At 33.6% G+C, this 121,896-nt stretch overlaps 5 protein-coding genes across 7 annotated transcripts; 3 read left to right on the plus strand and 2 right to left on the minus strand.

Moving 5' to 3' along the window:
• Positions 1-28,252: 28,252 nt before the first annotated feature.
• Positions 28,253-29,807, plus strand: LOC125056874 (alpha-(1,3)-fucosyltransferase C-like). Its single transcript, XM_047660189.1, has 2 exons — positions 28,253-28,821; positions 29,464-29,807. Exons 1-2 carry the CDS (start codon positions 28,253-28,255, stop codon positions 29,780-29,782), a joined length of 888 nt encoding a protein of 295 aa, XP_047516145.1. The 3' UTR covers positions 29,783-29,807.
• A 6,734-nt stretch (positions 29,808-36,541) lies between these two features.
• LOC125056875 (alpha-(1,3)-fucosyltransferase C-like) lies at positions 36,542-38,078 on the minus strand (the record flags this gene model as incomplete). The annotated part of the gene is made up of 2 exons (XM_047660190.1): positions 36,542-36,830; positions 37,384-38,078. Coding segments are annotated over 2 exons (984 nt in total), but the record flags the coding sequence as incomplete, so codon positions are not given.
• A 21,860-nt stretch (positions 38,079-59,938) lies between these two features.
• On the minus strand, positions 59,939-120,308 carry LOC125056585 (carbonic anhydrase-related protein 10). 3 transcript variants are annotated; one of them, XM_047659760.1, is made up of 12 exons: positions 120,178-120,308; positions 79,473-79,560; positions 79,004-79,051; positions 75,916-76,052; positions 71,451-71,642; positions 69,185-69,280; positions 68,632-68,698; positions 67,527-67,681; positions 66,744-66,881; positions 63,926-63,971; positions 63,413-63,498; positions 59,939-61,278 (listed from the first exon to the last, which is right to left on the minus strand). In XM_047659760.1, the coding sequence occupies exons 2-11, from the start codon at positions 79,519-79,521 to the stop codon at positions 63,413-63,415; spliced, it is 1,014 nt and encodes a 337-aa protein (XP_047515716.1). In that variant the 5' UTR covers positions 79,522-79,560; positions 120,178-120,308; the 3' UTR covers positions 59,939-61,278. The 3 variants fall into 3 exon arrangements, with proteins under 3 accessions (XP_047515716.1, XP_047515715.1, XP_047515717.1); XM_047659759.1 differs by lacking the exon at positions 120,178-120,308 and adding an exon at positions 87,385-87,486; XM_047659761.1 differs by lacking the exons at positions 63,413-63,498; positions 120,178-120,308 and adding an exon at positions 87,385-87,448.
• Positions 97,307-103,401, plus strand: LOC125056586. The gene is made up of 6 exons (XM_047659762.1): positions 97,307-97,642; positions 98,112-98,177; positions 99,428-99,638; positions 101,145-101,284; positions 102,600-102,728; positions 103,228-103,401. The coding sequence occupies exons 1-6, from the start codon at positions 97,561-97,563 to the stop codon at positions 103,368-103,370; spliced, it is 771 nt and encodes a 256-aa protein (XP_047515718.1). The 5' UTR covers positions 97,307-97,560; the 3' UTR covers positions 103,371-103,401.
• Positions 108,077-119,530, plus strand: LOC125056876. Its single transcript, XM_047660193.1, has 10 exons — positions 108,077-108,085; positions 108,955-108,964; positions 109,063-109,171; positions 110,221-110,360; positions 110,663-110,788; positions 114,438-114,536; positions 115,245-115,470; positions 116,048-116,187; positions 118,766-118,894; positions 119,388-119,530. The coding sequence occupies exons 1-10, from the start codon at positions 108,077-108,079 to the stop codon at positions 119,528-119,530; spliced, it is 1,131 nt and encodes a 376-aa protein (XP_047516149.1).
• Positions 120,309-121,896: the final 1,588 nt, after the last annotated feature.

Consider the following 121,896-nt stretch of genomic DNA (forward strand, 5'->3'; position numbering starts at 1 on the left):
GTTTATTAAAAACTTAAATATAAAGAAAGGGAAATTAATAATGAACTAGATTATAACTTAAATAATTATGTATTTTGAGAAAAAAAATACACTACAATACTAATTATATATTATACGGAAGCTGTAATTAAGAGATATTTGCGATAATTTAGAGATACATTGAATCTCTAATAGAAGTTTAGATCGGTAAAATGTGAACCGTGCTTACATATTTCTTTGTATTGAGGGTTCCACCATTTTCTAAGATTTGTCACTACCTTGGTTTCCTCTGTGTGTAAACGTTTACAAAGTTCACAAATATCTGCTATGGGTGGCTGTTCTTTGTACACGTAGTAATTGTGCCATCTGAAAAATATATAAAGACGAATAACACTTAGTATTGTCTTAATAGAGGACACCGTGAGCCATGTTTGCCAAAACCCTTCATCTTTTAGTCGATACCAACTCCGGGAAAATAAATACAGATAATACAACTTTTTCTACAGCTGTGATATTTTTTGACATTCAACGCCTTTTGTCTTTAGTCACCGTGACCACGCACGTTGTAAAGCACGCGAAACGTCGGCTAAATTTAAAATAATTGTAAATTTATAATAAAACATAACTTCAAATCCGTTAAAAAAGTGTTTTTCTACGCATAACACTTCTAAATCTGTATCTGTTTCCCTTCACCGTACGACTAAGTATTCAGGGCATAGCAAGAAACATTCATCAATGCACGACCGGGATTCGAACTGTTATACCCTTAGTATGTAAACTAACCTTTGCCTATCTAGTACGCAAGGAATTTAAGGAAGATTCCCGGTCCTTAACAAAGTTATACTTGTCTTCTTAATATATAATTATATATTTTTTTAAAGAGTATTTTAAGTTCCTGTTTAATAGAACGTATTGGTATTTTTACAGACCAAGCGGGAATAGGTATTTGGGGGAGAGTGCAAGCAAAACGAAAAAAAATATGGCGCGTTGCGTTTGTTTGTGCGTTGCCTTTAGTCCAATACCCATTGACACGAATGATTACTTCCTCTTGTCCAATCAAATGCTCTCTTTTTGTATTTCACTCTCCATGTATCAGTGAGAGACAAATTTTACGCTCTCCGGAAATATTTCAATTGTTGCTTATCAAAAATTTACCTGAAATATTCCTCATATACATTTCTGTCCTTTATAGCCGCTGCAATGAGGGCTGCAACTTCATCAGAATTCAATTTACCCGCATCAATGTACGATGCCGGGGGAAGAAACCTGAAAATGCAGTATATTTTATATAAATTCATCCACGTAACTATAATAAAAATTTAAATAAGGTTTTTGCGATTGTCATGTGCATATATGATAACTTAACCATGAATTTATGTAAAGAAAAATTAATAGCAAAATATGTTCCTAAGCTTTTTTATTCGTTCCTTGAAGTATGAGGAAAAAAATTCCGGAGAGATAAATTTGAAAATGATTGAAAATTTAGTTTTAATTACTATAGGGTTTTATACTGGAAAAGCGAATAGTGAATTGTGTAGCATAGCAAATATTAGTATGTAGAAAAAGCGAATTGAAGTTCGCGGGGCAGGTAGTTAAATAACGAAATCATATTTATGTCTATAAATAAATATTTAAATATGATTTCGTGTGACAGAAACGTTGATGATTAAACCCTCTGATTTATAATTATCATTAAATTAAATTCAGTCTACTTTGTGTTATGATAGCTATAGATATATTCTACTAAAAAGAGTAAACAAAATGATTGCAAGTAGTTTATAATATTAAAGCTTGTAAATATTTAAAAATTAATTGCTTACTATATAATCAAAAATATACATTTTAATTGCTATAAAATAAAAATAAAATACATAAAATGAAGATTAGAAATAAATACTAAACGCGATATCTGTGAGAAATTTAATTATGCGCAGTGCAACGTACAAAGGCAAAACACAGGCAGACACAAACCAATATCTGTTCTTACATACTTGACTTGAATCTTACCCTGATTTCCATTATAGGTCTGTTGTACTTGCTTAGTGGATTTAATCAAGCGATTGACATTTCTCAAGAAAAATAAATTTGAATTAAAAACCTTAAAAAACTATGGAGGATTAAAACAAAAGCGCAACAAAGAATTGTTGTTTTTCTTCGTGTTTGATATAATTTCTGGTAAGAACATAAACAGTACCTTCCATAATCAGCTCCCCCATATACGATTGGCACTGCATAATGCTGCGTAGGGTATAAAATTTTCTCCGTCACATAATCCTCCGCCATTGAATTTTCAAACGCCAAATAAAAGTAATAACTCTTCTGCAATAAATCCAGGCAGTCTTCAAGTCTATTTTTGGGGCATGTCTTGTTTCCACACCAACCGTATATATCGACTTTTAATCTAAATTTATTTAGTGATTTCGCTAAATTATCCGCTACGATACGACGTTTTTTTGATTGGCAGTTCGATACAAACCACGCGACTGCTTTCTTCTTTAACCGCAACTTTTTCTTCACATAATTAGGTGTAGGGTTCATAGGCAAAATCCATGATACATTTACTTTTGGCCCAACTACGTTGTCCTCTTTATCTAGTATTGTAAAGTATGACCATCGTATATCGGAGTTTAATTTGTATGTCCAAGTTAAATTGTAATAACCATCGAACTCACTGCTGCAAATTGGATAATATCCTGACGATTCTGATGCTGTAAATATATACTTTTGATGAGCAGCTCTCACGGGCGGATGCCTGTCCCAATTATTCTCAACGTCAAATAATATTGCATCATAATACCTCAGATCACCAAGCAGACTTTTATCGTTCGACACAAAACAGTTTTTATACGTACAATTGTTGTCCATAAAGGCTTGTTGGCCGGTCTTGAATAGCTTGGAGTAACGGGAGTTATAGTGTGAAAATGCTTCTGTCCACTTCAAGATGTATTTGAAATCGGTATATAGGCGATCTGGTTTCGTAAAGTTTGTCTGAATATATGAACCTGTATTTTTCTTAATATCCCTTTCCAGTTTACGTAAAGTACCGGGTGTACGGATTATATATCGTATTTCTATTTTTATTTCTTTACTATACAAAGATTTAATAAAGTAGAAAATTAAAGCACTGTATGCACTGATTATGATTGCTGTCAGTATCCTCGACATATTGACAATGTATGGAATTTTTAAAACAGTTATTGTGATAGGCAATTGTTTGTTTTGGGTTTGGTGGCTATACAACGTTTAATGAATTATTCTGACATGAAAAATATCAAGTCGACGAATGTATCTAAAGGTGCATGTTGCACTCCGCTATATTCCAAAAATTGTTACGCCATGGCTGTAAGAATATTTAATCACCTTACTAGAAATTATAGATCGCTGCCATGTAATGTTTTCAAGGGGAAGGTGATTAGGTTTTTAAAGTCAAGGTGCTTTTATAGCGTGACCGAATATTTAGAACATAAGTTTATCAATTACTCATAAATGACTTGACTTCTTATTATGACATTTGCATGCCTATTTATATATGGCTGATTGGGCGGACTTTTCTTGTTGTATGATTTTTTTATTTTGTACCACTATCTTGGTAAATAAAGGATTTATTTATTTATATTATTAAGTATAGAAACGGTAATTTCAGTTAATTTATTTACTAAATACAAGAGCCAAAAAGTTCTATTTAACATTCATTGTTCAACGATTACAAGATGACACGTATATTAATTTTTCTCATGCAAATGAAATTCGCTCGGAAAACAAGGCATTATACTAAATAGAAAATTAAATATGAAAATCTGCTTTGTGCGGACGCTTTGCTGCGTTATGTGCGCCTCTCACGGGCAACGATATGCAAATGATGAAAAATAGACGAGTGCTGCCCTCTCGTGTTCAGACAGAGCTTATTTTAGTTTTTAAATTGTTTTACGGACACGGCTTTTGAAAGTATTAATCTCATACGAAATGAGTTTGTATTAAAATTTTGAAATGCTGATGTTTCAGCTCGAAAAAATATTCGTACGTTTAACTAGCAATCTTCTTTAATTTTTATTTAATTCGATGATCGGCTTCTCCAAATATTTTTTTTAAGTTTCATTTTTGATTTGTCTAATATTAAAAATAAATGTACATATTTTTATACAATTAAACATAATATTTGTTGTCTTTTATATCCATGACATAAACTGATTTTCTTAAATATCCAAGTTCAATACCTTTTACATAGTCCGATGTTTAATATATCTGGTCGTGAAATTATAAAACAGCTACACTGTTTTTAAAGAGCATATTTTGTTGCCCACTATCTTCCAATATAATATTATTTCATATCTATATAATTATCCCGTTAATAAGAACTAATCTTCTCTATGTGTCTAATTTAGTAAAAACGGCGAAATTCACTGATTTAGTTAAAATCGTAGAGTTTTGAATAACTTTTGTATTTTTTTTACGTGAAGTTGATCAACAATTTTAATAAAATAAATGTAAGTAATAATCGCGAAACTCGAGCAGGATGCCCTAGTCTCATCTCTAAGCTCGTAGGTTTGATCCCCAGCTGTGCACCAATGGACTTTCTTTTGAGCGTAGTAAAGATTCTCTGGAACGGTGAAGGAAAAGATTGTGCCTTTGACCCAAAACGTCTACGGCGTGTGTCAGGCACAAGAGGCTGATCGCCTACTTGCTAATTGACAAATTATCATGAAACAGATACAGAAGTCTCAGGCCCAGACCTAAAACAGTTGTAGCCACTATTTAATAGCCGCGTAAACGAATGAAAATTAGTTTTTATTAAAAATTCATTAATAAATATATAGTTACACCACTACACGCAATACTCGTCGAGCGAGTTTGCTTATCTTGCCGAAGCGCACAAATTATTTAAAGAAGTCTATTAACTATGAGGGTGTGCAATTATTTAATCAATTACTCTCTAAAATTCGTAATATTAGCGTGTTTAATCAATTCAAAAGGGCATTAAAGATACATATTAGAATTAGCCTAGTAGACTAAAATTGGGATAGCTGATGGCGACGCGTATCTAATTCTTATATTAATAATAAGTTTGGCATATAAATAAAAATACAATTTTTGTAATTAGAAATAAAGTTCTTTAAACCTAAAACATTAGTTACGATACAATTTTGTCTATAACATTTTGAATAACATCGAACAGAAATTCACGGGTGTTAACTTTTTCTCTCTGAACTGCTGAATATTAGCAAAAAGTCATTAAAAGTAAGGGCGCTGTTCATCACGGGAGAACCTCAAAGTATTAAAGTAGGACCTAAGTTATAAAAGTTCATTCATTTAACGCTTGCACGCGTTCGGGGTGCGGACTGAATTACAAATCCTCGCGTATTAGAATACAGGTGCGATACTCTGTGGTAACTTTATGAATACCTTAACAATACCCAACAGGAATGGAACGAGACATTTTTATGTGAAAAACTAAAGAAGTGCTCTATGGGCGTATGGAACTAAACCACCAACAAGCGTTAACCAGAAAACGTGTAGTAAACTGCAAATTGTATGGAGCTGTTGTAATTGTAATATTTATGGAAATTTACGTAATAATGTAATAAAATAAAAACTTAATTGTCTGACGTAGTCTGTATAGTGTATATGTACTTATATTCGTGTAAATTAATACCGATGAAGTGACGTGACGTGACGTGATTGATAAATTCTTTTTTTTATAGAACAGGGGCAAACGGGCAGGAAGCTCACCTGATGTTAAGTGACAAGAATTGATACGCTCTTTTCTTGAAGGACCCTAAGTCGAATTGGTTCGGAAGTACTTCAGTTAGCAGCTGGTTCCTCATAGCGGTGGTGCGCGGCAAATGCCTTAAAAAACGCTCAGTTGTGGAACGACTGACGTCGAGGTGTGAAATTTCATGTTCTGCCTCGTCGTTCGAAGATGAAACTAAGCTGCACGTATTAAGCCGAACAACAATTTTTTTTTAAATACTTAGACACGTTTCCGCAGCAAAAATCAGGAGGTGATATTGGAGGTGTTCCAATGAAGGTCCCCCGAGACTCCTACATAATTAGTATCATCAAAAAAGTGCGGTGACATTTAAAACCCAACCCGAACAACTGCTCTCAACACTCTTCATGGTATCTTTAAAACTGATGTACACGAAGAGAAGAAGTGGTCAGCAATAAAGACCAGAAGATTTTTTAAATGCGAAAACCTAATAACGAGTGTTACATCCTCTTGCCAAAATCATAGCTTGGATCCTACTGAGCAAACTTTCCACGATGTTTTAATAAAGTTTTGAGGAATACGTTCCCTTCTGTTATAGCACTTTTTAGCTCCCTGATGTTTTGTGGAGAAGGTTGCACTGATCTTACTCGTCTCTTTAGAACATTCTAGACAAGCTCAATTAGATTGAGATCAGGTCTTCCAGCTGGCCAATCTAAACGACTGATCTCAACTTCTTGCAACACGCCAGAATGTGCGAGCATTGTGGTATATACAAATGGAATCCATCAGCATAAGCCAGTCGGCTGGCAAGGTCATCATCAATATTTTGGGATGCGCATGGTATATTCATCGACTATCTTAAAATGGGAAAAACCATCAGCATAGAGTATTACATAGCGTTATTGGAGCGTTTGAAAGAAAGTGCTGATTCATCAAGAAACCGTGTCAAGAAACCGTTCATCTTAAGGCCCTATCCCAGCACGAATTGCTGTGTCTCGGGGTGGACTGCGGTGCGCAGTGGAGAGCTGGAGCTCTGAAGCGCGCCGGCCCGTAGTTATTACTAATTAGTTATGTAAAACATTACATTAATATAATTTTATCAATTTTTTTCTGAAGCCAAGTAGGCTTGCGATAAAATATATCGTGTAACTGTTAAAATCATGTTCCATATACGTTTTTTGATATGTTTGGATTGGCTATGTTTGGATTTTTTTTCTATCAAGCCAAGTTATTTAAATCGTGCAACGATATTTCAAAATAGATACATAAACAACTCAACTCCACCATATATTTCTTCCATTAGCCCTAATTCAAGAAACGATGACGAAAAATGGAAATAAAGAATGTACTTTTTTTTGAGTTTGGCGACCAGATCTGTTCTTAAGCATGAAATTTATAATATCTACAAAACCTTAATGTTATATAACACTTACGGTCTTTTTAAAGTATATAACAATTAAAAATCCGAGTCTCAGCGCTTTATCCTATTAGTGATAATGAAATCCAACAATTTGTCGGTTTTAATTTCATTTCCATGTTACCCTCGAGTTTTCGACATTTAAATTCAACCCATTGTTTCTATTATACAAGTTTTATTTTAATTTGGCCTATATTTTTACATTGATTTATGAAAACGCTTGGAAACATGCTAGGCTAGGATTAAGAATGTTTCGTTTCATTTTTAAACCGAAAATTATATTTCATTTTATTAGCGTACGCCTTGTTACGATTAAAAAAAACACACTTGGTTTTAATGTATCTTTATAAATTTACAATGGTACTCAATTGCTCAAGCTTTAACATGTTAACTATTAAGGTTAGTTTGAGTTTTATGGTAATTAAAACAATTATTAAATAAAGACAGATTACTAACTTAAATACCGCGATTTATGTTATAGTACGGAATTATTTGTTTCTGGCAACTTTATGTTTTTTTTTCCTTTGTAGTCTCTTCTAAGTGTCAATCTTCACTTAATCTAGTTATTGACTAGTCTGCGAGTTCTAGAGATCATGGTAAAGGTCAACTTTATTAAAATACATGTTATTTTGGTTGTGGTTTGTTAATAAATAAGACTGGAAAATCTCTTGGGAATTTCCGTCCATAAACAAACACAAGTAAAAAAACACACAAACAGTAGATTTTTAAATTATTTGAAACTTGGAACGTCTTTGCAAAGCTATGCAGAATAAAAATGAAGAACATTCATTATAAAGAGACTCCTTGGAGATTCTGAATAAAAATTATCACCTCCCGTCTCTAGTCAGCGGGTTTAACTTCATTTTAATAAAAATGAACGCCACTGAAAAACTCCAACTTGCCAATGTCTCTGGCTTGATTTTCACGGGAATTTCAAAGGAAATTCTATATAATTAGCTGAATGAATGTATTTATTTTTTTTATTTAGTATTCAGGAATCTTTTATTAATCAGTCTTTGATTGACATTCAGCAAATTTAATTATTTTTTTTCTCTCTCTCTCTAAATGCAATACATAACTCTATTACAAAAATGTTTGTCAAAAATGTTTAATTTAATATTATGCGACCACAAACTAATCAAATAACATAAGCACAAGACAACATACCCTGTACAACTGTATGTTAAAAACATAAAACTCTCGAATCCACAAAAAAATTCATGAAAATCGGTCCAGGCGATTTGGAGTTTTCATTACAAACACAGAATATTTATTGAGTGTGCTAAAAATGTGGTGTGAACGGAAAGTGGATGTATAAGTATGCCGGTTATAAAAAGCCTTAAAACTTTCATTATTATGTCCTAAACGGTCTAAATATGATATAAGTACTCGCAAACTATAACTTCCGTATGTTAAAATCGTTTTTGACATACAAGAGTAAATCATAGCGATTAGTTTCGAGTCTATTAACGTCTACGAAATTCCCTTTCGAACCCGGCGGCTTCATTGAGTTTTTTGCTGAAACAGAAAATTCAGGACTTTATTGGATTGCTGTTTTTTAACATTGAGATGAGTTTAGTTAATTTTTTTGCAGTTTTTGCGAAGCCTTCAATCTTTTCATGGAAAGTGACAACTATTTTGGGGGTAGGTTGTTTAATGCTAATCTTTACTGTAGCGACATCTACATTCTACGTATTGCGCTATATATGAGGAAACCGGCTTCGCTTAGGTTGAAAACCGTCGACGGTGTGTCAGGCACAGGAGGCTGATCACCTATTAGATTAACAAATGATCATGAAACTGATACAGAAGTCTGAGGCCCAGACCTCAAAAGGTAAAAGGTCACTGATTGACAGATTTAATTTAAATAGTGAACAGGACAATAAAAATGTTTAGGTTTGAACAGTTCTTCCTCCACATTAGGAATATTATTAAGAGGAAAGATTTGTATTTTTCTATGTAGGGAAAAAAACTCGTAAATGACTGGCCCGGTTTAAAAAATTATTTCATCGTCATGTAACCGTTTAGTAAGTTTACAACATTCAATATATTACACAACATAGAATTAAATCTTGTTTCTAAGTATATTGTTGAACTTAGTGAATCAAGTATAGAATATAATATTTTGTATTATTTTATATACCTTTTATAGCTAGCTGCCGTGCTGAAAAGGTGGGAGCTTGTAGTGTATTGTTTATCAGAATGCCAAATCATAAAATGACTGCTTCCCGACTGATTTGAGAGCGACCGCCGATGCGAAAACCGCTGTGTGAGTTCCAAAAGTGAGTTACAGAATCGCAGGGCTGTTCCTAGCTGTTACCCAAGTTTTTTCTTTTACATCTTTGTCGTTTAAAGTGTTTATCATATACGTGCCATGCCTAAATATTAAATAACACATTGCAAAACTTCATAAATTCTGTAATTAAAACGAAATACACTAGGTATAATTAACAGTTTTAATTATAGTAATGGAAGACTAGAAAGGGACGCTGCAATAACTTTGATAAAAATATTTTCACAGCGCATCTTTGTACCGTAGACAAACTTCCTCTTATTTCATTAGCTAGAAATACTATTTTTCTGAAAGCTCTCCTTTCTCGAAATTGTTAGCTTTTTAGAATATCTTAACGCTATAATATATTCTAATTAGTTTTGAATCATGGCTGTGTACGGGATTTATGAGCGCATTGAATGCTTAAACGCTAAATGGAAGTCTTTAAGACTTTAAAGTTGATAGCGTGTGTCAGGCACAGAAGGATGTTCACCGATAAAAAATAAACAAAGAAAACAGATACTTGAGGCCAAGACTAAGGGAAAAATTTACAGTAGAGCGCGTCTTATCGCTAAATAGTATTGGTTGTGATACGGATATTATACTTGCTACTACGTCTCGTGCATATCATTCTCTCCGTTCTTAATCTCCCACACAAAAACTATGTAATAAATAATACTATGTAAATATCCGTTGAGTGATGAGCGTCCGGTCCGTTCGTCTACTTACTAATTTATAAATCAGTCTTATTACACCGTCAACACACACACTGTTAACATACACACATAAACTCAAGTAATCATCTGTTCCTTTTTATCACAACGAAAACACAATTTGCCATAAAAAGACGGAAGAGTATCAAAAGAGACAGACTTATTAATATTTTATAAAAAAGGGAGTACCATTTTAAACAACAAATATTCTTAGACAATTTACATATAAATCTGTTTCGAACCGTTGGCTCCTGCCCAAAAAATTAATTGTGCCATAGTGGGTGCAAGTGTTCAATAGTAGTTGGTGTAATTAGTGCAATCAGGCCGAATCACGTTTTCGCTCGAGGACCCTGCTGTTGAGTACCCTTGGCAGAGACTGTAATGGCCTTTATAATCTACGAAATTATTTCATTTACATGCAATCTTGGGAGTAACAAGAAACATACTGGCGCCTAAATTTAGCTGAAATTTGAAAATGGAACGGGCGTTTTTATTGTTATTTTAATTATGTTGTCACATTTGTAGCTCATAGTAATGATTTTCTATTTTCTAGTTTTGGCACTGTCACATGATTTTAGAGAAATGTTGTTTTAGGAAGAAATACTATGACTTCAGTGGATTTATTGACCAACTGGGCTGGTAGCCATATAAAAAAACAGCCTTGCGATTCTGTAACTCACTTTTCGAACTCACACAGCGGTTTTCACAGCGGCGGTCGGGCTCAAATCAGTCTTAAAGCAGTCATTGAGCACGACCGCCACTACGAAAACCGCTGTGCAAGTTCGAAAAGTGAGTTACAGAATAGCAAGGCTGGGCTGGTAGCCAAAAAACAGCCAACAGTTCTAAAAGTGGACGAGATATTTATGAAAACTTTTATGAATATTGATACACTTTCTACTTTGAATGGGGGTGGATAAAATCTCGCCACAGGTAGTTAAAATTTAAGAGAAATCTTTTGAACTGTACAATTTTCTAACTTAGTCGATAAAAATAGCACCTTTACAACGAAATCTGTATTATTTTTGTATTCTCTCTTGCAAAAGATATAATTAAAAAGAAAACAAAAATTTCATATAAATTTATTTACAACTTAAAATAACCCAAAGACCCATTATATGCATTTAAAATGTATATGACAACACTCGCCTGAATGTGTCAAAAATGTTCTTAAAAGTACGTACTCTTGCGGCAGGAAACAAAACATCTAAAACTCCTCTGTGATGATTTCTCATAGGTATAACTTTAACCTGGTTATCTTCTGTAGTAGAAGAACCTTTTTCCGACTCCTCTGCCTTCTTTGATGAAAGTCCTTTCTGTGTTATGGGTGATATTTCCAGTAATTTTGGGTGAAATTCGATGAACTGTGTCGGAATGGAGTTTAGATCGTCTATGGTTTCGTCGTTGTCGTTTAGCATGTGATTGCTGTAAATGTCATTGAAATTGACAGTTGACGGATTCTGTGAGTAATGCCCTGTGTATGCCGTAAAATCCTCAGAGGATTGCGCTGTTATCAATACCTGAAATATTAGAAAATTTTTGAAATGTTTTATTTTTTTCTGCAACTTTAATCTTAATTAATTTTAATCTACACTAAATATCGAAGCGAACTAACTTACATAGTAATAATAATAACATGAATTAAAAATTATAAATTTAACATTAAATCTTTATAAAGTTTGGTCCTTGTGGCAGTGTTTCTTTAATGCTGGCATTCCTCGCAGTGTTGCGATACTTATTCGTGAAGCGAGGAAAGCACCAGCTCTGGGGTCACCGGTACTATCTACCAGGCGCCAACTTAAATCTTTAATTAAAGCCTATGAACCTCACGGCCCAAGAGTCTCTACTCCAAAGGGAACATAATCGAAGTTGGAGAAGATTTTTATATTTGAGCCGTTTATTACAAAGGTAGATTTTCTACTTCATATAAGGTATAGACAGAAACAGAAGGTTGTTAACCAATAATTAATCAATACCCACAATTTTTAGTTTGAAAGTTTAGTATCAGTAATTTTGTATTGATTAGTATTTTCTTTAAATAATCCTGTCCTAACGGGTGACCCTAAAGCAACAAGAATGTTTAAACAATAAAAAAAATACACAAGAAATAAAAAAAACAAATATAAATAATTAATTAGAAGACACAAGATAAGAATAACATACTGTTTGACTTTATGTTAATTAATAATTTTTTTTATAAAGAATAATGTAAAATCTATAATTGCAATATTTGTAAATATGTGTGCACTATGTATCTATATTACTGCATTATTTTTTTTATAATCCCATGCGCCTATTTTGTTTTAGTATAGTAGTCGTTTTTGTCCTAGGTACGGGGTCAACTAATTACTATAGGCACTAACAATTAGTAGAACCTTTGTCGGAATCTTTTGTTGAATCAACGGACTATAAAAAGAGGTCCTTTAACCTATGTAATTCGTTGAGTTATGTCTAATACGTAATCATATGAGCCCTTTTCAGAAGGTTAGTCCTGGCTGTGGGCACATGAAGTAACGGCGGACGATGTCGCCTTCTGCCGTACCCATCAGGCACATTGAAGTACTGTCCTTTGGTACAGTTTTAGTAAGTACAACGCAAGCGCGAATTCTAAGCCCGTTATAGCCCACAGAACCAAGAGGTCGAATACATGAGTGGCTAAAAAACACTTCGTACAACCTATGATTTGTTTTTACCCTAGATAAATAGTATTAGTAGTTGGGTATTTATTAGTTTAAGAATATTGATTAAACTTACGAAAACCGTAGTCACCAAATATATTGAAATCCACATTTTGACTTCCTCTCACACTGAAGGGTATCGACAGTCTGATGCATGGCCTGTCGATTGTCGCGTGTGAACTATCCTTTGTTTTAGATATGTTTACTAATCACTAAAATAAGAATAGAATCAACATAGTATTGTTATAATTGTCTTACTGAATACAATGATTTCTCAATAGCTTTGTCTCGTTTTTCTCTCGTACGTTGGTCATAGTGTACTGGAGTTCAAATGAAATACATTGTACATAAATAATAATTCTTTATTGGTTTCATTTCTCTGTTTCATTGCCATATACATAGATTTTTGGTAAGACACTATTTCTTTCAGTGTTGTCCTGCTCCTGGGTAATAATTATAATATGCAGATTTAAATGGCATCCCTAACTTACTAATGCTGAGAAGGGCTGGCCTAGTGGCATCAGCGTGCGACTCTCATCCCTGAGGTCGTAGGTTCCCCGGCTGTACACCAATGGATTTTCTTTCTATGCACGCATTTAACATTCCCTCGAACGGTGAAGGAATACATCGTTAGGAAACCGGCTTGCCTTAGTCCCAAAAAGTCGACAAAAGGCTGATCATCTACTTGCCTATTAGATTATCATATGATAATGAAACAGGTACAGAAATCTGAGGCCTGGACCTAAAAAGGTTGTAGCGCTCTTGATTTTATTTATTAACTTACTACCGCTACAGTAATGTTTAAATGGTTTAATTAAAAATTAAAAAAAAGAAAAAGATAAATTATTTTCTTTCATTAAAAACTGAAGTGTTCATGTTCAGGCTGGTGAACCAATCAGAAGACTTGCTTTGCCCTACCAGGGGGACATATGGCATAACTTCTGACTTCCACATCATCAGACATTTTTATACTATTACACACCGTTTTCGCCTTGTTCAGTAATACTGAATTGGAGAGATTTCCGCAGACGCAGAAATCTTTTTGCGCCACGCCTCAGGGACTTATACCGTACAAAGTGCTTGTTGTCAGGGGAATTGAATCTCTATTTACTTGAGATGGTAAATATATCTATTTTCTCTGCATATAAGACGTCGATAGTAATATTAAACTCAAACTCAAAATATCTTCATTCATATAGGTAAACAAGTACACTTATGAACGTCAAAAAATAAGTTAAATTAGTGGTAAATTTACATTTACTACCAGTTCCCAAGTCAAGGGCGTAGAGCGGGCAAGAAGAACTGGCAAGAAACTTTCCACCACTCTTTTTAATCGTTAAGTTTTGAGTCATACAAATTGTTTGAATTGGAGCAAATCAATCCCAAGGATTAGGATCATTTAAGTATTCGTCAAATTTATAAAAAGCTTTATTGATTAATTTACGTTTAACGAGGGCTTTGAATTTATTTAGTGATAATTCTCTAATTTTGCTTGGGAGTTTGTTGTAAAAACGAATACAATTTCCATATAAGGAGTGGTTTATCTTCTGGAGCCTGGTTTGTCGTACACTCAAATTATTTCTATTTCACGTATTATACTGGTGAAAGTCTCCATTTGTTTTAAAATCGTTTATATTTTTTTGCTTCAAGAATATATTGACCAGATAGTGTCATAGTATTCAATTCCTTATTCCGTACCGACACAGCAACGCAGCAACGTTACAGAGATGTTTCTATATTTCTGAGTTCCAGGTCTAGTGTAAGGAAGTTTGAAGTCAAAGTCTGCTACTTAAAAATAATAAATTACCTAGACGCGCTGATGGAACTTCATCTGCCTATGTTTAGGTTATAATTATGTTCACAAAGTTCTTGTGCTTTGATTAAACTACGCAATATCCTGTTATATACAGGGTGGTCCAACTAGTGACGTCAATATTTTTTTTAGATTCCTCACACTGGGGGTATATTAAAATACCCCATATTATGTTCCGCGATTGTTTGTAGTTTTCGAGTTATATTTTTTTGTGTGTTTTTTAATGTTTTCTGCCAGTGAGGTTTCAAAAATTCATATCTTTTTTTGTTGTAGGTATTTTGCAGTTTCTTTTTCTGTGAAATGATTGTCTTAAATGTTGTTCAAATAATGTTACATGTTCCTTGACGAATAAAAATGTTATATAAATCTTTATTTAAAGCTCTTCATTCAATGTTCTGTAATTGAAATATAGATTTATCCACAGAACGGTCAATTATTTCAATGATTGATTAGTTGGCTAGTTGGCTAATCTTTTTAGCTTTTGTTTGGATACATTTTGTAACCAATTCAAAAGACCACAAAATTGTATATTTTTGAAGTTATACGGTTATACGTTATACTTCTTTAGGCGCGTTATGAAAAATTGATGAGAGTGAAATTTTACGATGCGCGCGCACCGTGACACAAAATTAACAGAATGAAGTTGCCCACGGAAGATGCTACGGCATTGGACATAATTTAAAAACAATATTCGAATAATAATAAAATTTATGTTACACTTTATGTAAGAGAATAATAATAAATATTTATTTATTTAATTTTTCAAATGTAAACTGAACTTTATTGACTATAATGACTCCTTGCATGCAATCAAAAACTATTTTTAATAATGCCAAAGAAGTATAACTTCTTACGCGCGTACATAAGTACACGCACCCTTTTTTATCTTTATTTCCGTCTCCTCCGCCTCACAAACTCAAACTATATGCAATATTTTCTGAATACGAATTCCCAGCTACCTACATGACATTTATAGATGTATTATGATGATGGATGCACACAATTGTTTGGTGTGAATGGATCAATAGGCGATAAACAATCAGAGGTCTGAGCTATTCTCCACTGCACTAATCTATTGTTTCTATCAACACCTTTGTTCAGTCCTATTCCAGGACGTTTAAGGAACATATGTGGAATACGACGAACGAATAAATCATTGAATATAAATATGTATTAATATAACAAGAAAAACTTTTCATAATTCTCAAAAAATTTAATATAATCATTCTTTACGTTGACTTATTTATATATTAAAACCTCGTTACATTACAAATCAAAACAAGAAACATAAATTAATAGGGTGGCTATCGCTAACAAGCGATGTGTTCTGGGCAACCCCAGTAACTAAAATAAAAATACTAAGGGTAAAGTGAGAAGAAGAAGTGCATAACAAAATGACCAAATAAAAACCAAGAAACAGAGAAAATTTACACACTGAATCTAAATTACAATTACCAAACTGAATCTAAAATAAACTAATAGCTAATCTTACGGTTCATGAATCACAATTCAAGTTTATGAATAAAAATTAACGCATATCTTTACGTAACGAAAAGGACAACTAAACTATAGTAATGATAACCTAAAAATAAATATATGAAGATAAATACTAACAAGGTTTTTATACTGTATACCCACATCCTTAGGTGTGTTTGTCGTGATTTAGGTTTTATCGAAAACGACAAATCATTTAACACACCCTTTAAACCATTGGTGGTGTTGAATACACCAAGATCACAATAGTTGTCACTCAGATGAATGCCTTCTGTTCCTCTGGGAATATTGCGTTATCAATCATAGACTCTGATGCAGTGCTTCAATGTCTAGAATTCTATAATTCTATAGTTAAATTGTTGATAAACACATCTCTTTTATAGCTTACGGAAACGGATGGCAGATATTAACGTCGTTACTTCCGTTGGAACCGAATTCTCTTATATACAAAGAAAGCGTTGATCATGAAGCTACGGCTAGACTACCAGCCCGTCTATGGTTTTATTCCCTTATATGTTATTTACAGTAGAGATATGATTGATATTTTATAAAATTACAGCCCATAAATGATAATAAAGTTTATTTGCCTCTTCACAATTTTGCACGTTACAGGTTTGCGCTGTATTGACCGTCTCTGTGAGAGGCTGGTACCTATAATAGGACTATAGAAGTTCTGTTTTAACAGGTCACCAGCCTTCCATGGTGGTTATAAAATATAGAAAGCGATGACTACATACTAAAGTTACAAACAAAATAAAATTTAATATAAAGTCTACCTCATATGGCTATCGATAAAAATGTTCTGTTCCATAAAGGCTTTTTAGAAATTTAGAAACAGCTGTTTAATAATTAATTAATAATTAAGTATAGCAAAAACATTATAATAACGATGTGGTTATCGGCTTGGGAAGGTTTTAAGTTTCAAATATTGACTCCGATTGACACACTATACATAATTGTTTAGTACTTCTCTGTATACATTACCCCATCTGCCCTGCGATTCTGTAACTCACACAGCGGTTCCACAACACAAACCGCTGTGTGAGTTCGAAAAGTGAGTTACAGAATCGGAGGGCTGTTTTGTAATGACAGTTATGTCAGCTTTGGAATTTTATTAAGTCCATGCTTTTAATTATAGAGTAACTACGAAATGTGTCACAAACAAATTTTCACCCTTTCAACTTTACCAATGTTTAAATCATATTAATTAGTGTGCAAGTAATTAACGCTTTCTCGGATTCGTTAAAAACTAAAGTCGCCTCGCCGCGATGCCAGACTTGAGATGGTATTATGCAAGAGATATGAAACTATATGACTATTACGATTAAAATACATTGTCAATATTTAAAGAAACTAGGTAGTATTTTTGTACACAGTGAACCTATTTTAAAACTTATCTATATGATAGTCATTAGTGTAGTTATGGTTATATTGAAGGTATGTCTTTATTGGTAACTCTCATGGTGACCGTAGGTTTAAACCCCGGCTGTGCACCAATGGACTTTCTATATGCGCATATAACAATCGCTAGAAAACATTAGAGGAAACCGACATCCCTTAGACCCAAAAAGACTAGGTATCTGCTTATCAAGCCTATTAGAAAAAAAAACAAATGATCACTCAACATATACACAAATTTGAGGCCAAACCTTAAAAGGTAGCGCCACTGGTTTTTTTTCGTAGTAAAAACCCAGCAACATGTATGTAATATATTTACCTATACGTATATAATCAATATATAAAAGGATAATTTGACGACATCTGTCAAATGGTGTATGTCGTAATACTTCTAATATGAATGACATATATTTATAGATATGAGATGCTGATTGGGTGTAGAATTTGGTGAATTCAGGCATTTTAAAGTATAAAAAATAGTTTTTTTTACTATATATTACAAAGCAAATACCTCCGCAACGTCTGTCTGATTGGGGATTATATGAGATTAGGAATATATTTTGTCAAAATTTTATAAATTTAACTAAATTACTATAATTCTTTAAAGTGCTCTAAAAAACCGGTACATGTTTGAAGCTGGGATTACCTAGTATTTTAATATTAAAAATGTATAGTCACACTACATTTTTTTAAGGTCCTTAGAGGTAGGAAATGCGGAAATGTTCGAGAGACTGGGGCTGCGAGTGCCAAATAATCACACTCGGCGTGGTAAGAGGTCGCAATTGCTTGCAGTGCCGGGAGTTCGTAGAAATTTACTTAAGCACCATTTACACGCGTCTTGCGCACCATGAATGCTATTGCAAATAGTGGTATTTTTTGTTGCCACGCTGGCTGAATTCACAAGGATTGCATTATTTATAATTTGTTTTAAAAAGTTTTTAATGTATTTTTGTTTTGTTTAGATGTCATATAATGTTTTTAGTTTACATAGTAGTAATAAAAGTAATTAAAAATTAGTAAAAATAAGATTAGAACAAATTAAAAGTTTGGTCCCTATGGCAGTGTACCTTTAACGCTGGCAGCATTTCCTAGCTGTATTGCGATACTTATTCGTAAGGAGGGAGGAAATCACCAGCTCTGAGGTCACCGATACAATTTACCATGCGCCAACTTAAATCTTTAATCGCGGCCCAATAGACACTATTGGGAATTGGACTCCAAAGGGAATTATTATAGTTTAATTTTTGTATTAATAAGTTTTCCATTGTATTAAGTTACTATAAGAATAGAAAATAAGGAAATAAATACTATCAACTTCGAATGATTCTGTATTGCATAAGACCATCTGAAGGAATGTGGCACCATCTTGCGCTAATTGGTCGGAGACTCCGCGTGGAGATGCGCAGACGATTTATAGCATTCTTACCTACTTACGCTTTTGCATTATATCATTAAGTAGCTCTTATATTCATTACCTGCCTAATTATTTCTACGTGCATCCTCTTATAACTGTGAAACAAAAACTTGAATCCATTAGCAAGCCTAGGTGAAAATATTACGATTAACTAAAATTAATTTAGATTAGATAATACAATCAGTTATGAGGTTAAAAACATTTATATAACACGATGACAAATTGCGGAAGCGAAAGGCATAATCAGCCTTATTATAAAACTTAATAGTATGCCGAATTCGTTACCATGGTAACCATATGTTTACATAAAAAAACGTACCCAAGGTCCACGTTTTAAGATACGTATTGATCGTTGTTATGAGCATAGTTGGCAGAGAGTTTATTGCCAGTTCTTCTCTTCCGTTCTACGCGCTTGATTGAACTGGCAGTAAATGTAAAATTAGAAGCATTTCATTCAAAAAAATTTTTTTTTTTATAATTTGCATGTAGTAATTTTTTTAATTTTTTTCAATCAATATTTTTAATCAGGGTAGTATTATATATGTATCACTATATATATAAGCATCTCGGTGAAGGTCATTGTATATCGGGATCTTATACTATAAACTCTAGATGCCGAAAGCGATATTCTTTAAGTTTCAAATAAATTTGACACAACGAATCTAGTAAATTAAAGTACTTTTACGACAAAAATGAGGGTTAGTTAATAAAATATTGTCATTAATTATTTCACTGTAGTACTTACTATCATTATTATGTTTCATGTGCCTGGTAATTCTCGTATGCATATCTCCACCTCCGGGGAACACATTACCGGTCTCCGAGTCTTCGCTTGGGGATAAGTTATTTTTGATTAGCTCATATCGGATTATCCTGAGGTTCTTAAATTGTTTTAAAGCGCAGCTTCAAGTATATAACTTATTTCTTATTCGAGAAAGGGAATCGTCTTTTCAAAGGTTGTGTGGGGTAAAATACTTATTTATTACCCTAATAAAACATGTATTAATTTTTAAGTATATAATAAAAATCTCTATATTAGAGATGGAGAAGGTTTTTGAGAATTATATTAATCAACGTTCGCTTCTTGATGTAAACAAACTTAAGTAAAATTGTATTTTTTTGTTAATTATAATTACATGTTTACTAATAATAGATTAATACTATAATAAAACAAATATTTGATTATATATATATATTTAACAAGATATAAACGCCAATTATTTTTATTTAATTTTTTAAAGGAATTCCTTTATAGTGTGGAAAAGTATTCCTAAGTTTTGACAAACAATATAAACAACTTAACTATTCATATTATTATGACCTTGTGATAATTAATGACATTTGCATGCCTACAACGTGTAAAAAAAATCCACGCATCTCGAACAAATCTACAATTTACATTAGAACGAACTATAATAATAACGTGATTAAAAAACTAGTTAAAAGTAATATCCACAAGATTGTACCGATCTTGGCTCATGTTCAAGCCGAGCTGAGCAAGGCAGAAAATTAGACTTTTAAACTCGCGAACAACTTCGATTTTATCGCATTTCTTCCCAGTTTCAAATACCTCAAGACTCAGGTGGATTACATGTTTATTACTTACCGTTTAATACGACTTTATACTTGCTTTATTACTTAGATTTTACGTTCTAGTATTTTATATATTACACACAGGCTTAACATTTGTTTTTTTTTTAATAAAAAAAATAATCAGTGTGGTACAGCCTTTTTAGGTCTCAGTGTGGCCATTTCAGGCCAATCTAATGGGCAAAGCGATCAGGCCTGTGACCAATAAGTCCGTCGACTTTTTGGGTTTAAGACATACAGGTTTCCTCACGATATTTTCTTTCACCGTTGGAGTGAATGTTAGATGGGTACATAGACGGAATGACTATTGATGCAAATCCGGGGTCGAACCTACGCCCTCAGGGATGGGAAGTCGCACGCTGAAGCCACTAGGCCAACACATATAAGCAGCGAACATCTTGTTCATCAAACTACATAGCAATTAAACCTGATGGAGAAGACTGATTGAGAACTGTAAGTAAAAGTTAATTTTGACGTTAGTAATTGTTAGAAGTAACAGACTATAATAAATTATTTTATAAGGAACATTACACACATGAACAGACTATAGAGGTTTGCCAAGTACGAGTTGGTATGTCTATGACCCAAGTAATTCATACTACAATGGGATAAGTTTTCGACGACTGCAGAATTAGAGAAGGGACAGGATCGACTTAGAAAAATATGATTAAAACATGGCGAATTATTGAAAATTGTATTTAATTAACTATTAAACGATTCGATCATTTAATATTTTATGAGATTTAAACGAATTTCGAAAACAGCATTAAAATAAATACGATTTACGATTACAGGTATTTTCAAAAATTAATAGACCAATAAATATTGCGTGTTTTCAACGATATCGGGGATTGGCAATTTATTATACGCGGGAAAAATAAAACGAAACTGGACAGATCAACCAATTGTCATTTATTTATAACTTCCGGTTTCGAACCATAGTCTTTCAGTCTATAACGTTGTTCATTTTCCATATTCAAAAATTAAATTGTATCGTTTGACAATATGGTTTGGCGGCCATACAAGTTGGTTGTGTCTATGATTTCACAGATTATATTTTGATAGGTTTGATAGTTAATTGTAACATTATTTATTAATATTTTATTATTTAGTTGTTGGTGCTCTCGTCTTTATCTCCGTAGCATAGTAAACGTATCTTGGATTTATAGCATGAAAGCTTTGGGCCCTTGTAGTAATAGTTGCTATTATTAAAAGAACGGTAAATTATCTTTACACAAATACAAATACGTAGATAAAAATCTTTGCATTGTCTTTTCTGTTTCACTTTTTAATATATTTTAAAACCAAAGTTTTACATGTCCCACAAGCATATAAAATATAAATTTAATTTCTCTTATCGTCTCACAGCATTCGACAGTGTTGCTAGCGTTGGATTTCGATTTTCGATATAAAAGTCGGATTATTTTCAATTATTACGTTTTACGACCGGTTGGCGACGCGTATTAAATAGCTTTACGTGAAAATAGAAAATTCATTTAAAAAAAGACATAATTTGCAGTTTTGTTCCTTTTGAATAAAATTTACTAACCTATAGAGTATAGAGAGGTGACCCCTCGGGGTGACTTAGGTAAATTTTATTTAAATTGTCTTACATTATACTAGCAGATATCCCGGCTTCACACAGGTTGAAATTTATATCTTAAGAAATTAGTAATTACTCAGAGTTTTTGGAGTTTTTTTCTTTTCATACATACAAAAAAAACCCGCTTATGTAGTGTGCTTAGTAGTGAAGCGCCTCCTAGACATCGTCGGCCTCGATCACACGTTTAAATTTCGAATTCTTTCCATAAGAGCAAACAACACCAGCTTATACGTTGACAACATCTTCAAGAAACCGTCATAGACAAAAATCTAAAGAAATGCAATCTGTGGCTAAGACGCATAGGTTATAATTATTATATGATCTGTGGAGATATGTTCTATAGTATATGGACACGCATAACTATTAGTAGTGACATTATGTAGTTCATTAGTCAAATGAGATAATTACGAGAATTCCACCTGCGGTCTCGGCCATGTCTGAGGGATTTGCGGAGACGTTCATACATTAATTAACATTTATTTAGCTAACTGCTAACCGCGACTTTGCACGCTTTAGTAAATACGCATTATTGTTAAGTACGTTTTGAAATGTTCATTCTATATTTTTATTGTTACATTGGTATTTTAGACCAATTCTTTAAAAAAAGAGCATACTTTAAAGGCCAGCAACACACACTAAAATGGGTGTTCATGGGCTGCCATGACTTGAGGATGATGACGTTTCCCATAGTTAATAATATTAGTAGTTGATTTGTTCTTCTTCATAATATAATTCCGCTTCACAAGACTTCTTTCTCGAACTAGCGAACTGTGGAATCGACTCCCAGTTTGGTTCTTCTTTACGTTAAAGAGACCTGGAACCGTGTCAATAGTCAATTCATTTATTCCAATTAGACCACCTAAAATAGCACTTTTGAACGTTAAATAAAATAATGATTCTAGTTGCCCCTTCCAAAAGGTAGTTTTGTGTGGAGAAGAATGGGCAAGAAACTCTACACTTACTCTTAAAAATAGGTTTTGCAATGTGTTTTTTACATTAGTTAAATAATTATATGTAAAGACAATGAACTACTATACTCAAACTCTAAATATCTTTATTCAAGTGGGTAACCAAGTACACTTTTGAATTGTCAAGTTAAATTAATTGTAAATTTACATTTACTACCAGTTCGCAAGTCAAGGGCGTAGGTAAGAAGAACTGGCAAGAAACATTCCGCCACTCTTCTTAATCGCCAAGTATTGTATACTAAAATAGGCACAAAGAATTACTTTACAAATTAAGCAATGCAATAGGTCAATTATTGTATTGTTAGTATACATGTTCCTCACATTCTGCGTCTGCCCCATGCCCCAAGAAACTTTCCGCCCCTCTTTTTAATCGCCAAGTATTGTACACTAAAATAGGCACAAAGAATTACTTTACAAATTAAGCAATGCAATAGGTCATTTATATTGTTTGTTCATCACATTCTGTGTCTGCCCCATTTCCCAGTTGCCTTAAGCCATAAGAATGATGACGTAAACATTCAGATCATAGCTGATTGATCGCTAAGACAAAATCTTCACTAAATCAATATGACGAATATTTGGCGCGACCGAATCCCTGGAATTCGCATCAGACATGCCAAATATTTAAGGCACTGACATTGCTAAGCAGATACCACGGTTGTCATTGGTATTCAATGTTTAGTGAAGGAATTGATTTAATATCTTAAAGCAGTGGCTTAACAAAACCCTGAGAGCGCGCTTTCGAATCGCGCTTTTGCACTATGTATTTGTTTTTGGAGTTTATTGGAGTTTACTCCTTAAGAAACGATTTGAGTTATAAGGCCCGGTACGGAAATTTTATGAGGAGTAAAATCAAGTGTAACACGAAAAGTTGAGGCGTTATGTGTAACACGAAAAGTTGAGGCGTTATGTAGAAAGAGACAAACATATAGAGTTTACTTCTTAAGAAACGATTTGAGTTATAAGGCCCGGTACGGAAATTTTATGAGGAGTAAAATCAAGTGTAACACGAAAAGTTGAGGCGTTATGTAGAAAGAGACAAACATATATATCTGTAGGATTGAACGTGTAAAAGAATGAGATGGAATACATTACACAGACTTTTCTATTTTGAATTCACGTTTTGACAGCCACGTTACAACATTGTCAGTGTTTCTTACCACCTTTAGTATGAAAATATGGTCGACAGCCACAGAACATTATCGCCATTTTATCGTTCGTAAGGAGTAAACTCCAATCGTGCGTCGTAGCTCACACACACACACTTTTTTTGTTTCTACGTTGAAGTTAAAAGGTACGTAGGTAAAAAATGTTACGATGTTTTTTCCATATGGGAATAACGGTTACCATGGCAACAAATATGGCTAAACTCAGAGTTAAGTTTTGGATTTTTATATGACCGATAAAATGTACTTAACTTGTTATGTTCGTCGTAATTTATTTATTTAATTCAAAATTTCAGTGTTTCAATATTTGTATTGAAAAAATGTGATTTGGGTACATCTTCAAAAGACGATACATTAATATATGCCGTCAACACGTAGTTGTCACGTAAAGGGGTATATTTTTATGGCGAATGCTACACGCTCGATATTTATCGTGATATTTGGATCGTGATCCAAAATTACGATGTGTAGTACATGCGTATCACGATCCGTGATACGGATCGCTGGATTTCTAGAAATCTAAAAATCCACGATCCGTATCAATTATCGTCGATAAATATCGAGCGTCTAGTCTCTGCTCGATATTTATCGCGTCAGTATTTATTCTGCCAGCGATGGAAGAGGACGCGCATATATGGAGGCGGAATAATATAGAGAATTCATACTTGTATTAGAAACATTACCTATAAGTATAGGCTGATTTACACGTATTAAGTTGCCAAGTCTTAACTAAATTTCAAGTGACTTAATTTTAAGTAACCGTTTACACGTAAAAATACTAAATAATTAGTTAAACTCATTTATTCGCTCAAGATGGACGACCACAGAACAAAATATTATAGGATTTTCTCTTCCTGATTGGGGATTTACTGTATTGTATGCTCCAATACATGATTGTGAAGGTTCTGGGGACTCAACGTAATACGTATTTGAAGAAGGCGAAGGAGTAAAACGGCTACTATTATTCATTGGGGAAGGGGTTCTACTACTGTTCATTAATTGTTGTATACGCATATCGGACAAATAGTTTTGGATATGTTTTTGAGCTTCCAGCGCCGAAAGCAAAAGCATAGCTTTGCAATGACTCCGCCAGCTTATGCTTTTCACTTAAATTTAACTAAATTTTGCCTGTCCAAACGTGTCAAGTGATTAGCCACGCCCACCAACTTAACCGAAAAATAGACAAAATTCTATTCTACCTTGTTTAGTTGCAACTAAATTTTAACTTGCAACTTCTTACTAAATTCACTGTTTACACGGGTTAAGTTACTTAAAATTAAGTTAATATTTAGTAAATTTTTAGTCAACTTAATACGTGTAAATCGGCCATATGGGACACCTCAAATGCAAACTAGGCAAACTACAGAAAATAATTTAAAAAATAACAGATTTGAAACGATCTGGTGCTGCAGCGGAAAATGTTTACAATTCAAAGTCTTGGATATTGATGTATATCAGCATATACTGATAATAATAATAATAATACTGGCAACGCAAGCTTTCTTAATATTGTTACTCATATTGTAACACGAAATGTACGAGTGTACTCAATGAAATTTACCGTCGTACTGACGCGATTCGTATCGAGTGTGTAGTATACTAAAAAAATACAAGATAAATATCACGATAAATATCACGATAAATATCGAGCGTGTAGCATTCGCCTATGGAATACATAATTTTGTTTGACTTCATACGCGACGCTCATATTTGCCGAAGTCTTCACGTCCTACATGCAAAGAATGATATTAGTGTCCATAGTTCTGCGGAAATTTTGGTCGATTTGTGCGACAGCTTTTAATCGCGACCAAACAATCTTAGACTAGTGACAAGTGACCTTTGTACCTAGCAGTGTGCATTTTTCATTTTCCGTACTACTGGTGTCTTTTTAGTATTGGGTCAAAAATCTTACTTCTGAACTTTGATATTTTATTTAATTATTATAGTTGGCGTTCTAAGTGGCTAATTCTTTTGATATGAAGCTATCAAGTAGTTGAAACTACTTTAGTTTAAAATTATTAGCGAGTATACTGTCACAGGAACCATTTGTTGTATTCTTTATTAGTATTTATCAAGGTACCTCGATATTTAATTGCACAATTTTGATAGCTTCTATACAAAAAACTCAGCCTATAGTTATACCAATTCCTTTCTCGTAAATTGATAAATTAAGCCTCATATATTCCTTGAAACAATATTATTAACAAAAGATAATTTAAAGAACTTTATTTCTCATTACAAAAAATGTATTTTTATTTACATGAGAAACTTATAATATACGAACGAGATACGTGTCGCCATCAGCAAAAGATACAGACTACTTTTATACGAAACACTAGCCGTTTCGCGCCCGCTTTGCTGGACGAATTAAAATAAATTTTATGTTTCATTATTTTATTTTTTTTCATATTTTTATTATTCCTCTTTTTAACTTCCCGCTAAGAAAATTGAAATATTTCGAAAATCGAGTTTTTAACAGATGTTGACGTTTAGAGGTTCTAGGAAGCCTCCCCGAATGTTTCCGCGGTGAAGTCCGTATGGATAAATTTTCATAAAAGTAAAACAGCAATAAAAAAGGCGTGATTGAGCCTCAAACGAAGACCATTTTCATTATATATATATAGATAAAATCTTCATCTCTTATTTTTCGAAGACATCTTTATTTAAGGTTCCAATAAAAATATATTTTCAAGTGACATTAGATGAATAAACCGAGGAACAATGGAAACAAGTGCTCTCGTAACGAAACAGGGTCTTAGCAAATAGAGGGGGTCGAATGATAGAAAATTTCTCTCAAGAGCTTTTCGACTGCGAACTGGCAACCTCCTTTGAGAGTCGAACGTCCACGACTAAAACTTTGTGGTCGGACTTATGATTTAATAGCTCTGTAGTTACTAGTTTTGGTTTAATATACTCTATTCAATATTATACGCGTATGAAGACTTTAATAACGTAAATAATAAAACCCATTTTTTCTATACTATTTAAAATACAATGTATATATTAGATTTGTTATTAGTTTATTACATACTTAGTCTAGTTGATCTTTATAATTTTGGAGTCTTGTAGTACGGACCCCCTATGGGTAAAGGCCTCTTCATTTGGATCAATGTTTTGCTTCTCTCATCCATTTCTCCCCAGACATTTTTAGTATGTCATCGCCCACATTTGCCTTACTGAAGCAATATAGCTTACCCATTTCAATACCAGTTGTACATAACATGAAAGATACTAAATTAATAACATACTATAATAATAACTTAGAAAATGTGATCTTTATAGGCCTGATTCCGTCTACTTGTTTACTCTGGGATAAAAAGAGTTATCACTATTTAGAAAGTGCTATTAGATTTTTGTTTCTAAGTATAAAGTTAATATTGTAATGTAAGTTCACGTTATCGTGGACAGAAATGTGTCATAAGTTATGTTTCACCGTCACATGAACTTTTGATTTAAGTTTTAGTAATTCAATAAAATAAAATTACTTTGAATGTATAAAGTAAGTTGAAAGTATAATATGTTAAAAGTCACATTATATATAATGTACGTATATTAAACGTAAACAAGAACGTTGACAACATAACACGTTGTTTGTTTATTGAAAGATGAAGAATTTACTATTTACAAACACAAGGTAATGTTGAAGAACTATTAAAGTTGTACGACATTGTCTTTTCATCTTTTCTATCGCCATGTTTCTTAGGACAGAGTTTTTCGCAAAATTATTCTTTTTACTCAGCTTTATTGGATTATTGTTGTACGCGATTCTAGGTTTTTACACATTCCAATTGAGAAACTCGAATCTCGACCATGTAATCAGCACCCAAGATAATTTTTTACAAGAACCGGTCCGGAAAACAGAAGATTTGCTATACATCCTGATCTGGACGAATAAATGGCATCCCACTGTTGATTTGGAAGAAGGTCAGGATATATTTATAAACAATAAATGTCCATACACAAATTGCTTCATCACAGCCAATAAGCATTACCAGAACGAGAATATAGAAAAGTTTGACGCAATCGTGTTTAATGCTAGTACTATGCAAAATTGGAGAGGTCGAAATACACCAAAGGAACGATCGCCTAGACAAAAGTACGTATTCCATAGTATGGAGTCATCTTACACATATCCAATTTGCTCCATTCATATGGATAACTTCTTTAATCTGACGTGGACTTACAAATTGGATTCTGATATACCACATCCCCAATTCCAAGTGACGGACTCAAAGGGAAATGTTGTAGCTCCAAAAAGAAATGTAAAATGGGATACAACGAAATACAATGTAACTAATTACGAAAAGCATTTAACACGTAAACGAAAAGCCATGGTCTGGATAGTAGATAAATGTAAGACATTAAACAACAGACTTGAATATGCTATAAAATTGCAAAGTATATTCCGATATCATTTTCTTGATTTTGACATATTCGGCTGTGGGATGTTTGAATGTCCTGAAAATATTTGCTATCGACTTATTAAACAAGATTATTACTTTTATTTTGTACCCGAGGATAGTGAAGGCACAGATTATGTTACTAAAGATGTTATTAAGGCATATGAAAACTACGCAGTTCCGATTGTCTTAGGAAATGCAGATTATAAAAGGTAAGCTAATAGATTACTACTGCTCTAAAATTATCGTGATTCATGTGTCCTATTTTTTAAATGTTCTGTATTTTTGAACTTCTTGCGCTTACTTTATCTAATTTAATTTTTTTGTCGCAGTGGTTGTCTTGAAGACATCGCTCGAAAGCGATAAGGCCGCCAGTTGCCCTCCTTTTTTGTTAATTTATGTCAATTCTATTACATTTCTGTACATGCAACGTTTATAAATAAAAATAAATAAATCAATCAATCCTAATTAATCACTTTCTGAAATTAGCTTGATATCATTTACCGAAAAAATCGGTGTCCGTTTCATTTTCTAATAGATAAGTCTGTGCCTGATACACGCTTTCAACTAAGGTATTTTGTCTAAGGCAAGTCGGTTTTCTCACGATCTTTACCTTTACAGTACGAGCTAGAGTTAAATGCGCTCATAGACAGAAAGTCCATTGGTGCACAGCCAGGGACCAAACTTACGATCTCGGGATGAGCCGCATGTTGAAGCCACTAGGGCAACACTACTTAATTATATACTATTATAGAAAAACAAAACTGAATCAAAGATTCAGTATCTAGCATACTTGTCTCCAGTTCATTGAAACTTTTATTGTTTCTATGGCTAACACCAAATTCTTTTTGCAGATTTCTTCCCGAAGGTTCATATATAAATATTAAGACCACATCAAATGAAGCATTAGTAGAAACGGTGAAGTATCTCATGAACAATCCATCAATATATCAAGGTTTCCATAGTTGGCGACAAACGTATGTAATAAGAGAAGTTACATTGGAGAAGGGGCTATGTGACCTGTGTGTTAAACTGAATGAGTGGACAGGGATAAGTGTTAAGAGGACATTCAGGAATTGGTGGTACACGGAATCCTTGAGGGATAGGTGCATTCCAGGCGGAGCCGAGACTTTTGCTGAAGTTTTCTCTTATGTTAATGAGAGTAGACATTAAATCTGTTAGATTCCAGCGGTTTAGAGTAGAGACTTAACGCTATTACTGGCTTTTCTTTTTTTGTTTAAGTGGCGTTTGTGTTTTGCTTATAAGCTAATAAAAATTATGTTACACAGAAGGACATAGACAAGGAATTTTGTTTCTTGCACCTTTGTAGCTTGTTACATTGTTACAATACAAGTTTTTTAATTGGTATAAATTAAGTGATGATATTATTTTAACAAATATTTGACGTTCAATATAACCTGGACTCTCAGTTCAACGCTATTACGGTTTGACAGCCGTGAAAAACGTAGGACTGTCACATGAGAGTCATACGCGTGAGTCTCAACTCTAAATCTCAGCCTAAAACTCAATGTAAGAGAAATAGACTGAACCAGGCTTTTCTGGAAAATTTATAGTTAAATGATAATTGGTTTGTTTTACTTGTTTTGTTTTCATAAGATTTAACACAGGCTACTATATCTCAAGCCTTAATCTTACCCTCAGAGTCTTAAATCTCTAATAGTAGACTAATACACATTAAACATTAAAAGACGCAAATACAATGACCGTGTACTTGAATGATTTAAGGACTACACTATTAACGTATTATAAAACAAAACAAATTGTTGCTAAATTAATATAATTTCCAAAATGTAGCGTCTTAAACGAATGTATATTAAAAAGCAAAATCAATTTTTAGAAGCTAAAGGGCAAATTATTGATGAAGCTGACATTTAATTTTATAAAGAGCGACCTTTAGTTTAAAGGTTAATTTAAATGTTAGATTAAAAAATACTTTAAGCCTTGAGAGGTTATAAGTAACAACTTTTTCCTAGTTCCTTCAAGAAAAGAGCGTACCAAGTGTGCAACGCACTTGCGAGCCTTCTGGCAATGTGTGTCCATGGGCGGCGGTATAACTTAACATCAGGTTAACCTCCTGCCTCCTGCCCGTTGCCGTTGCTAATGCAAGGGAAACAAGCATTAAAATAAAACCTTTTGAGCCCAGAAATCCACAAGAGTTTATATTAAAGAAGTTTTATTCATATAAACAAAACATTTATTGCCTTTATAAGAACAATTCCCATTTATAATAAGCGTAATTGTACCATTTCGGGCCCGTGGCAAATTCTTTTTGATGGGGCCCTATACGTAAAAATCGTCACGTTGTACTCAGTTTAATTTTAATAGACTTCGACATTTTCAGTGTACCCACGTTGTATATGTCCCACTAATAGCCATAGGCCTCTTCTCCTCTCTTAGGCAAGAGGGAATGGTCTGTAATCCCCACGCTAGCTCAATGCATATTAGAGACTTCACATTCATCCATAGAACATAATATCTCTTGGGTCGGGGGCCCGTGGCATTTTGCCAGCCCTGCCACTGTTTTATTACGCCACTGGTAATAGATTCGCATAAGAGCAGTGTTAGCCTAGTCTAATAGATTTTACGGGTTTTTAAGAAGGCTTTCTTCGAAGATGAGATTATCCATTAATCTGAAGCATAAAGAAGATCTAATGAATATTCAAGGAGGCATAATCGTGCCACTGTGCTTCTAATTTAAATTTCGAATATAAGCATTTCTTAAATCTAGTGTCAGGAAAAACCGTGTCAGTAGAATTCATAGGAATTAATTCTTACATCGAAATCTAGGTAATTAATTATATAAATATGTTAAAAATTATTTAAAAACTGAATGTTGCCATAAATAAGACTTACGAATGATGATAATATATATTATAATTAATTTTAAAGAACTAATTCTGTAAGTTATTTAGTTTTAAATACAAATGCGGCTATGAAATAAATTTATTTTTAGTTCCGCGGACTTGTGTAAAACAAAGTATTTTTGTAATATGAATACACTATTTACATCTAATATAGTTTTTTTAAAGTATGGAACATGGATATCAGATATAAAAATCAGCCCCACGACTTGTTTTTTTATGTAAACGGGCATACGGGCAAACGGGCAGGAGGCTCATCTGATGTTAAGTGATACTTGATGTACACTCACATAGCTAGAAGGCTCACAAGTGCGTTGCCGGCCTTTGTTTAACTGAAATCGATGTTTTTAGCAGTAATTTTTATTCATCGCAGTAAAAACAAATTAATTTAGAATGCAAAGTACGTAGAAGTAATATCTAGTAATTACACGCGTTTTAATTCGATATTTATAATATGCAAAATCTAGTTGACGGCAAACTCGATCGTCTATTAGCATACTGAAGGGGAGGTGATGAGGGTCAGGAACAAAGCTTGATGAATATGCGAGCAGGCGCACTCGACGGTATGCTAACCAGATCACCACTTGACTTGCAGACTTGGGGACGAAATTATTCTTCGATAATACAATTATAAAATATAAATAGCCCACCGCTTGGTACGGTTATGCCTACAATGCAACTTCACTAAAAATATCATTAAATACAATTGACACAAGCTCTGGACAAATTTTATATCATCACTGTATTGGTTAACCGGATGGAAATCCGTGCAGTATCTCGAGACCAGCCTTGCGATTCTGTAACTCACTTTTCTGTGACTGCTTTACGACTGATTTGAGCGCGACCGCCGCTGCGAAAACCGCTGTGAGAGTTCGAAAAGTGAGTTACGGAATCGCAAGGCAGGCTTGACAGGCAGGCATACCAAGAGCCATTTAAGGTTGTAGCGCCACTGGATTATAATAATCACTAGCCATTTAGCCGATTCTTGGGTCTGAAAAAGCAGGTTTCTTCTTTTCGTTCTTCGTATAAGCCTGCAAACCTTGCTTTATATGAAGTCGTGCGTTTGCAATAAGAGACTAAGAGCGGAAACTGAGTCCACCACACGCAATAGCAAGAGTTAATTGCGCGTGAGCTTTAAAGACAACTATATGGAAAGGACCAAAGGAGAAGAGGACAATCTAGAAAAAGGTGGATAGAAGATATAAGAGATAGAAGCGTTAGCAGGAAGCGAATGGAGAAAGAAAGCCATAGATAGATACGATAATTGAAGGAAGTTAGATATCGTGTAATAAATCTAAACAATAAATTGAACATTTCTAAAGGTTGGAAATAAAATATTTACTATCATTAATTGCGCACTAAATAGAGAGACTGGTGAATAGCCGACATTTGAACAGTAAAAAAAATTTTTTTGTTAAAAAAAACTTTTGTTTCTGTTTGAAAACTTTTTGAAAACGCCCCTATATAGAGTTCATCACCACTAAACCAGTGGATGATCGATGTACACAACACAAAAGGTTTATTCACAAAATGAAAATGCCAATGTGTACATATATTTATTCGCCATTTGTTTATATACTGAGTAAAATTAATAGGTCGGAATTTTATTTCAACGACAATACTGTGGGGCTTACAGACCGGTATTGTAAACTACAATCAAACTCTGCAGGCCACAATTGGATTGTGAGATTCCACCAATATATGGTAGTCGATAGGTGTTAACGAACCGCTGCACACCTGCGAGTTTCATTGTTCTAGCACCACTACCGTTGGAACTCGATTCGATATTGCGTCGGAAACTTTGCAAAAATATTTTTAAAAACCATTACGAGACTGGATTTTATTAGATAGTAGTTTGAAGACAGTTTGAGCAGTGTTTGCCTAGTGGCTTCAGCGTCATTTCTCAGAGGTCGTAGTTTCGGTTCCCGGTTGTGCACCAATGGACTAATATTCATTTAACATTCGCTCGAACGGTGAAGGACAACATCGTGAGGAAAGCAACATGTCTTAGACCCAAAAAGTCGACGGCGTGTGTCAGGCACTGGAAGCTGATCACCTACTTGCCTATTAGATTTAAAAATGATCATGAAACAGATTCAGAAATCAGAGGCCCAGACCTAAAGAGATTTTAGCGCCACTGATTTTAAAGTTTGGAGACATAATTAAAGGTTATATAATATTTTATTATAGACCCCTCTTTTAAAAATAAAAAATAATTTAATATTTCTGTAATATGATTACACTATTTACATCAAATTTTTATGTAATAGGAGGCAAACGGGCAGGAGGCTCAACTGATGTTAAGTGCCCCAAGCCCATGGTGACTCGCAATGCCAAGGGGCTCGCGAGTTGTCGGCCTTTTAGGAAATGGTACGCTCTTTTCTTGAAGGACCCTAAGTCGAATTGGTTCAGAAATACTTCAGTGGGCAGCTGGTTCCATAATTTGATGCTCTAACCGACAACTATAACCTAAAGAAAACTTAACATAAACAAATGTATAATATTTGTTCAATAACCACCGATTCAATCCACTTATATTATTCAAAGTGTAGTAAATTTATTTTGTAATAAATTTTAACTGGAACGTTCTAAATAGTGTTTGTTTTAGACGTCTTAAAATGTAAGTGTATAGAGTACATATGTAGAGAAAAGTGAAAATTTATTTGCTTAGTAGACTAATATACTATACTATATAAAGGCTTCGAGGGCGGTTAAGCAATAGTAGTGGTATTAATATAACTGCGCCTACGAACGCGCACCTGAGCACTGCACACAACTTCACATGCAGTCATTACATGTTATAGCTACGAATTATTGTGTATTAACATAGTTTTAATTAAACGTGAGATATTACATGTATTAAACGCATTACACTATGGAGAGTGTTCTGATCAGTATTTGAGGTGATCCCTTCTGCCTCGTTTCATCACTTAAAATAAAAATAAAATATACACGGTTTTTTATGGAACATAAGATACAGATATCACTTATTCCACGTCATTAAATTTGAATTTGTAGGCATCCCTACTCATCAGCAAAGAAGACGGGTGTAGGCCGAGAGAAAAGGCCGGCGTAAAAAATTCTCGGTACTCTTTAATAGCAAATCATCAAACAACACTTATTTTGAAACAAATATCGCAAATTAATTAGAAGTAGCCTGTCTAGCACTAGTCCCAGGCCTTTTTATCAACTAGATAATCGTTAACTATATAGTAAGCCTTTTTACACAGCTTTTCTTTAATACATTTCTTAAATTTATTAAAAGGCTGAGATAAAAGAGCCTTTGGGATTTTATTAAAGAAAAGTATCCCTTTTCCCAAAAAATAAATTCCATCCATCGATATATAGGATTATCTTACAAAAACTTGAAAATTTCTAAAGGCCATTTTAAAAATCAAATGGTCTATATTACTATCATTTCATTGTTTTATATTTTGGCATACTTGTAAAAAAATCATCGTTATATCGCCCCCGTACTTTTATATTTGGTGTCCCTTCATTACAATACAAGAAAAGCTTTTTCTTCAAACTGAATTCATGCAAATGGAAATTAGAAACCAAAATAAAAAACCTGATTCACCATCCATTGTTTTGCGTGTTGACAGGTGTAAATAATTGATTACGCCCTCACGGCCAATCGCGCCGCCCGCCCTTGGGGTGCACAAATAATTTAATGGATGAGATTTTCACTAATTATAGAAACTTTCAGGTATTTTGTAGTTACATTATGTATGCAGGTTAAAAGTTGCTCCTCACATATACATTGCAGTTTTTTTTTCTGTTCAATGTTACTTATAATATGGATTAATATAAGCGGCGATAAAATGGTCAACACCTGGACAGGCGTGCCTTCTTTTAGGCCGCATCTCACAACGTTTTATTTTTTCTTCACAATCCTACCTGATGTGAACGTACGTCTGAATACAGAACTATTAAAAAAAGTTATACCTCTTTCCTAACACGGAGGAGACTTTATTATAGACTATATCTCGTATGAACCTTGATTTGCTGGGATTATAGTTATGATAAAAAAAAATTTTGAGTCAACAAAACACGAATACGTTGGGTTCCATTCTCGGCGAGATAATAATTGTTTTGAGTAGACACGGATTGATTACCAACTTAAAAAGATCAATAAATATTATTTTATATACATCTCATTTTTGTTTTAAAAGTCTATGTATCTAAAGAAAGCATGAGCTGCATTACAAATTGATACATAGAAATTGTGCCCATAATTTGAGTCATCATAATATTACCTGAGAATAAAAATTCTGTATATCTTTTGTATTCCAAAGGAGAAAATTTCTTTTGATGCTCCCAAAATGAAATTGATTATCTATCAACGCATTGTAGGAAAACAGTATTCAATAATAAATCTGAGCCAAGTTGTCAATCACAGATGGCTTAGACGAATGATTCGGGCCCTTTAATGCGGAATATGAAATAACTTTTTGATAATACGCAGTTTAAGTCGATTCTTTATGCAAACTGACTTATAAAAAGGAGTTCTACACAAAGAATTATTTATGTGGTTTGTTCCTACAATTTAGTTTTATTACTAACTATTATTAGTAAAACTATAGGCTCCCTTCATATTTTTGAGTTAGGATATTTAAATAAAATTCTGTAGGAACTGAACATTTTTAATAGCACCTGGAAGCTATATATAGCTATATAGATATTTTGAGGAAATATTATGTTGAGGGCTACGCAGTTGCATTTAATCCTTCTATAAATAAGCTAAAGCGTTTGGATACCGGCAAATGCCGGCAATTTATTAGGTAATTTTTTATCTTCACGTGCAGTCAGAAAAGCATTACCACTAAGGCCTAAATCGACATGAGTAGGCTGATAAAAAATTATACATATAATAAATTATCAAGGAAATACAAACATGCTTTGACAGCGGCGTGAGTGGAGTTAATAGGCATCGCCCCAAGTGCTATATTTCTTCAAGGCTTTCGTTGCGGTGAGTAAGAGATTGGTCATGTTACAAAAAGATACAAATAGAAGAAGCGAAAAAACATTCAAATAAAAAATGTGTATTTTAAAATCCTTTATTAATAAACTGAGCACTTTGACAATGTTCCTTATAATCTGGGTCCCACCAATTTCTAAACTTTGAATAGTGCTTATTTAAAGAGATATTATTTACATTTAATTTCGTACATAAATCACACATGTGAGACCTAGGTCTTGCCATGTAGTAGTAATGATTTTTCCAATCAAAGAAATATTCGTATGTAGTGGGGTTCTTTATGAGGTAATCGATAATGGCACCCAATTTTTTTATATCAAAGGATTGGGCATTGATATAAGAGCCTGGTGGTAAAAATCTGCAAAAATATAATTGGAGATTAAAATTTATGGTTAAAGTTCTGCCTTGCGATTCTGTAACTCACTTTTCAAACTCGAGCATGTAGTTTATTGTTTATAAGAATGCCAAATCGTAAAATGACTTCTTCACGACTGATTTGAGCGCGACCGTCGCTGCGAAAACCGCTGTGCGAGTTTGAAAAGTGAGTTACAGAATCGCAAGGCTGTAACCCAGATATTAATATGTCAAAAATGCCTCTCATGGCTAAAATTGCGATGTGATAAGACGTTTTCAATGGCTTCCCTTTTAATTACTAGATGTAGAAACAATTATGTTTGAAGCCTATTATTTTTTATAGATATTTCTATTTGTTTAGTCATAATATTAATAATAATTTGTCAAAATCAGAAGATGTAAATAAAACCAAATTAACTTTAACTTCCTGATGTAGTTCAAAAAGATTTGGTATATTTTAAATAAGCTACAACAAAGCAATCACTATGTAATAAACCATATAAATAACTCTTTGTCAAATGTATCTTTTACAAATACTATTTTTGATGGTAATTTACCTGTTATAATGCGATCCTCCTATGACGATAGGTATAGAGATGTGCGTCATTGCTCTAACCATTCTTTCTGTTATGTAATCCTCAGCGAATGATTCTTCTAGAACCATTTGAAAGAAATAATGTTGTTCGATAATATCATAACAATTCTTTGTACTTCTTTTAGGACACTTTTTATCACCACATGGTCCGTATATATCTAACGTATAATTGTACCCTTTGAGTTCGTTTTTAAATTCATTAATAAATTCTTCGTGTTTAACTTTTAGTTTACATGCAGTGACGATCCAAGCTACTGCTTTGGTCTTCTTCCGCATTCTACTTTTATATTTATCGGTATGATCCATTTGTCTTGTCCAGTTTATAAACAACTTCGGTCCAACTATTTCATTATTGATGTCGTAGATGTTAAAAAAAGGATGGGATATCTCGGAATTTAGTTTGTAAGTCCATGTCCAATTGAAAAAGTTATCGAAAATCGGATTGCATACAGGATGCATGTCTGATGGTTCAAGGGAATTAAAAACGTAGATTTGATTTGGTGAACGCGTTATCTTTATATTTTTCCCCCTTAATTTCATTATGTCTTTCACTTTGAAAACCACTGCATCGAAATTCCTGTGATCCTCTTTCAAAAGATTCTTATCGTAAGAAATATAGCAATTTATATGTGGACACTTTTGTTTTATAAATATTTTTTGGCCTATTATTTTCTTGTTATTTTTAAAACTTGGATTAGGGATTGGACTCCAAATAAGGATATATTTTAAGTCCGTGTGGTACCTCAAGGAGTTTTGTAACAGTTGGAGGTAATTACCATTAACCAAATAGTTTGTTAGCGAACATATTAAAACGGCACTTAGAAAACCTCCCGAATACATGAAGAGTCTTTTTACTGTTTTTCGGCACGGGCTTATGAATATCATTTCTCTAAGACACTCATAACACGTGTAAATTATACGAGAATATGCACTGAAATGCATATTGATTGTTTGATTTAGACGTTTTGAATTCTTTGTACAAAAAATTGTTGATTTGTTTACGTTTTTCGTTTACTGTTTGTTTGCCGCTCGGTGCAAATTTTATTTGAGGACAAGCTCGTTAGATTCTTTTTCTTGTTGGTCGACTTTATTATATTGAATTTGTATGTAGCTTGTTCAAAATTATTTTTATCAAGAGCTGAAGATGTACATTGACTTAATACTTGCTTTGTATAGTTGAATGAATATTTTAGTCTTAGAGATTAATAATTTTAAAATTGAGTAGTGCTGGGACTCGGTTTACGAGTGCAATGTTCTACCCTGAGTTGTGGAGTTTCTACTCAATTTGCGTAATTATAAGAAGTAATCGACATATCTTAGACATAAAATTAGACACAAGGTACTTAAGAAAAGCACTTTAAAATATTAGACATAAACAAAGAAATAGATGAAATCTAATTATTAATATTTAATTTATATAACAATATACTTAAATTCACTTAACCAAACTCGTTACTGTAGACAGCTCAGTATGTAATTTATGTGTTTCATTTCGTAATAAAGTACGCGTTTAACCAAGTGTTGAATGAAAAACTCGTTTTCGTGTCCCAAAACGTAATTTATTGAATGATAGCTTTTGCACGCGGTTTTAAGATAAAAAACCAATGTGTCGTGTTTTGAAACCTTTCATTGATTGCATAATTAATAATATAGTTTGATATACCTACATCTTTAAATATTGTTTGGATTATACATAGCCGTTTCCCGCCCGCTTCGCTGGGCGAATTAAAATAGGAAATAAATAAAATTTTATGTTTCATTATTATTTTTTTTCATATTTTTATTATTCTTCTTTTAAACTTCCCACTAGAAAATTGAAAATTTTCGAAAATCGAGTTTTTAACAGATGTTGACGTTTTGAAGTTCTAGGAATCCTCCCCGAATGTTTCCGCGGTGAAGTCCGTATGTATAAATTTTCATAAAAGTAAAACAGCAATAAAAAATGAAGGAACGTTGGAATTTATTTGGAAATAAATAGCCATAAACCATCTAGGAAAAAATTCGCATCGAATGTCAGTAGTTTCATTTCGATACGATCAGTGGTTTAGGCGTGAAGGAGCCACAAACGAAGACCATTTTTCTTATATATATATAGACTAGCCGTTTCGCGCCCGCTTTGCTGGACGAATTAAAATAAATTTTATGTTTCTTTATTTTTTTTTTCATATTTTTATTATTCTTCTTTTTAACTTCCCGCTAAGAAAATTGAAATATTTCGAAAATCGAGTTTTTAACAGATGTTGACGTTTTGCGGTTCTAGGAAGCCTCTTTTGTTTTTATTAGCGGGAAAAATTTTCATAAAAGTAAAACAGAAATAAAAAAATGAAGGAACGTTGAAATTTAAAAAATAAATAGCCATAAACCATCAAGGAAAAATTTCGCATCGAATGGCAGTAGTTTCTGTTTCATACGATCAGTGGTTTAGGCGTGAAGGAGCCTCAAACGAAGACCATTTTTATTTTATATATATAGACTAGCCGTTTCGCGCCCGCTTTGCTGGACGAATTAAAATAAATTTTATGTTTTATTATTTTATTTTTTTTCATATTTTTATTATTCTTCTTTTTAACTTCCCGCTAAGAAAATTGAAATATTTCGAAAATCGAGTTTTTAACAGATGTTGACGTTTAGAGGTTCTAGGAAGCCTCCCCGAATGTTTCCGCGGTGAAGTCCGTATGGATAAATTTTCATAAAAGTAAAACAGCAATAAAAAAATGAAGGAACGTTGGAATTTAATAAATAAATAGCCATAAACCATCTAGGAAAAATTTCACATCGAATGGTGGTAGTTTCATGTCGATACGATCAGTGAGTGGTTTAGGCGTGATTGAGCCTCAAACGAAGACCATTTTCATTATATATATATAGAGATAGATTTATTATATGTCTTTTAGTGTTTGAGGTACACCAAATGAAAACCATAACAGAATTCACTATCTTTATTGTCCTCTGACTTACATGGCGGTTATAGGGCGACTGATTGATCCACGTGCAAGTGGAATTACGAAATAATGATGCGTAGACAATATTACAAATACCATTGCGAAATTTCTATAAAGACAATAATTAGTAATTACACCACTACATACACCCCCTTCTTAAAAAAAAAAAAAATGAGTAGATACATATAAACACAAAAAAAAAATTGACTACTGACACTTTTAAATAAAACTATGACAAAGTGTAAATGTTATAACTATATACGTAGTATAAATGAATTCTATATTTTTCTTTTTAATCTAAATACAATTGGTTTTGCAATTAGCTGAACAATCGCTGAAATTGCAATTCCCTACTTACTAAGTATGTTGCTTACAAATCAAAACATAAACCTAACGGGTTGCTTAATACTTCTACCACTACGCGTAGTTTTTAAAGGTTCATTAACCTGCTTATGCTGATCTAAGTTTCCGCTAACCTGATTGCTATTAAACTCATCTAGTATATACGCTGGCTTTACACGGTCTATTGAAACATAAGAAATTTTATCATTTATCGCAATCTTAAAATTCTTTTTATTTCTTTCCAATACTTTGTACGGTCCGCAATAAGGTGGTACTAAAGGTTTCCGTACTGCGTCTATTCTCAAGAAAACATGTGAACAGGAACTTAAATCAGCATGTACAAACATATTTTTACTATTACAATCTCTAGTTTTAGGTTTAATACTATTTAAAATATCTCTCAATCTAATTATGTACGCTTGCGGATTCTCTATTTTGCTAATAGTATCGCTACAAAATTCACCAGGTAAACGTAAACAATGACCTAGAGTGAATTCCGCTGCGCTTATGTAACCGCTGTCCGCCTGACACGCTGCTCGCAGTCCTAGCATCACCGTAGGTAACTCTGCGAACCAAGCTGCGTTATTATTTAACCTCGCCATCAATGCCGCTTTTAAAGACCTATGCCATCTTTCTATTTTACCATTTGCCTGCGGATGATAAGGACTAGTGCGTGTTTTATGAATGCCTAATATTTTCATTAAATCTACGAATAAATCGCTCTCAAACTGCCGGCCTTGGTCTGACATCAGGAAAATTGGACAACCGTACCTACAGATCCAGTTATCATAAACTGCTTTTGCAACAGTCTCAGCCGTCATATCTGTAACTGGACAAATCTCAGGCCATCGTGTACGCCGATCTATCATCGTCACGCAATACCTATAGCCCTGTTCCGTCACGGGTAGTGGTCCTATTAAATCGATATGCAAATGTGCAAAACGGTCGCCTTCCTCGAAAGTACCTAACTTAGACACCGTGTGTCGCACTATTTTACTTTTTTGACATTGAATACATGTCTTTGCCCAAATCCCTATATCCTTGTTCATATTTGGCCAAAATGCTTTTTTACATATAAGAGTTCGCGATCCCTTTATCCCTGGATGCGCTAACCCATGGAAATAATCAAATATAGACTTTCTAAACTCTTTCGGAATGTATGGCCTAATACTTTTAGTAGACGTTTCGCAATAAATCAAATCATCGGAATTATTTAAGTTCATTTGTTTCAATTGTATGCTACTAGCGGTACTTTTACTCAATAAATTTGCTAACTCAGTGTCATCGGCCTGCGCATGGGCGATGTCTAGGTATTGTATCGGATTCGGACATGTTATCTCTTCTATCCTCGACAATGCGTCCGCAACTGCGTTCTCACTACCTATTACGTGTTGAATGTTATTTGTAAATTCGCTAATAAATAACAGCTGTCGCGCCCTTCTAGGTAATTCTTTATTTGATCCTAACTTACTAAATGCGAATGTTAACGGTTTATGATCCGTATACACCGTAAAATTCCTACCTTCTATTAAGTCTCTAAAATAAACGATGCCTGAATAAATCGCCAAAAGTTCCTTGTCATATGTGCAGTACTTCTTTTGGGATTCCGTAAGCCGTTTTGAAAAGTATCCTAGGGGTCTCCAAGTATTGTTTTCCTTTTGTTGTAACACCGAGCCGATACTGAAATCGGATGCGTCGGTCATTAAAGCTAATTCTGCGTTTGCAATCGGATGCGATAAAGTAGCGGCGTTTTTTAAATTCTCCTTACACAAATCAAATGCCCTACTAGCCTCGTCTGTCCACTGTATCTTACGCTTATCGTTCTTTTTTGCTCCGTGTAAATACCTATCTAACGTTCCCTGTACTTTCGCGGCGTTTGGTATGTGATTTCTATAGAAGTTTATCATGCCGAGAAACCTGCGAAGGTCAACAATAGTTTCTGGCTTCGGGTACATTTCGATAGCCTGAACTTTGTCGTGTAACGGACTAATACCTTTTTCTGAGACCTCGTATCCTAAAAAATCTATTTTTGCTTGACCGAAAACACATTTTCCTAAGTTAATTGACATACTATATTTACTGAAACGCTCGAACAATAGTCGCAAATGCTTTTGGTGTATTAGCTCGTTATCTGATCCAATGATGACGTCATCAAGGTACCCGAATACATATGATTCTCCGGTTATATTCTTATCATCTAAACTATTCAAATGTTCTATGCCTGCTAATATCGTACTATTTATAAACCTTTGGAATGTTTGGGCCGCGTTACGCAGTCCAAACGTCATCCTTGGGAACTCAAAAAGTCCGAATGGGGTAATAATCGCGGTCTTTTCAATATCTTCCGGCCTAATTTTTATAACATGATACGCTCGACAAATATCAATTTTTGAAAAAACTTTTTTGTTATGTAAACCATAGGTAAAGTCCTGAACTCTGGGAATCGGGTAACGGTCCGGTTTTGTAATTGCATTAAGCATTCTATAGTCCCCGCAAGGTCGAATGTCACCGTTCTTTTTAGGCACTACATGTAGTGGGCTGGCCCACGGACTACTCGACGGTCTGCATATCCCTAACTCCTGCATCAGCTGGAATTCTTTTTTAACTAAATCATACCTGTGAGGTGGCAGCTTCCTTGCACGCGTATACACTGGCGGACCTGTTGTCTCAATATGATGATAGACAGAATGCTCTGGCACTTCCTTAAAAGTAGGTGGGCGCGTGATTTCCTTGAATTGCTCAAGTAATTCCGCGTACGGCTGGCTACTACTAATAGACTTCACCGCTCCTATCGAGTTTACACTCTTTGTTCCACAAACGTACAAATTAGTAACTAGGTCCACTAATCTATTATTATATAAATCAACTGATAATCTAAAATTTCTTAAAAAATCTGCCCCAATTATTGGTTGCTTAACATCGCACACTATGAACGGCCATTTTAAATCTCTCCTAAGACCAAAAGTTATTGTTAAATAACATATGCCGTATGTTTTTATCTCGCTGTCATTAGCCGCGTATAATTTAAAATCGCAATGAATTAGTGTGCGTTGTTTAACACACCATTTCGGGATTACAGAAATATTAGCTCCTGTGTCTATCAGGAAAGTAAACTTAGATAAACTATCCCTAACTAACAAACGGTGATTACTAGATACCTGTCCCTCAGTACATCCGTCCACCGCCTGCGGATATACTGGTTCTAGTTTCCCGCGCCGCTGTCTGTCTTTACGCCAGGCACAAGGTTCCTCGCACCTCCTCGCGTTCTTCCTCCACCGGAAATGAAACCTGCAGAGCCACTCTGGATCCCCTGGAGTCCTTCTTTTGTGCGACGCGAACCTGCTCCTGTAGCTTTGGTGGCCGCGACTCCTGGGACGTCCTTGATCTTGTTCCTCGCTGCGGAGTGCCGCAACTTCCAGCATGAGCTTGTTTATTTGCTGCATGAGCCCCGTAATTGTGTCTGCTACAGCAGGCATCTGTGGTGCTGCTGATGATGCTCCGGCCATGTCTGCGATTTCGCCGTTGTTGTGCGCTTTCTTCGTATACTTGCACCACAAATTTTTACATTTTTTTGTGAGTCGCCCCGCCCTATTTAGATTTTCCTTTTTGTTCCCATTGAATCACGTCAGGCCGCCCGCGAATCACGTCGGGGTCACCAGTTTAGTGTTTGAGGTACACCAAATGAAAACCATAACAGAATTCACTATCTTTATTGTCCTCTGACTTACATGGCGGTTATAGGGCGACTGATTGATCAACGTGCAAGTGGAATTACGAAATAATGATGCGTAGACAATATTACAAATACCATTGCGAAATTTCTATAAAGACAATAATTAGTAATTACACCACTACAGTCTTTTTAATACAAATTAATAGTGAAACGTTTAAGGAGAATGTATTTAAAATAAACAATAAAAATAAATAAACCTAAGTGGAAACGGGCGGACCAGGAGGAACAGACAAGGGACTGGTGCCCAAGGTACAATAAACACAAAAAGAGGAAGCCTCTAGATTAAGACTAGATTAGAGAAACGGCAGGTGGTACATGGAAGAGAGTGGCACAGTGCAGGCAGGAATGGCGGGATTTGGATATGCCAAAAAAAAATCAGTGGCGCTACAACCTCTTCAGGTCTAGATTCAGAATCTCAGATTTCTGAATCTGTTTTTCGATAATTTTTCAATCTAATAGATAAATAGGTGAGTGTCTCCAGTGTTTAAGATATATCGGTTTCCTCTCGATATTTTCCTTCACCGTTCGAGCGAATGTTAAATGCGCACATAGAAACAAAGTCCATTGGTGCACAGCCGTACGACCTCAGGGATGAGTGTCGCACGCTAAAGCCACTAGGCCAACACTGCTCTGCCAAAAAAGCGACACAAATATAAAAAAAAAATAGATAATAGAAATTTGAATGTGTTAAAGTATCTGAAATAAAAGGCTTTTAACTATTGCACTTTTTAAACGCAAAAATGTGTCTATGACGTTAGACGGTATAGACAGTCGAACTAATTAATAACTTATTAAAGGTAAAATTTAAAGCATGCTTAACTTAAGTAGACCATAATAGACAGAGGTTTATATTTGAATTAAATGCAGACTGTGCTTGCTTATTTTCCGTTGTTACTCAAATTGTCGACACTTGAGTACAGATTAGCTTCGTTACCCCGCGGCGGAGTCTACCTGTGCTAGTGATGTTCTATTAATATCGATATCTTTAAATTAAGAGCAATTATTTTAAACTGTCAACGGATGCAATTTAAGTTTAAGTTTAATTTTGCCGGTAACGCACATGCGAGCCTTCTGGCTTCGAGAGTGTCCATGGGCGGCGGTATCACCTAACATCAGATGAGGCACCTTGCTCCTTAAATCTATATATAAATATATTGATAATTAGAATTCATTATGTAGAATAATATAAATTATTTACGGAGGAAAGAAGGTGCTGCTCTTCGTCCGATTCAAAGAGGATCTTCTACTAGTTTAACGACTGGCCGGTGCGAAGATCTCGGTGGCTAAGGTCAAGAAGTATCTTTAGCGGTTGGAATAACTTTATTAGTGCGTTTCAGGGTACGAAATCTACGCATTGATTGTAGCAACAAAAAACAACAAAAAATCCTGATTTCATTTGTTTTCCTTTATAACAGTTTAATGCGTGAGATAATTCAAACTTTGTAAAGCTATATCGAACTTATACCAAATTCAAACGTTTGGACTCGATAGTCATATAGTGGTGTACACATGACAATGTATGAAAATAATTGATGAACTGCAAAGATAAAAACGTTTTTAATTGTGAAGCTGTAATGGTAGCTTATTTCGTTTAAATAAATAATACTTCCCAACACTAAATTCCGCGTGGTCGCGCTCGGAAGCTCGCGGAATAATGATTTCTTTGAATCCTGTTTGAAGTGCTCGCCATTACCGACTTGGATACGTTTGTTCTGTATATAATAGCGTATCCCGATGCGATTTCTAATTGTTTTCTTTATTCGGGTGTTTGTCTTTAATGACAGGGTTTTTTTTTTAAGGGAAATTTGCTACGGCAATAAGGTTGTTCATATTGCCAAGTGCATTAGTGAGTTAGTTGATTGGTAGATGGGCAACGTTTATGCAAATCGAACTGCGTGTAGCATTCGTCAAGGTATCTTGTCAAGGTTTACATCATTTTTAAGAAATGATCAAGGATATGGTATTACAATATCCACAGAAAGTAAGGTAAAGGTGTATTTTATTAACAGATTTATGAGGAGTTTATTGGGAGTTTAAGAAATTATCAAAAATATAGCAGTACCGCAATTTATTTATTTTGATTTGCACGTTGTTTACAAGGTAAAAAACAAAAAATATAAAAATAATAACTAAAACTAAACAAAAAAGGTTTATGTTGAGAGCATGATGAACAAAGTTACGGTAAGTTGGTAAAAGTTGTTTAGTTTTTATCTATAATGTAAAATATATCAAATAAATACCCACATAGAAAGGAATCAAGGTGAAGAAAAACAAAGTAATTAATTAACAATAGTTTCTGTACCAGAACTGTGTTAGCTATGGGGACTAAGTGCGACTCCTAACTCCTATGTTTTCGAATCCCAGCTGAGAATGCACTTTTGTAAGCGATTAACACTTGCTTGTACGCGTGAAAATGCTGTGGTGGAAAACATCAAGCCTTAAAACCTGATCTGAAGAAGACCAGATCATAACCAACAATTTTAGTGCTATTGTTATTTTGTAAGCGTGGACAGCAGCGTTTCAGCATTAGGTACACAAAAATAATCAATGATACGGTCAAAGAAATGATCCCATTGGATAAGAACTTCATACTCGTACTATATTTATATTATTTAAAGACAATGTTGTGTCATATAAAATTGTACCTAACAATAACACTAATTAAAGATAAAAATGTGCCAAATGTATGAAGGTACAGTTCGTACAGAGATTACCCCAGCGGGGTACCTCACGTTTCCGCTATGGAGAATCCCCTTCTGGATTCGAACAGTCAGCATTCAGTGGTAGATACACAGGCTGCCCTTCAATTTCTGTGCTGCGCTAAAAATCTTGTAAGCTAAAAGTCTGGTATTGTGAGTGTCCATGGGCGGCGGTTTCGCTTAACATCAGGTGAGCCTCCTGCCCGTATGCCTCTTGATCTATAATAAAATCTAAATAAAGGAGAACACTTTCGTGTACAAATAAACGCTGATGAATTTCCAACACCCAGAAACAATTGAACCGTGAAACGAATGAAAAGGCAGCAATCCTTTGAGTTTTATCTCGCGTCTAAATCAACTGAAACACAAAGGTGTAGACGGACTCAATCAATTCGGAACTGTATAAAGAAGAAAAAGTATCGTGAAAACTGGGCTGTCACAGTTTCAATTCCATTTGGGAGAGAGTAACCGCACCGGAGTTATATGGCTGTGTACGTTCATAGGCGGAGAGATTTTTAATTAATATATTATAATGTATTTCATATAAATAAACTAGCTGCCCCTGCGAATTTCGTTTCTCCTTAATGTAATTTTACTTAGCCTACTTTTTTAGTACATATGATGATGAGGATGAGAACTTTTTAGGATTTTTTGTGAACTTTTCTCTATATAAACCTCAGACTTCAAGTCATAAGATTTTGATTAACAAATAAAAAATAGGGGTTCATCGTAGAGGGGTGTAAAGTGAAAGGTTGTATATATGTTTGGTTTTTGTAACAAAAAAAAACATTGTTTTATAATAAAAAATTTTAAAAAAAATCCGATTCTCTGACTTACTGAATATGCATAAAATATTTCATAAGAATCGCTTGAGCCGGTTCAGAGGAGTATGGGAATGAACATTGTAACACGAGAATTTTTATATATAAGATAAATAAATCAGTGGCGCTACAACCTTTTTTAAGGCCTCAGATGTGTGTATCTGTTCATTATCATTTGTCAATCTAATAGGCAAGTAGGTATCTCGTTTCACCTCGACGTTCGTCGCTCCACATCTAAGTGATTTTATAAGGCAATTTTTGCCGCGAACCACCACTATGTGGAACCAGCTGCCCAGCTGGTCGTTTAAGAAAAGAGCGTACCAATTCTTGAAATGCCGGCAACGCACTTGCGACCCCTCTGGCATTGAGTGTGCTCATGGACGACGTTATCACTTAAAATCAGGTGATCCTGTTTTTTGCCCAACAGTTATATTTATGTTATCCAACTCCATACTTCAAGTCAAATGTGAGCTTATGTCCCGCCCTTCAGATGATTGACCACCTCGCGACGGTCTCGTAATAGACGCCCTAGCGCTGGCCGAGCTACGCTTGCCAATTCTCCGGTCCTTCTAACTAGATGTTTATTGTAAATTTTATCCCACAGCTCATCCTTCATAGTTTTACATTTACATTACATCCTCATACTTCATTTTAGTTTGTTTTATTAATATATTTTTTTCATTACTTTAGATGAGGGTTCTATAATTTTTTTATATAACATTTGGTTATGTACTCATCATATTTCTTTTTTAGTTTTTCCCTTACTAGGGTTGCCTGGAAGAGATCGCTTGTTAGCGATAAGGCCGCCCGTTGCATCCCTTATAATTATTATGTATTGTGTTATTTGTGTTTTATTTTACTGAAACGAAGTGTGAATAAATAACTAAAAATAATTAAAATACCGCCCGAAACTGTCAAGGCCCTTCCAACAGCGACATTTGGCGAGAACAATTTTTGTATAGCTTACTCGCAATACATGAATAGTATTGTAGTGTATTGACTAAATAAAGTGTTGCTTGGTTGTCTCATGCGCCTACGTCACTTGTCAAGACTGTCAGTCGTAATCCGACACCCGAACGGAGCGGTTGTGTGTAGGACGTTTGTACAAGTGTTGTGGTGTTGGTGAGCCGTAAAACACTCCAAGAAGCAGGACATTACATGTGGCGACGAGGAAAAAAGTGAGTACACATAAGTAAAAAAAAAAAAGAAGGGAAAGATACGGTGCACTAAACAAGTGACGTCATTCCCAGAGTACTTTGCCTATAATTTACTATGACCCGGTTGTTTTAATCATTAGCTATTGATAGCAGAAACAGTTGCATCTTGACTTCTGAACGAATGTAGATAATTTTATTGTTGACGGGAAATATGAACAGCACTTAGGTACTTATTGTTTTCATATTTCATAAATGTTTTGCTTGTATTACAATATTTAATATTGTCGTACCTACATTTAAACAGTAAGCAACAAACCTCTGCAATTACTGAGCTAAGGATATAAACAAATAATTACCTATAGGTTCAGCTAAGCTAAACTACGGGTACCTACATTGAATGTAGGTACGATTGTTTTGTAGCACCTATCTACATAGTGATAGAAATATATTGTACTAGTAGACCGGCCAAGCGTTGCTGTGGCTAAGGTTTTAGTTATATTACAAAGTAGAAAACTATTCAAGGGAAACGGTAGGAGAACACCAGTCATGGGGACCACCATGCTTTATAGTGGTTATGCCATTAAATTGTAGAAACGTTGAAAGAATTATATGAAACGTTGGTACTTTTAACACAGCTCCATCTGTTAGAATGGTGACAATTAAATAAGAAACAAATATTTTGCAATAAAATTATATTGCGGGTATAAATTGAGATGTATCCTATCTTTTAAATTAGATCAAACTGCACACGGTGTGCAAATTTGATTGATATCGGTTCGGTAGTTTAGGAGTCCATAGCGGACAAACAATGAGACCAGTAATTTATATATACTAAGATTATGCTTGTGTATAGTGGTTTCTATATGCCTACAAAAAAATAATAATAATAATAAAAATAATAGCAAGGTTTATTTACAACCGTTGACCGTTAAATCGGTAGGTACCTGTCTACCTAACTAACGCAGATTTAACAAAGACCCTAAATTGGATCTGGTTCACTAAATTAATTAAAACTATGTGGTTGTGATTAATACTGTAAAACAAAAGGGAGTATCTACTCAAAGCAGTTGGAACCCAACTGATCATTAAATTGATGGCAGTAAATAAAAATAAAAGCAGACTAAAAGTCTGATCATTAAATTGATACCTGTAAATCAAAATAAAAGCAGACTAAAAGTCTGATCATTAAATTGATGCCTGTAAATAAAAATAAAAGCAGACTAAAAGTCTGATCATTAAATTGATACCTGTAAATCAAAATAAAAGCAGACTAAAAGTCTGATCATTAAAGTGATATCTGTAAATAAAAATAAAAGCAGACTAAAAGTCTGATCATTAAATTGATACCTGTAAATAAAAATAAAAGCAGACTAAAAGTCTGATCATTAAATTGATACCTGTAAATAAAAAAAAAACGCAGACTAAAAGTCTGATCATTAAATTGATGCCAGTAAATAAAAATAAAAGCAGACTAAAAGTCTGATCATTAAATTGATGCCAGTAAATAAAAATAAAAGCAGACTAAAAGTCTGATCATTAAATTGATGCCAGTAAATAGAAATAAAAGCAGACTAAAAGTCTGATCATTAAATTGATACCAGTAAATAAAAATAAAAGCAGATTAAAAGTCTGATCATTAAATTGATACCAGTAAATAAAAATAAAAGCAGATTAAAAGTCTGATCATTAAATTGATACCAGTAAATAAAAATAAAAGCAGATTAAAAGTCTGATCATTAAATTGATACCAGTAAATAAAAACAAAAGCAGATTAAAGGTCTGATCATTAAATTGATACCAGTAAATAAAAACAAAAGCAGATTAAAAGTCTTATCATTAAATTGATACCAGTAAATAAAAACAAAAGCAGATTAAAAGTCTGATCATTAAATTGTTATCAGTAAATAAAAATAAAAGCAGATTAAAATTCTGATCATTAAATTGATACCAATAAATAAAATAAAAGCTTTACAATAAAATTATTATTGTACGTTAGTGGATACTAACTTAGCAGATTAAAAATCTGATAATTCAATTTATACGTTTGTTGGTATGAACAGCTTAAGTAGATTTATGCGGATAAAAATATAATCCAATTATTAAATTCATACAAGATCATCTAAGATAAAATCTACAAACTTAGCAGATTCAAAATCTGATAATTAAATTTATACGTTTGTTGGTATGGACGGCTTAAGTAGCTTTATGCGGATAAAAATATAATCCGATCATTAAATTGATACGAGATGGAAGCGTCGGAGATCAAATCTAACTGCAGATACATAGATATCTGAATCATTAAATTGATAATTCCTGGTCGCCCCAAAGATGTCACTGCTTTCACTGCAGCTCGACTGTAAACCTACCTCAATGGGTGCACGATGGGAGCGATGGAAACGAGCACTATTCATTTACCTCGAAGCGTCTAACATTGACGAAGACCTAAAGAAAAGGGCCTCTCTTCTACATTTCGGCGGGCTAGACTTACAGGAAGTGTTTTACAACATTCCTGGAGCTGATGTCGAACCAACTGAAGGCAAAGACGTGTTTGAAGTAGCAATATCTAAACTTGATGCCTACTTTGCACCAAAACAGAACAAAGTATACGAGAGACATATATTCAGGCTCCTTAAACAAGAACCTGACGAAAAAATTGAAATTTGTGGTGAGACTGGGAAAACAAGCTGATAAATGTTAGTTTGCCGACAGAGATGAAAACATTATCGACCAAATAACGAAAAAATGTTTTCTACCCGAACTGAGAAAAACGATATTACAGATTGGGGATGAAATTACATTAGAGCAAGTAATCACCGAAGCAAATACTCTTGAAGTTGTTAATAAACAATTAGACTAGTTTAAAAACCCACTGAAATCAAATGAGAATCAAGAAGTAAACAGAACGGATAGTAAATTTAAAAGGAACTTAGATAAATTAAAGAATTTTGTACATGGATTCATGATATGCTGGAAATGATGCAAAATGCCCAGCAAGGAATAAAAAAATGCCTAAAGCGTAGTCTTATGGAGCATTTCAGACAATACTGTCGAACGAAACAGACGTTGAAGCGGAAAGTGGAAATATTATAATAATATAGACATGAACAAAAGAAAGGTCGTTTCGACAGGAAGAAGAACTTAAACATAGGGATAGTAGTCGATAGTGGGTTCTTCTAAATGGGTATCCCCTGTAGTGCCGGTGCTGAAAGGAAATGGAGCCATTGTACAAGAAAATTACCCATTGCCGACGATGGACAAGTTGCTACCTAAAATGAAAAATGCTAAAGTATTTACAAAATTGGATATTAAAGATGCATTTCACCAACTTGAAATAGATCCTGCTTCAAGAAACAACCACCTTTATAACCAGTAAAGGCTTATTCAGATACAAGAGACTCATGTTTGGCATATCATGTAACCGAAAACTGGGGACCAGAACAAAAGGGGTATTTTAAGTCGTTGAAGGAAATCATGACAAATATTCCTAGCTTAGGGTATTATAATGTTAGCGATCGTACGATTGTCATAGCAGATGCTAGTCCTGTGGATTTAGGTGGAGTTTTAGTTCAAACTCATTCCAAAGGTGAGCCCAGGATTATTGCATATGGCCACAAAACTCTGACTGACTGTGAACTCCGCTATTGCCAGACAGAAAAAGAAGCGTCAATTCTCGTGTGGGCGGTGGAACATTTCCACATATTCCTTTATTGTAAAAGATTTGAACTTATAAGAGATCACAAGCCGTTGGATGTAATATTTGGTCCTAAATCTAAACCATGTGCAGGGATAGAGAGATGGGTTATGCGCTTACAATCGTACGACTATAAAATAGTTTACCAACCAGGGAAAACCAATATCGCCGACTCATTGTCGAGATAACAAATAAGCAAAAATGCGGAGAAATCCCAGATAAAATTGGAAGACAATCACATTTGTCATATTGTAGAGTTTGCCCGACCTCGTGCTATTTATATTAAAGAAATAATAGATAGCACAATGGACGATAGGGAAATACTAAACGTGCAAGAGGGTTTATATCGGAACATATGGAACCACGACGTGAAGTTGTATAAAATCGTACAAAATAAACTTTGTTTTCATGAGGGTATATTATTGAGAGGAATGAGAATTGTGGTTCCCTCAGCACTCCATAAAATAGTTTTGGATGCGGCTCACGAGGGACATCCCGGTATCGTGTCAATGAAGGCGAGACTTCGTACGAAAGTCTGGTGGCCTAGATGCGACAGAGGCTGATAAAATTGTTAAAGCCTGTAAAGGATGTACTCTTGTATCTGCACCATGTCCACCAAACCCTATAAAACGGCGTGAGTTTCCAGAAGTGCTTTGGATTGATATCGCAATTCATTACAAGTGGTGACCACATATTATAAAGAAGTGAAGATTTGTCACAAAATTACCTCTACTGAAATTGTAGCCAAACTTAAAGGAATATTCAGTCGATTAGGAAATCAATAACTGCAGATAATAGAAGACAGTTACTCAGCGAAGAGTCTAAATCATTTCTAACAGAAATAAACATTATTATTTTCAATACAGTACCATATTGGCTGCGACAAAGCCGAGAGGTCGAAAGACAAAACTGAAAGTCATACTTAAACGTCTTAAAATAAGTATAGCTGAAAATAAAGACTGGAAGGAAAGTTTACTGGAATATTTAACCATGTACAACACATTCTGTTACTGGAAGAACCTCATCAGAACTTTTCTTCAAAAGGAAGTTTAGAGATAAATTATTACCTATGGTAAACGATACAATAGAGAAGACAGCACAAGACACTGAGGTTAAGGATAGGAAAAAAAAAAGAAAACAAATGGGAAAAGAAATCGGATACGATAAACGGAAGGCTGGATAGTGTGATTTAATAGCAGGAGACATAGTGTATATATAAATATGAATAAAGGAAATAAATAAATCCAGAAACACACACGGTGGAAATCACGAAAGGAGGAGATATCACGATAAGAAACGATTAAACCGTTCAAACTCGAAGAACGGACGTTGTACATTTGAAAAGAGTTCAAGGGGAATGGAATGTCTGAAAAGAAATTAAGTTAACGACGAGGAAATCAATGTCGGAACTTAACCCTAGTGTAGCTGCATAAAACTTTAATTTCATTAATTATGTTTGATTCATGTAAAATCCATCACATTACATCCAAGTTATATTAATGAGTAATCAGAGAGATATAATCAATAAAAACAAATAAAACAAAAAAGGGATGTAGTGTATTGACTAAATAAAGTGTTGCTTGGTTGTCTCATGCGCCTACGTCACTTGTCAGTCGTAATCCGACACCCGAACGGAGCGGTTGTGTGTAGGACGTTTGTACAAGTGTTGTGGTGTTGGTGAGCCGTAAAACACTCCAAGAAGCAGGACATTACAAGTATCCTATCGTTTCTTGTACTTTAAATAATTAAATTTGTTCAAGAAGTGTGAACGCTAGTGTAATGCGTACCTAATGTACGCAATGATACAGTTGTGTACTGTATCATTACGTACATTAGGTACACCAACGTTCTCGGAATCATGCAATTAATCGCTTTCACAGCTACTGTAAACCGACCCGATACCCGCAAGTGTAAATCACAGTAAACATTGGGACCCGCGGCGTCGGGAGCTTAGTCGTTTAGTGTGATTTAACACCTAATTAGTGGTCAGATAGGTGTGCGCCCTTATATGTGCAGATGCAAATTGTGTGGTTTAAATTCTCTTAACTCGTGTAATAAATCCTTAATTCGTTGAAATGGAAGTATATAATATTATTATGTATTCACTACTTGGAGTAAAACGTTAATTACCTATGGAGCGTCGATTTTTGAATGGGTTTGTGACGTACGCAATATATTAATTATCTTACTTCTGTGCTTCTGGAAGGAGCTAGGATGTCTCAGTTATCCAGGACTTTAGGCACAATCGACCTAATTAGAGTCTAAGTGCGGTAACTGAGGTGCTTTGTCTTTGGTACGATTTCTTGTAGTGCGATGTCGCAAGTGCAATAAGGAGTTTGAAACGAGAATAATAAAAACGAGTCATATTCAAAAGTTTTTATAGTCTGCTTTTCTTATCGAATATCTTGAAATTAAATGATTCGGAACAAAAAGAGAATTTGTAACAATATTGTCCAAAATATTATAATATATTCAATCATAAAATTACCCCCGCTCTCATCACAAACACAGTTATCATGTAGAAACATACAGACGATGGCAATGTCCATTGCAATGCAGTCTTCCCGCTATTACCGCCAGCATGTTGTTAGGGTTTCCCCTTGGGGCACGCATCTTATCAGAGATACAGTTCGCTAATCCATCGTGGCCTCAAGACAGTCCACGCCTGCACGACCAAACATTATAGATGCAATAGCAAGGGAGCCATCAACATCATTTTTTGTATAGCACAAACAAAGCCGCAACGTCTTGCTCACTGTTCGTGAAGCCAAAATTTCGCTATCACCAGTGCCGCTACAACCCTTGGTGATGACCAACAACAACAATATTTTTTTGAATAACGCTGATGAATGACGCTAATGACGCTGTCTATTTGGGTGTAAAGACTTACATCACCGTACAAGAGAGATGTTTTTAAGCTGCACAGTTTTTTAGCGGCATAAATAAATAGAGTGATTCATGTGGAAGGTTATTACTTAAGGTTCAATACAGGGAAGTTGGGACAGGTCGCCTGTCGATAAATTTAAGTTATAGGCAAACATTTTATAATTCTCAGAAATACAGAAAAGTAAATACATCGAATATCAGACTTGATAATTTCATTGAATCTTGGCGTCGCGCCCAAGTGCTTTCTATTGAGCGTACAGTCGGCAAAAATATTGCTTTAAATTTGTATTTGTTTATTTCCTTATTTTCTATTCTTACAGTAACTTAATAATAATGTAATAGCTATGTCCTACCTTTAAGGACCTTAAAAATACTTATTTATTACATACTACTACTTATTACTACTTATTACATACTACTACTTCAGGGCTTTTTGGGCTGCAGCCCTTTGCCAAGTGGATACGTTGAGCCCCAAGGCCCCACTGAAAACAATAGGCGATAATTTTGAATTAAAAAAGTCTGTTTTTTTTAAATCTAATAAAGGTTGGTATTCCAGAGATCAATCAACCCATATGCGATGCGCGTCTATCCAAAGGTACGGAATTCCCTGGGAATCATTATCGCAATAGCCCAGAGCCCCTCAAATTCACGATCCGCCCATGCTCCTTACCTCTAGCTTGTTGTTTCTTACCAATTGTATTAATACCAATACAAGTATAGCGTTATTGAGATATTGAGCAAGGAGACTTTTACTAGGTTTCTTATTAAATTTTAATTATAATGAAAAAATATCCGATTTTTAAAATTGAACACTCAATGCTCTGGGAATCGAGTATTATGTTTCATATAATCCATATAAAACAAGTGTTACTGTTCTTAATAGTTAATAAATGATACTTACTGTGATAATTTTATCAAACTTTACAGACTTACATGATATAGTCATAAGATTTGTTATTAACATTTATTTCAGTCTAATTTAAGGACTTGAAGACAAAAATACAAGTCACGAGTTAAGTTCGGTGGCGGTTGCTGTATGGATGTGTTCAAATACATGTTAAATGAAACACTTTGTTTAAAACATGAGCTTATAACTAAGATAACATTAGGGGTAGTTCGGTTGCGACGCTGGATTAACAAAAAACTAACTTGACCTATTGAAGAGTTCGTACAGCTAAGTGACTAAATATGTTATTGGACATTATCGGAAATGAGAATGTTAAATTACAAATTATGAGTGTGGTAAAAACTAAAGGACTCATATTGGCTTCAAGTATGCGATATTGTGTACATTTTGTTTACGCTTGTAAGGATTAAGTAAAATATAAGTAACATAGCTCATGACATTTATTAATTACAATAATATTCGAAATCTTTGCTACGTTTATCGATAGGCTTTTATAAAAAACGTAAATTAAACTCAATGTAATGTTCATATTCTCAGTTCTTTCTACGTCTGACCTATAGTTGGTGGACTCAGTTGCTCACTAGGTCCATTGTGCGTCTAACGTAATAAATTTTGAAAACATCAAAATTATTTCTGCTGACGCTACGCCGTTAGTATATAACTGAGTTACCTTTATTGATAACGTAATGCAGCGCACACCACTTAACGCTCAAACTTGTTACAATCTATTTATATTGTTCAAACTTTGCGTTAAAGCTTTGTGACATAATATATAATGTTTGGTTTGTCCATTGTCCACGTCCGACAACCGGAAATAGTGCTTTTATCTAAATTGTTTTACAAAATATTTTTTATAATAGGAATGAATTGTTTGTATTAAGGCTTAAACAGTGAAATATACTTTTTATATTTAAGTTTAGTTAGTATAATTCTAAATAAAAACCTCAAGACATAGCTATTTCTTTTTTATTATTCAATACTAAAGTTGCCTGGAAGAAACGATTAGATTCTTTTAGTACTAAACATACGTATATAAAAATATATGAAAAGAAAAGTTGTTTACTTGTAGTCGGAATTTAAAACATCATTCTCCCCAAAACAAATCCTGCCATAATGCCTTATTTATTAAAGTTTTTTGTAAGGTCACAAAATGTAAATAAATAGAAGGACAAATAATGTGAATGACAATAACTTTAAACAACAATGGTTGGTAGCTTCTAAAAAAATTATTATTCTACCATTTTTCTTGAATATGAAGATTTGAAAAGTCATACAGATTGACCCGCCGCCTGAAGTATTTCCGAACCAATTTGACATAGGGTCCTTCAAAGAAAACAGCGTACCAACTCTTAAAAGGCAGGCAACGCACTTGCAAGCCTTCTGGGAATATGTGTCCCCAATCACTTAAGTCTCCTGCCCGTTGGCCTTTGTTATATAAAAATAAAACCATAAATTAATTTTTCATTGTTCTCGCATTAACAATAATGTTAATGCAAGTACTACATATTTGTTACTAGTTATAAAACTAGTCAACATTTTATCTCCATTTCACTATAAAGATATAAGAATTGTTTGTAATAAAATACAAACAGGCAATACTATTCGTCCATACTATTTTATAAATAACATTCCATGAAAAATAAGCACATATTATCTAAATTTTCATACAAATCTTCAGCATTATTCAATTTTATTTACGTCTTTTGTCTTCATACTTGAATAGCAGCCTTCCAAGCCTTTTTAAACTGTCCACGACGTTTTGAGAGCGGATGTTTGCGTCTGCATGTGACTTAGTATGTTTTTAAACATGTTCTAGAATGTTTAGCCGATAAGCTTTTCAAAGGATACTTTAAGTTTCTAGATACAAAGTGGTCGGATTATGCAAGACTCCGTCGGTTGGTTTTGCGAAGCATTTTTAGTTAAATATTTTTTGGTCGTAGCGTAATTTTTTTAAACTTGTTCGAAGAATAGTCAATTTCCAATTAGTAAGATTAACAAAATCTTCGTTAAAAATTATGTAATTATTAATATTATTTTATTTTGTGTTTATTCCCCTTAATAGCTTGCTTCTGTTCTAATGTAGTTGATGTGTATGTGTGTTATATTTGTGATGCCATATTTTCTTGTATTTTTTTAGGCATACACATTGTTTTAGAACGTATAAATCTAGCGCTGTCTATAAGTAGGTAGTAGCACTTACAAAAGTTATGATTTTATAGCCGGAAATCGAACCCATTACCTTCATTTTTGTCATATTTAAATATTTATTTATTATTTATTTATTTATTAACACTTCGTTGCATATACATTAATATAGTACAATAATAATAAATATGTACTAAGACAGTCAAAATTGATCGATAAGCAATCGTGTGAAAATGCGTGACATAAAAAAAAGCCTTTAGTTTTAAGAAAATTTGACTTAAATAGAAAAAATGAACCATTTACACGCTACGCATTCATTAGAACCATCCCAGTTCTCAGATAAATATGACAGTAATAAATCTAGTGTATCGTGGTGCAGAGGCAACTTCCGGTGCAAGGAGTCCGGACAACATGGCCGGGCGTATCCGCTTCCGGGAGACTTGTACTGGCTACTTTGTTGTTCCATCGGACTTGTTAGAAAATGTTTGTTAGAGTAATAATGGGATTATCTAGTTCAATCATAGTTGAATAAACATGTTTGATTAGAAAGACACCTTTTATTGATTTATAAAATATGTTATTTTATTTTGCTACTTCATTTAGCATAGTAAATTTCGTCCTTATGTTTATAATATATAGTTAGAGGAGAGAAAATAAAAAATAGATTGCAAGCCTATTCCTGTATCTTATTGTGATGTAAAAAAATTTGATGAGACTAAAACGTATTCAATGAAGACAACATTTTTTAATATTTTGGAAATAAATATATCCTGTGTTATTCATGAATAATTAAGGATTCTAATGGCGAAATTTTAGAGTAGTTTTAGTATATTTTGAGGTCGGTGTAGTGTTGTGAATTGTGTTTTGTTTTGAATTTTTGAGAATTCTATAGACTTTTTTTTTTGTTTAAGCATTGTATAGACTTTTCTGATAGAGTATATTATCTCGTACTCGTCTTCGATTGAAGAAAATAGATGGAAGCAATGATTCATATGAGTTTTAATTTTGATAGGCCTGAGTCATTTAGTTTTTTTTATTAAACATACAAGAATATTTCTTTGATGATTCTATCTTGCAATACTGTCACGAAGACATTAAGCATGGTGAATGGTGATAATAATCTTTTTGACAGTTAACTGTGACCACAGATAAGGGCATAGACATTAGACAAGTATAAGACAAAAATAAAACACATTTGTCGTAAATATTTTATTTTACACGGAAACAGCATCTATGACCTACTATTTCTAGAATGTGAATATTATTCTTATTTAAGCAAGACTATAAGATGAACTGTACATAATTATACGCTTGGAACTATTTTTACATCGAATTTTATTTATTAAAGGTTATAATTTATTACTAATCATAAGCTTCTTTGTGTACATATATTTTACATTTCTCATAAAATAGGGAAAACCTTAATAGTCCAAGCAGAGATCGCCAAATAAATTGCTTAAATGTATTAAAATACAATAAGTTTTAGATATTAGATCATTTTTGGTCCAGAGAAATTTTGCTCAAGTTTTAGCCAGTTTAATATAAAAGACGGATACACAGTTTGACCCTTTATTAAATTTGAAAATTGATCATTACAATATCTTTTACATAGTACGAGTATGTACAACATATTATGTGGTTGGCAAGTTCAGACCATTCAGAAGTTAGGAAGTTATTTTATCATATGAAGCATTGCTAAACAGCTCAATATTACTAAATATTAAAATTGACAGATAACAGACTTCTAATTTCCAAAAGGTATTAAGTACCTACATGCTATCTGGTAGCATTGCGGTCTCTATGGACTATTAAATATAACGACAACAAAATTGGCCACGGTTTTAAGAATTTTTAAAGCTTTAATTGTATGTAATATGGACGAATTATGACGTCATTTCCATAATTATTTACATCAATATACATTAGACCTAATAGACATTCATAGAAACTAAATCAGTGCACTTCGATTAAAGCATTATTAATTATTAACGTGCTTGTTGCTATTTCCATATTTCAACGGTTACCATGGCAACAGTAATTCTCTTTCGCCAGGGTCTACCGTAAATTTAACAAAACACTATCGTTAAATATGGCTCAAAACTTTGTATGAAGAATATATACAGTGAGTAATGCGCCAAACGAAGATATCTCCCGGTGACCACAACTGAAAATCACTGAAAACTGCGGTACGTTATAAAAGTGTGTTCTTCCATGCATTTGACGCAGATACACAAATACTTTCTACTCAAAACTCACGATAGACCTATATACATAAAGTTCATTGTAATAAGACTGATTTAATTTATATGAATTAAATAATTTGTGCTTAATAATTTATAATTTTATAATTCGCTACGTATGGTTTGAATAATACAAGGTAGGTTAAATGCAAAATTAAAATAATTTATTGTTTGAGTCACTATGGTTGATTTTACATTTAATAATTATGTTAACATTCTAATTAATCATTGACAGCATTGCTAAATCTTCTGTGCTGCGGTATCGCATGCTGTGCTCGCGAGGCCATTGAGTAGCTGTAACATAATTTATATTAAAATTCAATACAATTCAAGGGGTGAGATTCAGAAACAAGACTGCGCGAACTATGACTCCCTTATGTCATACCTATTCATTTTGGACTTGCGTGAAACGAACAAAAATCATTTATTCATGTAGGCAACACAATGTACATGTTATGAACGTCAAAAAAAAAGAAATATACATTAAATGCTTCTAATTTTACATTTACTGCCAGTTCTCAAATCAAGGGCGTAGAACGGAAGAGAAAAACTGGCAATAAACTCTCCGCCACTCTTTTTAATCGCCAAGTTTTTGTTCCACATGACATCTTAAGTAATAAATAATAATAAAATAAAATAAACACAATAATTTGTGAGTCACAATACTGACTGTGATGAATTCAGAAAGAATATCACCCATGATTCAGAGTTGAGACAGCGCTAAGTATGACTCCGTGACGTCGTGCTTAGTCTCGACTCTTAAACGTCAATCCAATACATAATTGATAATTTCTTGTTTAAAGCGTTGATCTCCCATGTTCTTACCGTATCAGCAAGCTGCACAGCCGGGATTTGAAAACACGACCTCTGGGTTGTGTTTTAGAGTTTAAGTTCAACATTATAGCGCTACTGCTCAGTAGTACGCATTTTATTGACAAATATACAAAAAAGTAAAATCTTCATACGTAATGTTTTATAAGCACACAAAATATGTGTTAGTAAAATTGAAAGTTTATATTCGCGGGTATTACACACGAATGCCAAGAAAACTCTAGTAGTTTTTAAGCGTCAGTTTAACTTATATACGTACATATGCAACTAAAAATACTTTCTAAAAAACTATTGAAACGGCTGTTTATCGTTATTTTAAGGAAGCAGCCTCCCACATGCCATAGAGTGGCACAATGCTGACAGAAATGGCGGAAATGGAAGAAGGGTTTAGTCAAAAAAGGGTATACATATAATATAATGATGAATGTATTTTCGTGTACCGATGTGAAATAAAAGTCTATTAAGTCTGTAGTTAAAAAATGAAATAAATCAGTGGCACTACAACCTTATTTAGGTAACCTGGGTCTCTGATATCTGTGTCTCTTTTATGAAAATCTAATAGGCAAGTAGGTGATCTGCCTCCTGTGCTACAAGCCATCGACTTTTTGAGTCTTAGGTAAGACGGTTTCCTCACGATGTTTTCCTTCACCGTTCGAGCGAATGTTAAATGCGCTCATAGAAAGAAAGTCCATTGGTGCTCATCCGGGGATTGAACGGTCTCAGGGATGAGAGTCGCACGCTGAAACCACTAAGCCAACACTGCTCAAAAAGTCTGTAACTATCATATTATCATATGAGAATAAATAGAAATAGTTAATAGTCTATTTTACTTCCTGACAAGAATTTTATGATAGTTTCATCAATGATTCGTTAAGGTCAGCTCTTGATAGCATTATATTTTAATACAATTTGTATAGTTTACACGAATACTATTCGAACGGTGCGAAGGTTAAGTTCCAAATACGCCTACAATACTCAAGTTTTTCTCTAAACCTATAGTTAGTATTACGTTGTGAACCGCTACCCCGGTAAAATGCCATGGTAAGGTGAAATGCACCCGAAAACTGCAATAGGTTGATAGAGTTTTTTTTTTGATTGGACAATTCACACCAATTGACCTAGTCCCATGCTAAGCTGGTGAAGCTTGCGTTATGGGTACTAGGCAACGGATATACATACATATTATAGATAGATAGACATATAAATACATATTTAAACACCCAAGACCTAAGCACAACACCAAACGCTCATCACATCGATGTTTGTCTCAGCCGGGGATCGAACCCGGGACCCATGGATTCGCATTCAGGGGTACTAACCACTAGACCAATGAGCAGTTGGTGGTCCCTGAGTAACAAAAAGTATGCATGCCGGTATTCACATAAAAAAAGGATTGTTCGTGCTAGGTATATAATAAAATATATAATACATTCTGAAATTAAAAGCTAACTTGTACATGAAGAAAAGTAATTACATCACACAAAGTACACACAAGCAATACACCTGTAATTAAAACTCTAAAGACTCAAAACAATGCAAAACAGTCCGGTAAAATTAAAATTTGTCACAAAAGCAGGAAACAACGAAATACAAATACCTATTTTTTGTGACATGTTTTCTTTGAAAACATCTTTCTTTTGCATGCAACACTCTTTTTCGTTCGTGCCTTGCGGGAATAACGTGCTGTAATTCAGACATTGAAAGGTACTTATATATGAATCTGTATTATCTAGAGTCTATGCTGTAGTCAATCGTCGAAGCTTTGTTTATATTTAAAATAACTAGGCAAAGTGCTTTGACTTTAGTAAGCTTTTTTGTACAGTATTTAGGTCGGCTTGGTAACAATTTAACCTAGGTATAGACAATTTATAATATTGGTTTTGAATTCACGATTTAAACTATATTGTTAAATTATTTTTTGTTTCAATGTCAGACAACATTTGCCTTGCATATAATTTATCGATAACTAAAAATTTTGGCTCATTTGTATAAGCCAGTTATTTCACAAAACTGCTATCGACTTTTGACTACAACAAAATGCAATGTGCAAGATAATCATGCTAAAGTCAATTCAAGATGCATAAAGTATGGAAACGTGCTTCTTTGTTACCTGTATAATGCATATTGCGGTACATATCCGGACAGTTACTAGATGCCTGAAACAAAAGCATTTAAAAATATAAACGTTGCCTTAATTCCATGACAACCATAAACCGAGCCCTTACTCTGGTACATCCGATACCTACAGTGATGCCGATCCCAATAATGAGCTTTTGTACCGCGAGAACCCAAGGCCACATCAGAGCTAGCTACAGGTTGATATAACCGCATCGAACTTACATACAAAAACTTTGGGATCGACATCGCTGTTACTACTGAAAGTATTAGAGTGTACAAAAGTATTTCCATAAATGCCTTAAAACTATGTTGAGTTGTTGTTTTTTTCTGGCCACATCACGAATAGATCAACTTTACAATCGTGCCCCGACATAATCGCAAAGCCGATGCGAAATATTTCCTTAGAGCAGTGTTTCCCAACGTGGGGCCCACGCCCCATAGGGGCAATTTGATTATTAATGGGGGCTATTTCAAAAATTATTTGGAATTTCAATTTCAGCTTTTGATTTTGTTTTAATTTACTTAGTGTGTTTCGTTAAAAATTTCCCAGTTATTTCTGCCTAAAGCCTATCATTTAAGTTTTTTAAGTGAACAATTAAATTTTTTAATATTAAAACATATGTATATTACACAAGGGAGCAACGCTATTTTAAAGAGGCTACGGTGGTACACGGCACACAAAATGTTGGGAAACACGTCCTTAGAGAAGTAATGAAGAAATGAAAAAAACTTTTATCAAAAACATCTTGTACTGTAATATCACAATAAGAGCAATCTAATTTTGTTTGTGCATTTCAAGAGGAGTTCACAAATAATCCGCATGTCTCGCCGTAGACCGCAGGGCACTAAGTTAATTAATTAAGGTTTGAGCTTTCTCTGTAATTATATTTCACGCTTTGACTGCGACATGCCGTTCGCCGGGTTCAACTGATTTATTGGATTCTTGATTCTGTCTTCGATGATATTTATTTTAATTATTTTATATAAGAAGTTGACAAGGAGATACGGAGTTGAAAATGAAGATAATAGGGATGAGAGTCGCACGCTGAAACCACTGCCCTGCGATTCTGTAACTCACTTCACGAACTCACACAGCGGTTTTCGCATCGGCGGTCTCTCTCAAATCAGTCGTGAAGCAGTCATTTTATGATTTGGCATTCTGATAAACAATAAAGTACAAGCTCCCACCTTTTCAGAATGCCAAATCATAAAATGACTGCTTCACGACTGATTTGAGAGCGACCGCCGATGCGAAAACCGCTGTGTGAGTTCGTGAAGTGAGTTACAGAATCGCAGGGCAGCTCAAGACTATAACAAGCTTTTATAAAAATTAGATCAATATGTTAAAATCATATTTTGTACTCCACATTTTTAATACTCTCTCTTTGAGAATTGCTGTATCAACAATGGAGTATCGTTTTGTTGAGTTATGGCTCTTAATAAAGAGAAATAAATATAAACTCAAGCAATTTGCAGCAGGTGATAAAGATAAAGTTTTGGGTATTATCAATCATAAATTACTGTATTATAAGAAATAAAAGGTATACGTATCTTCATTTGGAAGGGCATATAGGTTATATATATATTTTTGTAAATCATTACGTTGTAACAGATAAGTCGATAAAACGAGTGCTAAAGTTTATCCACAAAGATATTTGTTTTTATTCATGTACAGGCAGTCCTCGACTTACGGGGAACAATGTTTTGACACTATTCCTCAAGCATACGTCATTTGTTTCGATTTCCGGCATAGGAGAATTCACTTGTCTTGTGCAAATTTGGAGAATGCCATAAAAAATTTTTTAAGAAAATGATCCTAATTTTGAGAGAAGCTTCAACGTTAATAACAAAATTTGTGCAACCTATCAGTGTTACCAAGATCTGTATGTAGAAAGAAGCGAAGCAATCTAGAATTGATAGTTTCTTTAAGTCAAAAGTTTAAATTTATTATTTCTCATTACATATTAAAGTTTTATAATTATGATTAAAATTAATAACACACAAATACCAAAAATAATTAGCAATTTCATAAGTGCATATATAATTATTTTAAGAACTTACTTTTGTTAATAAAGTATATATGTCCTTTGTTATAAATGCAGTTTTTTTTTAATTTCGAGTCCGTGTGGAACCTAACCCTTCAGTTTTACATAAACATACGAAAAAATATGTCTAGACTTACGTTTTTGGTTTACGTCGCGTATTTCGAGAACCTAACATGCCGTAAGTACGAGGTCTGCCTGTATTTCAGTTTAAGTAACAGTTAGTTTCATCAAAGTCCTTGCTTTTCTTTTTTAGTTTTTGAGCACACACACATTAAAATAAATTTTACTTTAATATATCTAATATATAAAATTCTCGTGTCACAGTTTTCGTTGCCATACTCCTCCGAAACGGCTTGACCGATTTTGATGAAATTTTTTGTGCTTATCCGGTATCTATGAGAATCAGCCAATATCTATTTTTCGTCCCCCTAAATGTTAGGGGTAGTCCACCCCTAAATTTTATTTTTTTATTTTTAGATATTTTTTTCTGTTTTTATTTTTTTAATGATACAGCATTAAAAAATACACTAACTTTCACCCCTCTACGATCAACCCCTACTTTTTATTATAGTAGATAGTTATTTTTATTTAACCTAAAAAAAAATCCCTAGAAATAATATACATGGCAAAACAACGTTTGCCGGGTCAGCTAGTTAAGTATAAAATAATGACAGGCATTTAAAGCCATTTTTTTCTAATTTCTCCTTCAACGCGAGGAAAATACTTGCGCGCTTAAGATTCCTAACTTATGTAAGGGATACATACCGGCAGTCCCTGTTTGTTGAAGTTAATATTAGTTCTGACAGTACGATGGTGTAATGGCTGAACTGGGCGAGCATTGTTGCCGAGCGGCGCTTTGGGTGTCAGCTGCGATCCTTGCATCAGACGGCGGATTGCGTACATCTATAAGAAATAACATACAACATAGTTCTACTTAATATATTTTGGAGATAAAAATTAAAACATCATCAGTGTAGGTTATCGGCACTTCAATTCAAATTTTTCTTTGCAAACCTTTGAAAAATCTTTTGCAAAACCTTGAATATTCGCCCGAATTATATACGTATGATTGCTACACACGTTTAACAAAATTTAATTTTTTATTTAAACTATGTACTATACTGGTTAGCGAAAGTTCCCGAGATCAATTTCTATTTACGAAACAATTATTTTTAAAGCTAGACACAGATATATAGGATACAATAATTGTCGACCCTATGCACTATTTGGAAGGGTTTAAAAAAAATCAGTGGCGGTACAATCTCTTTAGGTCTTGGCCTGAGATTTCTGAATCTGTGTCATGATCATTTTTAAATCAAGTAGGCAAGTAGGGGATCAGCCTCCAGTGCCTGACACATGCCGTCGACTTTTTGGGTCTTAGACATATCGGTTTCCTCACGATGTTTTCCTTCACCATTCGAGCAAATGTTAAACGGGGATTAAACCTACGACCTCAGGTATGAGAGTCGCACGCTGAAGCCACTAGGCCAACACTGCTCTCTTTGGAAGAGAGCTTTGGAAGGGTTTGGAAGTTCAAATATTACTCACCTCCTGTTTAGATATATAAATAGGTTTATTAAATATAATCCACACAGCCGTTTCCCAGCATCCGGGGTGAGTGGTTGACCCCTCATATGTGAGGTACTGCTGAGTGTTGGGCAATAGAGTGCTAAGTGGCAGGTTTCTGATTGGGTATGAACTACCTGTGAATTATATACAATGTATTTTTATACGGGAACTTATTACTTATAATTAACTTATCATATACTCGTATATAGGTCAATTATTTTGATAAACATTAATACGGTGTAAATTGCAATAGTGAAATTAAATATATAAAAAAAATTGGATAAATTATTAATTCCAACTTTTATTTTGTTCCCTTTGGATTAGAAACTGTTGGGCCGTGGGGTTCAACTGCACAAGCGTTAATTAAGATTTAAGTTGACGCCTGGTAGATAGTACAGAGCTCAGAGGGGCTCAGAGCAGGTGCTTTCCTCGCTCAACGACTAAGTATCGAAATACAGCGAAAATACAGGAAATACAGAAATTATAATAGGAGACAGTTATGTCAATGTAGAGATAATTCTGTCAGCGTTAAAGGTACACTGCCATAGGGACCAAACACACAACACAAATTTAAATTTTATTTTTATTATTACTGTGTATATTTATTAATTTAATTTAATTTAATTATATGTATATTTGATAGTTATAAAAACCTATTACACGTATATGTTTAGGTTAGTTTTATGAAATATGAAATAATTCAATTAATGTATGCAATTTACGATGTTAACAGAAAATACGGATTTTATTATAAGATCTTCCCCCGCGAACTTCGTTTCTCCTTAATGTGATTTTACTTAGCCTACCTTTTTAGTACATACCAACATTTTGCTATGCTACCCCAGAGACTGTTCGGTTTTCCGGAATGAAAACTTTGTAGGTTTTTCTGTGATTTTTTCCTATATAAACATCTCAGAGTTCATGTCACCCTTAACATTTACAGGGATGAAACTGTAACTGTCGTCCGATTCGCAGACCTAAATTCGCCAAGAAGGTAGGCTAAGTAAAAAAATCATATTAAGGCACATCGAACGGGGCAGCTTGTGTATACATTTTATTATCAAAATATAATAATTTGCCTTACCTCTGAACATTACTTTATTGAAGGCGCTTGTTATTATTCTTAGTTCCTTGTTAGTCGGTTCTCCAATCTATAAATCATCAATATAAATAAACGACAAGAGTACGAAAATCCTTATCTATAATACATCCTTTTAGGTCTAGGACTCAGATTTTTGTATCTGTTCCGTGATCATTACTATATATAATAGGCAAGTAGCTTATAAGCCTTATGTGCCTAAAAACCGTCGACTTTTTGGGTATAAGGCATGCCGGTTTCCTTACGATGTTTTGCTTCACCGTACAAACGAATGTTAAATGAGCGGAATGTCGATTGGTGCACAGCCGGGTATGGAACCTACGACCCCAGGAATGAGAGTTGCACGTTGAAACCAACACTGCTCTTGTTTTGTACATAATATAGTAAATTACTATACTACTATACGTACTAGTACTAGTACTAAAAATTAGCTCTTAGATTTCTTTTTAATCTGCTATACGTGACTTGCGTGCTAATGTATCCCACGGGAATATACTTTATGGCATATAAATATGTGTGTTTTTTATAATTAGTTTACCTGAACCATTAGAGAAATTCCAACGACTCCTTGTGATTTATGTTGTGCTTCGGACATGTTATGGTATAGTTCCTTGTTGAAACCATACAGTTGAATCTGTAAATGAAACTGAGTGAGCTAAGCGATATACACGTTTAAAAATTATCATACTTTTTAAATGGAAATGGGCGTGGCAAATGGCAAGAGAAACAGAAAAGTGGAAAAAAGGATTAACTTGGGCACCAGGTACAATAAACGCAAAAGAGAAAGAGTTTAGAAGGTGGAGAGACCAGATTAAGGATCAGCACAGTGCAGACAGAAATCAGGGGCTTAAGAGGAGGTCTTTGCCAAAAAAGGGCATATACTCGTAGTTTCCCTAAAAATAATGAGATGACAGAAATATAATGTGTTTAAGTGTAAAAGTATGTGAAATAAAAGGCTATTATTATTATTATATGGAAAAGTATATAAATATTTTAAAATATGTTTGAGGTTATTTACCAACGACTAGGTATTTTTGTCTAAATTTCATTATTCGCCATCGTAATCAAATAGTACAGACAAATAAGGATATCTTTGACACACAGAGAGCTTCCGATTAGACTTTAAAAAGTGTACTAAAACAAGCCACAAACAAAAGAGTTACAAAAAATTCGCAGTTCATTAAGAAGACTATTGTCTTGCAGACATTGTGTAAAATTATCTAAGCGATTGTTGTTCGGAAGTTTGTCCTTCGAGAGTAATAACAGCTGATAATATTTCAGGTGTTAATTTGTGACCGGGCAGATATAACTTTGTTCATCTCGAACTTAAATTATGCATTTTTGTTTATCTCATACCCCTCTTTTAACTCTTTATTTACATTAATTTTTTTCCTACAGTAAAGCTCACAAAAATTGTGCGACTTTACATGAAATACAATCTAGCATATACAATAATTATGGCTAAGTAATAATATATTGACTTAATTTTCTACAATACTAATAATGTTCATTAACAGTCTTAGTGTTCTATAATTTTGACACTATGTTCGTGTGTCCGAATACGATTTACATTAATAAATAATTTTTTATTAATTGTTTGTTTTGATTAATGTTGGCAGAAAAAGCCGAATTTGTAAGGCTATTCGAAAAATTCATAGCATAACTGTTAGATTGTATATTTCCTGCAACTTCGACTTGGTTTTCTTTGGAGTAGAGAAATAGACTCTTGGGCCGTGGGGTTCAAGTGCACAGGCGTCAAAAAAGATTTGCTGGTGCTTTTCTCTCTCAACGAATTAGTATCGCAATACAGCGAGGAAATGCTGCCGGCGTACACAGTAACCGAACTGTATTAAATTGTAATTTTCTTTTTATTAATTTTGTATTTTTATCATTACAATTTAGGTTAAGGATATTGTAAATAAAATATTTTGTTTAGTTTAGGTATTAATAAACATTTACTTTTATTAAAAGCTATGTGTTTTCTTTAAAAAAAATAAGATTTTCACACATGTTATGGAATTTTATACAGCACGTTAACATTAAATATTAGAAATCAAATGCTTGGTCATTTGAGACTAAAGTATTGAAAGTATTATATTGTCTTTGCTTTACGCGAGTACGTTAGAAAATAATTTAGTTAACGGTTATAAACGAAGGTTTACATTATGTACATAAATAAACTAGCGGACCCGACAGACGTTGTCCTGTCTTAACTATGAATATTGATTTCAAATTGGTATAATTAATTAAAAAATATTTCAGGAACAAAGTGTTTATTATTCTAATGCTTTATGTTATACAACATTCTTTGTTTGTTTTTCTGGCTCGCATATTATGATATTATCAATATAATAACTCCGATCGAAGCATTTATTTTAAACGATATTCATTTTTCTTACATCCTCTTTGACGATATTTGCAGCACGCATTCTGTCAATGTTATGTCAAACGCCATAAGGTTACGTCAAAAACTTCGAATTGTATGGTGGTTAAGTATTCTTAAATTTTCTAATTTTCCGCGCAATTTTTTTCTTTTTTCTTTTATAAGAACCTTCTCCTGACAATTACAAACACAACAAAAAAAATATCAGACAAATCGGTCAAGCCGTTTTCATATTATGTCGTGACAACGGAAAACGGGTTTCATTTTTATATATATAGATTACAGACTCAATACATCTAATCATCAGGTCTGAAATACGTTGAAAACATTTATCGTAATACTTCTAAATCTCGCATTTCGTATGAGTGTAATAATTTCTGTTGTTTGAATCACATACAACATAAATTACGTAAGTACCAACCTCTCCCGGAAATGTATGATGGTCTATCTGATGTTCGGACCCTCTATTGTCTTCCAAGCCATAGTGGAAGTAGATCTCCTCAAACTGGTATCGATATGACAGCGGACCTCCACTGATGTTCACTTGGTGTTTTGAGTCCTTCTCTACGCGAAATACCAGAGATTGTCCCGTGTTTTGAAGCACGCCGCTGACCTGTGAATAATTATTTTTTTAAATGTATACCAAATGTCTATTGATTCTTAGAAAGGCACCACTGACTTAACATGGATCACTCTTCCAAACTGGGTAGCGATTCCAATTCTTTATAATGTCAATTAAATATAGAAAATTAAATAATAGCACAATTAACCTACAGTAGGGATGCTCGATGATCATTTTTCGTTGTCTCGCTCGCTCTTACTACTCTTTATCAACAAAGAAATAGATTAAAACGTTCTTCATTATCAAAATTACTATTCATTCAGACAGTTGGTAAAAAGTATCGGAATATGTAATAATTTATTCTGCTTTTAATCAATTTCGAACCATTTCACTGCATTTTATTTATTCGTCAATAATTAATGCAAAAATCGATGTTTCGTTTTCGATAAATACCGGACATCGATGTTGGGCTTTCGATTATGACATTGAATTCAATATCGATGTTTTTCTAATATCGATCATCCCTAATCTACAGCTTAATGGTTAACGCATTAACGCAGCGAGTTAAAGTCATAATAGTTACTTTTAATACTATTGTTATTTAAGAATTCAGTATATAAATAGCTACGTGACAAATGCAAGTCATACTTATCGCCAAGAATCGACCCAAAATTCACCATTAAAATCAGAAATTACATCAGGACATTATAAAAAATTCATAACATCAAAATATCGATGGTAGAAAAGTGTTATACTACACTGAACATACAAGTCTACATCTTTTTTATAAGAACTGTCAGCTGTTTATAATCGAATAGTATTCCCGATATCAAATGTAGTTAGTCTTCGGTAGTTTCGGATGAAACGGTATATAGACCGAGATGATCTAAATTTGTTTTTAGGCAACACAATAATTGATATGGGTCAGAAATCAGTTAGTTTCATGGTTGTGGGACATTAAAAAGATTGGGAAATTGTGTTACATTTATTTCTAAAGTTTCAACTTTGAAATAGCTAGTTTTATGTACGTTTTTCTTGTAAAATTTGTGTAAAGTAATGAATCAGGAAACTAACTAGTAGTTTGGTTTCAATCAATCAATTGGTCACACCTTGATTAGAGCGGTTTGACTTAAGATGAGTTATTACATGCTGACACGCGAAGGCATTGTTTTGACTGGAATGAATTATTCCTTGAAAGATAACGCTTTTACAGAAATCTTTTTAAGTTTGCATTTATACTTTAGACAACTTTTTAAGATTTAATTTATTTCCCACACACAAAAATACAGTGTTCAGAATTATCTTAACCTAGATATTTATAATAATAATAATTAAAAATAAATAAATCAAAAGGAAAACAACAAACATATTGGTATTCAATTTTGTTTCACAAATAATATGAGATCATAATCTTAATTTGTATGAAACAAATTCACTCTGTAAAGCTTCAGTAACGGAAAAAAATCTAGTATTGCTACTAAATAATCACGTCTAAAATTCATAAAATCAACGTTGTTGGACAGAATTGATTGATAACATACATACATAATTGTTTTAAACAAAATACCATGCCTTTATGTGTTATAAATTAAAACCGTATTATATAAGGCAGAATAAAATATATATAAGAGACATTGTTGGAATAAGATATATGTATGACACGATAATTTAGGCTTCCAAGCACATAAAATGCTAAAATTGGAAGGTGTATAATACATGTTTAATAATTTCTCGAAAATTAAGGGTCATAAAGATGCAACTTTTATTGAATTAGATATGTTCCAACTTAGGGAACAATCCATGTTTTACTAACATCGATATCGGTGAGATATTATACGTATGATATAGTAAATACAGAAAAAACTTACAGATGCACTTGTACAAGCTCTAAGGCTAAAATGGAAATGGGCAGGTCATATTGCTAGAGCGCGGGATAAAAGATGGAAATAACGAAATGGACTGGACCTACTGGAAAGAGATGTATAGGATGACATTATAGAACTGGCGGGGGCAACTGGATGAATGTTGCTCAAGACAAGGAAAATTGGAAAAATATGGAGAAGGCTTTTACCCTTAAAGGGGCCATACAAAAACTAGACCATTAAAAAAAAATCTAACTTAAATTTTTTAAAACTTATAATAACACAACTAATACTAATATTAAGGAATGTAAACGAACCAATTGTTGTGTGGATTAATAAAGCTTTAATAATAATAATAGTAAATAATGACTATTGTTAATAATTTTGAATGATTTTTAACACTAGCTAATACGTTTTAGGAAAACATTATAACGAAATCCAGCATACCAAAGCCCCGAAAAGTCAGCAGCGTGTCGCGTCGGCCACAGGAAGGAAAATTAAAAAATTTGCGACTGGTAATCAAACCATTTTTCAGCAGATATGTATCTATAAAATGGGTGATCTAACCGCTACAACTATGGCTCAGATTTCCTAAATGGTTACAATGTTTTAATAAATTGTTCTATTTATACTGACAAAGTTACAGCATGCAAATAGTATGAATAAAATGCTTAAGTCATGTTGGTAATTCATATGCACTGAATGTAATTCAATGCTAATGCATGCGAAAGCGATATGCTATCAAGCACGCTATCACGATTCATGACGCGTTTTTGTTATAGTTAAAACTGTAGTTAGATTTTTACTTTGATTTCAGATACCTGAAACATTATGTATTCAAACTAAATATACCATCAGAAAAAAAACCCGATTCTTTAGGTGTGAAAATAGGGAACACCTTAGTGCCTTTAGACCTCATCTCTCATCCAAGAGGGAAGGGAACTGAACTTGAACTACGTCTGCATGAATGGGCATTTCATCATCATCGCATTTAACACATGGTCATACGGAGAGAGAAAAATTGTGAGACCGGCTTGCCTTGGACACAAAAACGTTGACGGCGAGTGTCGGGCACGGAATCACCTTGTTGCCTATTAGAATAAACAAATGATCACGAAATAGCTACAGAAATCTTAGGTTCAGACCTAAAATATTCTAGCGCTCCTGTATTTTTACATTTAGAAGGCTTTTACAATATTTGAAGTTATTAAATTTTAAAATACTTTCTTGTAATAAAATAAATAAATCAGTGGCGCTACAACCTCTTTAGGTCTTGGCCTCAGATTTCTGAATCTGTTTCATGATCATTTTAAATTTAATAGACAAGTAGGCGATCAGCCTCCAGTGCCTGACACACGCCGTCGACTTTTTGGGTCTAAGACATGTAAGTTTCCTCACGATGTTTTCCTTCACCGTTCGAGCGAATGTTAAATGCGCACATAGAAAGAAAGTCCATTGATGCACAGCCGGGGATCGAACCTACGACCTCAGGTATGAGAGTCGCACGCTGAAGCCACTAGGCCAACACTGCTCTAATATTAATTACTTTCTTGTAATACCCAATTAATTTTTAAATATCTGTTTTATATGTGTCGCAAAGGGGTCCAATAATCCTGAGGGTCGCCCATAAAAACTTAGACTCAAAAGTATACCATGTTTTTGTTAGGAACCAATTTATAAACGGCATCATAACTACAATAAACAGGCACTACATGCCAAGATAAATATAACATATTAAGGTAAAAACACCACTATTAAAGCCACCTTATGCCATTGTTGCATAAACATTACCGCTTGCGCTTACTTATCTAGGGAAATATATTGTGCACTTCTTATGTAAGAAGCAATGTACTACGTGCTTAAATTCTCTGTTGACTTAACTGTTGAGCGGATTACTGGCCATTCCTATGTTAATCCAAACATTATGCGATTATCAAGTTGTGGCTTAACTAAATTCTCACTAAATTAAATGCGTGAATTTTCTATTGTTATCGTCTCCGTGTAAACGTAATTTACTCTTACGATTAGTAAACGCAATATGAAGTCGGCTGTTATTTCAAAAATCCTTGTTGTGTGTCAGGCTTATCTATAAAAATCTAATGCAGCATCGGTACACTAACGTTTAATAGAACACTGATTTTGATATTTAGTATGCAATTTTGACATAGTTAATTCGCAATGCAAATGTCCCAATCTTAAGATTGCGCTACAAAGAATCTGACAGTTAAAGCTTATAGTGAGTGTGCTTTGAAAAAACTAGAAAAGCATACCCGTTTTTAACTTAACTGCATAAGTATACGGTACGTTAGTCCAGTCGTAGGATGTTTAGTAAGAAAAGTTTTTTTTTAGTTTCAGTAGTTTAGTAGTTAAAGGCAGGATATACAATTAATTAAACATAAATAATGGAAAAAATAAAGCAATACACATATGTAGACAATGAAAAAACACTTAAGAATTCGTACCTTGTGTTTGTCAAACTGCACATCTCGGAGCCATGGATCAAACAACAACTTGTCTGGTTCTATATTGATTGGGCTCTGTCGTCTTCCCTTGTTGCACATACTCCATTGGGGATTGATTAGACCCCAGAAACCAGGACCTATAAATAATATCAGTTGTATAATTGTACAGATATTTTAAAATTATGCTTTGAATAAAGCTTTGTTATTCGATTTCTTAGTTCTTTAAATCGTACCAGTCGCTTAATCTTTTAAGAAAGCAAAGAGCAATGACTCACTGTGGTAGCTATCTACTAGCAGTTAACTTTAATTCAACGACTCTGAGTACGACTGATAGGCCGTAGATAACAAATCACATCAGCGACGTTGTACCAGATGCCAAATGACGGTTCGGTGGCTGCTGATACACAATTTCTTTTATTTTATTTTTGGTCTCAATCATCACGCATGTCAAGGAGGATAATTATATACTTATGAAAAAATGTTATAGAAAGGATATACGTGTTTAAAAATGACATGAGGACCCTGAGAAGGCTCAGCGCTTACCTAATCCATCCAAGTACGCAATCGAGTTATAGGGATAAGGGAACAATAACAGGAACAACGGGAAAGGTTTGACTGATTCACATACTTTTCCTTTTACTACAAACACAAACAGTATACCTATACTGTAATATTAAAGGCGTAATTAATAGTTAAATCAAATATGGAACAATACAACGTCTAATCAATAATAAAAAAACAAAATAGAATTTGTAATCAAGCATGGCGATCGGCTGTGTCAAATTATGCATTACCTACCCTCAACAAAAGTAATACAAAATATATATTTTACGTATGCTATGCCTTAGGGCTTAGACAAAGAGTTTTTTTTTGGTTATTTGCGCGTATCTTACTCTACGGATTTTAATGGGTTCTGACAATATTTGGAAACCGCTGACGTGTAAAGTTAGCAAAAAAATTGCGCATTATTGACTAAAAAAGAAATTCATAATTTTGTGTGGTAAAATATTAGGTTGTAACCTCTTAATTAAGTACTTACTCTTAATCTTTATAATTGTTTAATGTTATTTGTTATCATGAAATAAAATTAATATTATTAAATTCTTTAATAATGCATAGCTCCGGCGTCGTCTGTTTCCAGGGTTGATTTTTTTATTATCTTGGTTGTTGGTTTCATTATTGAGGCCGGCCTTTTTAGAATTGGTACGCTGTGATCTTGATGGACTCTAAGTCAAATTGGTTCAGAAATAGTTCAGTGGTCAGCTGATTTCGTTGTTTGTTACGTTCAGTTGTGGATGACGAGGTGATACGGATGGTATTTCGTATTCTGCCTTGACGTCCTATGATGAAACTCAGCTGCAGTTATTAATCCGAACAATTTTCCATAGTATCTATCAATAGTAGTACCATTATCAGTACTAAATATTTTGAGTATCGAACATATTGTACTTAAAAGATAACATTTACTAAGAACTAAATTCCGACTTTAGAATTAAATAACTATAGTTTCATGTTAATCGTTGTTCAAATCTGACTATGGTATCACTGAATTAACTTCGTCCCATCAGTGCATTCGCCCGTGTAACATTAGGGTGTACCCGGGAATCGGAAGTCATTATCCGAAACGGTCATTACGCTTGGATTTGTTGCCATTTTTCATTATGGACCTAAGAATGTTCTACTGATGTTATATCGCGACAAGTTCTTTTAGTTGAAAGGTAAGTATCTTTCAACTAAAAGAGTTTTTTTTTATTGGTTTAGTGGCTTCAGCGAGTGACTGACTCTGACATCGTAAGATAAAACCCTGGCTGTGTATCATTCATCATCATTACCACTCGCTCGTACGGTGATGGAAACAGGAGTGTCTGTAGGTAAAATTAAAAATTAAAAGGCCGGCAACGCACTCGCGAGCCCTCTGGCATTGTGAGTGTCCATGGGCGGCGGTATCACTTAACATCAGGCCTCCTGCCTGTTCTATAAAAAAATGCTAAAATACATAGGTATGTATTTGTAACTGAAAGCTTGTAGGTTATTTTTTTAGGTCTTAAATTAGAAAACTTAAAGCATTCCCGTAATCATGCCTCATAGAAGAAGCAGTCAATTTCAGAAGTAAATTACATAATTAATAAGTCAAGCTTCCCTTAATAGACTTCGCGTTGACTAGTCTTATAAACACGTCACAACAAGGTGATAAAAACTGTAAAAGTTTTTACCAAATTGAATCATAATTATACACAGGATTATATTTAAATCCTCAGCATAAATCCTAACCCACAAAGAACCTTCAGTATTATTCAAAACACTATCAAAATAACCTAAGTGTGGATCGTTTAATAATTCAAACAATTCCATCGAATAGAGGGCGTAACTGTCATTAAGATTTTATCATTCAACATTAGTTTTATCACAGTATTATAATGTGATACTGTCCCACTTTCAGACTAAATGTAATTATCAAAATATAACTTTGTCTATGAATAATTTAAGTGTTTTAGATAGTCAAGTTTTTGGAGTAAAACCAGAAATATTTACTTCCAAAAACGAATTAAATAATATGATTAAACTCGCATTTTTATTAACTAAAATTTCTAAAATTTCTTGTATAATAGTTTTGTATACTAATGTTAAGTGAGTGTTTCTATCATTCGTACTCCTGATAGATGTTATATCATAATGTTTTATTCCTTCTTAATATGGGCCAAAGTAACTCCTTACTACATATATTATTGTGTATTAAATCGTTGGCGATTAAAAATAGTAGCTCAGGTCGCAACAGCAATCAGCATGTTATACTTCTTAATAGAAACAATTTTATCGTGAGTATAAAATGGCGCCTTTCCTCTTTTGTTTAAAAGAGTAACAACAGGACGAGACCAGATAAATATTATAATGTTTCTGTTGGCCTAGTGGCTTCATCCTTGCCATTAGAAATAATCATGGAAAAGATACAGATTTCTGGCCAGGCCTAAAAGGTTGTAGCGCCATTGGTATTTAGTTTCGATATTTCTTAAAACAAATTTTACAGACCTACCGAGATGCGTATGCTTATTACACAGAAATAATAATATTACAATAAATTATATATTACCTGATATGCCATCATAGGTCCACCATTCTTCCCAGCTACCTGATATATCTGAAAATAAATGAGTTAATGATCTTAGAATGTTTTTTTTTATGTTTGATTGCATGGTTTAGTGTCCATTCTTTGGCTAACAATATTTCTCGATCGTACCATTATATCATATTAAAATTTAATGACCTAAAGAAAGGTTGATTAAAACCATCAAGGCTTATGGTGTTTCGCGAATGCCTCTTCTTGAGACCCTTAAAGGCACACGCACTCACAACCTCAATTTCTTAAAACAATTTCTTGTTGTATATATTAGTCGTAAAAAAAGTATTATATAACTTGTAAAAAGCTATTGTCACGATAATAATAATCTGGGTATATTATTTATTACACATAAAATTTCGTTAAATTTCAATTTATTGAACGAAGAACATAAATAAGTAAGGTTAGCGATATATATTGAGGCTAATAATAGTGGACCTACCTTTGACATTGATGAAAATAATGGTAAGGATGAGCAACCATTGGCTCATGTTGTCGCTGAAGGTCACGCTTCAAACCGCATTGGTGACCTGAAAAAAAAATGGGGCTTGGTTAGTTAAAACAGGCTGCAATCGTAGAATTACGATTATAATAATAATAATAATATAATAATAATTTATTTATTTCAAGAATATGGTACATAATGTGTAAGGTGGTACAATCGTAAGTTCGAATATTCTACCACAATGGCGCGCAAATTTGTCTTTAAAGGTATTTAGATTTGTGACTTGTGATTTTCCGTAGAAAAGAGTTTCTATGGTTGCTTCTGATAAAGCAACATTCTTGCCTACGTAGAGAAGAGCACCAGTCACTTACTCAATCCAAATCCAAATTTCACTACTAGACATTTATTTTTGAATCCATTGTTTTGTTAACCTACATAGTTATAATAATAATAAAATATTGACAAATGGCGCCGGTACTATCGACCGGGTGCCAACTTAAATATTTAATTAGCGCCTGTGCACTTGAACCCCATGGCCCAAATTATAGTTGAAGGAAAGAAGAAGAATAAGTTTTTTAAGAATATTGTAAATACCATAGAATGTTTGTGTAGCTTTAAATATACTTTCCTATTGTTTTGTCAATATTTCTCTAAACCATGGAATATAGCGTTCTCTTGTCTCGGAGGCTAAGACTCACTTTGAGTAATGCCAGCGGAGTGACTGCCTTAACCATATTTGGGTCATAGAGGTGATTACTACGACTATATATTTAATATCGATTTGATATATTAGTCCCAGATAACCAAAACATCAATACAATGCACCTACAATCTACAAACACTATGATGATGTCACACTCTGAATCGCGCTAACAAAGTTATTTCGACAGCTAAAGACATACAATGACTGACTGACCAATCCGGTCCCATTGGAGTCAGTCATTGGTTACTTAGTCAGTTGGACAACATTGACAAATTGATAAATGAATGTCTAGTAGTGAAATTTGGATTCGTATTGAGTGGGTGGCTGGTGCTCTTCGCTACCACAGGAACTCTTTTCTACGCAAATTCACGAAGCAAGTCCATTTGCATGTCTTCCCTTTGGAAAGAGTATTACTGTTAAACAATTTAAATGATAGGTTTTTTTATACTTTTTTTAATTGCTGGTTAAGAATTTCTCAAAGCTCTGCATATTTCACATAAATACAATAACTTTAAACATACGTAATGAAAAATATTATCTTAGTTTTAAATTGAAATGGTTTAAATTAGTAAAGTTGCAAGGCTTTCAAGGAAGATAAATATTAGCAGGCTGGTAATTGTGGACAGACACGCGATCCTTGTTTATGTTACTAGGTATCTATTAACTGTTACATACTGTTGTTTACAAGTGCTGATTAAAAGTTATTTAGATACGGTTAAGGTCGAACTATAACACTGTTTGTAAGACAAAGTCCTCTGACACGGTTCGTGGATAAAATTAAAACTGCACGGATTTTAATAGCTTGGCAGTTTAGGTATATTTTTTATGTAACAGGAGCCTAATCTGATTTTAAGTGAAACATTACATTCCTTGAGCAATGTTGGCCTAGTGGCTTCAGCGTGCGACTCTAATCCCTGAGGTCGTAGGTTCGATCCCCGGCTGTGCACCAATGAACTTTCTTTCTATGTGCGCATTTAACATTTGCTCGAACGGTGAACGAAAACATCGTAATGCGACATGTCTTAGATATAAAAAGTCGACGGCGTGTGTCAGGCACTGGAGGCTGATCATCTACTTGCCTATTAGATTTAAAAATGATCGTGAAACACATTCAGAAATCTGAGGCCCAGACCTAAAGAGGTTGTAGCGCCACTGATTTTTTTTACATTGCCAATAGGCTCGCAAGTGCTGATCGGCCTTTTAAGAATCGGTACGCTCTTTTCATGAAGGACTGTAAGTCAAATTGGTTTGGAAATACTTCAGGATTTATTTATAATATCAAGGATTTGTGTAAATTGATTGAAAATAACAATAATTGTTGGAAATGTTGGGATATTTCAAGCCGCCGCGCAGTCTATTGTGTATAAAGATATTTTTAGTATTTTGTTACTTATTAATAGGCGAAACCATGTCGTTTTTGCCTTTTTAAGGTGTGAAATTTGTTTTTTTTTTAATTTCTAGCTTAAGAAGTTATTATTTTACTATTTTAATAAATACATTTCATTCACTAATTATTTATAACGGGAATATGCTATTGTGAATTACATCCGATTTCTCACTTTATATAATCTACGATAAATTAAAGCAAAATAATTATAAAAATGATCAAAACATTCAAACTTTTGCAAATAAACTCTTCTTTAATTTAACAGTAATTTGAATTATTTAGCAAAGTTTAGTAAACAAATACATGAGTACCTACTTCCCTAAAACTTATCAAAGGGGAAATCCGATTAACAAAACCGAGATTTATCTCGAGTACAAGAAACAGTAATTAGGGATCATTACAGTTATCTCGAGACGATTGCGTACGGTTTATGGGAAATCTCCTATCAGGGTTACTTTTTAGTATCAAAGACAATTGAATTACCAAGAGAATATATTTATTTATAGTCGCACCGACAAGGCATGAAAAAAAAGAACAAAATATGCAATCATAATGCTTATAGTATATTATGCAATTTGTTAGTTTACATAGATAAATATTACAAAGAATTAAAAAACATACATAATTAAAAGAACAGGGGCAGGAGGGTCATCTGTTAAATGATACCGCCGCGGATGGACACTCTCAATGCCAAAGGAGTCATGAATGTGTTGCCAGCCTTTTAAAAATTGGTACGCTCTTTTCTTCAAGGACCCTCAGTCATATTGGCTTGGAAATACCCTTAAGCATTTGGTTCCGCTGTGCACCAAAAATGCCTTAAAAAACGCTTAGTTGTGGAACGACGGACGTTTTATTGTATGAAAATGCTAAATGGTACCTATTTAAGTTAAACTTTTATTGTTATTTATTAAAATCGCAAGATTTCTTAACCAACTTCGTAGTTAATCGGTGGGCATGTTGTTGTTGTTGGCATTATCTTTTAAGAAAATATTATATAAAAAATTGTTGCGTGAAATTAGCTTATAAGTTAATCGAACTAAATTAATAAATGGAGAGAGTTTTCGATGAAATTCAGAAATTTAGTATGGTATCCCTAAAAGTTTGATAAATTTTGTGGATTAAACTTAATTTTATTTTATTATTTTTTAGATTGATAATAACTGTATTTCTATGAAATTAAATACTATACGTATTTAGTATTTTACTATTGATACTTAAAATAACAAGCATTGCATGAAAAACTAAAACTATATTTATTATAAAACACAACTTTATTCGGAATAATGAAATCCTGCGTAAGAAATGAAATATTATATCAATTAAAACAAAGTTTAGGCTACCTTATTAATAAAATATAGTTTAGGCTAAAAATATATAATATAAATAAAAATGAGTAATTGCATGAAGTGTCAAGACAATAAATCATACTAATCTAAGAAATTCAATGACATTCTGTGTTGCCATCCGAAAGTTTTTAAATAATTCAATTATCTTCTTTCATTAGCCAGACTCTATGTTTGTTCACGAAAATAAAGTCAGGACCAGAAGCTACCTATTTCGACATAGATATATTTTATTTACGTTTCATACTTTGCGAAACTCATACAGCAAAAGGCAGTTTATCAATAATTTTGGCTCCCCTAACTAAGTGCCGGCAGACTGGCGGGCGCCATAACGGAAGTGTCTTTTGGGCGGGCATCTGTTTATTTTCTCAACTATAACGGTTGCGGTCGTATAGGGGAGTTGACTTTGCATCAAGTCGAAATTGCCCAAAGGAAATCAAAGATGTACATACAAAGGTTTATTTCAGTTTATTTACTTATAAGACATATTATATGATACAATTTAATTTATCTCTCATCATCAGATGGGAACAATGAATGAAAACAGCTATTTCACTTAGATTGTAATTAATTTGTAAAGCAGGTGGCTAAAATATATTAGTAAGGTTATATGTCAGGATATTTGCCTAAAAATTACCTATGTTAACTATACATTTTTGTATGGATTCATTAATAAATAAATCAGTGGCGCTACAACCCCTTTAGGTCTGGGCCTCAGATTTCTGAATCTGTTTCATGACCAATTCCTATATTAATATTTACACTTAAGTTACCGTTGACTTTAATTTAACAGTAGTAGTTATTTTTAAAATACATAAATGTTTTTCTTTTGGTTGAGCTGGAGTTATTAAACTCAAGTTTAATTTTTGAAGAATTAAGTCGCAAAATAAATAATTTAACCTAAAAGTAAGTACTAACATTGATATTGACTGTTTAGTAACGTTTATATGGATTTCTCTATAACCCAAGTCGACGTTATTATAAAATGGACATAAAAATCGGGGCGTAACAGCAGACAGATCGTCTAGTCAAACTGGCGTCGTTCCCCTTCGAATGTCGTATTCCTCCAAAGTTACTTTGTTCTCAAGACATTGCCAAGAGTATTATGTATTATCGGAGTTATATTTTACGACTGACTGAATTTGTAAAATGCGGTGACCGTGTAGTGCGGGATGTATTTAAAACACCCCATATTTATCTGTGTTAATATTAAACACAATATAAAAAATATTCACACATTATATACGTGAATCTTTGCTTTAATATATCTTGCCTATAAGAAGAAACATCATCAAACAACACCTCATTACTACAAATTATAAATGTATTAAAATTAATAAATTAGAAAGCACAAAAGACCAGTAGGTTATCCTATTATTAAATGTCTTTTTGAGTGAATTTCGGGTCTTAAATGCAGTATAATATTTTAAAAAGGTTAGAGAGATATTTTAATTGCGCCATACTACAATGTTGTTAATTCAAATAGGTACATTTGAAATTTTTCCAAGCAATCCAATACATTTGTTGGTTCTACGTGGGTTCATTGAGGGATGGTTTGGTATCGGATTCCCTATACGAAACACAAATAAAATTGTCTGGCTTTCTGTCACACCGTATCGTGTCGTGTATTCGTAATGAGTTATTGTTATCCAGTTCATTATCAAAATGTAGAAGAAGAAAAAATATATAATAATGATTAAAAACTCATAAATAGATATTGAAACAAATTTAAAAGAAAGGTCCCTATGTACCTTTAATGCTGGCAGCATAAATCAAATTTTTAATTATTATTAATAGTAGGTTAAGAATATTGTATATATTCGTGTGTTGCAGATAAGAAAGATATCATACAAACGTCTTATTTTGTGAGATATGCAATGCGCAAGAGCTTATATTGATAGTTAAATGATGTATTACACATTACTGGCTTTCACAAAGGGTTAACGGTTACTTAACCCATTTAAATACTGTCCTGTCCCGGGCTTCGCATTGCTTGACAATTCTTTTAATACTTTGGAAATAAATGTAGCCATGGATAATGTAACATTTTTGTGAACAAATTCATTCGGTACCAACCTTTCCTCATTATTATGTCAGTTATAAATAAGTTCATCAAGGTCTGCCTAAAGTTAGTGGTTGATAATTAATATTAATTAAGCATAAAACTTCGGAGCAGGTTTTCACCATTCTTTAGCTGAATACACCTCGATATCTGGTGTTCCACAACTGAGCACTTCCTATAGTACTTTGTGCTGCGTAGCACTATGTAAAACAGCTGCTCAGCAAGGTATATCCGAATCAATACGACTTAGGGTCCCTCAAGAAAACAGCGTACCAACTCGTAACAAGCCGGCAACGCACTTGTGATCCTTTTGGCAGTATGAGTGATTATGGGCGACCATTTAACTTTTGCATTAGGTGAGCTTTCAGCCCTTTTGTCTTCTGTCTGTTTATCAAATAAATTATAAATGTAATATACTTCTTAATCACACCACAAACTCCGTGATTATTCAACAAGTCGATTGATTACGCGACGGTGTAACAGGCAGCCTATTGCAGTAACAAGTAGCGAGTTAATTTAGTTGAGTGGATTTTCCCGTGCATTGTCATCGCTTGTTTATCGCTCGCCCGGTCCCAAAGACCGCCTTAATGGTATTAAACTCCACATTATTACTCTTGTGTTCGATTTATATTTGATATTGAAATATAAATTAATACATTTTGGTATATACTTTATAAGTAAAGGAAATATTAGGCTCTAAATTATTTTTAAAATGCAAACAGCGCCAGTACAAGTTGTACTTTGAGTACCGACAACCTCCCAAATACTTCATCGTGTTACCAACACCATGAGAGTTATACACTTCTAGAAGTAGATTTTACTAAGGACGCAAATATCCTGTCATAGCTACAATTTCATTTCTTTTTGAATTAACTTCTTATTCTGGAAACCTCTTCTGTGGATTTCACATGCGAAGTCACTTCATGCAACAATTGGTTGATTACGCTTCAGGCAGCGCATACTGTGTTTTAGAAGCGCTTGAAGTGCTTGAAAAGATAAATACGTTCGCGTGATTTACACTTAGAAGTGTCAATCTTGAAGAGAAGAAATAAGAAGCGTGTGAGGTAACGTCACAGGACGAAAGCAACATGTTAATGTGGCTTTAATATTTCAAAGCTAAGCTACTTTACGAAGCTGTGTGATATTCGGGAAACACTTAGATATGTCAAAAACTTATTTTATTTGTCATAGTTCGTGCTATGTCAATCTGAATCTTCCGCTGAGTGATCAAATCGATGACGATGTCGAACCGAAATTAATTCGAGTTTAAATACAGAAACATACATGTTAGGCATTTATTATAGATGCATATAATTATTATTATTTTTCTTCGTTTATTATGTAGTAACGGATAAGTTGGCTATAAACATATATATATATATAGTAGGATAGATATATAAGATTTAAAGAAAAAACTTTTTAACCGGATTAAAGTTATGTATTATTATAAATTTACAATTATATAACATAATTTTAAATTTATCCGATGTTTCGCGTGCTTTACAGCGTTCATGGTCACGGTGTCCTCTATTTTCTCAACTTTTGCCAAAACCCTCCATCTTTTAGTCGATACCAACTCCGGGGAAATTAATACAGATAATGCAACTTTCTCTACGGCTGTGATACTTTTTGACATCCAACACCTTTTGTCTTCAGTCACCGTGACCACGCACGCTGTAAAGCACGCCGAACGTCGGAAAATTAAAATTATGTTAAATAATTGTAAATTTATAATAATACATAACTTTAATCCGGTTAAAAAGTTTTTTCTATAAATGTGTAAAGGTTATGTCAATAAAAGACAATACTATGTATAAGGTTTTATAAATAACAATTTTATATACACAGTTTCATAAGTACTAATTGTCTTAGATAACCTTTTGAAATCTTGACAAATCTATTATAGCTATTAGGTTTTGCCTCTGCTTTTAAAAAGCCATGTGAGCCTTATGAGATGAAGTTGTGAAAATATATTAAATTTATCGTTTCCTAGTACATTTTTTATGCGCATTAACGCTCCGGTTAACGATGTGTCATCCGGTGAACACCGCAGTTTAATTTCCTACATTGCGGCTCGCTGCCTGATTTATAAAACACTTTAACTTAATGTACCATAATGATAATTAAATTTTTTTTGTAACTTTTGAATTTATTTTATAAAATGCTAAGTTGGTAATATATTGGTATATTGTATTTAACTAAAATTAATTATGATATATTATATTTAACTATTAACTCTTAGTGGTTAACGCACCCAAGTTAACCTCCGAACGATTTCCAGGGAAATACAGACACATGTAAACCAAGCAACAACAAGGTTTAAACAAGAAATGTGTTTTTTGTAAAAAAATTAAGAGTCCAAAAGTATTAAAATACAAAATTTGAATAATATAAATCAGTTTTAAATAACTTACTTGATTTTATATTGTTTATAAAATATACTATTCTTTGCAGCGGTAATGTGTTGACTAACTATGTTATCTCGACGAATATGACCTCTAGTTCATACAGATAGAACATGGCCCATATTAATTTTGCATATAATACAAAAGTACTATATGTAGGTGATCAAATCATGATTATTTTATTTATTTAAACTTTTGAACAAGAATGATTAATTTAAATTTAATGTTTATTTATTCATTTAGAGCATAGATGATGTTTGCGCTAAATCGGTGTCAGTCAAAAATGGCTGACAATTGTTGATTGTGACTTTGACACACGAACCGGAAATGGTGTGGTGGTGTTCCGGCGCGTGGGCGGTTACATAAGACCGCAATTTCTATTTACCACTAATAAAGGATCCAGTTTTTGGAGTAGAACACACCACCGTTGATGGTGAGAACTAGTCTTAGTCCGATCGATTCTTGGATTCATTTAGAAGGAAGCATTCTGGACATAGCTTCCGGATACCCAGGCCCACACAGATGCCAAACAATAATTATAATATATAGACTATCTTACATACAGACACACCAACTTATCTGTGAAATGGAGAAAATGGGAACTACGGCCGCCATGTTGAATTTCGGCAGCTACAGGTTAGTGTTGTCTACTCTCTTTTTGTAAATTACCCGATATTTTTTTCATTGATTACTTTTTAACGTAATTGTAACTTAAAAAATATAAAGCTGAGTGATTACTATCTATTTATCTATACTATCTATATAGATACTACCTATAGTTCTCGTCACGTAAAAATAACGCTGGAATAATCTGAGGGCTCTCCCGCATAGGTACGTTTGGCTTAGCGTAAATTCTCTCCACTCCACTTTTTTTTAATATAACGTCCTAGAGTGGGAAAAGGGCAAGAAGAAGAAGTTTATTTGCAAGTTATTAAATTTCATTTGCCTACTTTGCTAAACATTTAGTTTGTAAGTGGGGTACCTACATTATATCAATTGAAAGCCAGAGAAAAAGCTAATGTATGTATCTACCTACATTAATTTTTGAAGACTATTTAGTACTTATATTACCATTTTATTATTATAAAACAATGTTATGTATTGCTTAAAATAATAAAATTATGTTTATATGTTTACCTAGTTTCTTATCTGACATACCCAATCATGGGTAACTTTTATTAATTTGCAACACTAAGGCGACGGTGGCGCTACCACTCAGTTCACAGATAAGTTGGTGGGACTATAACATTAACTACTAACTTTTATTACTACTTCAAAAATGAAACTACTTTCTTTCTTTCTTTACATTCGTCTCTCACTCTTCCCAACCCTAATGTGTCAGGTACATCTAATAATATTTCTATACTAATATATATGAATAGTTTTAAAATTATATCAAAAATACAACGGGGCTATATAGATGCACGCTCAGAGGTGCTAGTAATGTTAGCGGGAACGGCATATCATCTAATATTAATAAATGACCCGAGTCGGTGTTACGACTAGATTGTATCCTTGTTTATTTAATAAATTGCTTTCACTTGCATCACTGTTTTGGCTTCTTTGTTTTGCTATAGAGTTTTCTTGCTTAGGAATATAAGTTTCTAAGGAAAAAGAGTAACATAATAAAACTTTTAATAGTTCAGTAGTATAAACTGAAGTTCTTGTTAGTTATTGTTTTTTTGTCATATTAATGTTAGCTATATGTGCCGTATATTCTTTCAAGAGTATATATCGTAGACATTTCTAAGTAAATGTTTCCACAGTTAAAATCAAAGGCTAAAGCGATGCTCGTTTTTGTCTTTCGGTTTAGTACAATAAATATCCGTTTCTTAGATGCTCATAATCTTAATATATATAAATTACGTGTCACGTTGTTTGTCCGCTATAGACTCCTAAACTACCGAACCGATCAAATTTGCTACGCTCTTGAAACATAAAGTAGGATGAGATTAGATGCCACTACTGAAGATTAAGTGGGAAACTTTGTGAACTGTTTTTACTTAGGGATTGACTAGAGACAAAAATATTTTGTTATTATTCGCTTTCACTTAGCGGTTTGTTCAAAAAAGAAGAAACGACCAGGTGAGATTCATGACGAAAAATATTATTTAAAGACTTCTTATAGAATAAAATATATTGTTAAAAAAATAAAAAATATTTTTTTGGGGTGGACTTATCTCTTAGGGGTTTGTAAGATAGGTAGTAGCTGTAGTAGATTATCAGACTTACTGAATATGCATAAAAATTTCATTAGAATCGGTCGAGCCGTTTCAGAGGAGTATGGGAACGAATATTGTGACACGAGAATTTTATATATTAGATGATATTACACCTTTGCCACTCCAAATGAAGGATTTTTTTCAATTTTCAATGGATAACTCTTTTGGATAGTATTCCTGAACAGCTACGCTATGATTTTTATAATGGTTTCATTACTTAGACATGACAAGTAACAAGACTTATGAAAAGCTTGAAAAAAGCGTAATGTAATTGTTATTTGCTTTTGTAGGTTCTTACAAAGATATTCCTTCAATAAGCTAAATAGTGTTTCGTCACGTTGAGTTGTACAGAATGACACGATAATGATAAGGATAAAATATTTATTTATTTTATAGGAAAAAAGCCTATTCGTACATATTAAGTTTTAACAAAAATACATTGTACACTACCCATACATAGTAATTGTAAATATATATAATGTGTCTCTATTTTCTTATGCATACCCGAAGTCCAATTCAATTTTATATTTGTCGAACCAATTACCAAAGCATCTATTAATGATTCTATCTATTACTTCATTTTTTAATAACATAAGCTTGAAAAACTGAAATATCTTAAACAAAATTAATAGCTAAACAGTGACGCAGCACTACTTTGTTTTGAGTCAATGTGGGGTAATTAGCAAAGTAATTAATTCCGATTAACTGGCCCAGAATGGACTTAATGATATGGGATGACTCGTGTGAATCATTATGATAAGCCATCACAGAAAGGTTCATAGATAAAATTAAACTAGCGGATTATCTGAAAGTCAAAAAGTCAAATATCATTTATTCATAATGGCAACACAATGTACACTTAAAAACGTCTAAAAAAAAATTAAATTAAATGCTTCTAATTTTACAATTACTGGCAGTTCTCAAATCAAGGGCGTAGAACGGGAGATAAGAACTAGCAATAAACTCTCCGCCACTCATTTTAATCGCCAAGTTTTTTGTTTTACCCAATATTGGTAAGGAGCTGCAACCATTACACCATGTTCCACGTGTCATCTTAAGTAATAAAATAAATTAAAAACAAAGATTTGTCCTCTATCAGCAGGAGGCATGGTGAAATAGGAGCACGAACCCCTAATTTTATAACACAACATTCTAGTTTCAATATGAATATAGGTAAACTATATAAAAACTAAAATTGCCAGATATAATAAAAAACTTGCCTTAAAACCTCTGGTTTTGGACCTCACTTGATAACTGTTTTATTGAAATTCAATTAGAAATGTCTAATAGACATCAAGAAGGAACCATATGAAATCGAAATTCATCGCAAAAATATATGTAAAGTAAAAAGCAGATCCCACTTATTTTAACGGCGCAACACAAAGTGCCGCAAACAAAAAGTTAAAGTGAAAATTCATAAAAAATACATTTGTTTATATTGTGTTCAATAAAGAAGCCGCAACAGGATGGCGTTAGAAAGAAAATTTAATCCGAAAGCTATAACTTTTGTAAAAAGTACTCTTTACAAAGAGGCTCTACCGTGACTACGTCAAAAAGTTACCCCTATTGAAGCCGTGAGACCAGTTAACGAAAGATGGATGCGCAATACTAAAATACTTTTACTTTTAAGATTTTTAGGCGGAACTGAGAATTTTAAACATAAGACTAGGTAACATTCTTAGCAATCTTGAAGTCTACCAGAAAGCTAAGAATCATTTCTTATTCCTACAGCTTACATAAATTATATATTACAAAAAATAATTTTACTAAAGATATAGCGAAAGATGGAATACACTATAAATATAATAAAGGTTCAAACAATTACGTGAGGAAAATAGCAATTAAAAACATTAAATATAAATAACTAAGCAATACCCACTTCTGCTGTGTGGTGTGATGGTAGGAAAGTGAGGGTATGTACGTGAGGATGTGTATGTGAACTGCGCGAATGATGCAATCATTTATTCATATATAGACCAGTGCCGATAATTTTTGAAACCAAATAAAATTACAGTAGGATGAAACCCATTAGAAAAGGAGGGGAATATGATCAAAATGAAAGGAAAAATAAATTACGGTCGATCTGAGGTCGGGAAGGGGTAGGGGGGGAGTTTTAAGGGTAAAAAACGGTTTATCTCGATTTCCGGCAAAACTAAAAGTCCTATCGAAGAAAGTTAAATGGCAAAGTTTGAGGTAATAAAAAGATCTAGAACTTTTGTATTCACACATTTTTCAAATAACCTCAAAATTTATGTGAAAAATTCAAAAAACCAAGTTTTTGGTTTTTTATTTTTATCTTTAACAAAAATATTTTTTTTTTAACGAAATTTGGTGAAAACTTACATTTCTATGTCCCAAATACACTGTAATTTATTTGATTAAAAATATTTATTTGTTCACCTTATTTTGAATTAATATCGAAAAAACATCCTAATTTTCAATCGAAAATTCTGACGTCAAAATTTCAGCTTTTTTAAAAAAGTTGGTGTGCTTTCAATTCGTTGAAATCTCTACTTTCCTATGGTAAAAAAATATATATATATTGCCATAGTAAATCTTCTCAGAAAACGCAAAAAATCGTAAGCAGTAACGCCCAGACCTGTCATCCCCTTCCTTACTTCTCTATGAAATACGAAAATTTTAGCCCATCTAAAGGTTAAATTTTTTTTTTAGGTCACTCAGGTATATATAAGTTATCTTAAAATAGTAATAAATAGGCATCTGATTATAATTTAAAGAAGATTCATAGAGAAAAAGGGAAGGGGATGACGGGTCTGGGCGTTACTGCATACGATTTTTTGCGTTTTATGAGAAGATTTACTATGGTAATATATATATTTTTTTTTACCATAGGAAAGTAGAGATTTCAGCGAACTGAAAGCACACCAACTTTTTAAAAAAAGCTGAAATTTTGACGTCAGAATTTTCGATTGAAAATTAGGATGTTTTTTCGTTATTAATTAAAAATAAGGTGAACAAATAAATATTTTTAATCAAATAAATTACAGTGTATTTGGGAGATAGAAAGGTAAGTTTTCACCAAATTTTGTTAAAAAAAAAATATTTTTGTTAAAGATAAAAATAAAAAACCAAAAACTTGGTTTTTTGAATTTTTCACATAAATTTTGAGGTTATGTGAAAAATGTGTGAATACAAAAGTTTTAGATCTTTTTATTACCTCCAACTTTGCCATTTAACTTTCTTCGATAGGACTTTTAGTTTTGCCGGAAATCGAGATAAACCGTTTTTTACCCTTAAAACTCCCCCCCTACCCCTTCCCGACCTGAGATCGACCGTAATTTATTTTTCCTTTCATTTTGATCATATTCCCCTCCTTTTCTAATGGGTTTCATCCTACTGTGATTTTTTCACTTTTTATTTATTTTAAAGGCTATCTGCACTGGTCTAATAGGTAACGCAGCGTACATGTGTTATGAACGTCAAAAAAGAAATAGGTATATATTAAATGATTATACTTTTACTTTACTGCCAGTTCTCAAATCAAGGGCGTAGAACGGAAGAGAAGAACTTGCAATAAACTCTAGTAGTTATATCGTATAACTTCTACCAAAGCTCTTTAGTATTAAAAAATAAAATTATATTTATGTAGTTAGTTAAATATACTTTAATTACCTACTTAATACTAAGTTTTACAATTAATACTTTATATATTGTTTAGTAAAGTATAATGTATACGTATATATGAACCACAAAATAGTATCTCCAGCCACAACACGAGGATGTCAGTAGTGTGGGGAACCGTCTGTGTGATTAGTTACCAAATAATTGTATCATTTTTAAATAAATACAATAATAGTATAAACACTTTAATTATTTCTTTTGTGTAGGCTATACAGTTGTACTACAACTACGTCTTAAGTAATTAATAATAATTTATGTTATTATTTTATGTCATGTGGAACATGGTTTAATGGTTGCAGCTCCTTACAAACGTAGTGTAAAAAAAAAAAAGAGTGGCGGAGAGTTTATTGCCAGTTCTTCTCTTCCATTCTACGCCCTTGATTTTAGAAATGGCACTATATGTAAAATTAGAAGCATTAATATATATTTCTTTACTGACAAGTCATAAGTGTACAATGTTTTACCCATATGATTAAATGATTTTTGAATTTTGAATTTTTTTGAATTACGTTAATCTGTGTCGGGGCACAGATAGTATCAAAGTCGCACTACAACCATTTATTATTTATAACTGCGTACTTTTTGAATAAATAAATACCACCTCCATCGGCATACATCAAGGTACTAGATGGTTTATAAGTTTTTTCGTGAAATTGAGTGTGGCGCCCCGCAGTTTAATATAACGACGCATCCGCTCATTCGAACAACGCTCAACTTTCACACTTCACTTTTGAATATTTCAAACATTACTTTTTATTTCTGAACCTAATGGGAATTTTAAAAAAGTAATATAATTTTAGATTTATCGGATATTTAACTTACAACATTTTTATACTAGTGTCATTGTGGCTCATATATAAACCCTGTATAGTTTTGGGAAAAAACTATACAGGGTTATAAAAGGGGTATTAAAGGTTGATTTTGAAAAGATATCTAATGCATCACGCAATCCTTTCTAAGTATTATATTTTTAGCGAATCCGACAGACGTTGTCCTGTACACACGTCTTACATTAAAAAAAAAACTAATAATTTAAATCATTCTCGACCCCACTTGAAAACAGAAAAAATTTGATCAAATTCTGTCCAGCCGTTTAGTAGTTTAATTACAAACACATGCACAGAAGATTTATATATACCAGCTCTTTATTTGCTGTATAGATAAATAACCTAGTAGCCTAGTATATACCGTATGAAGCGCCATCTACCGGGCCGATTTATGAATCTAAACCATCCAGCGTGCCACCTGATACACAGACCCGACACACCTGACACATACAAATAAATTCCTTCAAATCGTTCCAGCCGTTTAAGAGGAGTTCAGTGACATACACACGTACAGAAGAATTGTATACTTATGTCAAGATTAACTGGCGCATTGGCATTTTTGAAAAATATCATAAATTTTATTTATCATGTTCTTCACAATTTTGCATGTTTTCAAGTTTACATAATACAGGTATTGGCCCATCTTTGTAAGAGGCTGGTGCCAATAATAGAACAATAGAAGTTCGGTGGTATCAGGTAACCAGCCTTTCGTCGCGCACAGAAGATATACAAAAGATGTCTTAATACTATGACTAAACTAAAGTAACAAACAAATACTATGGCATGACTAGTTATGGGTATGTTAATCTGTGTTAGTGTGTGAGTGTGTAAGGGTGAGTGAATGTATTTAATTTAAAGTTTACCATAAGAGGTATGGATAACAAAAATTCAACTCCTTTCTTGAAGGACCATAAGTCGAAAATTTAATTATTTATTTTTATCACATGTTAAATACTTCCTTCATATATTCACATATATTTTTTATTAGTGAGAGTGCATCACATATAAAATAAGATGTTAAGATAACGATGTCAGAAGTGTTAATTTTATCAATGAAATGAAGATTTAAATATATTTTAAATGAGAAAAAACAAAGCGATAAACATTTAAAAGTTATAATTCTAATCCCATAATAATTAAGGTATCATTGAAAGTCGTCTAATCAAAATGCGGAACAGCGGGAAAATTATGAAATTAACACCGACAAAGTTTATTTTGCAGGTGACTTAAAATATGCTAATTTAAAACAGAGTTGGAAAACTCAAGTTTGTGACCTTATGAAAAAGGGGTTCGCCAACTTTTCACGAGTTTTCTTCTAGAGAATTTTATACTTATTTAAGTGAAATATCTAATCTATATATATAAAAAGAAAATGGTGTTCGTTTGAGGCTCTTTCACGCTTAAACCACTGATCGTATCGACATGAAACTACCACCATTCGATGCGAAATTTTTCCTAGATGGTTTATGGTTATTTATTTTTTTAATTCCAACGTTCCTTCATTTTTTTATTTCTGTTTTACTTTTATGAAAATTTTTCCCGCTAATAAAAACAAAAGAGGCTTCCTAGAACCGCAAAACGTCAACATCTGTTTAAAACTCGATTTTCGAAATATTTCAATTTTCTTAGCGGGAAGTTAAAAAGAAGAATAATAAAAATATGAAAAAAAATAAAATAATGAAACATAAAATTCATTTTAATTCGTCCAGCAAAGCGGGCGCGAAACGGCTAGTAATAGACCACAAGCCCATGAACAAAAAATACCTGTGAAATGACCCAACCTGAATTACAAGGATATAAGGTACAACGGTAATACAGTAGAACCTCGATAACGTAAACCTCGGTAACATAAAAACCTCTGTTACTTCAAAAAATACTATGTTCCCTTCCCATCAGAGCCTAAAACCTCTATAACTTAAAATACGCAACCTCTATAACGTAAATAAATAATCTCTGTATAGGCCCTCAGTAACTAAAAGAAATGTTTCCACAACCTCTATAACATAAAATTGTTTGTGAATGAGTCATTTTATAAGAGCGTCAAAACAAATGGTTTCGGTATTTATTGCTTGCACGTGTTTACTAATGTATTGTTAACGTAAACAATACATTACCTATTGATTGCTTTATCTAAATTCTTCAAAGCTTTGCGGCGGTTAGCTTTGTGACAACGACTTACTTGCATCATAAGTTAATGTGTTAATGTATTCTCCTCTCTATTTGTCATTGAAAATCAAATCGATTTAGAAACAGTGAATTTTTTAAAACAAAAGAAAATCACAGATTTTTTTAAGTAGACTAAACCTTTAGTTGTTGTTTTATTTTTATGTAATGTAAGTAATGTGAATAAATATGATTACATATTTAATTTTCCATCCTTCTGATGCATTCAAGTAAAAATGGGAGGAAGGGTACATAGAAACATGTACATACCTCTATATTAACCTTTACCTGACATAGAACCTTGATAACTTAAAACCTCTATAACATAAAATATTTTGTGTTTCCCTTGGACTTTATCTTATCGAGGTTCTACTGTATTTAGTAACATTATGTAAAAAAACAAGTTGCCGTACATTATTCTCTGATCTTACAGCAGTAAGAACTTGGTAAATCCTGAAATTTCGATAAATATTTAATTACACAAATATTAACTATAATATTTGGACGGCATAATTATAAAACATTATTGTCCGTGTTAAATAATATTTTGAACATGTTGCCGTACATTTTACAATGACCTTAGGGTATATGGGTGTAGTGGTAGGGTTCCGACCCTTGGCTTTCGACCGCTCCGCTGGATATATGTACGGCGTTTACGGGTAAAGTATCTGTATATGTGTCCAAAAGGAATCACACAAATGCCGTACAGTAATAAATGACCTATATTGCTTCTGCAACTGTCGTCGAATTAAAAATTTGCACCGACTTCTGGCACCATCACTTTTGTACGGCACTAGGTTTTTCGACATTTATTTTTAATCATCTATACACTTATAACATAGCCGTACATTAATAATTAGTCGAAATTCCCCCATTGTACCTGAGAAAGTCCATTCACTCACGTCCTCACATGTACCGCTCAGAAATGACGGCATAGTGCTCAGAGCTATTTTCAGATATAGTAACAGCCTTCTAAGCGTAATTCACGTTGGGTCATTTCACAGGTATTTTTTGTTCATGGGCTTGTGGTCTATAATATATATAATAATATTAACATTCGAATGTGAAGAGAAATAACCTAACCTAAAAATATGATATTACATATATTTATAATTAAAAAAACAATTAAATATCTGTAAACATTTAAGACTGTATATACCCTTGAAATTTAAACAATAAGATGTTTTCTATATTATTAATTAATTAGGCATTATTAGCAAAAAATCTGTTGAAAAATTGATAATTGAAATAATTGGTAAATTGTTTTAATTACAATCACGCAAATAGATAAATAAAGTTAACGTAAAATATACTATTATTAATTATCTGCAATGCGCTGGAAAATGAAGTCGCTCGTGTTCTGTTTTTTGTTTGTTTGTGCCAAATCGCAGGATACACAAAATGATTTGAGAAGTAAGAAATTTTGCTTATTTGATGTAACAAAAATCTTAACAGTTAATATAATATTATGTCAATATATTAATGAATCGCTTCGATGTGATTTCGATTGAATTTTTATAACATATAAATTAGAAAAAAATTACATAAAATTTACAAATTAATAAACAAAATAAGTACACTGTTACAACATAGTGGGTACCCCTTGTACCGCGGTGAGTTTATAGTAGCGAATATATATGTATATGTAATGAATATTATTTTATATTATTTTTATTAAAAAATATTATTTTTGATTTAATGCAAATGTGAAAATTCAATGTATTGTTGACATAATAATCCAGTAATTAATATCTCTACGTTTGACGTTATAAAAAAACATGAGATGATACATAATATTACACAGTACAAAATATATTCTATTCTAGTACTACGTACTTTTTATGTTTTTGTATAATGATATAAAATAATCGTATTGTTTTAGATTTACCAGTAATAGGAGACGCTGGGGAGGTTCTTGACAACTTGATCAACCAAATCGATAATGGAGGTAATTATTATTCTAGACTTAGAATACAAGCTTTAAAGAGGCAGAATACCGTTTTTTGTTTCCTCGTAAATTATAAATCACTATGTAGTGCGTAAATATATTCATTATTTAAACCATGCATGTGTAGTTATTTATTTATTTATATGCCTACAGCTGACATAATATATTATATACAATCAATAATTATACTAAAGATATATTCAAAGATTAAATACATAATATGTATGAAAAGGTTCAAATATTTACGAAAGGAAAAAATCAATAAAAATTATTTAACTCGTAATACCTAATACGGCTGTGCTGTGTGATGGTGAGACAGTGAGGGTATGTACGTGAGGGTGTGTATGTGGGGTGTGCTCATGATGCAGGTGATGAGGTGTCGCTATGACATTCTTAATCATAGTGACACCTCATCACCAAGGGATGGGAGGCATAAAGGTTGCAGTTCCTTACAAATGTGTTCACTTCGGAATCACTTTCTCATCTTAATAAACAATAGCTTATATTGTTAAGGGACTATACCTTTATTTCGGTAAAATATTTTATATTATATAATCATACTGAATATATTTCACTTTCTCATTGTAATATTTTTATTAGTGCTGACTGGAAGAAACCACTTGTAATAAATTTTACGTTAGGTTCCAGATAAGTTAGTTACGTATAACGATACTAATAAGAAGACCGAAGTAAACATATCTTTTATTCATTAAAACTTGGTTAAGAATGTGTACCATAAACTTGATAGTCTTTTGTTTGTGGTATATATAGATTCTCACAATCGTTACCTAAAGTTCTTTGGTAGTAATATCATCATAACTGGATAAATAGTAAATCTAAGTATGAAAGCCATTTCTTATAAGTTATATGTTTAATTTTTAAGAAAGGTTTACTCCAATTTTACCAATATTGGACATTTATTATTTGTTGGCCTAGTGGCTTGAGTGTGCGACTCTCATCCCTGAGGCCGTAGGTTCGATCCTCGGCTGTGCACAAATGGACTTTCTTTCTATGTGCGCATTTAACATGTGCTCGAACGGTGATGGAAAACATCGTGAGGAAACCGACATGTCTTAGACCCAAAAAGTCGACGGCGTGTGCACTGAAGGCCTATTCACCTACTTACTATTAGATTTAAAAATGATCATAAAACAGATTCATAAATCAGAAGCCAAGACCTAAAGAGGTTGTAGCGCCACTGATTTACCATGAATTTTAATATTAAATATCTAAATGTAAATATTTTTTAGAGGACGAGATAGAACGGCCATGCAAATCTCTGGACAATCACTGCGTCAGGAACTGGTTGCATGAGCATTCAAGCTGTAAGAAGACCTTTGGGTCCGTACCGGATCCCCTGCACAGGGTACAGGCCACCCAACAGCTTCCGAGAATTAACTTCACAGTTAGTGCAATCGACGTTCCATACAGTGGTTTGAACGGAAGAATTGAAGAGTTCTAGTAAGTCAAGCTGGCTTATACAAATATTATATTCTGTATAATAAAATCGGCGAGATACTAGAGTGTCGCTCACGTCAGTGTTGTGTCGCCTTAATATGTTCTTTTTACTTGTCTTTTTAGTAGCTATTTACTTAGATGTGAAACATTTTTCTACCCCATAGAGACTAATCGCTTTTCCGATTACTAAGTACTACATAAAACCAAATTTTTATTTTTTTTCAATTCTCTTTATAAAAACCTTTCTCAGAAATCAAGGGTTGAATAAAAACATACTCGAATCGGTCCGGTCGTCTTCGAGTTTTCGAGTTTTGTGAAATATATAATAAATTCGCGTTTAAATATCGACCAACTTCACTCTGCGATGGGCTGAAAAAGCATTTTTAACATTTCCTACATAACTCCCTCGCTGATTGCAACTTGAAAACTTTTAGTCCAATTCTATACTTATATACAATAAGGTTAAGAGCCTCATAGCATAGCTGTCTTATTAAGTGTCCGCTAGATGAAGGGTATCGGGTTCTATTCCTGATCGGATATTTTTAGTCTATTTCTATAAATTTAAAAAACCTAACCTAACCTAATGTAATTCACTGGGATCTGAGACAATATCATTTACATCAAACTCAAACTCAAAATATCTTTATTCAAGTGGGTAACCAAGTACACTTTTGAATTGTCAAGTTAAATAAATTGTAAATTTACATTTACTACCAGTTCGCAAGTCAAGGGCGTAGAGCGGGTACGAAGAACTGGCAAGAAACTTTCCGCCACTTTTTTTAATCGCCAAGTATTGTCATACAAATTGTTTGAACTGGAGCAAATCAATCCTAAGGATTAGGATCATTTAAGTATTCCTCAAATTTAAAAAACGCTTTATTGATTAATTTCTGTTTAACGAGGGCTTTGAATTTATTTAGTGATAATACTCTAATTTCGCTTGGGAATTTGTTGTAAAAACGTTTTCCATATAAGGAGTGGTTTATCTTTTGGAGCCTGGTTGGTCGTACACTCAAATTAGTTCTATTTCGCGTATTATACTGGTGAAAGTCACCATTTGTTTTAAAATCGTTTATATTTTTTTGGACATACAACAAGGCTTCAAGAATATATTGACCAGATAGTGTCATAATATTTAATTCTTTAATCTTATTCCATACCGACTCCCTCGTTGAAACACAAAAAATACCCCGAACAGCAACCGCTTCTGCAGAACAAATATGGATTAAACCTCTGCAGCAGCACCCCACAGTAGAATACCGTACGACATAACGCTCAATTTTAGCCGTGTCCTTATCAGTAAACTGTCGGATTTTCTTTACTGCATATGCTGCAGAGCTTCTTTCGAATAGGCTGAGCATATATGTAATATCATAAATATAATCATGCATGTAATATCATACTTTTTTTATTTTTAAGTGGCCCAAAACCATGCATCCTACTTAATATTACTTGGGGTACTACATAAAAGTCGCAAGACAAATTTACCCTTTTCATTTGTCATTTCAGTGTCAACAGAAAAACTGATCAAGTAGTGTTGGCAGTGGAGTTTCGTAACGTCGTTTTTCAAACAAATAACAGCTTCTTTATTTTCTACCGTCGTGCAAAGGAACCAGTTATAACCAATGATTTTTATATTATAAGAATAAGTAAGTTACAATCTATGTTTATACTCGTATTTTGACTCTTAACTCTGTTCTTTCGGATCCCCGCTATGCCAATAGAGTATTCTTGATGTTTTAAATGCAGCGAAGGTGAAGGAAAATATCTAATAAAAATTTATGTATGTCGATATAGAAATTTGTGGCCTAGACCAAGGGTTACACCACTGATTTGAACGTTACAAAAACTCCAAAATAGCAATTTAGTGGCCGAAGAGCCCACGTTACATAACAGTATTAAAGACTCATACATAAGAAATAGGCAACCAGAGAAAAATTAATAAAACCAATAAAATTTTCAGTTCTTATAAAAAATATATAAATAAAAACTGCACTGCAGCTGGTTTGCCTACATTTCTCTTTAATTTAATTAACGCCTCGGTGGTTTACGTAAATGGTATATCTGATGGTCCATGAAGTAATTGATTGCTTAAATGTGGGAACTGACCAACGTTACGAGGTGTAATGTAACACGTTACACAGCGAGCATTCGTGCAGTCAGTACGTCGTGTTACGGGGAAACCAGCGAGCAACGAGCTGCTCGTTGCTCGCTTTGAGTGCTCCGGCTGTCGGTTTTTCGGCGAATCCTTTGACTGTTACGCGGTTCAGTCAGTACGCGTCAAACGTCGCGTGTGATTATGATTATGATTTTCTATAATTTGTGTCTTTTTTAAGTCCTTTTGGACCAATTAAATTCAACAGTTCTTCAAAATCGATCGGAGAGATTAGTACAAAGATTTTATACTGTCCAGTAATCATTTGGTTTTATAATATTGCAATCAATGACAAACCACCACATACGCCTCTGTTTTTAAATAAGTTTCATGTCCAGTAACGTTTTTTCTTCTTCTTAATTTGGATCAAACAATAATTAAATAGAATGAAAGATATCAACACGTCCTCGCTGTCGGCCATCTCGTGAACACTGGCGGCGAAAGCGGAGCACAGAGTTTTGACGAGCATGTTACGCCGATTTTAAAACAGAGCGTAACATGCTCGATACGTAAAGGTGGGAACTGACCAATGTTACGAAGTGTATTGTAACATGTAATGTAATGTTGTACAGCGAGCATTCGTGCAGTCAGTACGTCGTGTTACGTTGTTTTTCCCCGTAACACGACGTACAGACTGCACGGAATACTCGCTGTGTAACATTACATTACATGTTACATTACACCTCGTAACGTTGGTCAGTTCCCACCTTAAAACGTCGATGCGAATGCTACATTACACCTCGTAACTTTGGTCAGTTCCCACCTTAAGATGCTTTAGAAAATGTGTTATTTAAAAAAAAAATCCCCAGGTTCACTTATTGTGACAGCAACAATACCTCGGATTGACAACTTGAGATACGACAGAAGCGAACACTTCACCTATTCGAATGATCCAACGTCAACCTTCACAGTCGGACCAACTAGTTTCGCCCATAGAGGTATAAGATCTACAGATAATTTTTATGTATTTAGGGCGGGTAGACTATAACTATGAGGAAATTTCTACAATCACCAAGCACATATTTAAAACCTAGATCAGTCCTAGGTCCAAGATTCAAGGTCTGAATTATAGTTCAAATTTCCTCTATCAATATCCGAAACGTTGATTGTTAAACTATTTATTCATTCAATTATCGATATCTACTTGGACAGAGTTAGTCTCTGTAACTCAGAGAACCATATTTCTGTCATGAATAAAGTTTTTATTAATACTTATACCAGATCCTTTTTTGGTATATTATATTATCCAAAATAGTATAATTAAAAAGGAATTGTAGAAAATTTCATTCAAGTGTAAACATTAGTAACAGCCCTGCGATTCTGTAACTCACTTTTCGAACTCACACATCGGTTTTCGCAAGTGAGTGACAGAATCGCAGGGCAGTACTGACTTTATTTTGATGTGTATTTGAACTTTCTTTTAAATAACTTCAACAGATCCAGTCGTCCAGAGAGTGTTCCTGGCTTTAATATCGAATCTGCCTATCAACGTACGTGAGATTGTCATTAGCGAAGGGCCTTTCCTTATGGCAAACTTTATACAATACTCCTTGTGTGATTTTGGTATCAAAGTTATCTGAGTATTTTCTTAATAAATGAATATGAAGTTAATTAGTTCTTTCAATTTTTACCTTTCATAATAAGTGTATTATAATTGATGCGAAAGAAAGTTTGTTCTACGCTGTTACTATTTTCGATAGATCTAAGGATGTTAATCCGTGTTCAACTCTCGTTTATGAGGTTGTAAAGTAATATTAATAAGCATTTAGTTTCCCTCGACAAATATACTAAAACACACAAAAACTCACACAAAAGTGTGCAAACAAATAACAATTCTTTAGCTTCGTAATATATAATTGCTACCGTATAGGAATGAAATGAAATCACACAAAAACTCATACTATAGTGTGCAAACAAATAACAATTCTTTAGCTTCGCAATATATAATTGCTAACGTATAAAAATGTAAAATTAAAATTCAATAGCCATTAAAACACGCAATATGAACAACGTCTTACTGCCTGTTTGAATTATCACAAAACTCTAAAATCATACTGCAAACTTTACAAGGTAAACAGGTAATAATAGAACCAACATGACTGGACAAACAAGCTAGAGACATATTTGTGAGAAGAACGCATTTGGAGACCTATGCTCAAAAGGAAGACAATCCACGAAAGCGCGGCAGATTAATATATAGGGGGATACCTTGTACCCGGTTAAGTACCTCCACAAAATATGAGGCCCATATATAAGGCCGCCCGTGAAGGAGAGAGGATCAGATTAATAAAAAAAAATTGACCATCAGAAATTCCCGAGCGCGTCAGATTAAGGTAGGGTGAGTTAATTACATCCTAAAAAGTGTATATTCCACTAATCTGACACTTTGAGAGTGACGGAAAAAAAGGGGAGGGCAACAAAGTTGTAAAAAAAAACCGTCATCTCGACATTCTCGAGCGTAGCTAATTTATTTTTTATTTTAAAGGAAATTATTCAAAAATAATGAAAAATATATAATCTGACGATTTCCGCAAGCCGAAATAACAAAAAATCGTCGATAAAGTTAAATGCGTGCAGCTGCGTGATGCCTACATTTCCTTTAACCGATCGGAATCTACTAAACGGCGTTCTAAATATTTCCCTCAAAATTACATTTCCTGTGAATTTGAACCGATTCGGACCGATAGATTTTGAGAAATTTTGAAAAATCTTAAAAAAATAAGAAATATTTTTTTTTAAAGTGGTTTCTTTATTGATCAACTTCAAAAACTAATCCGCCTTAGAGCTTGAAAAACCACGTCGATCGCCACCAAGCTCGTCAAAAGCGGTTGATTAGTTCGAGAGATATCGTGAACGAAAGAAACCCGAAAAAGTGTTTTTTCGGGATTACTCCGCAATTTGTGGTTCTATCAATTAAAATTGCAAAATTTCTTATGATTATGATAAAACTGCGTCGAATGCCGCCAACCACGTGAAAATTGTTTGATCCATTCAAAAGTTATTGCGGTTTGAAAATTCCAAAAATAGTGTTCTATGAAAATTCTATCAGACTTTCGAGCTGGGAGAGCTCAAATGCATAGACATGTTATTTCTTTGAACTCAGCGAGCTCAAAATATCAATTTTAAGCGCCCAGGAATGGAAGTAGCGGGAAGTTGCAGGAATGGCCCTTTCGGTGAATCGTTTTTCTAAAAAAATTTTGTCAGATCAGGCGAATCCCTCTAGATAATCGTCAGATTATGAGACAGTACGTTTAGAACATAAAGATGAACCACATATATCTTAATCTGACGCGCTTGAGTATTTCAAAATTGCGATTTTTTTTTGCATATTATGAAAATGGCCGTGGGTTTGCGTCCCATCGAAATCGTCAGATTAGTGAATGAGAGCTTTTTTTTGGTGTACTTAACACTCCCTTAGAAAATCTGACGCGCTCGATAATTTTTTTTTTTTTTTTCATTTTCAACCCTTAAATACAACCACCCGCATCATGCAAACGATCAGATTAACATACGTACATTATTAAAAATACGTAGGGCATAGATGCTATCAATATCTGACGCGCTCGAGGATGTCCATGCAACAGTTTTTTTTTACATATTTAACTATCTATAGCCGCTTCCCCCACCGATGAAAAGGAATTTATCATATAACATTTTTTTCTTCTTTTTATCTAAGCTTTGCATCCCAATAGGTCTCTACGACGCTCGAGTAAATCCCCATTTAGCATCGTGGGCTCCCCTACCATTATAAGAGAGCGCTGGAGAAACCGGTGGAATTAGATTGTCTGCTAAAGATGTTTCCTTGATGACCACGACGCTGAGACATGAGCTACCGACTACTGAAGAGAGAGAGACAGTCTCTATGAGTAAATCTCGACAGTTAAGTAAAAAAAATCATCAAAATTAGACAAATGCTTTAGCGTGATAAACAACTATAAACCCTGTTAAAAAATTGTTATTAAAAATAATTACATACTATGCGTTTACACATCAATTTGTTATGATTACTTCCAATTATCAATAATCAATCCTAAAAATTGTCGTAAATTTATGTATTGAGAAATAATTATATGAAAATAATTGCTAAACTAATTGTATGTTTAAATTTTTGTAGACTCTATAACACGAAATTCATAACTATAAGGGGCATGGTGTACGCTTAATAAAATAAATGCAAAATTCCATCCGTATCACCTCGACGTTCGTCACGTTACAGCCCTGCGATTCTGTAACTCACTTTTCTTGTAACTTCATTTGAAAAGGTAGGAGCTTGTAGTTTATTGTTTATCAGAATGCCAAATCATAATATGACTGCTTCATGACTGATTTGATAGCGACCGCCGATGCGAAAACCGCTGAGTGAAATCGAAAAGTGAGTTACAGAATCGCAGGGCAGTTCTTGCCACCATGCTACCCAATTAAATATTTCCGAACCACTTCGACTTAAGGTCCTTCAATAAAAGAGCAGTGTTGGCCTAGTGGCTGCAGCGTGCGACTCTCATACCTGAGTTCGTAGGTTCGATCCCCGGCTGTGCATCAATGGACTTTCTTTCTATGTGCGCATTTAACTGCTCGAATGGTGAAGGAAAACATCGTGAGGAAACCGACATGTCTTAGACCCAAAAAGTTGACGGCTGTATTAGGCACTGGAGGGTGATCATCTACTTGTCTATAAGATACAAAAATGATCATGAAACAGATTCAGAAATCTGAGGCCAAGACCTTAAAGAGGTTGTAGCGCCACTGATTTTTTTTAATACTTAAAAAGTCGGCAACGCACTCACGAGCCCTCCGGCATTGAGAGTCCATGGGTGGCGGTAATATAAAAAAGAAACCGTGGTTGTTACTAAAGATACAGCTCATTGCTTGGCTAAAAATTTTGCGCTGGTACCTGGGCCTTGAGAAATCGTATATTTTTAAGGAAGAAAATCAGAAAAAGGTGGCGCTAAAAGAAAACTATGTTAAAAAAATCCCAATTTTCCGATAATTATATTTTTTATTGAAAAAGTCACTGACTGATTAAACCACCCTCTGTATCTCTGTAAAGTACGAGATAAGTGACAGTACTTAGACCGTATAAAAAGTACATCATATTTAATTAAACGCTAATTGATTAATTGCCTAGCATGCAGATTAATTGTTTCTACATGCGATGCTCATTATAAGGATATATTAAGTACTTTTTTCTAGTTTACTTGATTAATGTTGTTTCAAGCAAAATGTGGTTTGCACTCTGTCTTGGGTTAGTAATTGGTAGTTTTGCACAAGATTACAAATCATTAGAGTCTGGTAAGTAGGAAATTGTGCAATAATTTTTATATTATCGTAAAAGTCACTTAAAAAATATTAAAGCCCAAATAGAAATGTTAATTTCTGTGTATAAGACATGATTCCTATGAACCTATGTATTCCGATGTTACAGCGTATAAGCAAGCGATTACTCCAATTTAGATTGATTAATGGCACGCGATTCATTTGTAATTATTAAATAAAATAGAAGTCTGGGTCATTCACTGATTATAATATAAATCACTAGCTGTTGTATATGATTTTGGAAATTTTCTCAATGGAAGCTCAAACAATTCCTTCCCGTTTTTGAAATATTTTCTATTCATGCTCACCTCCTATTGGTAAAAGCGTGATCTAATAGATAAACAATCCAACACAAAAATATTATATTATTTTAAATCAGTAGTTCTAGTCTTAAGTGCGAAAAAGGGAAACATTCATTTCACACACATAGTGTCCCCCCTTAATAGAGACTGTTAAATACTTTATCTTTATTAGATATTTAGGTTAGAGTTAAATTACTTTTAATCTAAAGTTCGGTTAAAATGTAATGTCCAATGTCCGAGGGGGAGATTAGCAAAGAAATACATTCTTGCTTAATAATAGTATTTGTATTGAACTTTAACTTCTCAGGATTAAATTTCAATTTGCCATATCGTGATGTATTGGATAATTCTGGAAATATTGACAACACTCAAAGTAAGTACATGTGTGTATTAATCGACGCAAAATACAAATAAAATAAATACAAATTCAGACTTTTCTAGAAGTTTATTTAAACCGAAGTCTAATAAATAATTTATATTTAAATATCTTACAGCATAAGGATGTGGCTGTTTTGGAATTATTATGTGCTGAAAAATTATTCAAATATTAAATCACTATCTTATTTCAGAAAAGAACCAAGACTTTCCTTCTCTGACTGTATCTGATCTAAAAAATGTAACAGATATTGAGAATGTTATCGAAAAACTAAATGACATTGTTAGAAACCAGGATGATTCAGGTAAGTTATTTTCGTCCAACTCAACTTACAAAAAATAGTCTACTTATTGTTGGGACAGATACAACTCGTAGAACGTCAATCGTCAAAAATATTCGACAAGAGCTGTCAAACTATTTTCCTACATAAAGTTTGACAGCTGTCAATGACAATCCGTCATTTGTCATGGTGATTTTTCGCATAAGTTTTAAAAACGTTTTACATTTTGAGAATAAATTTGAAAAATGTCAATAAAGTGAAACAATTATTTTCCATATTGTTCCTCACGCAGGCTTGCCTGTTTTGTGTTGCACAAGAAATTTTGTTACCCATGTTTTATCGACTGTCAAAGAAAATAAAATATTCTAACAAATGCTTTTTCTAATGCTTACGTTTCCTTGAAAAGCGGTGCCGTTAACCAACGGCCGTCATTTTACGGTTGTTAATAACGGCCGTCTTTAGTATTTATAATGCAAAAAAACATCATTATCGCTCGTCCAAGTCACGTTTCCACTCATTGTATTAATTAAATATGAGCACCGCGAAAAACGTTGAACTAATGTTTATCACCACTATGACGGCCGTCATGCAAATGACAGCACCGCTATTTGACGATACGGTGACACTCAACGTTCCTAGGAAACCTACTCCGATGTTATTTATAGATAACGTATGGGTGACGAGATAACGGCACCGCTTTTCTAGGAAACCGTAGCTTAAGGCGTAAGATGTTCTTTTCTTATTGGCTATATTGCACAATACCTTAAGTCGTAAATTAATTTCTAATATGTACAAAATCGATATATTAATTTTGTTTAACTATAAATGATTCCTAACTAAAATAATATACAAATTGACTTCCTGAAATAAAAAGTTATTTTCCTTTATTTCAGATGAAGACCAGTACATTGAAAGGCCATGTCGTGTGTTCGATCCTGAATGTATCAGATCGTATTTCGCTGCGCATGGGCATTGTAATAAAGTAGATGGTACCGTGCCAGAACCATTACACAGATCAGTATCAACTGGTTACTTGCCACGAGTCAATTTGACAGTGACTTTGGTGAACGTTGACTATTATGGGCTCAATGGACAGATAGTTGAGTTTTAGTAAGTAATGTGGAAAGTTCTTATCGACTTCAGAAATGGAGGCATTCACGTATATGTATGATGATGTATATCGGCGTAGAACCTGTGCAAAATTTTGTGTTTGTCCACAAAATTGTCGGTAGTAAAAATCATTCAAGCTTCAAAACTGGTCGAGTAGTTTTTGATATTGCTATGCATTTGTGAAGGGGATATTATATACAAATATTCTGGACAGGTATTTGAAGACGATTTTTTTGAAATGTATGAGAGTGCCAGGTGTTTACAAGAATTGTTGATAAAATAACCAAAAACCATGCTTACACATTTTGTGTGTGTAGCTTGCTGTCAACGGACCCACTTTTTTTTTTTATGTAATGGGAGGCAAACGGGCAGGAGGCTCACCTGATGTTAAGTGATACCGCCGCCCATGGACACTCACAATGCCAGAAGGCTCGCAAGTGCGTTGCCGGCCTTTCAAGAATTGGTACGCTCTTTTCTTGAAGGACCCTAAGTCGAATTGGTTCGGAAATACTTCTGTGGACAGCTGGTTCCACATAGTGGTGGTGCGCGGCAAAAACTGCCTTAAAAAACGCTCTGTTGTGGAACGACGGACGTCGAGGTGATACGGATGGTATTTTGTATTTTGCCTTGACGTCCGATGATGAAACTCAGCTGCAGGTTAAAAGGAAAACCGAACAACTCCTCCGAACACTCTCCATGGCAAATGCAAACCTGTGACAAAATGTAGATATAAGTTGCTGTAGTGATCAATGTTGCTTGTACGTATATGTACTATGTAGAGTTGTTAAATTGTGTTTGTGTGTTTCAATTTTAACAATAATATTGATTTAATTGAAACATCGTCGTGCATAAGACCAAAACACTTATTCAGGGAATCAACTTAAGTAAGTTGTATTGATTCCAGGTTATAGTGTATTTTGCCAACTAACCTTAGCGTTTAATATTTAGCGTAAAAAATACAATCCAGGTATCACCGATCTTCAGTTTTGTCAACTCGTACGTATTTTTGGTCATGGAAGAGTGAATCTAATCGTCTACATTTCTTTCAGCATCAATCGAAAAACAAATAAACTGGTGTTGGCAGTTCAGATGAGTAATATAGTATCGTTTGTACGGCCAGCCTATTTTAGGTTCCACCGTCGAGCTCAGGAACCGATTGTGCGTAGCACACCAGCGAGGGTCCAGTTTGGTAAGGAATCCATATAAAAAATATGCTGTTTAAAGTTGATAAATTAACCTGAATTATTACGTTTATGTCTATTGACAGAAGAAAGAAAAATATACACCTATTATTCTTTAAAAAAGGCACCTTGGTATTAAGAATTCAATTATGTTTAATTACTAATACTTCATAGACAAGTAAAGATGCATGGACAAGAAGTATCCCTGACAACGGCTGACGTCTAAGTCTATTTTTGCTCTAAGAACATTCGAATTGTCTATTCATCTGTCAAAATAGCAATTGTTTTTTTCTAAATTGTTTCTTTTCAGCCATTACACCGACAATTATAATACCGAATTTGAACGACCTTAGACTGGACCGAGCCGAGATATTCTCGTATATTGAATCTCCTTCCCCCATAACGACGGTGAACCCCCTGGCTTTTGCTAGCACAGGTATACAAATTGTCTTCTTTCATCACATATAGGCGACCTTTCCCTAAATTACTTTGAACATGAGATGGCTTTTCAAATTAATTAATACCTCAGCCATATTGTTACTTCAGGAATTACAGTGTCAACTCTATATAACGTCATTCGTTAAAACGTAAAACTCTCTATAACTCACAGAAGATATAATTTGGTTGATTTAATACAAAACCCATACACTCATACACTCTTTATAACGTACATCCACTCTCTATTAAGAACAAATATTCATATTTAGACATCAACAACATACTTAAGTGTAATTGTTTTTATAATCAGCTTACAAGAAATTTTGGTCGCAGTTACTAAACGCACCATCGTCACCTATCGTGTATTATGAGTCGTAAACAAACTTTGAAACTGTCAAGATGGCCAGTAAAAGAGAAGCCGTAATTGATTAAATTTGCTTTTTTTCTATTTTCTTGCAATTCGTTATAAAGAGTTTACACTGTATTTGTCTATTTAGTTTTTTTCGTCTATGGACATATTATTATAATTTTTCAAACTATGAAACTACAAAAAAACAAGAATAAAAAATAGAGAAATAAGAAAAAGAGAAAGAGGAAAAATAAATAAAATGTGTCTTGACTAAGAAAACTTGATTAAGTATCTAGATTGATATTTATATGTTTTAGATAACGTGTTTTTTTTATAATTCGAGTTCAATCTTCTAAAACCGGTATTACAATATACCTAAAGTATTTATACACCTACCTCGTGGCTTATGTATTAAAGTGTAACCTTTTAATATTTCAGATTTAATCGTGGAACGAACTGTAGCGGAGTTCTTCGTAGATCGGCCAGCAAACCAAATCGAGGAGTTGTATTTGGAGTCGAATTTCTTCATAATTAATTTTATTCAATACACTCTATGCGATTTTGGGCTTAAGCCATCATAACTCCGAGATATGTAATAAATAATTATGAATTCAAACTTTATATTTTTAATCGACTCCAAAAAATCCATCTCAATATGGCGTTTTGTGTTTTGAAAAAACAGTTTCGCATCAAAAAAAAAATCTGTGGCGCTACAACCTCTTTAGGTCTTGACCTCAGATTTCTGAATCTGTTTCATGATCATTTTTAGATCTAATAGGCGAGTAGGTGATCAACCTCCAGTGCCTGACACACGCCGTCGTCTCTTTGGGTCGGTTTCCTCACGATGTTTTCCTTCACCGTTCGGGCAAATGTTAAATGCGCACATAGAAAGTTCATTGGTGCACAGCCGGGGACCGAACCTACGAGCTCAGGTATGAGAGTCGCACGCTGAAGCCACTAGGCCAACACTGCTCTAGTTTCGCATCAAAGTAATCCATATAACAGAAGAAGAAAATTTTAAGAATCATAAAGAACTATTTATTACTGTATTAAATGGAACGGTTTGTCACTATACTGTGATATTTTTTTTTAAATAAGTAAGTAGTCTACGAGTATATCAACAAAGACTCCATAGAATTTTAAGTGATTCCATAACACAGCGTAATCTAATATTTAAAAAGTAGGTACGATTTGAATATCCTCGTACCTGAGTAATCTATGGCTGGATTCCTCCTTTAGTATTAAAACTTAACTAATATTGCTTTTCGAGATTCTTTAAACGCTGCCTTAGTAACAAGGTATCTTTATTTCACTAATTATTTATATTCTCTCTCTCCTCACGATAAGAATTTCCAGTTAGTAAAAGGAAGCTAGAGCAAAACTTATAAATACGTATAGCAAACATGCGTTTAAAATCAAAAATAATTAAATAAATCAGCGGCGCTACAACCTTTTTAGGTCTAGGCCTCAGATTTCTGTATCTGTTTCAGTCAATCTTATAGGCAATTAGATGATAAGTCTGTTGTGCGTGATTAAATACCTCCCGACAAATTCCCTTTAAACCTTTATCTATTATCGCTACCCGATATCGGACTCCTAATTCAATATAATTAACGAAAGGAAATACTTATAATTATAAATTAATAAACACATAATTAGTATGTAGATCTAAAATAAAACAAAAGGATTTGCACAATTACGCTTATACAATTAGAAACAAAAAACTAATTGACATGAACATCCTTATTAATGATTATGCATAAAAACACATCTACATTTTAAATTGAGGATATTCGACTTTGAGTTTATGTTAAACGTTATGGGTAACTATTTAGAAATACGTCGCACGAATTGGATGATACTGATTATGTAAGTGTCATGGGGGACCTTGAATGGAACACCTCCAAGTAATTTTAGCTACCGGAGTTGCGTCTAAGTATTAAAATTATTTAAAATTTTGTGTAATGTAATGAAATTCGTGAACAAACAGTACATTTTTTACTTTCCTATTGGTTGTTAGAGATGTGACATTCTGCATAAAAAATCTATTTAAATTAATCGATTACTTCCTAATTTTTGAATTTTAAAGTTTTTAGAATAATAACCCCCAACCAATCAAGGTCCCCCGAGACACCTACATAATCAGTATCATCAAATTCGAGCGGCGTAATTCTAAATACAACCCATCAATAATTATATTATATCCTGTTAAATAATGTTTAAGTATTGTTAATGTAAATTAAATTGATTATAAGTATACACGCGAAGTACTATTAGGAGTTTAATCTTTATCGATCATTGCATGTGAGCTGCAGGATGAACATAATAATTCATTTATTTTTATTAAAAAGTGTTTTCGGCCATGATTGGATTTCTAAGCCAGGTAATTTTTTTTATATATAACCTGGATACAAGGCTATTGGCCGAGGTTAAAATTAAATAGTATAATGTTGCCCTATTCTTGCATGTTAAGTTGTTTTTCGTGACTTTTAGATTAATAAACAAATCCTTCTAATACAAACTCACTCATGGATATACTTTCAGATTATAACACAAATTACCAGCATATATATGATAAAACTAAAAATGCTTAAAAAATCCAACAAAACACTCTGGTATCCTTTATTAGAAATAATGGCTTTGTTATTCTTCTTTTATATTATAAATAGTATATTGATCAATGCATCTTACAATTTAGTATATAATATATATATATATATATTTTGTATACTGTAGGTAATAACTGTCTCTTGTTTTTTTATTTATAGGAATAGATCTTCTAACTCTTTATAATAAGCAGTATGACAATGTTGATGGACCGAAAGACCCAATAGAAGATCTAACTTCCTCAAGTAAAAATGGTAAGACCTACATCGAATCGCATCGAATGGAATCGCGATATACTGTTGGAAGTTACGGAGTACCAGTGCTGTGTCTGTTATCGTATTGATAATAGTAACTTCAGAGCAGTGTTGGCCTAGTGGGTTCAGCGTGCGACTCTCAATTCTGAGGTCGTAGGTTCGATCCCCGGCTGTGCAATAATGGACTATGTGCGCATGTAACATTGAATTTCGCTCGAACGGTGAAGGAAAACTTCGTGAGGAAGACCTAAAGTCGATGGCGTGTGTCAGGCACAGGAGGCTGATCACCTACTTGCGTATGACAAATGATCATAAAACAGATTCAGAAATCTGAGGCCCAGACCTAAAAAGGTCGTAACGCCACTGATTTTTTTAATAATTACTTCATGTCAGTACAAATTAAATAGGATTATTTTACGTTATATTTAAATTTTCAGGTATAGACATATTATCTCTTTATCATGGACAAAGGGATGGATCGAACAATACCGATTTGATTGAGACCATACAAAATCTGGCTGAATTAGGAAATAATGGTAAAGTCCAAATTTTTATAGAAGACAAATTATTAAGATAGGCTAGTTTCTGTTTCTTAATAAAATTAAGGCGAAATAAAACGACCTACACCGTCCATTTAAACCGACTTAAAAAAATATTATTTGAGTATGATTATATATTTCGGCTTTCAAGCATATATATGTATGTTTGTCCATAAGTCTCGTAGAAATTAAGTATTATTTTTTATTAGAACACAATTATATAAATTATAACTTGATGCAAATGCAAAAACTTCAAGGTACTGTAATATTTTTTAGTGTGTTTAAATTTAAAGTTATCTGTCGCCACAGTATAAACAACTTTCCGAACCGGAGAGCAAAATTCAAAATGTATTTTGAATAAAGTCTGCTTTAATTCCAAATTTAAAATGTTGAATTCATAAATCATAGACTGGGGCCTCATAGCCTAGCGGTCTTATTAAGTGGCAGCTAGGTGAGGGGTACCGGGTTCGATTCCCGGTTCGAGGGCAAGTTTTAATTTAATTTAAATTTGTTCTCGGCCATTGGGAGGGTTGTGCGGTACCGAGTGCCTAAACCGTACATGGAGGATATGATCGAATTTCTAAGGCAAAAAGAACGATTGATAAAAATCTCATACTTGACGCTGGCTAATGCACAAACCGTGCCAGAGCCATTAAAAAAAAAAATCATAGACTAAATAAACCTTCATGCTTTTCATCTTTTAAGCTCCGCAAGACGACACAGACTACATTGAGCGACCCTGCAGGATATTCGACAAAAACTGTATACGTCGATATTTCGCCGCTCATAGTCTGTGCACACCTAAGTACCAGGCAGTTCCGGAGCCAGTCTACCGAAGCCAATCCACCTTCTACCTGCCCAGAGTAAACGTTACAGTAACTCCTATTGATATCTACTACACAGGTGCTACGGCCAGGATCATAGAATTCTAGTAAGTGCTCTTTTTTTTTTTTTTTAAAGACAATTCACACCAATTGACCTACTACCATGCTAAGCTGGTGAAGCTTGTGTTATGGTTACTAGGCAACGGATATACATACATTTATTATAGATAGATAAACATATAAATACATATTTTAAACACCCAAGACCTAAGCACAACACCAAATGCTCATCACATCGATGGTCGTCTCAGCCGGGGATCGAACCCGGGACACATGGATTCGCAGTCAGGGGTACTAACCACTAGACCAATGAGTCGTCAGTTTGGTAGCCTTTCCACGCGTTATTTAAAAACGGTGTAGTTAGGATCGCGGATTTGCCTGAACTCTGTTCCAATAGCGATAGCAATAAGAGTACAGAGTTCAATGTCGACTTTTACTGCGATTTTATTGCTACATCGGATATTGAGAGAACTATATCTTAATTGCATACAAAATTCGGGGTAGGCATTGGAAGATACAGAGTATCAACGCTGGGTTTAAATTTAGAATAATAAATGCATATATAACCGATATAGTCTATGGACAAACAAGTGAATAAATGAATCATTCTCCTTTCAATTTCAGCGTAAACAAGAAAACGAACCGTCTTCTTTTGGCTTTTACTTTTACGAACTTCACAACGAGTACTGACAATAGTTATTTTAGATTTAACCGTCGAGGTAAAGAGCCCGTTGTTACAAGATCATCTGTCGATGTTCAATATAGTAAGTATAACTTTTAACAGATTTGAAGTATTAAAATCGGTCGCAGAATCTATAGTAATAAAAATGAATTCCAAAATATGCTGCTAAGCGCATAGCTCGAAGACGACGGGACTAATTCCGGTATTTTTATTTATTCCTTGTAACCTAGGTGTTTATGGAGAGAAAAATCATATCATCGTGAACTCTAGTTATTATATAGCTGCACAATTTTTGAAGACCTTGAAACACTGGACATTCTAGAATAAGGTGTAATACGCTTGGACTACGGGGTCCCACATGGAACAGAGCTTGTTTTAAAATGAAAGCAATGTTCGGCAAACACACGTCTCGTCAGAATTTGACTGAACTTCTTTCTTTGTGATTTTGAGCACATTTTGTATTCTTTTGTTTTATTAACTTCCAGCTAGGCCCTGATGGTGACGTTCATCCCACTTATCTATCGTGTTATACCTTGTTTTTGGTTAACGCGAGTAAAAACTTCTTTAACTTATGGTAGGGGAGCCCACGATGCTAAATGGGGATTTACTCGAGCGTCGTAGAGACCTATTGGGATGCAAAGCTTAGATAAAAAGAAGAAAAAAATGTTATATGATAAATTCCTTTTCATCGGTGGGGGAAGCGGCTATAGATAGTTAAATATGTAAAAAAAAACTGTTGCATGGACATCCTCGAGCGCGTCAGATATTGATAGCATCTATGCCCTACGTATTTTTAATAATGTACGTATGTTAATCTGATCGTTTGCATGATGCGGGTGGTTGTATTTAAGGGTTGAAAATTAAAAAAAAAAAATTTTTATCGAGCGCGTCAGATTTTCTAAGGGAGTGTTAAGTGCACCAAAAAAAAGCTCTCATTCACTAATCTGACGATTTCGATGGGACGCAAACCCACAGCCATTTTCTTAATTTGCAAAAAAAAATCGCAATTTTGAAATACTCAAGCGCATCAGATTAAGATATATGTGGTTCATCTTTATGTTCTAAACGTACTGTCTCATAATCTGACGATTATCTAGAGGGATTCGCCTGATCTGACAAAAAAAAAATAGAAAAACGGTTCACCTAAAGGGCCATCCCTGCAACTTCCCGCTAATTCCATTCCTGGGCGCTTAAAATTGATATTTTGAGCTCGCTGAGTTCAAAGAAATAACATTTCTATGCATTTGAGCTCTCCCAGCTCGAAAGTCTGATAGAAGTTTCATAGAACACTATTTTTGGAATTTTCAAACCTCAATAACTTTTGAATGGATCAAGCAATTTTCACGCGGTTGGCGGCATTCGACGCAGTTTTATCATTCTCATAAGTGATTTTGCAATTTTAATTGATCGAACCACAAATTTCGGAGTAATCCCGAAAAAACACTTTTTCGGGTTTCTTTCGTGTACGATATCTCTCGAACGAATCAACCGCTTTTGACCAGCTTGGTGGCGATCGACGTGGTTTTTCAAGCTCAAAGGCGGATTAGTTTTTGAAGTTGATCGATAAAGAAACCACTTTAAAAAAAAATATTTCTTATTTTTTTAAGATTTTTCAAAATTTCTCAAAATCTATCGGTCCGAATCGGTTCAAATTCACAGGAAATGTAATTTTGAGGGAAATATTTAGAACGCCGTTTAGTAGATTCCGATCGGTTTAAGGAAATGTAGGCATCACGCAGCTGCACGCATTTAACTTTATCGACGAATTTTTGTTATTTCGGCTTGCGGAAATCGTCAGATGATATATTTTTCATTATTCTTGAATTATTTCCTTCAAAATAAAAAAAAAATTAGCTACGCTCGAGAATGTCGAGATGACGTTTTTTTTTTACAACTTTGTTGCCCTCCTCTTTTTTTCCGTCACTCTCAAATTGTCAGATTAGTGGAATATACACTTTTTAGGATGTAATTAACTCACCCTACCTTAATCTGACGCGCTCGGGAATTTCTGATGGTCAATTTTTTTTTACTAAACTGATCCTGTCTCCTTCACGTGCGGCCTTATATATGGGCCTCATATTTTGTGGAGGTACTTAACCGGGTACAAGGTATCCCCCTATATATTAATCTGCCGCGCTTTAGTAAATCCCGAAATCCCCTCTTGGGCTCCCCTACCATTATAATATCTCGAAAATATTAAATTTTCGTATCAAGTTAACTAATAACTCTTTGACAAAAGAAATAGTGGCTAACTAAATCGAAATTAACGCCATCTAGTTCCGCGAAAATTTTAGTCACATCTATAATAAGTTTTAAAAAGCTTATTATAGATGTGACGGAGTGTGTAGAGCAGTGTTTGACTAGTGGCTTCAGCGTGCGACTCTCATTCTATTAGGTTCGATCCCCGACTGTGCACCAACGGATTTACTCTTTATGTGCACTTTTAACATTCGCTCTAATGTTGAAGGCAAACATCACAAGGAAACCGGCTTGCCAAACCAAAATCTTTTTGGAAAGCTTGTGTCAAGCACAGGAGGCTGATCTTGACATGCCTAATGAATTAACAAATGAACAGAAATCTCAGAACTAGATTTAAGTTCTGTATCATAAAGGTGCAACTGGTTTGTTTTTTTATAATGAACACTAATATTATTTTACAGTTTCCCTAACAGCAACAGTGACAATTCCTAATTTAAGCAATCTAAGGCTTGACAGGAGTGAAATGTACTTATACTCAGAAGACATCAACCCAGGGCTTCGAGTGGACCTTTCTATATTCGAAAGCACAGGTTTTCATTCCTTTTTTAAATCTTTTCATTTGGGTTCTATATGCAAAGACGAAATTATGAAGTGCCTTGCCATTCGAACTCCTTGCTCCTGCCTTGCCATTCCTTGTAACTCTCTTTCGAACTCTCACAGCGGTTTTCGCAACGGCGGTCGCGCTCAAATCAGTCGTGAAGCAGTCATTTTATGATGATGAATGGAATGAAAACCGCTGTGTGAGTTCGAAAAGTGAGTTACAGAATCGCAAGGCTGTAGATTGTTCTATAGAAACAAATGATGGTGAAAATGTCATTTTCAGTTATATATTTAAAATAAGCTTTTTGATATTTGGCACAGAGCAAGCATGGGCTAATATTTTAACTTATTGCATTTTAGTAATACTATTTTTGTTAATTCAAAGATTTACATTGATAGTTCATGGACAAATCCTATGAATTGTTAATATTATGTGTTTTATTCATTTATCTTAAATTGCCTTTAATAATACTTTCTTTTCAGAACTGAATGTGCAAAGATCTTTAGTGGAATTCCTACTACGACCGGATGTAAATTTACAAGAAGCTTTTCTGATTGACGCTAACTTCTACGCCAATACCTACATACAGCAGTCGATCTGTGATTTTGGATTGATACTCTCATAATTATATATTTGTCTCACCTTTTTCTCCGTTTTTTTTTGTAAATGCAATAACCCATCAGTTTGAAACATGAAACATTTTTTTAGGACGCATGTTTATTAATTATATTTTTTAAAACGACACTGTTGTATTTTGTCATATTGCCTTTTAGTAAATGCATACATTTTTAATAATTGGCTCTAAGTTTAGGTACCATTATACGCATAACTATAATTTTTTCCAAGTTATAACGAATTTATAAAAATGTTAGCGTTTTGTTAATTTTAATATTGTGCTTTGGAATAAATAATTGTCTCTTAGTATTTAAAATACATCAAAACCGAGAGAAGATGAAAATTAATATCTAAATTTAAGTTCAATAATAAAACTGTCGCGTTGGTATATTATTATAGTAATTAATTTTAAATTTTAAAGATTAAAACCGATGTTTCGCGTGCAAGCAACCAGGGTCACGGGACGGGAACTATGTTTGATGCAACATTTTGTAAAACCTTCTATAATTTTTGTTTTAAAAACAAATTTGCTGTGAGATCTTTCTCACACACACATAATCACTATTATTACAAAATTTAAAAATCGTAAATCTGAAATACATATAATGTTAAGTTGAAATCTATAGAAAATATGGAGAATATCATAATATAACTCACCTAAATAAAACTTTAAACTGGGCTACTATTTTAAGTTTTTTTAAAGAAAGCACTAAACAACGTATACACGACAAAAGTTTTTCGCGATTACGTGAAAATTCGCAACTAAAGATACATCCGTCTAACGCGACAATCCGCGGTCAACTGAATATATTCAGCTTTCCTCTGCTTGTCTCCACTTTCATGAAATGAACTGAAAGCGGTCACATTTTAAAACAACAGCCTAAGCGCCATTCAATGTTCACTGTATTTTGAACTGAATAAACAAGTATTAAGGTGTAAAATTGCGCTAATAAAAAATTGTTTTTAAAGTACAACGCTGTTTGTTTGGGAGGGTCGCAGAGGCGGGAATGAGACAGTTGAAAAAAAAATAAGCCAACCGCGTCTCAGCGAGTTAAGGTTCCATGGGCGGGTTTTCAGTGAATATCTTTAATTAAAACAGGAACTTCCTGAAGTAACAAAGTAATGAATTGAAGTTGCCAGGAAAAAGTGGAAAACTGTTGGGCAGGATGTGAAAAGCTTAATGAAAAAACCCTCAAAGTTGCCAGGATGTATTAATTATACAGCCTGTTCACTTAGGTTATCTTAGTAATATTAGCTTTTAAAATACTGAATTTTAAGCTGTTATTTACCAGAATATAAATATGCTACCATGATCATCTCATACTTAGACATACCTCCTTGGTCTGCGAATTTCTTAATTTTCTACATAACAAGTAGTTACGACGACAACTTTTCGGTAATGATTTTTTTTAGCCAGTGAGAGATGTTTCATGTTTAGTAATTGGATATTATAATAAGAACATTGAAATGCTGTCTAAAACATAAGCTGTAGGTTCTGGGTTCGATGTAAAAATCGTTGTATTAAAATATTGTTGTTACTTCAAATAGTGTTAATTGAAACAGACGCAGAAAGATTTTTGATGCAGCAAAGATTAATTTAAATTAAACTTTTTTCTAATGCTTCTATTAGTATATTTAACTATAAAGATATATTATAAGTGAATAAATGACTAAACAAACAACAACGAAAAACATTATAAACTAGAGATACATCAATTTCCTAGCAGTTGATAGGAATCAAATACTTTTTAGGAGTTTTTTATTTAAATAGAAATAACACTAAATATTAGTTTCCATAATTACATAAATCACGACAGTTAATACAACAGCCAGACAGACTGTAATAATTGTTTTGGAAAGAAAATTCGCATACACTTAACCACTATTCCAAAAGTGTTTAATATCTCAATTTTGACTTTTGAATAAAATATTATATAATTTTTACAAAAGAATTTTTTTGTAAAAAACATGACAATCTGCGTGCTACGCATGGTTAGAATTGTGTATATTACATATCTAAATAGAATTTGCATAGACTCCATTTGAGTTGTTGGCTTCATTCAGCATGTGACGTTGTAGGTTCAAACCCTGGCTGTGAAACAATGGAGTTTCTGCCTATGTGTGCCATTTAACAGTTGCTCGTACGGTGAAGGAAAACATCGTGAGGAAACCGGCGTAGACCCAAAAAGTCGAATAGGTACAGAAATCTGAGACTCAGGCCTAAAAGGTTGCAGTTAATTATATTTTATATAAACGCGATTTCATTGCGTAAAATGATATTCTTCCACTAATACTTTCAACGTGAAATAGAAACGCAATATTTTATTCTCATGAAATTGAGAAGATCTCTTATTACAATTGTCACATCTCTGAAAC

Source organism: Pieris napi, chromosome 15 (assembly GCF_905475465.1).
Source record: "Pieris napi chromosome 15, ilPieNapi1.2, whole genome shotgun sequence".
NCBI lineage: Eukaryota > Metazoa > Arthropoda > Insecta > Lepidoptera > Pieridae > Pieris > Pieris napi.

Bases quoted from the DNA above. Each gene is read 5' to 3' on its own strand.
- LOC125056874 (XM_047660189.1), top strand. From the start codon at position 28,253: ATGCAAAATTGGAGAGGTCGAAATACACCAAAGGAACGATCGCCTAGA. The intron at 28,822-29,463 runs GTAAGCTAATAG...TTCTTTTTGCAG, and splicing joins GGAAATGCAGATTATAAAAG to ATTTCTTCCCGAAGGTTCAT.
- LOC125056585 (XM_047659760.1), bottom strand. From the start codon at position 79,521: ATGAGCCAATGGTTGCTCATCCTTACCATTATTTTCATCAATGTCAAA. The intron at 76,053-79,003 runs GTAATATATAAT...TATTATTTATAG, and splicing joins GACCTATGATGGCATATCAG to GTCCTGGTTTCTGGGGTCTA. The intron at 63,499-63,925 runs GTAACAAAGAAG...TCTGAATTACAG, and splicing joins CCGCAATATGCATTATACAG to CACGTTATTCCCGCAAGGCA.
- LOC125056586 (XM_047659762.1), top strand. From the start codon at position 97,561: ATGCGCTGGAAAATGAAGTCGCTCGTGTTCTGTTTTTTGTTTGTTTGT. The intron at 98,178-99,427 runs GTAATTATTATT...AATATTTTTTAG, and splicing joins CAACCAAATCGATAATGGAG to AGGACGAGATAGAACGGCCA. The intron at 99,639-101,144 runs GTAAGTCAAGCT...TTGTCATTTCAG, and splicing joins GGAAGAATTGAAGAGTTCTA to TGTCAACAGAAAAACTGATC.
- LOC125056876 (XM_047660193.1), top strand. The intron at 110,361-110,662 runs GTAAGGAATCCA...GTTTCTTTTCAG, and splicing joins ACCAGCGAGGGTCCAGTTTG to CCATTACACCGACAATTATA. The intron at 115,471-116,047 runs GTAAGTGCTCTT...TTTCAATTTCAG, and splicing joins GCCAGGATCATAGAATTCTA to CGTAAACAAGAAAACGAACC.